The sequence below is a fragment of the Poecilia formosa genome, unplaced genomic scaffold (genome assembly GCF_000485575.1).
Source record: "Poecilia formosa unplaced genomic scaffold, Poecilia_formosa-5.1.2 Scaffold2, whole genome shotgun sequence".
NCBI classification, from domain to species: domain Eukaryota; kingdom Metazoa; phylum Chordata; class Actinopteri; order Cyprinodontiformes; family Poeciliidae; genus Poecilia; species Poecilia formosa.
In genome coordinates this window covers 3,221,056-3,331,405 of record NW_006799941.1, presented here as the reverse complement: position 1 = coordinate 3,331,405, position 110,350 = coordinate 3,221,056, and the positions used below count along the sequence as shown (strand labels likewise).

The following is a 110,350-nucleotide window of genomic DNA, read 5'->3' as shown; positions in this document are numbered from 1 at the left end:
ATGTCTTGCCAACTTAAATTAGTTCAATAGGTGAATCAGTTTGTTTCATAGAACAAAACAAATCATAGGCAACAAAAAACTAAAGACAACAAAAATGCTAGAATTCAAAGAGTAACTGAGAAAAAAATAGTTGTAGGTTAACCTTCAAAGGAAGAGGCTTCAAAATACTCCCAAGGAAACCATAATAGGCATGAGAGGGCTCAGTGGTAAAACCAGAAGGACCAACGGTCTATTTAATAATAACATAATCAAATCTTCTGGTATGCAAGAACATTTTGAGTTCATTCTGTTCCTGACATGTTATGGTTTAAATTTTTGTTGATCATGATAAAAAAAAACAACCCTGTCTGCTGTTTATTTTTAGAGATTTACTGTAAGCAGATTTAAAACATAGAAAGTCTAAATTCAGCTATGATTCGGCCTCCCATCAGGCAGTAAAAACAGATAACATTCTTAGAAAACCACTAATAATCCACTTCAGGGTTTGATACTCTTTTTTTTCCCCCAACAGGGAAGTCAGGAGAAAGAGTTAATTCTCACACTCATCTATAGTTTCCATTGTTGCAAACAGAGAAATTTTCAGTTTCATTGTGTATCTACTACTTTGGTTTTTCATTTTCTGTGTCATAGTTTTACATAAATCTGAAAGATCTTATCATGTGCACACATGAATGCATAAATATACGTAAGTCTGTCTGTGAGTCAGACCTGCAGTTAATACAAGATGTTTTGGTTCAAAACTAAAACATCTTGGACAAGAGATGTCCTTGAATTTAGGGAACTAAAATGTGAGGTTGTTGGAACATAAAGTAAAAACTAATATGCAATGAAGAGATAAATTATAACAATCTTGTATAAATACAGCTCCAATTAACCCCACACGTGATTTTAAGGCAGTTTATAGTACAAGGAGATCAAATTTCAGTTCAAATTACATAGAATCGCTATAATAAAGCGTTCAATAATTTCATTTTATGCATTTCACACCAAATACATGAACAGATTCAGACCCAAATACATAAAATCCAGTTTAATCCAAACTATGATCCAGGTGATCATGTGAAACTAATTATCTGTCAATTGCCGAACTAATTGTGCCAAGTTGTTCAATTTCTAGCAATTCCTCAACCGGAGTAAGCATGTGGGGACAGAGGAGAGCATCAACTGCCTTTTAACGTAAAGCAAAGCTCAACATGACTACGGGGATTCAGAGGACAGAAAAGTAGCAGTACCAGTTCAAGATGACCTTATATGAGAAATAAAACGAAGACTACACAAAGTTAAAAGCAGCATAAGCTCCAGGAAAGACTCAATTTAGGAACGAGATACTGCTAAACCCAGCAAACTATGCTTTGGTAGAAAAAAATCAAGGGAAGCAAAATCTCTATCAGTGGTTTCATCTGAAAGAGACACAGTTAAACAAACGTATTGAGCCTGGAGTTATTTCACGTTGGAAATAACTCCATAATAATAATAAATAATAATAAATTAATAATAAAAACAAGGAGAGTACAGAAAGTTAGTGGCCGCAGCAGCAGGGAAAGGGAAATAACTGATTGCAGAAATACTGACCCAGGTGTGTTTTTATAGAAAGGAAAATAAAGAAGGATCCCACATTCAACCGCATCAATACCTCTGACAATACTTCTGTCTAAGAAAAAGATAGTTAAACACAAAAACACTAGCCAGGACTACTTTCTTTGGAAAATAAGCTCTGTAAATAGTTTATTCTACTAAAAAGTCATAATTTAAAAGAAATGTACTAAACTGGGAGTACTTTATAGAAGAAAGAAATACAAAGAGAGTATATCAAGACAATGTTTTAATCTGGGAAAGAAACACAGCAAAGCACCAAACAAATTGTACTTCCTATGAAAGAAATACAAGAGAGAGAGAGAGTACACAGAGCCAATAGCTCCAATATTTCTGTCAACTGTCCCGTACCAGGAAGAAAAACAGCTGAACAAGCAGATCAAGGTGCATTTCCCATGGAATAGTAAAAGTAATTCACATATTTAGTGCCGAACTTTAGAGAAGTAGCTCTTTCAATGTTTGCTAGGGAAAACAACCACAAATTAACAAGGAGGTTTGGAGAACCTTTTAGTTTCTATTGAAAATAAAAGCAGGAGAATGCCCAACCATCAGCGCTTTCATCTGGGATGCAGCTACTTTCAACGAAAAGAACAGAAAAAGATGGAAAACAACAATAACTTACAGTTAACGGAGAGCGGCCGAAGAAAACAAAGTGAGTAAAAAGAACTATGCTGACAGTAAAGCTCTTCCGCCCTGTAATATCTGCAGCGTTGGTGGATCAACACGTTATGTTTCTCACTCTTACAGGACAGGGAGTGCTTGTTGAACTGTTGACAGTAGTATTCCATCTTGTGGGTGGCTTTTATTTATTTACAACAAAGCCCGTCCATCCATGACGGCTCTAATGACAGCGATGTGGGTGATGCTGCGTTGCAGCCATAATCTGAGGCCTGATCCCCCGCAGAGTGAATGGTGTAGAACAGAGCTGTCGAGCTGCTGCTCTGCATTCTGGTCACGGCTCGGACGCACGCAGATCTGTCCTGACCGGCCTGCTATGATTAGCTGACCACGGTGCTGTGGTGTTGCGCCCCATTATCATTAAACGGTGCCAGCCGTGAAGCCATACTCTCCTCCCTGCCTCTCTAATTACACCCCCACTGCTGGGCTCCAAGCAATTACACCTGCCGCCAGGTCGCTTCATTGTCCATTAAGCACAGATAACAGACACATCAACAACAAAAACATTGAGTTACTCATTTTGTGCTCAAGAAATACCAGTTTACTATGCAATGGTGTAAAATGGGAAAATTACTCTAATTATTAATGCTTATGTTGTTCTTTAGGTCCAGAAGGAAAAGATTATCTGAGCTGTTGTCAGGGCCACTGCTCATTTCTGTGCAGTTTAGGTCTTATTTTGTATAACTGTGAAGCAGATTGTCATCACTTGAAGATAAAAGGCCTTGTTGAAGTGGCTTTCTTAAAGCTACGTGAATTCATCCAGGATTAATAAGAAATGTTAAGCTGTTGTAAGTCTAAGAAACAAACACAGAACCTGTCTCCATGCTGCAGAAGAAAGCTACCAGGATTATAACTATGTCTGATTATTTTCATCCAACTAATGAAATATTCTATAGTTTAAAAATATTTATGATTTAGTAGAGCCAGGATGATTATTGAAAACAACTGTACTGCAGATAGAGGTAATCAGGTCAGCAATAATTGTTGTGAGGAGTTAAAACTGTTTTTCACTCTTAAAATTATAAATGTATAAGATAAGATAGATAAGATAAGATAATACTATCCCTTAAGGGCGTTATATATAATTTTGTTTATATCCAGTTCTGAAAAAAATTAAAAGACCACTTAAGGTTTCTCTGATTTTACTTTTTATAAGTGTATGTTTGAGTAAAATAAACATTGTTTTTTTTATTCTATGAACTACTGACAACATGCACAATCAAAAATTTTGTAGTTTTTTTGCAGAAAATGGGAAATGGTCAAAATAACCAAAAAGATGCAGCACTTTCAGACCTCAAATAATGCAAAGAAAACAAGTTCACATTCATTTAGAAACAACAATACTAATGTTTTAACCCAGAAAGAGTTCAGAAATCAGTCAGTGCAGTGGGTCTTGTTCTGGTTTTTCTTTTTTTTTTGACTCATGTATGACAAAGTAAAACAATTGCAGAAAATAAATACTTAATGAATGGTCAGAAGACGGTTGCAATAGCCAATCAGGCTGACCTCACAGGACATAAGACGTGCAAACCTGGAGTGGCGTGTAGTCCTGGAGGTCACGATTGCTGAAGAGCGAGAGTCGAAGCGACAGGAAGGGAGGCAGAGCGAGGTGTTGACTGATGGTCAATTTAGCGAAAACAGGCTGTAGACCTGAAGCATATGGAGAGGAGCTGCTCACAATCTCTAAGAATACAGAGGAGGATTTTGGTTCCAGTTTATTATCACTCTGGCCTGATGAGGGTAAAACCAGGAGAATAATGCAACAGAGAGGCAGGAAAACACAAAAAAGGACATAAAATGAGAGAGGCACAGCCATGATCATTGAAGATATTTTAGAAAAGCATTGCCAGGAACCAACATCAAAAGGCAGAGCCCGGCTACAAACAGATAAGACAAACAGTTAGTCAAAATCTGCATAAGATATTTGCTAGAAATGAACTTACAATACATAAAAATAGCCTCTGCATCGACAGGATCTGTTAGATTCGAAACAGTATGGCCAATAAACAGGCACTAATGAGAAAACCTGTATGTAAGTAGGATGAAATAAAACAAGCTTAGAAAGCTCCACTGAATCCTATTGCATGACAACATTGTGAAGATGAAAGCAGTTAAATAAAATTTTCATTTTCACACTCAGACCTTTCAGTAGCAGCAACCTTTAACGCTTAAAGTCCAACAATCAAAGACATGATGTGATTCTTGAAACAAAACCTCACTTCAGGTTAGCTTCTGAGCAGTGAAACGAGGCCAGGAAAACCAAATAATACTCTATATGATGTACTGCTTGATAGAAATCTTTTAGAAAAAACACAGACGGCTCACTCTTGTGTTTGCGATCCTGAGCTCCTGAAATGCAAAACTGAAGTGTTGATCCTATTAACGTTTTCCTAAATGCCCATAAAGATAAAGCAAAGGACGGGGGAGGGGGGGAGATGTTTGGTTGTTTGCCTCAGCATAGCTTGCAATAAAATTTTAAATAAATAAATAAACATAAGACAATAAATAACAATTAACACATGTCGTTCAGTATATTGCTAAATATATGGCAATGTACATTGAAAATGCACAGCTCTAGAGACAATGTGTATATATAAAGTATGAAAATAATAATAAATATGATGCAGAAGTCACCTAATAAGACCTTATACAAAATAGATCAAATATTAAGCTGAATGTGTGAAACTACTGTTTCCTGCAAAGCACAAAATCACAATTCAACTTTAAAGTAGGGAAATAAAAACATTAAGATTATTTGGTAACACTTTATTTGAAGAGGTGTGAATAAGACTGACATAACACTGTCATAAACATGACATAACATCTGTCATGAACATGAAGGAGTCTTTATGAATGTTGTCATGAAGTGTCATTCGGTAAATAATGACTTTTAATGCAAAGTTTCTCTAAAAGTTGCATTAATAGTCCATTAAAAATGCCAACTCTGCATTAAATTATAATTTACAAAATCATGCAAAGTTTGCTGGTCCAACTCTCTCCGTGTGTGGCCTTTAGAGAAGAAAACTTCGTATCAACTCTTGGTCCTTTTCTTCCGGCTATCTCTGCTCAAACTCCCCCGTCACCGANAGATCTATGTTGTGTAGCTCAAACAAGATTTTTGACAACTTACTACGTCTTTCTAGCATAAGTGGAAAGGGGTGTCCGTTTAATGTTGCAAAAAACTGGTTTGAAAAAATTGTCCTGCTAATACATATAAACCCGTATAGGTGTGTGTGTGTGTGTGTGTGTGTGTGGTCGCGTCTCTCTTTCTAAAAGCGCGGCTACAGCACCATATCCTCACAAGGTTTCCAGACTTTCCTGGGAGCAGGAGACTCCACATAAATAACACCAAGATTCTGGCTGAGTACATGAAGATAATCAGAGGGCGAAAGGCAAGGGGGAGGGATCTGACACCAGGGGTGGGCGACAGGACTGGAGAGGGAAGTGTGTTTTGCTGATAAAAGAGGGAGAAGGTCGATTGTTCCTGCAGCTTTGGTGATAGCGCTAGAAGTCATTAAGATAAGGAGGATTAGACCTGCCACAGCAGCGTCCCATAGCTGCCACCACCTGAAGGACAGGAGGAGAGTAAAAGACCCCGGTGTGCAGGCGGGGTGCTGCCATTCCAGCTTTCACAGAAAAACTGACTCATTGTAAAGTTTGGGATGATTGAACTTCTTATCATTGTCATTGTAGCTGCACACGAGGGTGAGTCCTTGTAAACGGTGGAGCATTAAACACACGGATTGATGAGGCTGTTTAATTATGTGCTTCTCATCTGTCTCATGTTTCTCAATGATCAATTTGAAGGACTAAATTCTTTCACTTAATCAGTTAATCGTGCAACTTTTAGAGACATTCCTGCTTAATCACAATCAGATGGTTGAATCCCCTCATCAGCTTGATATTCTGCATCTAAAAGTTACTCCAAAGGTCTGGAGTTCGGCACACCTGCAAGGAAGAAAAACAGATTCATATATCATAAAAATGTTTTTTTAAATCACAATTTTAAAGTTTCACTTGGAATTGAATGATTGTATTGGAGTTTTTACACTTATATAATCAAGAATAAACCTATTAGTAAGTACATGAATGTATTTTAATTTAGTACACAAATCAAAATAGGAGCAAGTCAAACAGAAATGAAAGGAGGAAAATGTTAGTTGACTAAAAGTCTGGTCTTATTTTCAGTATCGCTGAATAGTATAATTACTATTATTATAATTATTATTATCAAGTTTTTGTGTATAATTTCCATTTTAAAGCATCTGTGTTGACACCCGTCCACACTGTAAAAATACACAAACCCCACAAAATAAATTTAATTTAATTTAAAGTTTTATTTTAGATTTGAAATTATGGCACTGCAATAACAGATGTATTTATTTTAACGACTTCTACAAGTGGAGGGTCTTTTCTCTGCTTTACAACATAAACATTTGCCAATATTTTGTCTTGGATGCCAGAATCAATAGTAGGCTTTGAAAATAAAAGATCAAGTGACGATAAGTATTTATTTCATCTCACTCTAAGCAAACAGAGAGTAAAAGATACTAATAAACTCTAAGTGGCTTTCATCCCCACTGAAGTGATTTATTTTTCTTTTCGAACATGTCCTTTTCAAATAATTCATCCCACAGGAATCATGCAGTGCCATGCTTGTGTTACGTCTGCAGAGTGAAGGTCCTGGTCACGCTCTGGTCAGCTGTATTTCATCATGTTGCTCCAGCAGACACTTATCTAACACAAGCTGATTCCCAGCACGAAGACGGACACCGGGAAGGATTCCTGGCATGAGGCTTGCCGATGTTAGCCTGGACCTCATTTTAGGGGCTTTTATGCTGGCAGGGTGCTTCATAGCCTGCTCTGCTCTGAGGCCTGTTGCACACAAGCAGTGAATCATCTGAGAGGGAACACACCAGTTAATCAGTGCCTTTGTTTCAGGCTGAGGGAGCACAATGAATGCCACCAAGCTGACACGAAGTGTGTAAGAACAACCAACACTGTCATGTCGCGCAGATCGACGGCCTCAGCAGCCGCCTGTGCTTAATCAGAAAGGCTGCTGCTGCTTCTTCCAAATGCTGAGCCTCTTGATGCCATTGGAAAACTGAACTAAACGATGTAAAGCTGTGGAGGAAACCAATCGGCTTCTCTGTGTGGTTCAACCTGTGGTTCAGATGCAGCTGGTCGTTATGTTGACTGGAAAAAAGAGTTTATGATAAACTGATTCAAACTTTATTTGACAAAATAAAGTTTGCTTATTATAGATTTGAACAGAAAAAAAATCTCGTGAGGTTCCTCAAGGCTCTATTCTCAAACTACTTCTATTTAATATGTACAACTTAATTTGGAGAAGAGAGAAGCTACTATTTTAGTTATCAGTTGTTTTATTACAAATAACAGTTTTTATCTGTCTGTTTACTTTATTTGATCATTTTTTAGTTATCCTCTACTTATTTTATTATTTTTTTGTTCTTTGTTCTGTCATGCTTTTATTTATTTATCTTTTTATTCTTTCTCTCCCTATCAGACTAAATATCAGTGACACTAAGTTAATCAAGCAATATTAGAGAATAGGAAAATCATCATTCAAATGAGAAAATAACTGCAAGATTAAAAGAAAAATGTATATCCTGATATCCTGATTTGTCTTTGTTTTGAGTGTATCCATTTTAATGTTTACCTTCTTGTTTATTTTATTTTTGTTGCTGTTATTTGTTCTGTTAATGTTGTATATCAATACTCCTTTTTGCTTTTTTGTTAGTCTGTGATGTTTATTGATCATATGGATCTTTTAATTGTGTCTCCAGTCGTTGAATTTCTGTTTTTAGCCTTTGTTGCACCTGATTTTATAAAGTTGGATTGATTGGACTATTTTTCATTGATTATTTGTTTGATTGGGCTCAAATTTAATTATCAGGTACAAACCATCTCAAACTCCTGGGTTCATGCAGCTCTAGAACCAACTTCCTGAAAACCTGAGAGAGATTGTTGCCTCCTTTAAATCTGGGCATAAAACAATATTGTTTCCTTCAGTTTTCTGATAAAGGCTTTTGTATTTTAGTCGTGTAATGCATGCTTTTATGTACGTCGTTTCCCTAACTTTTCTCTTTTTTTCTGCAACTGAATTTGAATTGCTTGATATCTGAATAGTTCTACACAGTTAAATCCGCTGTGACGTTATTATTATATTTATGAAATATTTCTTTTTGAGAACCAACAGTGGCAAATATTGTCACTTTTCCTTTCAGTGGTTGTCGCAGGCTCGCTGTCAGGTTTTACTGATTCAGCAGCCGCAGCCTCTTAAATACGGCCCATCCAGGTGCATTTTCTTCCCAAACTGTAAATCCCACGTTTGAGAAAAGCCCACAAGTGCCCCGTTGGATTTGGGTTAGGTGAATAAAAGAGCAAAGTCATTGTTTGGTCAGCTTTGAGGTCTTTGGCAGCTCAGCAAGCAGAAGAGCATGTCATTGCATGTGAGGGAACAGCATGAAATTGTTAGATTGAATCCTCATAAATGCAGTTTGACTTGGTGTGAGTTGTCACAATATATAAAAAGCTTATTTTGAACCAAAAAACTATATAATATAATTTTATATTAAAATATAAATCTTATTTTTGTCAAATAATGAAATATTAGGTACATATTGACTCAATATAAGGTGCAGATTCAGTTCAAATGGGGGATAAAGGGTATGAAGAACTTTTAAGAATCTGATTATAATCTGATAATAGCACTAAAAACAGGATAAATACAGTTTTATTTTCTCCTAAATAGAAGAAAAGTGGTGTTTTTGAGCTTCTTTTCATCACCAGCCTCTTTGCTCCTACAGAAAGTTCAATTCCTGCTTGGTTTGAGTTTCATGAACCCAGCGGCTTTGAGATTTCTCTTCTTCTGTAAGCAGCTTCGTCGTTCATAAGCATCAAACCCAACTCTGCAGTGTCACAGGTGAACCTGGAATAGCAGACTGGGACTGTGAAATAAACTCCCTTGTGTACAATGAGCGCGGTAATGGACACGCAGTTTACACAACCCTCTGGGGTCCAAGCATATGGGTTTAAATGTTTCCTGACTTCAACTTCAGATAGCCTCTATAAATAAAAAAGAAATCAGGTTAACACAAACACCAGTATTACTCAACATCCAGGTGAAAATGCCTCTCACCCAGTTTAGATGGAAGAAACCTCAAAGCTCTGCTGAATATTACAAACTCTCTTTCTGTTCTACAGAGCTGCTAAAACCTGTTCATTGCCTATTTAAATCTTTCAGATCATCAAAGAAGAGGTTATCTAATCAGTAACACACTGAGTAAAGGCTGATTTTGTTTATTAAAGGGAGAAGTTGGGTAGTACATTCACTCAATTATATTTACTTCAGTATTTTTACTACACTGTACGTTTTATTTTTACTTGAGTAATTTTATTTTAAAGTATTTCTACTATTACAAGTAAAACTTCTGGATTCTTCACTAAATGAAGAACAAGCATGTTTTAACCAAAAATTCACCGGACACCTGCAGTTTTGTTAACGTTTCAAAAGTTCAAGAAACTGATTTGGAAAAAAAATATTTTGTCTGATTTTATTTTTTGTTGTTTGTATGAATTATTGTCATTTTTGTCTTTAAAATACCAAAACTTCCACTTAGCTTTATATTTTGGTCCGTCTGATGATGTAATTTTTAGATATTAAATGATTGATAATTTGACTTTTTCCCAAATGTTATGCCATCATCAAAAATATTTGATTCTTTCATGCATATTTGAAAAATCTTTGGATTTCCTGTGGCATCCATCATAACTGTTGTGATGATGTGCTGAAGGCGGAGTGTTGGAAAGAGTAGAAGCTTCTTAAAGAGACAGAGGCCCAATTTCAAGGCATCATATTTCAATGTCATGTTTGATATATAGCATTTTTATAACAACTGAAGGTGACGTAGTTGCCACTAGGTGGCTCTTTAAAATAGTTTTTCTTTTGTTTTAGTAGCATAACTTCAATGTTAAAAAGCAAATAATACTAAAAAAGAAGCTTTTTTTTCAATCTAAGCTTTATGTTTCAATTTCATTAGAGTCCGAGATATTTTGAAAAATAATCTGAACTTTGTCTTGATGTGACTCAAAGGCTAAATCAGTTCTGATGTTCATAATTAAAGGAATAAAACAGTAAAAATAAATATTACGTTAGCATTTTTACTGTCAGAGTAATAATTTAATTGATTAATTGTGAAAAACAAGGTGGTGGTGTAAATATACTGTCTTTATCTCTACACTATGCACAGCTTTTATACACATCTAATATAATTGTGTAGGTAGTTATACTTATTAGTGCAAATTTCTCATGTAAGAAAATAACCACAGTCACAGTTTGGTCCTTTAAGCCTCATTTCACATCTTGGTATAATTTTTATGACTTGTTTTTTGGACAAACTCATAATCTTTGATCCTTCATTAACAACTTCCAGACCTTTCTCTTTCTACTCTGACATTTTCTGAGCTGACATTCACGTTTTCTGCCTCCTGCTTTTAGCAAAGTTGCGCAGCCTTCTCCATCAAATACATACAGTAGCATTCATCAACAGTAGCCTAATTAAAAAGCTTTCAAGCCTGTTTTTCGAATCCACTAATCACCAAGACAGTCCCGTAATCGTTAATAGCCTGTATGAACAGAGACGGCCCAACAGCAAATAAATCTCTGACAATTGAAGTCGAGGTTCTCCACTTAAAGGTAATTAGACTCCTTTAAAACGGAGTATATTGGGTGCTCTCAAGTAATATCTAGATGGGAAACGGCAGCTAATGAAGGATTGGATGGCAGCGAAGCAACATGTTTGAAGTTCGATAAAGATCAGGACAAAATGGTGCAGAGGAAACATTATTATAAAGCTGGAAGCACAAAACAAGATGGCAAAAAAGGAGAAGAGGGAACAAGAGAAACTACATTTATTTATATTTAAGTTAAAGCTTTAATAACAAGGACTGGATTGACAAACGGTGGATTTTCTGCTGTAAAAGACTGGAAAGATGGAAAAAGTTTCATTTGAAATCTTTACATTTAAAAACAAACAAACAAAATAAATAAAATATTAAATAAATAATGGCTTCATTAAAATTATTTTGAGAGTAATTTAGGTACATATTACAACAATAAGTGGATGGTGTGTTTTCATTACCTCAGTGCCTGTGGGATGACTTCACAGTCCAGGAGGGAGAAGACAGAAATGACTTAACCAATTTTTATGCTTGATTACATGTTTCTGTCTTGACCTTTTGTGATCTTTGTAAGTAGAGTCATTTCTTACCTCTGCACTCCAGGAAATGACATAAAGATGTGACTCTGGCATTTAAGTCAACGCTGGTAGGTGTTGAAATGTGATACTTTGTGAAATGAAAACCGTCTTGGGTGAAGACGATGCTACAACACGGTTTTTAAGATGAAATAGCTGCTTTGTAAAGAACCAAAGCTGCTTTATATACATTATAGAACACAATTAAACTCTTATTAACCTTTAGAGTTGCAGTTCTAAATTAAACTGTATATAATGCTGAATAAATTTGTCTAAGTGAGGGAGCAGATTCAGTAAAATAATACGGAGGTCCAGATTGGTTTTCTTGGCTCGTTTATGGAACCGACTCTGGCTTCTGCCCATTTTAGCTCCACAGTTTCTCAGATAAGTAAATCTGGGCAGAACATCAATGTTTGGTTTTTCACTTTGGATTTGAAGAACTCAGCAAATTTTAGGAAAAAGAGTCATCAGGAGGTGCTGATCAACCAATCAGAAGAAGGCATGGATAACACTACAGATGTATTACATGACATACATTAATGCCATTGTTTTTCCCAACCACATTATTGACTAGAGTCCAAAAACGTCAACGCTATCATGCAGCTTCCTGCCTGAAGCTGCATTATTCTTTGGCTTTTAACTCCAGTGAGATTTAGTTTTACCTAGTTTTGTTTATTTGTTTATTTTAGAGAAGAAAAGAAAAAAAGAAAAGAAAAGAAAAGAGAAGGAAAGAAAAGGAAAGAAAGGAAAAGAAAAGAAAAGAAAAGAAAAAAAAGAAAAGAAAAGAAAAGAAAAAAAGAAAAGAAAAGAAAAGAAAAGAAAAGAAAAGAAAAAATAAGGATAGAAAATACTTTACTGAGCCCCTGGGGAGGGCAGAGGGGGGATTGTGTTTGTCCCAGCACACAATAAAAATTAAAATAAGTAAGTGAATAAAAAATAAAATAATAATAATATTAATAATAAAAATGTACAAGAATATTTTTATTCTTGTACATTTTTATGTACAAGAATAAAAATGTACAATTTACAAAATGTAAATTTACAAAATTTACATTTTGTAAATTTGCATTATGTTTGTATATTTGTAACTTGAAGATTTGTCCAGCACTTTGTTTCAACTGAGTATGTTTTAAATACTTTACAAACAGATGTTCAAAGCCCAACACATTAACTAATGCTTATTAATAATAAACTAATGGTTATTAGTTAATTAATAATAACTTAATTGCAGACACTGACAGTCATTCAGGAAAACTTATTTTCTGAGGACATTTGTGTAAAAGATCATAAAAGCAGATTCAGACCTGCGTGGGATAATAAGGTGAAGACTTGTTAAAGGTAATGTGAGGAAACCTGTTAAAATGAGGTTAAAGGTCACATCTGTACATTCTGTGAACTATCCAGAAGTCATTTTCTTCATAGTTTAATACAATTCCCATTTCTGAAAACATTTAACTCCTCAATGTATGTCGCCCTTTCTGCGAATTCAAGTTGAAATGTTGAAATAATTAAACGCCAGTGTAGACACAATAAATACAAGAGAGGAAGCATTCTCTCTGCCTCATGGAATCCATGAATAAATTATTAACTCAGCGGCAAATCCTGACTCCCCGGTGGGTTCCAGTCCATCAGTTTTGTTAAATGACTGCAGCTTCTCCACTTCCAACATCTCAGAGAGATTCCTCTCTGCTGTATGTTCTGTTTGATCAAGATCAAGTTCTCCCAGTCTCTGCTCTTTAAAGCACCTGAGGGAGCGACCATGTGCAAAGCATCTGTCAGTTTTTCTACGTTAGCAGCTAATTGGTTTGGTTAATCAGCCTTGAAATGGGGCTTCTGAATCAATAAGGCAAGGCCAGAGTTCACACCCGATCTCCTCGAAGACCAGCTGGATGAGAACGCCACCCAAAATAAAGCGCTCTCACCCCTCTGTGTTCAGTTTATGAGGATGTTTGTCTTTCCTTTCTGGAAGATTTTTCTGCTCTGCAGCTGCAGACACTCCACAGCAAGAAGAGGAACTGACGCTCACAGCATCCTGTTGACCCCTCGCATATCATAACCGCCTAACGTGCACCTCCTTTATGTTTGTCCTTATCACAGTCATGTAATCACAACCAATCCAGTCCTATCACCTCCCATCTTCTTCCTCCTCCTCCTCCTCCCTCCCTGCCTCTATGCTGCCTCACTTCTTCCCTGAGCAGCAGCAGCAGCAGCAGCGGCGGCGGCAGCAGCAGCAGCAGCAGCACGTTGAACTGGATAACGTCTCCTGCAGCCGGCAGCACAGTCTCATTTCTCCACACACCAGCTCTGAGTGAATCCTCAGCAGGGGTGTTTGAGATATTAGCGCGCTGTGGGGGGAAACGGCTCAGGAACCTCTTCCAACCAACCTACAAAGGTAAGACTCTCGCTCCAAAATACCTGTCGGCTCCCAAAGTGAGAGAGGTTAAAGTTGCTGCCTTCAGGGATCACACTCATGTCAGAATCGCTGCAGTCCAAAAAGAGATAAAAAAAAAAAAAAACTTTCATTGGATTTCTATTTTTAGCTGTTCTCACATCTTTTCTTTTTCGTGTCAAAGTGTAAGACAGAGATGTCAGGGCTTCGTGTTTAGAAGCAGCTTGTGGTCGGTGAATAAGAAGGAGTTTGTAGATTGCTGGAACAGCCTGACCTGAGTTAATCCTGTGTTTTGTTTGCTTTATGGGGAAACGGTACCAGCCACTGATCCCTGTGTGAAACGTTTAGTGCAGATTAATCTAACTCACAGGGAAATGATCTCATTTCTGACCCTGTTGATCCCAAACCTGTTAGATTTGCACCCCAACACCTTGTTGCTTGGACATGTATGGGACATTTATGCTCTTTTTATGCAAGAAAAAAAAATACACAGAATTACTTGAGAACATCTGAGCGCTTTAACTCCTGAAAATGCACATTTATACTTAATCTATTTTGTTTTTGAAAACACTTCCTGCATGTGAAAAATGTTGTTCTGAAGGATGGCATGAGTGCAATGAAATGTGATTTGTTTAACCATATTTTATTTAATCTTTCAACCTTATTGCATTTAAAAGTTAAGAAGCATCTTAAACAATCAACTGAGCATCTGAAGTCCTCTTTACTCTCTAGTATGAGTTGCGTTTTTTGCATTTTAACATTTTGTTCCACCCTCTCCTGTCGCTCCTGAGTAGGATACTCCCAACAAATCTTTTATCTAGTGAAACAAAGGTGGACAGAATGAAAATGTCAGCTCTTTTGTGGCTAATACTATCGCGCTTCCGCTCCAAACCCCCCTGACAGACTCAGAAACACAAAAACATTGATGATATGACGATCCTGACGGCGTTTGGTGGATTATCCTCACCGTCTGTCCCTACAGCTCAGCTTAAATGGGCTTAGTCATCTGAGCTGAGCATACATTGTATGTCGTTGTGATAATTTTACATAGTCTAGAAATTTCTGCGCTGAAAAACAGAAGAAGTAGCAAATCAGGCTCATCATCAGAAAGTGGAGAGTCCAGAGTTAATGGATCATTTTCTGTATTTAATTAATTTGGCTCAAGCATTAGATTTTAATGATATTTTTAGGTTGTGAATTCAGTTGTCTGACAACTAACTCTTAAAGCATTTTAAACTTATTCTTAGGATTTTGCAATGAAAAATGTTTGGATTGTTTTCACAGTTTTGGGCACATTGTGTTTTAAAATATTCACACCCCTTCGACTTTTCAGCATTTTGTTACTTTACAGCAGAAATCTTCTAAACTAGGTGGTTCATAATTGAGAAGTTAATGATGAAGCACTCACTGATTTTAAATTTAAAAAACAAAGTCTGGTGGGGTTTTTTATCCTGTGTTTTGATTCCATCTTCATTTGTTCTGATGCCTCTACCAGCTTTCTGCATGCTGAGCCTGAAGTTTTTGATTAATCTTCCTCACAGCTTACAGTAGCTCAGTCAGGAGTCAGTTTATGCCATTGATCTCAATTGAATCCAGGTCTAGACTTTGACTGGGCCATTCTAAGACTTTAGGGTTGTTGTGAACTTCTCTCCTTTTTCAGCCTCCAGTAGGTTTTCTTCTAGCATTTACCTCCGTCTTTCTCCCCACAACTTCCAAGTAATTTCACTGTCCATGCTGAAGTAAAGCCTCCACACAGCATGACACAGCCACCACCATGTTTCACAGTGGGGGCTGTGTTCTCAGATTGCCGTGCAATGTTTGCTGACCCGTAGTAAACTGCAAACAAGACGTCTTGTGGCTTTCCTCCAGACTCTTTTCAATTCTCCACATTTGTGGAGTGCAAGACTGCAACCAGAAGAGAAATGTTTAGAAATGTTTCTGCAGTTGTCATGAGCCTTTTGCCTTCTTCTCCAATTAATGTTGAACATCCAAGTAATGTTTGAAGTTGTGCCATCCTGTTACTGATTAAGTGACTTTGAAGGTCAGTTGGTTTTAGAGTGAAGGGATTTCATATTTTTCTTCATAAAATGTTTAGGAAACCAAATATAATAAAGTCTAGCACATTTTGTGAGTTTAAAGTTCACAAAAGTACAAGTTTGTGGATATAATTTGGCTGTAATTTTCAGAAAAGTTTGAGTTTGCTTAGTTTGGATTCACATATCGTAGCAGCTGAAATATAACAGTAAAAGTTATCGTTCTATTCTTTTTTTGAAGGCTTATTACTGTTTGTGTTTTGGATGCTGAATTTACAGGATGAACAGATTAACGTTGTTTATACCAGTAACAGCACTGAGCTGTTTGGAGTCTCTTTTTTTATGGGTGTTTTGTGAGTTTTAATCTCTTATTGGCAAAGTTTGGAGATGTCTGACCTCTGTTTTAGTCGGATTATGGAGTGCTATAAGTAGCTTTGACTTTCTGAATGTCATATTTTAATTTATTGGCTTATATAGACAAATCAATCAAGTTTGGATGATGTGTCAGAAGCGTCCTGAGCGTGTTCATTAATGTAAATAAATAATCGCAACAAACACTGCAAACACCAGATTACTCAAGTTTACGTTGTTTTCCTGTCTTTAATGTGACGCAGCAGGATTGTGACTGACCCAGTCTGAGGATGGCAGCGGATCCTCGACAGGCTCCATGCCGCCGTGTAATGCCATTTCTGTGCCCATGAGTATTCATCAGCAGGGACTAATGGGGCGCAGCAGTGTGAACCTCTGATTTACCGCCTGGCCACTGGCAGACCTAATGATAGGGCAACGCTGCTGGTTATGGAGGAAACAGGTGCTGCTGAGTGAATAGATAAAGAGAAACACTCAGCGACTGGTGTTGTTGTTTTGTCCTCTGCACAAGCGCTCATTTGCAATATTGTGCTCACACAAATGTAATTATTATGCACAGAAATTAGCTTGCTTGAAGCAGAGTTACAGTTTTATCTGTTTATGCGTCTGCTTGAGGGCCAAAATGGGGCCAAGTACTTTATAAATGGTCAGAAAAAGTAAGCTCACATTTCCTTTGTGCCAAGGTGTTTCCAGCATGAATGCCACATTCGGAGGACAATCAGCCGGCTCTCTCAGAAACAAAAGCACACGCTGAGCGACAAACCAGAAGTTTCTAAATCAGCTGCTGCCCATGTAATAATTACTAAGGAAGACTAAAGGTTTCAAAAAGTTCACCCAGGAGCTCTGAAGTCATCCCACATCCCAACTTCAGCCTCATTGTTGAGAGGTTGATGGATATGAGCCAAACACAGGCCAGGCTGTTCATCTTTTTGAGAGGAAATGCAAATAAATGGTAAAAAATCTCTATAGACACAAATGACAGGATGTTTTTTATGATCTTGATGCTCATTTCACTTCTTGATGCAGCATCCATATTGTAATCTTTTATCTTATGGTTGCTTTGAGCCAGAGGTTTGGTCGTTTGGATCCCCACTAGCCAGTACCGTAACAATGCCTGCTCTTCCTGGGATCCACGCCATAAAAAAAGCATTTATTACAAAAACAGTTACACACACTTAGCATAATAAGTGCGTGTACGTGTGGAGATTCAGTTTCATAATCATGTCTATTCGCCTTTGAGTTGTTGTGTCACAAACCGGATTTAATGCAACTTATGTCACTTTTTCTTTTAAATAGTTTTATTACATAAATCTTCAGCTACTCCTACTAGCTAGGATTCGACACAGCGTGTTTTGATTCCCTCTGACGCTTTTACAAAGTTTATTTGACAGAAACGAGGAGAGCTGAAACTTTTACAGCCTCCACTCATTGTGCATTCAGCAGCGACGATCGAGGCAGAAATAATCTGGATCTCTCTAGAAAAGAGCATCAGTCTGTGTTTGTGCAACAGGATGAACTCTTGAAGTTGTTGTAGGTGTTCAGTTGTGTGCAGCTGAAGCTCACTCGCTCCAGGTCAGCTGGCACTGTTTACCGATGGATCACTGCCTACACACGCAAACACTCACACACACACATGCAAACACACGCGTAGCGGTAGCTCTGTGCCTGGATCATCCCACACTTTCACGGTGTCTCTCCCGCCAGAGCCGGCAGTTTGGAGGAATATGGGCAAATCGGAAAGCCAAATGGATATCATGGAGAAATCAAGTAAAGCTGTGAAGCGCCGCTGGACTGTTGCAGAGATCAGTCTGTCGGTTCTGCTGCTGCTGGTGAGCTGTGCCTTGGCAGGGCTGGTCGTCCTCTACACATCAGCTGTGAAAGGTAAAAGCTCTGTCACGATCACGCTGCAAACGTCCAGATGAGGAAGTAATAATCAAGCAGTTTACGTCTTGTTTTCATGAAAAGGGTAGTATAATCACAGAGCGGATTGAAGCTAGTACCAGAGAACAATAATAATAATTATCCTGGCATCAGTAGATGTTTGATATAGAAATGTTGTCTTTAACTGATGAAAATCTGAACAATTCAATGCTGAGAATAATGTTGCTTTTATCCCTCATCAGAACAATCAAACAGGCCGAGTGTTTCCAGGAGTTCAACAGGTGAAGGTGAGTCTGATGCTGGAAACTAAACCTAGAACAGAGACATGTTTTCATATTCTCTGAAAGCAGGCACATACAAAGCTGGACACTAGGTGGTGCTAGAGCACCTGCACTTTTTCTCTCTGAAGAAAAAAAAATGCCCTTTTGAAATTTAAGAAAACATTTTTACAGTGTATTGTGTGGCAGAAGTTAGTATTTCTGGATTTAAAAACCGATGTTACCAGTGCCCCACATTTTTGTAATTCTGCCTGATCAATCAATCAATTTGTAATAATTTTGCCAATTTATTAATGATAAGGATTTTGTAAAATGCACTTAAAATGCCTCCTGGTTTTGAGTTGATTTATTTTCTTTCATGTCCCTGAACCTTTTTGTAGGTGTTTTTTTAAAAATAGGTGTCTAACAACTCTGGAATAAACTAAGAGATCACTTAAAATGATCAATTTCTCTGGTTTTATTTTTTGGTATATGTTTGAGTAAAATGAACTTTGTTCTTTTATTCTATGAACTACTGACAACATGTCTCTGAAATTACAAGCAAAAAAACGTTGTATTTATTTGCAGAAAATGAGAAATGGTCAAAGTAATGAACAAGATGCAGAGCTTTCAAACCTCAAATAATGCAAAGAAAACAAGTTGATACTCATTTAGAAACAACAATACTAATGTTTTAATTCAGGAAGGGTTCAGATATTAATATTTGGTGGAAAAACCAGGAGGTTTTTTAATGGGGTTCAATGCAGTGTGCTCTTCATTTCTCTAGTGCTGTATATATGTGTGTGTATAGGTATTCTGTTTCAAATTTATCAAATTGTTGTCATCGGTTTTATTTAGACAATCTGGGTTTTTTTTTAAAATGAAAGATCACTTGAAATATTTTCTTGTGCATATGTGCAAACTGTCAGTGAGATTAAGACAGGGTGCCTTTTTGCACTTGAGCCCCTGTCCCTCAAAATGTCTGTGCACGCCACTGCCTGGGAGAGCTTTCGTGGCTGCAGAGCTTGTCTTCCAAGCATCAGCTGTTACACAACAGCATCTTCTCTGTCTCAGCTGGGGTGTAACAAAGAGTCCGCTCCGCTCTTTCATAATTGCTGACACTGTTTGTTTCCCAGGCCAGATGTTTTGCTCCAACCTGAACAACGTGTGCACGACTCCAGACTGTGTCACTGCAGGTGAGATGAGTGCCCTCTTCACCCTGACCACTATTTTATTTTGAAAATAAAGTAATCTCTCATCCCCTGTGAAAACCACATGCAGAGACATGTGTGAATCCTTACTTCTGTCTCTTTTTTTGCCACTCTTGCTTTTCTCTCTGTGCAGCTGCTCGGCTCTTGCAGAACATCGATGACTCTGTGAAGCCTTGTGATAATTTCTACCAGTACGCCTGTGGGGGTTGGCTGGAACGGCATGTCATACCGGAGACGAGTTCCCGCCACAGCGTCTTTGACATTCTGAGGGACAAGCTGGAGATTGTCCTCAAAGGTCAGCGGGGCTTAACCTTTGGTGCCGAGTGGGCCGCAGCATTTGGAGAGCTTCGATAACACAGGAAGTGTTTGTTTTGTTGTTGCAGGTGTTCTTGAGACAGAGAGTGAGCAGGACAGAGACGCCATCAAGAAAGCTAAAATCCTTTACAGCTCCTGCATGAATGAGAGTAAGATTTTCTTTAAATGCAGTTAAGAGGAAACTTTGGTGCTATTTAGATCAGCAACATTCAGCTTTGATTGGAGAATTATAATTCAAAAAGTTCTTATTCGAAGAAACTATTTACATTTACTCAATTACATTTACTTAACTTTTTATGTGAAAAAAGGCTTTTAGAAGTTTGCTGTTCTTGAGTAATTTTATTATGCAGTATTTCTATTTTTACTTGAGTAAAATGTCTGGTTTCTCTTCCCACTGAATGAAGAACAAACATGTTTTAACAAAAAAACATGTTTGTCAGACAAACACCTGCTGTTTTTGTTAAAGTTTTTTATTTAAAGAAACTGATTTGAAAATCATTTTGCCTGATTTTGCTATTTTTTGTTATTTATATAAATTGTTGTCATTTTCTTTCTTAAAATAATCTTTTGGTCTGTCTGATGATGTAATTTTTAAATGTCAAATGATTAGTAATTTTGATCAGTTTCTCAGTACTTGAGTATACTTTTTTACTCTCAATAACTTTAACTTTTACTTGAGTGAAAATATGTCGAAGTGCTAATTTTTGTTGTAAAGCTTTTGCTCGTCTACATATTTCTTCTGCTTTTGCTTTTTCGTCACACTTAAGTGTTTCAGGTCATCAAACACATTTTATTGTCAAGTAAAGATAGCCTGAGTGAACACAAGATGTGGTTTTAAACGGAAATCAATCTGTCCAACCTAACTGGGCCAAATGTTCCTTAAAACTGACAACTGGTTCTTCCATCCAGTGGCAACAAGCGTTTGAAATGGCTGGGAATGAGACTTTACATCACTGTGACCAACTTTTCTTTGCAGAATTGTTTAAACTGCAAAGACCCATCCAATACCGATGGGTTTTGGAGCATTTTAGTAACCTGTTTAAGGTTCCTCCAGAGAAAATAATGGGATGCAAGACCACACTTTGGCATTATGGCGTTATATCTATGTCAGCAACATGAGCTCAAAAGACTGTTTTCTTATGTGCACATACAACAATTTGTGATGTCCTTCTCTGACCTATGTCTGTGTTACGTAAGAGAACCACACCACCAGCCAATCACAGATTGTTTTACGTTTAATCAAATACAACATTTCTAAATTTCTTGAGCTACTATGAGACAAATATCTCATGAGTTTAGAGTCAAATTGACGGCCAGACGTTCTCATTCGAGATTTTCCGTTTGAGAGCAGATTCCACTGAACTATCAGTGACTCTGTTTGAAACCATGAAACAGCAAAACCAGAAGAAATCTGAAAAGAGCAGGGGCATTTTTGCATTGATTTTAGCGGACTTTGTATCGGCAAATGGCTATTTTTACATAACTCCAATCATGTGCAGTAAACGCCCTGATTGGCTCATCCCTACTTCAAGTAAAACAAAAGGTAAACACTGAACTCTGCCTGTCATTAGTGGATGTGTCTGGTGCTGCTGACGGGATCAAACTGGCGCCTGCACATAATGACGTTTCTCAGAATGAAATGTTTCTCTTGAGGTTTTTTTTTCCAGCGGTTCCTGTCAGCTCTTAAACATTTGCCTCTGTCTTGTGCAGGCCTCATAGAGCAGCGGGACTCACAGCCCCTCCTGAAGCTCATCGACAGCATCGGAGACTGGCCTGTGGCGTCAGAGGACTGGAACACCACAACAGGTAGAAATGTGTCTCCTAAACACTCCGACTCATGTCTCCTACTACCAGCTGGCAGCACATCCACACATCATCCCTCCTCAAACACTTGCATTCAGTCAGAGCTCAGCTTGCTATATTTGCGCCCAGCGGTCTGCTGAGTACATGCTTTGTTGGTGGGGTCAAGAGGCCCGTCGAGGATGTTTTTTTGCGACGAGCAGTCAGGTGTGGGTTTCTGGAGGGTGGTTCGTGGGCAGAGGAGCAAGTCCTCAATCAGGACTCTGAAGCAGGCTTTAAATAGGCTGTGCTGCTCATCCTCGTGCTCCAGGCTCTTGCCACTTTAATTAAATGTAATCATGGATGGTGGCTCAAACAGAATTAGGCATGCATAGCTGCATCTGCGCACAAGGATTTACTCAGAAAAGCCCCGTTAATTTGCAGCGGAGGCAGCTAGGTTTCTGCCGCCTTAATGTGATCATTTCCTCACAGCTGCCCACGTGGTTTGAAAGTTTTTGTTCTGGTTTTTACCTCAGGGGAAGCCTGGAGCCTCGAGGACACGCTGGCAATGCTCACGGCTCGTTTCCACAAGAAGGTGGTGCTGGACCTGTACGTGTGGACGGACGACCGGGACTCTCAGCGCCACATCATTTATGTAAGACAGCAGTTTGCTACAGCATTAACAACTAAAAACAACTAATAAGGCTGGGCTTTTTTCCTCGTTTAATGGAATCGATCCAATGTAAACCAAAAGGAAAAACAAAACACTTTATGAGAAGATTTTGTTTTATTTAACCATATATTCTCAGGATTTAAGTAAAATATGCAAAAATGATGTAACAAAATCTCAAAATTCTTTCTGTTCTCTAAATTTAGTTTATATTATAGATATTTGTTTATAAAAAAAAAATCTTAAATAATAGTTTGGACAAGTGAAAAGACTTAGTTTAGAAAAACCGAACTGTGTCACAGTTTAAAAAGTGAATATATATAGAGAGAAAGGTGTCAAAAGGCAGTGGATCAACACAGACTACACAATCACATGTTTTGTAGTATTTGCAGTAAAACAGCAGCATGAGAAAAATCCAGACAAAATGAAAGAAGAAGAAAAGATGGAGGGTTTAAATACATTTGAATGAAATAGTAAACAACTGGAACTGTGGCTTTTTTCTAGAAAACCACAGCTGGCTCACAGGATATGGAGTTACTGAGTTTAATCATTGTTGTTGATAAAGCAAATTAACACTTTTATTTATTCTGGATAATTGTTTGGCTTCTGGTGGATCCAAGGAATGTTTCCAAAACCAAAAACATGTTTGGTACTATTTTAATGCATTAAATTTGCTCTTCACGTGGAAGGTTTATACATTAAAAATTAAAGACTTTCATCTCCTTTCCTTTAGCAACAGCTTTAAAATCTGAACTGTGAAAACTGAAAAAAGAAAAAAAATCCTGATAGCTCCTAGTCCTGTTCTTTAATAGACGTTATTTGTTCTTGTTTTTCTTTAGATCGATCAGCCAGGACTTGGGATGCCGTCTAGAGACTACTATTTTAATGACGGGAACTACAAAAAGGTGACATTTTGCTGAAAACTTCCAAAAACACTTGAAATACACAAAAGTTTGGGGTTTTTGTGAAGAACATGCAGTTCGTACTGAAGTGTGAAAACAAACCAATAACTTCTAGGTTTGTGTCACAGGTTCGAGAGGCCTACCTACATTTCATGGTGTCTATTGCGAAAATAACCCGGGAGGACAAAAACCTGACTCAGGATGACGAGAGAGTCTGGGATGAAATGATGCAGGTCCTGAAGCTGGAGACGGACATCGCTAACGTGAGTGAAGATGTGGACTCACGAAAGTAACATGGAGAAGAAGAAAACTAACATCCAGTCTCTGAAAAAGGAAACTTCCAACTTTTATTTTGTTTGGAGAGAGTTTTTCAGGCTGTGGTGCATGTGACACTACCTCAGCATGCTTTAGTGAAAATTTTCCAGATACAACCGTGAACAATGTTAATCTGATGTAACGTTAAGCCAGAAAGCAGTCCAACCACATTATGAGACTCCAAATGGAAAAACCGAAAGCAGAGGACAATATTTTAAAAAGCTGTATGGAAGCTGAAGACTGCATTGGACTGTAAGACTAAAGAAATGTTTGTAAAGCTACTTTAATCTTCTGTTCAGTTGAAATTTGAAGTAGCGTAGGAGCTGATCCAGTGCTGTTCATTATGCTTTTCTCAGTTCAGGTCCACCATGTTTAAAATTGCAATCTTGAAACATCCTGTTCTAGTTAGATGTGATTCTTTTTCGAAATAAGAAAGTTCAACAAACTAAAGTAAGGTGAAAATGAATCAAAATGTAAACACAAAGAGACTTTTTACAGTTTTCCTTCCGTTTCTGGACAGGCAACATCACCAGCAGAGGAACGCCAGGATGTCACGGTTCTGTACAACAAAATGACGCTTGCAGAGCTGCAGAGCACGTACAGCTTTAACGTGAGTCGCATTTCTCTTTGATGTGCTGCTTGGTGCGTCTGTCTGCTGTCTGTCCATTCATCAATCTAAACCAGACATTTTTCATGCACTATGAAAAAGACACACATTTTTTAAGTTTTAGGTCACTGAGGAAAGTAGTTTCTATTGGCAGAGTAGAGGTGTAGTAGTTTGCAGTCAGGTGTTTGCAGACATTGAAAATACTATCTTTAAATAATTTTGAAAAATCAAAATGTATTTCAAGGTAATTTCTCCAAACACTGCTGTTACATTATGGGGAAATCATCCATAAAATCAGGGAAAGTAGTTTGTACCTCCAAGAGACTGGGCCATCCTTTGAACCAAAGCAAAACATGTCCTGTACTGACATGAAGGAAGAAGCCATTATTCCAAAAGCAACATAAAAAGCCAGCTTAGAGCTTGAAAATGTCCTCAGAGACAAATACCTGAAGAGTTAGAGACATGCTCTGTAAGCTGGTGAAACTAAAGCTGAAGTCTTGGGCCACAATGACTCACGTTATGTTTTGTTGAAAAAGGGGGAAAGATGCATGCCTGAGAACACGATCCCAACTAGGAAGTACGGCGGTGGCAGCATCATGTTTGGGGGTGTTTTCCAACAGGAAGAACTGGTGTACCCCTCAAGTACATGGCATTACGCATCAGCGCAGTTTAAAACACTAAATATCACCTTTACTAAACTCTACACAAGTGTATGTTCACATCTGACATTAAAGAAAGTAAAAAAACAAGAAAGAGACAAATTTAGTAATCCCAGGTGAAGTCCAACAAAACTATTAATCTTCATGCAGTTTAATACCTCATATAATTTCATCCAGCCTCCATAAATGTTTAGCACCCACTGCCTAAAAAATTTATGGAGTAATTTAGGCAGTGGGCGCTTTTGTAGTTCTTTTGTTGTCTGACTGATGAAGAGGAATAAAATCTTGGGTGAATTCTCGTTTCATGCACAGTGAAGAATCACCACGGAAAATGCCAAATGTTCTTATTTTCTCTCTACTTCTAAAATTTATTCACACTTTATCCAGGAAGTTCTCGACTGGAATATTAACTGGTGTTTATCTGTGAGAGTAGAAAATGTTTCACTGTAAGGCTAACACTAGAGAAATATAGAATCATTTATTTGTTGAATAAGAGTAAAAATATTGTAAACAGGTGATTTTTTTTTTCTTTTCAGGGTTTTAACTGGACACGGTTCATAAAAGGTGTTCTGTCGACTGTTTCCATTGATATCCAGCTGGATGAAGAGGTTGTGGTGTACAGCTCTCCCTACCTGGAAAAGATGAACGACGTCCTCTCCAGATACAGCATCCAGTTAGTCCACAGAAAAACCTGGAAGGGGAAATAATCAAGAAACGTTGCGTCAAAGCAACCACAGTTAAACCTTTTGTTCATGTTGCAGGACTATGCAGAACTACCTCACATGGCAGCTCATCACAGACAGAGTTAACAGCTTGAGCCGCCGCTTCAAAGACGCCAGGGCCCGCTACAGAAAGGTCCGAACAGCCGACCGTCGCTCTGCCAGGTGACCCGAGCCTGCTCCAGTGTGAGCTAACTGTGTGCACGTTTGATCAGGCTTTATACGGGACCACTGTGGAGGATGCTTCCTGGAGAGAATGTGTCCGGTATGTCCAGAGCAGCATGGAGAACGCGGTCGGCGCGCTCTACGTGCGCGAAACGTTTGCAGGAGAAAGTAAGCGAATGGTGAGTCTGTCAGGCTTCCGTCTGCATCAGTTTGTGTCAGCGCTAAAGCCCTGAAATAAACACAAAAGGTAAAAAAATAAAATAAAAAATAAGCCTGCAATCATTCAGTCGGCTTGATTTGCAATGCAGTGATTGTAGGAGTGCGACATATCCAATCTGAATGAAGTACATTTCAATAACGTTGCCATCTGTGGAACAAAATGTGGCAACGACAAAGATAGCAAAACCATAGAAAGATGCTGTCTAATCTTTGATAAGCAGGAGCTTTTTAAGTTTCTGTTAAGCAACCATGCACACACAAAACCACATCTAACGGCAGCTGGAGGACAGAGAACTAACATGCATGTCTTAGCTGACGGCAGCATAACTGCAAAGATGAGATGAGCTCAGGATAACCAAACTCCTGAGACATGAGAGAGGCAGAGAGTTTAACTTGCTGTAAACCGTCTGCTCTTCAGGAACACGTGAATGAGTTTCAAATGAGTTGTTTCATTGCAGAAGAGTTAATCATGTCAAATAATGACTAAAAACACTCGTCTTTATGAGGTATTTGAATTGTTTTAAGGGTTCCTTAAAGCTCAATGTTTTGACTCTACACTTTTTTGGAACAAAACACAAACCCTGCACAACATTTTTCCTTTGTATCATTTTATAAAAAGTTAAAATTAAAGGTAAAAATGTACTAAAGACAATTCATCGCAACCAGATTCGCACATTTATCAACACAACTGTAATAAGACTGTGTGAGAGACAGGATGCTTGGAGCTGCATTCATAGTCTGACCACTCCCTCCTTTTTGCACATGATGTAGTCCTCAGCATTACAAACAGCCTTTTTAATTGTCTCATTATCTGTGTCCTAAATCATGAAGGAGGGCACCAAAGTAATTACCAGTTAAGTATTTGGTGAAATTGGGTTTCTTCTTTTTAGTATTTATTGATGCTGCGATCATTACTTTGGGTGCAGTCCGATTTTTATGAGCAAGTGATGAATCGAGGCCATTTTTATGTCCACTCCTTACAAATAATGAGCTCAGATCCACAAAAAAATAAATGCATAGATGCTGAGATGTGAAAAGGGCAGGTCTTCAATCCTGTTAATGGACTGGGTGTATAATGGGTTTACTTTGGACTTTAAGATTCAGTAAATGTACAAAATCGAGGATTTAAATGCTTGCACTTCATCTGCATCCCCTCCAGTTTATTTAAAAGTGTTAAATTAATTTCTGTTTAATTCATCCGACTGACTTGATTTGTTTCCCTTCTTCTGGTTTTATGGAGTATCTGTGGTTTGTGAGTATCTAACCTGCAGCAGCCAGACTGTTCAACATTTATGGGCAGATTTTCCTCCAAAACAAATCAAACTTCACACAAATGTAATTTCTTGTTATTTTTTTTTAAATATTTTCTGAACTGAACAGTATTTGTTTAAATACTCCACCTGCTGCCAACATGTGAGAATGTTTGGAAGACGAATGTGCCTGTCTCTCTGATTAATGTGGCTCTTGAGTTTTTATTGTTTTTACACTGGTGAATGCTTTTATCGTGTTGAAATTTACATGTAAAGTGCATTATAAATGAAATTGTATTTTAATTGTATCATCTCGTGGACATCTTGCTTTCTCTGGAAAGTCCCACTGTCTTTATCACTTGTTTTAGTAATAAAGTAAGAAACAAATAAAGATGAAAATATTCTGTGAAAAGTTTTGAGTTTTGCTCCTCTTGCACTTGATAATTCTCTCTGATTATTCAGCCCGACTCACAGGTTATCTATTAAATCCCACTGATAAACCAATAAATAAATGAATGAAAACATAATAGAGTTTTAAATATGTCAAAATCAAGTGTTTGCTGGACAAGTGTGGCGTTAAAACTGTTTTCATCAAACCAAGGCATGAACCATTTATACTAAGCCGATTATGGAAACACTAATCTATTCTTCTAAATGAATTTAGTATTCCTATGTGCAGCGATGAATGTAAACTGTTTTATATTTTTATGTCTTGTTTTCACAGGTCAGTGACCTCATCAGTAAGATCCAGACGGCTTATGTAGAAACCCTGGAGGAGCTGAGCTGGATGGACGCACCATCCAAAGAAAAAGCAAGAGAAAAGGTACGAAATGAGGAGAAAGCTTAAAAATGTTAAAAATGCTTCAGAAAATCACCCAAGCTGCTTTGACTCTGTGCAGGCAATGGCTATAAAGGAGCATATTGGCTATCCAGACCATATTCTGCAGGAAAGCAACCAGAAGTTAGACGAGGAGTACGCTCATGTAAGTAGAAACCGAGGCTGGTTTCCAGCCTATTCTGTCTGAAATATTGACTTATCCCTGATTTCTTTATGTAGTTAAACTACAGCGAGGAACACTACTTCGAGAACATCCTGGAGAACCTTAAATCTGAAGCACAGAAGAGTCTGAAGAAGCTCAGAGAGCCGGTGGATCCTGATCTGTAAGTGGCAGATTCCTCCAAAAACCCCAAAATGACAGCTTGATGTTCACTGGGATGCTTTAGTGCTTTTAGCTGGAGAACATCCTAAGCATGCAGACAATGCAAACCTTGGCCTCTCTGCTGCATGTATAATAAAAAAGGACGCACTTAGCTGAAAGAATATGCTGCTGATGCTTTTATAGTCAGTGTCTCTGAGCTGAGCATTAAAAGGAGTCGTTTTGGTCAGCTTCCTTTAATGGTTCCACAGAATAATATCTTTATTTTCAAGAGAAAATGTACAAAATGCATTTTTAAAAAAAATGATCCTCTTCACATCTCTCCTCAGGTGGATCATCGGTGCTGCTGTGGTGAATGCATTTTACTCACCAAACAGAAACCAGATAGGTGAGAGGTTCACTGCGATAACAGGGGCCGCGTCAGTGGCTTCCACTGCGCTTTGAGACAACATTCATACATCGTGAACTTTTCCACATTTTGCAGCATTTCACCTGCAAAGTTTGAAGTATTTTTGGGGAATTTTATGTGACAAACCGACACAAAGTGATGTGGGACTGTGAAGAGGGAAGAAAAACATGGAGGGTTTCAGTTTCACAAGTGTGCTTTTGCATTCATACCCCTCTGCTGCCCCTAAATAAAACCCAGAGCACCAAACTTCCCTCATCCATTATGGATACTGTTCTAGGAGCACCTCCAAAGTTTGTTGGCGAATAAAAAGCAACAGAGCAAGAAACACGGCAGACAGGACAACATTTGTTGGGCATTTTAAAGCAGGGTTAAGTTATAAAACAATATTATCAAAAAGTTTGAGCATCTCACAGAGCTCTGAACACTGAGCATCATCATGCGCACACCATCTGTTTGGCTGTGAGGATGTGATTCCTCAGCCATCCTAAAGACACCTGCAGCTTTATTTCCATGCAGTTCTGAAAAGGCTGCACCATAAAAACACTTGAAGATATTGTTTGCAGCAAAACCAAAAGTGGAAAAGCTTACGAGGTTTTCAAACCCCTCGGTCAGTTTTCACTGCAGCATTCAATTCATCCTCTTCTTTTTTCTGTGTCCAGTGTTTCCAGCAGGAATCCTGCAGCCGCCTTTCTTTAGTAAACATCAGCATCAAGCTCTTAACTTTGGGGGAATAGGAATGGTTATCGGACATGAAATCACTCATGGATTTGACGACAACGGTGAGATTAGTAGCAATGATTTACCCCAGATAAAATGATGGTGATAAAAAAAATGTTGCTCCAATTTTATTTAAATGCTGCCTCTGATGTTTACATGCATCATGTTTGCTTACCTACGACTGACGTCTTGTTTTCAGGGCGTAATTTTGACAAAGATGGTAACATGCTGAACTGGTGGAGCAATTACTCTGCTGACCACTTTAAGGAGCAGTCACAGTGCATGGTGCAACAATACGGCAACTTCATCTGGAACCTGGCAGGTGGACAAAATGTAAGCCTCCTGTTTTTGGCCGAGTGTTTCTGTTTTGACAGTAATATCCCGCATTATGCAACCACCGGAGGGTGTTTATGTTTGTCTGGCTGATTGCAGGTTAGTGGAATCAGTACTTTGGGGGAGAACATTGCAGACAATGGAGGGGTTCGTCAAGCCTATAAGGTAGATGTCAGCGGCCTAAAAAAGCACATGTGACTGCTTGAACTTCAACAAGTAGCCCCACGTATCTCATAATTAGCCGCCTGCTGACCTGCAATGGGTTTTCTAAGTGAAGGTGTGTGTTTACAGGCTTATCTGAAGTGGGTGGAAACAGAAGGCGAAGAACCTCGGCTGCCTGGTCTAGACATGGATCATAAACAACTATTTTTTCTAAACTTCGCTCAAGTAAGTGACGAGGAAACATGAGCTAAAACAAAGAGTATAACAGAAACTAGGGCTGGACAATAAATCAATAACAATATATATTGCGACAGACACGTGATCGGTATCAATATATGACATTCACTAAACTCTGATCAAGAACCGCACAGCATTCTGGGAGATTTAGACAAAGGAACGGCTTTAGCTGCTCAATCTCTATCAGCCAGCTAAACAAGGTCGGTGGAATCAACTCACTCATTCTTTGGTTACCTAGCAACTCGCTCACTCTTTGGTTACCTAGCAACAACCTGTTGAGTAACTGCCGCAGCAGCAGCAGCAGTTTAAGGTCCCACTATTGTGCCTCATAACTGCTTAAAAATAAAAGAAAACAGCAACAACATGGAGGTCATTCCACCAGCTTGGCAGTATTTCAGATATTTTAAACAACAAACAAATCAATAATCATCAATATGGGCTGATATGAAACGATTACATGGTGAAAGGTTTTCCAGCCATATTGTCCAGCCCTAGCAGAAACGCATCTGTCAGGGATACAAGTCTAGTTTGAGTAAAGTTTGAAAATTATTTCAAACTTTAATTACTTCAAAACATTCAAAGTTATTTAAGAAATAGGAACTGTACGTATGTCTGCATAATAAACTCTGCTAATACAGCTTTATTTGTCCAGGTGTGGTGCGGTGCCTATCGGCCTGAGTACGCCAGCCAGTCCATTAAGACGGACTCACACAGTCCGTTAGAATACAGGTAACATAAACACTGGGAATTTATTTATGCAGCTTGAACTTTTTTCTGCTTTGTCATGTTACAAAAACAAACTTCAATTAGCTTTATTGTACTTTCAAACTTCAAAAATAATCAACATACAGTGCAACTAGCTGTTCTGTGAAGTAGTCAGAGGTTTGCTAAAGAAAACGAGCGATCGAACAGAACCAGGGGCAAGAGTTCAGAGAAGTGTAAAACAGATTTAGGTTGCAAATCTTCTAGCTTTGAATGTCTAACAGAAATCTTTTCAGTCCATCATCTGAAAAATGGAAAAGGTGTGAAAGGGAGGAGAACAACAATCAGAGAAAGAGTCAAAAAGTCCAATAACGACTTTGGAACAACTGCAGAAGATCTGAAAATCTGTGAACAGGATAACTAGTAGTTGCAAACTGCACAAACCTGACCTTCATAAAGAAGTGATAATTAAAAAGTCAAAAATTAAATGACCACAGTGTGAAAAACAGTACAGGGTAGAAGACTGAAACAACATTCTGGGCTCACCAAAATTCTTCAAAAAGTCATTAGATTAGATGAGATTAGAAATAGTTTATTAACTGCTGTAACGTTGAGAATGTTGGGATTTGCAACATTTCCAATCCAGCAAGTAAAAGTTAATACAGATTACAAATGAGAAGAAACAGATAACGATTATTTAAAGAGATTCGTAAGAAGTCACAAATGCTGCAATCTGAAAACACAATCAGTACAACATGGTGATGGCAGCATTAAGCTGTGGGGAAGCAGGGTAATTTAGAGGTTTTGAGACTGGGGAGGAGGTCTGCCATCCAGCCAGCAGAAAGGTTTGGATGAAAACATATTCATGTGTTAAAATGGCCTAGTCAAAGTCCAGATTTATATCTAATTGAAAATCTGTGGGAAGATTTAAAAGTACATTTTCAGAAATGCGAGCATTTTAGTCTTATGATCTGCAACATTGTTGATTCAATCGGATGAAAAAAATGCACTCCACACATTTCAGATTTTTTCATGACAAAACATTTTAAAAGAAGTGGGTTTTTTTCTTCCACTTTATGCACATAAAATCTAAATGAAATATGTTGGAGATGTGACGTAACAAACTGTGCAGAAGAGTCTGAATACTTTGGTAAAGCTTAAAGTGCTCAATCATTTGCTAATTTACATCTCAAACTGCTTTATTTACAAGCTAATTTGTATGGTGAAAATCCTTTTTTTTGAACCTGTCTAACGTTTCTTTTCATTCTTCGTGTATTTGTTCCTCTCGTCCTCAGAGTGCTCGGATCTCTCCAGAACTTCGAGGCCTTCTCAGAAGCCTTTCAGTGCCCGATAGGCAGCCCCATGAACCCCGAGCAGAAATGCCGCGTCTGGTAGAAATCCCCAAACTCTTTACCTTCGGCAACTTAAATCAAAAAAAGTTTTGCTTTTTAAGAAACAAATGATTCAGAATTTATCTGACGCAGAGCGATGACTCAAACTTAGATTCAGACGTGTAGATGTAAAAAGCCTGTACGATATCCTGGACTACACCCTTGTTTCCTACTTGCCTGAGTCTCCTCTCGAGCTGGAAGAGTTGTCTCCTGCTAACGGAGGTCACTTGTTCTTTTTCTCGCGCCCTACTAAAGAAACCAAGTGGGTAGATGAATGAAAAGTCTACATTTAAAAACATAAACCCTCCTGAGAGGGTTGAAGCCTCAAGATTTTGATGAACAAACCATTAAAAAGTATCTTTTATATACATCTTTCTGATTTATCTGGAAACATCTCGGCACAAAGTTGATTTTGTTAGGTCTGATATATTGATTCTTAGGACATTTGCAGAAAAGGAGTATAAAAGGGTATAAAATAAATGAAGGGAGCTTTGCTAAAGTAAAGCTACAGTGAATTAAACACACTCAGAGGGTTTTGGTCACTGTAACGTGAAAACAAATCACCTAAAGACTTTAAGACTGTTAAATCTTTGCAGCTTTAAGTTTTAAATTAGCATTAATACAGAGCTGCAGCTTTCCATATTTTTTACACTAACTGTTTCTCCGTTTCTGCAGACGATTGTTAGCCCAAACTTTATTGCAAAAATCAGCAAGAAACCACAGTCTGCTTTTTTTTGGAAGATGCTTGCAGCCTGCAGCTTTAAAGCTTGTTCAGTACCCATAAAAGTCGTAGATTATAAGTGAGAAGTTCTGCCAGTTTGGACTTTAAATCAAAGTAAGTCCAGAAGCTTGAGGGTGGACGCCTCCCACTTATAGTGTTTTATTCATTCTCACTTGGCCGAACAATTAAAACTTCTGTTCAGCTGCTGGGTCATCTAACTTGTATAATATCTGCTACATACAGAATCCCAGCTGATTTGTTGGGAAGCTTCTCTCCTGAGAGGAAACAGGATTACAGGAGTTTTAGCCTCGGTGTTCGGCCGCCTACATGAAAGGAAACGGAAACTCCTGAAGCTGAAGTCTTTCCCCTTCTGATCTCGCACTGATCAGCTCTGTAAGATGAAAGGAGCGGTGAAGTGTGCCTAAATGAGCGTCCGCCACCGCCGCCGCCGCAGGCAGGCAGCGTCACTGAGGAATGTTGCCATTAAGGAGAGCGGCCAGGACCAGGACTGTTATTTTCTACCCTTATTAGCAGGTAATGACAGGAGAATCAAACCCGAACCAACATCATCTTTCAGATGCTGGCTGAGCAGAACTTTGACAATGGACGGCTGGTTAGAATATTTGCTCTTGGTGTTAAATTTAGGTTGCCTTGGTAAACTGAACATGACTGTTAGGTCTCGACAGAGGCTGCATTATTGAATGTGAACGCCGATCATTTATAGTCCGTCTCTAAGTCTTCACCTCCTGGCAAATACTGTTGTGACACGAATGAGCGGGTAGGGAAATACAGACGACAGACGGATGTCCTCATAAAAGCTGATGTGTGTACAGCTAAATATCAGATGCATCTCAGTAAATCAATCTGTCGTCATAAAGGTACGTTATTTTAGTAATTAGGTTCATAAAGTGGAACCTTTATAAATTTTAATTGCACAGAGAATTATATATTTCAAGAGTTTGTGTTAAATCTGATGTTTATTACAACTAATCCATTGTCTGTACCCACTTAGCAGAGACAGAGGCACACATGCACACTCTGTCTCCTAAAGGCAAACTACAGAAACCATTTAGACAACTTGACATCTAAAACACCCAGAGAGAACTCATCCAGGATAATTCTATACCTGAAAATGTTAATGAAGAAAAAAAATCACAAACCTTAAAGATTGTGCTTATCCGTGTTACTTTGCATCTTTTTTTAATCCTCTATTTTCCTTCCACTAAACTTTCCACTACGATGTGAACAGCCTTGGATGTGAAGGCGATCTGTGTCTTCCCCATTATTTTTTAGGCCGTAACATGAAATTATTATGTTAAATATTTTGTTATTGGTCTTATAAAATAGTGTAAGTTTGTCCAAAGTTTGAATTTAATTGCTAAAATAAACTTTTCAGTGATATTCTAATGTACTGAGATGCAGCTGCCAAGTTAATGTTTGACATTTGGGAAATATTATCCACTTAAAATATAATTATATTTTAAATAAATATTAAAAATGGATGGATGCTTACTCTAAACATTCATATATGATCTGATGCTGGTTGGTGCAACTAGAGAGAAATGTGTTGCCCTCCAAACAAAGTTGTTTTGTTTTTCCCAAATCTTACCACCAATGGATTTACTGATGATGCTGTGTGTAAAGGGGAATAACCCAGATGTTTTTGTTTACCATTAGTTTGTTAAATTTTCACAGTACGCCAAAAATACAGCAACTTCCACAGTTATTGTCCACAGTGTGTAAAAACCTCCCAATGAATTTACACTGGTTGCATAACCTTCCACTAAGAAAGAGAAAAAAACACTTTAATAGAACTAAATTTAATTAGCTGGTGAAAAATTGTATGTTGTAAAATAAAAAAAACATTTGTTTAGTTTTGGTCTTTTCTTTTAAATCATTATCCTGTTGGCAGTGGAAACCCACTTGCAGAGTCCATGAGACATAATTCAGGATGACCTGATTTGTCAAACAGTTTATGATGCCATCTACTCTGCAGGGACTTCAGAAGAAAAATAGGCCCACAGCATCACAGTTCCTCCACCATACTTTACTTTGGACATCAGCATCTTAGTCTCATATGAGCAAAGATCCTATTTTTAATTAAAGTCTTATCCTCCTCATTTGGTGTAAAATCAAGATAAACCTGCATCCTGAAACGCCTACAAACCAGCGGCTAAAGAAATAAACTTCATTATATTTAAACCCCAGGGAAGCAAAGTCCCCAGATACAAGTATAAAAATTATATTTTCTGTGTATTCTGACTTTTTAGGCTATTGTTAGTTATTAATTTCAATTAAAGAAGATATTTTATTGCACTCTCCAGGTTGGAGAGCCTTTATTTTTGTGATCCATAAGTAAGGAAACTCCCTTACGTTTGGAGTTTGTATAGTTTGTAACTGAACACATTAATCTATAGAAAGACTAGCTTTTGTGCTAGGCTAAGCGAAGCTAACTATCAACTAGAACCAGCTTCAAGCATCCTTCTGATTAACTTCTCTTACAAATATTTCCCAAACCGTCAAGCAGAAGCTAAGCCCTAAGCAGAAGCTTGTTATGGGTGGAGGAAACGGAGCTGGAGGCTAAATTCGAAGTTGTGATGCAGCTTTGGATTGCTGGCAGAGGATCAACGAGTTTGATTCTTGTATATTTTTCCTTAAAAGCAGTACAAATGTTCTTGACTGAACACAGAGTTTATATAAAGAAAATGTGTTATTGTTGATTGTGAATAATGCCTGAGCCAAATCAGGTAAAATAGTTTTAAGTTTTTGTCTCACATTAGTGAAAATGTTGCTTTGAAATCAAGTACAAATGCATTTATTTTCTATGTACTGTATTAATCTGTTTCACCTGTACACCATTCAAAGACGATTATTTATCTAAAGAAATATTTATCAAGTAAAATTGTTGCTTTGCGAGACTTCAGATGTAAAAGATGTTTCTATGAATGTTCCTGCTGCTATGTAATTATCTAGACGGCTATTTTTGTGACTCCAATCTGTAATTATTGCTATTAAAGTGACTGTCTCCACTGGTGCAATATCAAGAGTCTGCTTTATACGTTTGCTCTTTATACATTCATTTTAATGAACAAGTACTTACCAGAATAAAAAAAAGACAAGATTTCAATCTTTGTTGAGCCTGATTCATTGGTAGCTCTGGATCCACTTCCAAATACTGTAATTAGCAATAATTACCTGCGATTTAAAAACTTCATTCACATTTGATATGAGAAACATCCTGCATAATTCAACAATTCACCTTTTCTAAAAGAATGTTTCAGACATTTGCCCATTTGCGTCCAAAGTCGTAGTTTGCACAGTGTTAAAAAATAAAAATAAAAAATCTCATTTTGTAAAGGCAACAGTAAAAAGAGAACAACCAAAATTCAGCTGCATTATCCACAAAATAGTCAGGGCACTCATCAATAATCAATAACTGAAGAAAATGTGGGATAACAGTGACGTTAGAGAAAGCGGATGTTTTCATACCAGTTTGCCACGAGCCTGACAACAACAATGAGGAAGCAGCAGGCAGCTAATTGTGTCCTACATGAGACAACAACGGCCTTTACTCTCTACATGTCAGGAATAAGGATTTGAGTTGCAGGAAAAAATACATTATCTCAAAAATCTCCAACAACCTTGTTGAAGAAGGTATTGGTGTTTGACAAAACAAAAATATTTGGGCAATAATTAAAAAAAGGCGTGGTTTGCACAGACACAGAACCTAATGTCTAAAGAGAACATGATGAAGGCAGCGTCATGCTCTGGGATTGCTTTTCTTCAGCCAATGGAAAATTAGGCTTTTGCCGAAGCCTGTGAGGAATAGGGCCACGACATCTTCACCAAAAAAATAAAATATCTTAAACTGACTTTAAGTGCTCAATATCTGGGAGAAATCCAGACTGAGCACTGGAGGGAGATGAGAATCAGGCAGAATTGCATAGGAGAGACATTTGTTGTGAATTGGTGGAGAATAAGCAAACTGAACTGAGCTGAACAAATGAAACATCCAAGAATTATGTTGAATTATTTAAGGGAGACAAACATCATAAAAATGTAAAAACAAATTCTGTGCAATGATTTATCTCCAAAAGATTTTATTATTGACCGCACAAATTATTCTTTACAGTTAAAACAAATGTAAGAAAATAGTTTAGTTAGACGCCTTGTGATCCAAAATAAAAAAAAAACTGAAGTCAAAGTGAAATCATTACCAGACATACAAAATAAGACGTCCTTCATAAACTGTTTAAGGTGTACAAAGCTGCATTAAAATATAAATCATGATTAACATATTATTAGTTTCTTCTGAGTCACATTCAGAATCAAAAAGTGTTTCTATGCACCATAAAGATTCAGGTAAAGTATTAACCGCAGCTACACTGAGATTTTACAAAAAGTGAAGACAACCAAGGCGTTGGAGTTACTGCAGTATTATCAGTTTTATCGTTCCTCTTCCTTCATGTTGGTGACTCGAGGATTTCAGGCGAAGCTCAGAGCTGCTGCTTCATCGTGTACAAACATCATCATTGCACTACAGGAGAGGGCACAAAAAAGGAAACAAATAATGAGATTTACATTTACAACCTTTAAAGAGTTTTTTGCAAAATAAATTAGAAGACAACATATTTTATACACAAATGTTAATGTTTTTTTTCAGTAGGCAAGAACTGCTAGTTTGTTTTGTGTCATTTTGGTTTTACATTTGAATAAGGACTTGAATATATGAGCATTTCTAAAAATTCATTGGAAAATGTGTGAAAATATTTTTCTTTGTGAAGCTAAACGTAGCCAGAGATGAACTTATATAAGCCTACACAATTTACATTTGGGACTTGTTACCCAATCATTCAGTGTTTCCTACTATTACTGTAATTGCTCAAATAACCAGTTTTTAAATATATTTAATGAGTAATGGATCTTGCTTTCTTCACCAGTTAGTTTGGTGCCTTTCAGGACAAATCTGGATGTAATCTCATAAGATGCTTTGGATTGGCTAAAGACAAACGTAATTTACTCCTTATCAGCACAAGAAGCTTGTTTCTGTCTTTATTCTTATGCAGAATAAAGTTTATTACATACATAATTAATGGTGGTGGTCTGGACTGTACAACATTGGGTAGACAAACTTTGATGGTTACAAATTTGTAGCATATATTTATAAGAAGTGAGAAAACCAGTGAGTATAACCTAGCTTCTCAATGTTGTAAAATGTTATTTTCTGAAGGAAGAAATTAAACCACTTGTTTTTAATGTTTCTAAAGGTGAGAGGAAGGTACATCCTGAGCAAAGGCAGCATCTTCAGCTCTGTCTGAATCTCCTCCCAAACTCAAAACAGTTGTAGCTTGTGACTTGCTCTGGTTCCAGACACATAATGACCCCTGAGAGGAAACAAGGTCTATTCTGTTCCCAGTGACATCTGTTAGTCGTCAGACAGGTCATGAGGGTACGCTGCAGCAGCCCTACATGGGGGCTTTTGTTGGAAACAGGCAGCAGAGCCAGGAAGCAAAATGGCCGAAGTAAACGTGGTGAATTTATGTGGCATATCAAAATATCCAATGATCACAGGACAATCTCCATAAAAGCTCTGGACCTGAGGAGTGAGCTCAGTGATCCAGAGCGATTACAACAAAACACAGAAGATGCTTTTCAGATATAATTTCTATTTCACGGCACATTAGACATCGACATCACAGACCCACAATCGATAACGTGGATCATTCTGTGAACTGCAGGATTCAGACGCTTGTGGTTTTGTAACTGCGGTCGGATTAACAAATATTTGCACCCCAGCAGATTTCTGTTCCTGCTTTTTTGTCACATTTCTACTTATCAAATGAAATTTAACACAAAGATGAACAGAAAAACATCAGTTCATGTCAATTCATTTCTCTTTTGTTTTTGATGATTTCATGTATTGAGGAAAAAAACAATGTAAGTGTAAAATGTAAACTGCAACTCTCATTGGAGCTGTGTGATAACTTCGGAGGGTCCAAAACCAATTCCTCTTTGCAGACTTTTTTCAGCAGGTGACGTCCAGGATGCAGGGTCTCGACACGATTCAAGTCCAAACTTTGACTAGGCCACTCCAGTCTAGTGGCCTAGTCCTTTAGTTTGTTTTTGAGCCATCCAGATGTGGACACTGTAACTATATTTCTTTTATAAAGATAACAATGAAAGTTAATAACAAAAGCATTATTCTAGAGTCCTAAATTTGCTGACCAGTAACTAAGAACTCCCAAAATCAATTTTTTTATAAGCAAATAAAGTGATCTGATGTTGTTTTAAAGTCACATTTTAAAATAAAAAGTCAAAATTCTCCCAAGACAAAATTTAAAAATGTATGATAATTTCTATGGCATACAAGTTCAATTTACAAGTCCAGTCTGTCTTTCTGATAGAATAAATATCAATTCAGATGCTCCTGCAATATCACTACCAGAGGTGGGCAGAGCATCCATAAATTTAACTCAGCACTACTTCTACATATTTTTACACAAGTAAAAGTAAAAAGTAGCCATCCAAGAAATTACTCCAGAGTAGAACAGTATTTATTTTATGAGTTTTGTTTTGGGTCTTTGTGGCTGTTTTTATGTTATCCTGCTGGTCTGGTGAGACCTTTTCTTGTGATTTTAAGAACAGAGTTCATCACTTCAGTGTAAAAGCTTTCCAGGTCCTGACAGACCACTAAGACGAACTAATAGGTGTGAAATTGCCTGTGAAGAGAAATCTCAGCTGCATCAGTATCTGCTGACGTAAGAGAGTCACACACTTTCCCCTCTTTTCTTTTTAACCGTTTAGTCATACTATGTCAGTTTAACAAATGAAAAGGCCTTACCACTGGCTTCTGCCCGGCTTTTACTGTGGCTGAGATACCAAGAGCTGTGGAGATGTCATCCAGAGGCACAAAGTCTCCCGGTGAATCCTGGATGAAGTGGAGCAACACCTTTTCTCCACCTTAACAGCAGAAAATAGAAAAAGATTATGCATTTTTTAGGTTATTAAAATATTAAGAAGCACAGATTTCATGTTGAGTATTTGGGAGAAATTATATGAGCATATAGTCACAGCAACAAACACAAAGAAATCACCATCAAAGATACATAAACCTAGCAGAAAAAGAAACTTCGATTTTTCTTTTCTAAGAAATAAATGACCCAACAAATTAATATTTTATAATTTATTTATGTCTATTCATTTTATTGCTTGTTTGATAGGAACAGATACAAGACCCATAGATCAATGCCCGCATTGCAGTTTTTATAGCCATTGCTATGGGACAGTTATAGAAGGATCTTTAACTGTTGATTTAAATGAAAAGTTAGCATCAACAGTAAAATTATTTAAAAAGAAAACAAAAACCAATGTATTTAAAACTACAATTACAACATTTAAAAATGAATCCTGTTCTGGTTCATCACCAGCCACTTCTTAAGCCCTGAAATGAACATTTTAATGTTAGTTATGGTCTTAAAATCAGATGATAATAGTGCTAAACCTTACAAAACCTGTAATATAAGGCAAGTCCAAAGGTTTTCCTGCAAAATGGTATTTTACAGTCATGATTCGTGATGATTTTAGTGACTCTGGTGCTGTTTTCTCTCAACAAATGTAAAATGGTTCAGGTGCTACATGCTTAATGCATTTAGCACCTTTAGAACATAAAAACATTATTCCTGTATGTTTTTATGTTCTAACATATCACCATATACTGGTAGCATCCCATCATTTGGTGAGAAGCTGGACTGTTTCCATAAAGGAGCTTTGGTGGAACAAAGACAAAATTGTACAGCTGCGCAGGACAGAATGAACTGTGATTTAAACTCCTTTCCGTCAGGGCAAGCCGCCCTGCAGCTCCGTAAAAGAGAGTATCAGTAAATAAACCGAGAGGAGTGGTGCAGCAGTCATCTATTTTTGGCCCCTAGTGTTTATCCTGACAATGAAAATGATCTGAGTCAACAGCAAAATTATGTGTTTCTCTTGTTTAAAAGGGCTTTGCTCACCATTTTTATAAGTAGGTGATGTTATTTATTTGTATCTGCGATTTTAACAGACAAACGTCAGCACTTTATGTGGAATTACAAATGAGTTTCTTTAAAACTATACAAGATGTAACAATGATTTAGAAACAAGAAATGAAGGTAGTTTTCCTACTGAGAACTAATGGATAAAAAATATGATACACTACCGCCCTCTAGAGGACAGACGGCAAAAGTGCATTTCCAAAGTTTTACCTGACCGACTGTAAATCACAGGGTAAATTTCTCCTGTATCAGTGTTAACCTGTACAGTGACCATCAGCTCTTTTGAGTGAAATCTCTGCTTTATTTTCACGTATGCATGAAGATTATACCTTTTGTCACAATGATCAAGCCCCCACTCTGCATCAGATCTCCTTTAAAGTTTCCCTGGATTCCTGCAGCGCCAGCCTGGAGGAAGCAAAACACAGTCAGAAAAAGTTAATACAACGGCATACTATCTTATATCTAATGACTATAGTATGAATAACATGAGCTCTAAAGAATAGCAGACAACTGAATTTGTATTTTCCTTTTTTTCTCTAGCAGTAAAATAAATATGAATAGACCTACCTTTGAAGATATATCTCTCACTTTCTTCCCTAAAGCAGCAGGAAGCACATTTAAAGCTGTGTACCTGGAAGAGTAAACAGATACAAACTCTCAGTTGATCAGCAAATTGCCGAATCTAATTATAGTTCACAACGCCTGCACTTAAAGTGGTTTAATAAAGTGTTAACTTTATACATACAAATACAAATAACATCTTCCAGAATATTTTACTTATGGAAAAAAAAAAAAAAAGGAAAATCAATTATCCTTACATGTTAGCTGCTACGTCATGTTGTTTTGAAAATGTACACATAAAATCTAAATAGAATACGTTGAAGTTTGAAGTTGTGACGTGATTAAAACATTTGCAGGGCACTGTAGAGTCTAAGATAAAGATTCTAAGAAATTCAACCAGATTATACTGCAGTTAGTGTCACAGGTTTAGAAATAAAAATGGTATTTTCATTGATCTAAACATGGACTTTATGTGCTCACCGTTTGAATCCCAAATCCTTGTAACAATTCTTTTCTTCATCCACATAAATGGCTGAAATAGAAGGTGACAGATGGTGTTTTATACTATTTATGCACCAGGAGTGGCTGTAAAAAACAAAGGAGTCAATAAAAGTGCCTGTATGCCCCCGTGACACCCACAGGGATTTGTGTGTTACAAAAGAGGGCATTAAGGTTACAATGATGGCTTCAGCCTGGAAATGATGCGAGTATCTCTGACCTCGGCTTATATGTGGCCATATTTGATCTCACATGCAGATTTAATTTTATCATTTGGGGCCATATTTGCATGATGTGAGTAAGTGGTGCTTACAGCCTTTAAAAAACCCTCCTTCCTTGAACTCCTGGAGCCCAAGCTCCTCTGGTCCGACTCCCACCAGGGAGACCCCGTTGGCCCGGAGGTAAGGCTCCAGCTTGCTGATCTCCGACGCCATCCATCGGCACACCTGGCAGCCGAACCTGCGCAGAAAGAACACAACCACAGGCTGGTCCTGCCACAGAGACTGGAGCTCCACTTTCTGAAACACAGGGAGGAAAATTAAACCCCAAAATGAAATGAATGGGAAGCAGGTGAGAGTATTTAGTAAACTGGTTGATGAATTCGGTTCTCAGTGATTTAAACACGGTCATTTGCATCAAATCATCATTATGTCACAGCAAATTCTGCTTATGCAAAGCAAAAGCAAACCTACAACTGTTTCATCTCCTTTAAATGTTAAATTCAAGGAAACAGTGAACATAACAATAACAAAAGTTACAGAATTAATAATAATAATAATAATAATAATAATAATAATAATAATAATAATAAAAACATCTAAATAGACAGATATAATAGAGAAAAAACCTTCAGCTTTAAACAGAGCCCACTCGGTCAGCTCACCTCTCCACTGTCAGCGCTCTTCAGTAAGTTCTTCCCGACTTTAGCCAGATCGATTTTAGCCATTTTTCCACGGCTTTACCCGCACAGACTTTACAACAAAACCGGTTTATGTGAAAATTCACGAGAAGTGGACACCAGCGTGTAGTCTGTAAACACTTCTTGCCCCCACTACACTCTGACAGCAGTTGCGAAACACCTTCTTCCTGAAACGCCTACAAAATCTTAACATCCAATGAAACTCAACTGATTCTGAACGTTCAACCAATCGGAAAGCGTGTTGAACTGTCCGAAGGCGGGGCTTGGTGACGACAGATTTCGTTACGTGATTTCTTTACAATTATGCGTGTTTTGCTGTGGGTTCTGTTTTTACATGGTTGTTTTATTTTTACTCAAGATACGTATCAGTACAGATGTTATTCATAACTGCAGACTATAGATTATAGTTTAAACTTTAACTCTTGAGCAAATATTTGTGAAAAATCACCTTTTCATATCGCAGATTGCATAAGGTTTATTACAGGTGGGTTCAGAGGTGATGGGTTTTTACTGCCTGGCCTTTGTTACATGCTCTAGTTAAACAAGATGTACATTTTATGACCTCTTTACATGTTTGTCCTACTTGAGATCGTTTGGTAACAACACATGTTTGATCATCAAAGATGGAGGAAAGAGATAAACTCTAAATATTGCTGCCACTTTGGTTTGCACTTTTCCTTTTTTTTAAATATAGAATAAAGATAATACCTGTGATACATGTGATTTCCTTCAGGACCGCTTCCGATACACACATTATCATTATTATTACTATTATTATTATTATTATTATTATTATTATTATTATTATTATTATTATTATTATTAAAGAAGTTCAGAGTGGACTCTCTTTTTATGTTACAAGTCACTTAACTTAAACATCAATAACTTTTTACTGCAGATAAAAAGGCAAACATTCTGCTTCATATTCACAGTTTCATAATCACACATTAGAAGGACTTTACTTATTACTAATTGCCAGTAATAAATAATTTTATTTAGCAACCTAACTTCTAAAATCAAAACAATAAAACATCTGGTTCATTTCAGATTCAGGTGAAGCTTCATTATTGCTTTTCACACTTACACAGCATTTTGTTTTTTAATTAAAGTTTTACAGTAAGAAGCTTTGATTTTATTCTTTAAAAGAAAAATCAATTAGCATGTCTGGTCCATGTGTCATTTCTTAACCTGCCTTAGCAGTTCTTTCTACTTCTTCTGCATGAAGGTGGTTGACCTCTTGCTTAGATAATCACACTAAAACTCAATTAGACATAATGAGTCGGCTATAAGAAGTGACCCTGAAGCCACTTCAGTGTTCCTGCAGGGACCGTGAATAAAAAGCAGCCATTTCAGCTGAAGGACAGTGTGTCACTGTCTGCTCTTAAAATACCCTCTCAGCATTCATGTGACATCTCTTATGGAATAGTTAAACATATTTCTGTTATTGTTGCTATTTTTTGATGTGCAAATATACATGTAATAATGTAAAACAAACATTTTCAAGCGGAACAATGGGCAGTAGCATGACAGGAGGAACCCAGGGATAGATTTTTTTGTGTCCAAAGTTTCTGATTGAGGACAGACCCTCACATAAATCACGAGCTAAAAACAATGAGAACAAAACCACAATGAGAATATGTGCTGCTTTATCTATGTGCACCAAAACTTCCTGCTGCTTTCTTTGACAAAAAGTCACAATTACTCACACGAGAACTTGCAGCCATATATTTTAAGTCAATGTGGGGAGGAACGTGCTGAAGAAAATAAAACTATGAATTTCAGTTTTGTGTTTTTATCACAAAACATTCAGAAAAAGTCGTTAGTTGTTTCTTTTCAGAGGTTTTATTGGCTCTAGTGGCCTTTATTTTATAGTGAATTGACAGGAAAATGGGTAATGAGAGAAAGGGGAAGACATGAAGGTCACCAGGCCAGGAATCAAACCTGTGACGGCCACGTTGAGGACTAGGGCCTCCATGTGAGGGTTGTGCTTAACCCCTGCGCCACCACAGCACCCCCGTCTTAAGTTATTTATGTTTATTCTGTAAAATTTTCTGCTAAAGAAGCAGACCTAATAATCTTTCAAAGTGGTGACAAATGTACATGGGCATAGGACAAAATTCAAGTTAAAGACATTGGTCAGTATTGTTGATCAAACTTCACATGCTTGTTTTTGTGATGGTAGGACAGAAAAAACTTTTTTTCATAGCCTTAGTGGTTTAGTGGTTCCTAGTATTCCTGGCCAACTGAGCAGTTCTGTTTAAGAACAGATAAAGGTAATAATACATTTTCACTTAATATTACATTAGTACATTTTCAGATTTTCTCTCTTCTTTTGTTCTTTGGTTTGTTATTTTGTTTGTATTTCCCTTTAATTCTTGTAAAACACTTTGAATTGCCTTGTTGCAGAAAAAGTGCTATATAAATAAAATTACTTTGCCTTACCTTACCTCCCATCTGCAAATAATTTATCAATATAGAAAATGATTGATGATACATTGGTGTATTGACTTCATAGCTGAGCTTTTCTTTGTCCTTTGGCTGCATGGAGTTAATTATTATTTCTGTATTTTATGTAAATATAGAGTACTGAATAGAAAAACATATTGATTATTTTTTTGTCCTTTGTTTCAAAGAACAGCAGTGAAACTGTGGTTCTTTATTTTCACCACAAACCAAGTTAATGTTATTCAGTTAATCAATTGGAAACTGACACTCTGGGATTGTTTAAGAGCTGTACAGGTTTTGCGGCTCTGGACATTTTCTATATTATGACTGGCTACAGGCGAAAATGTAAAAAATTCTTGATGTCTGGTGTTGTATGGAAACTAATTGACCCCTCTAACATTGAGCTTTAGAGAGTTTTTTCACCTATCCCGTACCGTCCTCCTCACTGTGCATGCTGACAAAATAAATAAGAGTCTTCATCCAGTTCCTAACAGAAATCGGGCAACAAAATGTCACAATTTTCAAATGGGAATTCCCTAAAACCTCTGATCAACGGGAAAAGAGAACATTATAAAATAGGAAATGCTTTGTTATAGTTATTTCACATAAATGTACATTTTTAAAAGTATTCTTGCATCAATAATTTTATAAAACATTTCAAAAAAAGGCTTTGCCACCCTAAATAGACAAAAATATGCACAGATAGATAGATAGATAGATAGATAGATAGATAGATAGATAGATAGATAGATAGATAGATAGATAGATAGATAGATAGATAGATAGATAGATGTCATAAACGGATGCTGAGGCGTAGTAATCACGCAGAAGGACGCACTCTGCGTGGACGGCCAGATGCGTTTGTGCTGCTGATGTTGCAGGGAGGGGCATGACGTCACAGGAGAGACCGGGAAAGGAGGCGAATGGGGAGAAAGGAAGAAGGGGAAGGAGGAGAAGGGACACAGGAGAGAGGGAGAGCGGGGGGCAAGACGCATCAAAGGAAAACAAAGCAAAAAATAATGATAATGATAATAATCATGACTCCTGTAATTAACACTACGTCTCTTTGCACATCATAATGGCTCCACTGTTTACCTACAGTGTGCCGCAATAAATGACGAGCCGCCCCTCGAAGGTAATTATCATCTTTCATCTCTGCACGTCTTTTTTTTTTTAAATCCTCTTACACACGGTCGTGTGGTAGTGTTCACCTTTAAGACCTTTAAATGCCAAGTCGAGGGAAATGCAGAGCATCATTTGCGAAGATTTCGCGAGCAGACAACCGATCTAAGGCTACGTGAATACCAACAATCCGCATTATCTTTAGATATTCGTTGAACTGCGACCGGTGGTGATGCATTATCCCCCTAACAGTCTCTGCTTTGGCTCCGTTGTGTGCGACTTTGTCCTCCTGCATGAAAAATTAAAATGGAAACAGGCGTCATGAGAGCACTGCCGCAGAGTACACTGCTGTATCAGCCGCGGAGAGCACATGGGCTCTGCGCACAACATGCGCACTGGATGCAGTGCGCCCGCTGATCACTGCAGTGTCCTCTCAGCAGCTGTAGCTGGAGTCACCAGCAGCACCAAAACACACTCTGATCCAAGGCTGACCCCTCAGATGAGGGTTTAAAGCAAAACACAAGCTAATCACGCCTCAGTTTCATCTTGCCGTTGCATGTTATGGTGTCCTCATGCTTCAGTGCACTCCGGCTTGAGAGAGATGTCATCTCCAGGCATGGGGACCCCCACAGACCCTCTCCTGGCCAGCCCAGGAGGGAGGTCATCCTCAGCTCAGGAAGGCCTCTGGAGGACCTCGCTGCCCAAGACGGCCAGCTTCCCGACATCCACCACACGGCACCTCAGTCACAGAGCCAACAACTTCCAAAGACAGCCGAAGCGCAGGAAGCTGATACGACCCTCACCGCCTCCCCCGCCCAACACGCCTTGTCCCCTGGACCAGCTGGACCTCAGCGAGCTTCCCCCCAGACGCACCTTCCAGGAGCTGCTCTTCAACGGCTGCATCCTGTTCGGGATTGAGTTCAGCTACGCCATGGAAACGGCCTATGTGACCCCTGTTCTCCTACAAATGGGCCTCCCGGATCAGTTCTACAGCCTGGTGTGGTTCATCAGTCCCATTCTTGGTGAGTGGATCACAGGGTTGTAAGTGATCCACCTTAACAGGTTTTTCACTTTCATAATAGACTAAAAATCTTGTTTTTTTTTGTGTTTGCCTTGAAGGATTCCTTGTTCAGCCTCTTATAGGAGCATGGAGTGATCGTTGCACGTCCCGGTTTGGAAGAAGGAGACCTTTTATTTTTGCTCTGGCTGTAGGTGAGACATGCTCAAAGAACAAAACAGTGATCCTGCTTTACAGTGAATGTTGTCATAGAGCTAACAAGATGAAGAAAAGATAGGGAAGGTCAAAAACAGAGCATAAAAAAATAATAAATCATAAAAATCTACCACAGTCCAGAGATTCATCTCAACTTTTAGGCAATTCTTTTGCAGAAAATGCAAAAAACTCACATACATTTCTATAAAGACAAAGAAGTTTTCTGTGTCTTTGCCAGTCTATATTTTTTTCCAGCTTTATGGAGTTTAGAGTAAAAGTACACCACCGGTTGCTGCACACTGCTGGTCAGCCATGAAAGACTCAGCTATGCAGCTCTGGAAAAAATTAAGAGACCACTTAAAATGATCAGTTTCTCTAATTTTACTTTTTATAGGTATATGTTTAAATCAGAACATAAATAATCATGTTTATTATGTTTGAGTAAAATGAACATTGTTCTTTTATTCTATGAACTTCTGACAACATGTCTCAAGACAGTTTATGAAAATAAATGGCATGCAAATCATTACTGTAGCTTTAATATTCATTATGCCAGATTATTTTAACGACAGGAGTACACATTAGATATAATGTCTTAAAATAAACATATTAGATTTTATATGATCTCTTACCAACCTAAGTTTAGATAACACACACCAGTTTCTTCCTAAAAATCTAAGAAATGTATCTTTTTCTGCTTTTCTTCTACTCAGGGGCTTTAGTGGGTCTGACCCTGGTTCTGAACGGACGAGACATCGGGGGGGTCCTGGCCGACACGGCATCAAATCACAAGTGGGGAATCATCCTGACGGTGTGTGGCGTGGTCCTGATGGATTTCAGCGCCGACTCGGCCGACAACCCGAGCCATGCCTACATGATGGATGTGTGCAGCCCGGAGGATCAGGACCGGGGGCTCAACATTCACGCGTTACTAGCAGGTAATGAAGAAAATGTATTTTGCTGGTGTGAGACATGTTGACTTTTTAGACTTAAGCAGAACAATAACTCTCTTTCTACCTTAAATGTAGAGTTTTGTAAAGTAAAGTTGAAGCCACGATTGTTTATGCTCTGATTTAAAGTTGTTTTTACTCGTCCAAAGAAGTTTGTTTCTGGTGCGAAAGGAGAAATATCTTTTCTGGTTTTACTTAAAGTTTGACAAAAAATTGCATTAAAAATTTTGTATAATCTTCTTCATAAATAGTGGAAAAGCTTTTTGTTGGCAATTAAACGCTTCTAGTAAATACTGGCCAGATCTTTGTACATTTATTTTGTTCTACTGCTTTCAGCCCCAGGACATTCTTGTAAATAACATCTTTAATCTCAACAAGTTTTTTTATTCTGGTTTTGCGAAACCAGAATAAAAACTGGTAAAAACTTTTACCAGAGTAAAAGTTTTTACTTCTACTGAAGTATATTATACCTAAGGTTAGGCTAGTTTTAAGTACAATTTTTTCACTCCTGTACTTATCTCTGTCTGCTAGTGCATGTATAGTACATAAATACACATTTCTGTACAGCAGACAATGAGCAGATATAAATGATCTAAATTATATACCATTATATAAATTTATCAGTTGATATAGGAAGTGTGAAGTTGAAGATGTCTGCCAGATGGGCGCAAATTTAGACATGATAGGTGAAAAATTTCGCATAGCTGCGATTTATACCCCTAAAAAGTTGAGTACAAAACAAAGCTGGTGAAGGACCAAAATGTCCGATCCTCGTTTAGTTTGTTAAATGCACAAACAATAGCACCTAAAAGCGATAATCACTGTTTTAACTGGAGTTTCTTACTTTTCCCTCTCCATTCCCGCGCTCAGGACTGGGAGGAGGATTTGGCTACATCGTAGGCGGCATCAACTGGGACCAGACGCAGTTTGGGAGGTCCATGGGGGGTCAGCTCAGGGTCATATACCTGTTCACCAGCATCACATTGGTGTTCGCCACCGCCATGACTCTGATGAGCATTCCTGAGAGGCCGTTACCAAAGAGCCAACCAAACAGAAACTCCAGTAAGGACCATCTGAAAAGCCCCAGCCTCCCACTGCCTCCGTCTCCTCCCGTCCCCCCCGGAGCCGGTCCGGGGCTGGACGAGGAGGACGAGGACGGACTTTACAGCTACAGCTTTCCCAAGCCTCATCAAGGTAATTCTGACCCCTTGGCCCACTCTTGCAGCGCCAACGCACGCCTGTGTGCCGGCCTCACCAGCCCCATATCGCCCCTGAGTCCCCTCACTCCAAAATATGGCAGCTTTATAAGCAGGGACAGCTCACTCACTGGCATCAATGAGTTTGCATCTTCGTTAGGAACCTCCTACATAGACAGCGTGCTTATAGACTGCTACACAGGCCAGCAGACTCCTCCGAGCCTGGCTTCAGGCTCCACTGCCATGCCCCTGCCTCCAGGAGAATCTCCTCCCTCTGAGAAGGCGGGTAACCCCTCTGCAGGGCAGACAGAGGCTGATGGGGGGTCCCATGCAGCTGAAGAGGCTCAGGAGGCAGAGGGGCCTCAGACCGAGGGAGATGCACAAACTCAAGGCGCTCCTGCGGGCACAGCCGGGACTCAGTCAGGGACCGGGCTGCACCGGGGATCCTCTGCTGGGATCCTGAAGCGGCCTCAGAGTCTGGCGCTGATGGAGGAGCCCACAGCGACGCAGATTGTTGGGCTGGAGAACGGGCGGAGGAGAACAGTGACTTTCAGCCAACAGGTTGGCAACTCTTTCAAAGGCTGTTTGTCTGACAGCTACCATTATATTTTAACTCTAAGCTACATGTTCTTGCTTTTCTCTGGACCAGGTGGCAAATATTTTGCTAAACGGAGTGCGATACGAGAGCGATCTAAGTGAAAATGTGGAGACAGGAGAATCCCAGATGTCCATGAAGCTGCTGTGTATAGCCATCTACAGAATGCCTCCCTCTCTGAGGAGTTTATGCACTAATCATTTTTTAGGTGAGAGTCATTGAAACCATTGTTGTTTTGAATTTGTTGAATAAATTGATGTTTTTTTTTCTTTTCTTTTTATTTTCAGGCTGGTTGTCATTTGAAGGTATGCTGCTCTTCTACACCGACTTCATGGGCGAGGTTGTGTTTGAGGGAGACCCCAAAGCGCCGCACGACTCTGAAGCTTACCAGCGCTACAATGCTGGCGTCAGCATGGGCTGCTGGGGCATGTGCATCTATGCATTCAGCGCTGCTTTCTACTCAGGCAAGCGGTGAACTGAACGGTTCACTTTTCATGCAAGAAAAGTCTTAATTTGATGGGATTTATACAAAATAACGTCTGACTTTCGTTGTTTTTCTGTGTCTCTTTTACAACTTGCAGCCATATTGGAGAAGCTAGAGGAACGTTTCTCCCTACGCACTCTTTATTTTTTTGCCTACTTGGCATTTGGTTTGGGCACAGGCCTTGCAACGCTATCCACCAACCTCTATGTGGTGCTTTCGCTCTGTGTCACCTATGGCGTGCTCTTCTCCTCTCTGTGTACGCTGCCTTACTCTCTGCTGTGTGAATACTACCAGAGCCCTCAGGTGAGCATCTTCTGTTGTGCAGAATGTCTTTAAATGCTTAAACATGAAGCATTGTTTAGTTAGAAATTAGATTGATTTTTAAACCATTACTTTTTTCCCTCAGTCTGCATATTACATTACGTTTGGTGCACATATTTTTATTTCTTGTGGCTCTTCTTACATTTGTTGACTTGTGGCAAATTTGATTGAGCTCATTTTATTTTATTTCCTGGCACAGTTTGCACTTTTAAATGTAATCCAATAAGGTCCATTACTTTTGTTGTGCAATATACTTACACGCTAACATTACTTCTGGCAAACCTGTGCCCACACCTGTTGTTTGAAAAATTGTAAAGTTTGTGTGGTAATATTATTCCACCTTGAGAAAAGGACAGTTCGAATGCACCAAAATACAGAATTAAATTGACATTGATGCTAAGTGGGTGTGTTTGTAAACCTTTGACAGGAACAGAAAGAAATTCTCCAATGCACAACTTTCTGACTTTTGAAATGTAAAGATAAATGGAGAGGCATCAGAGTTTCGTACTCGAAAGATTTCTCTTTTATCTTTGGCAAAAGATCATAATCTATTTTTCCCGCTGGTGTTAGACTCACGTTTTGGTTGTATTTATCCAGAATGCTCTGCACTGTAGTGCGCTTCCTACTTTTTGAGCATTCTCTGGTGCGTTTAGCATCATATGCATTCGAAAACGCATCAGAATTCATTTCAACCGAGTTTAGACCTAAGTTTTTAGGTGGAATAAAGTTTGCTCTTTTTAGTCCACATCAGAATTCACATCTCCCCAAACAAACTGGACTTTCTTGGCACACAAATTAAAGTTTAATTAAAGCGGACTAAATAGGGCTAGTGTGAACGCTCTCCGGATCTGAATCACCATCATTCTTAGTCACACTTAATGCTCCAGGGTAAAAATGGATACATGTCTTGTGATAAAGGCCTACCTGCTGGTGGGCTGCAAACTAAACTCTGAAATGCTCTGCAATTGGTTAGATTTATGTTGTATTGCACAATGAAAGACAAAAACAGCTGGTTATCGCATGTACAGGCAAGATGAGGCTATTTTTGTTTATTTACCTCAATTCAAATTTTATTCTGCCTTGCAGTTTTGCGGCTCATCCGAAGATGGGACCAGACGCGGGATGGGGGTGGACATCTCTCTGCTCAGCTGTCAGTATTTCCTGGCACAGATCCTCGTCTCTGTGGCGATGGGACCTCTGACCTCACTGGTGGGCGGGGCTCAGGGGGTGATGTACTTTGCAAGCCTGATGTCATTCGTGGGCTGCCTGTACTCCTCCCTCTGCGTGGTGTACCAGCTGCCCCCCCCTGAGGGTGAGCCCCCCGAAAGCGAGACCCAGCCGTTACTGGCGCACATTTAGCAAAGCCTCTTCATTCACTTTACCCTCACAAAAAAAAAACAAAAAAAACACAGAACGCCACACGCTCCCATACCGTCGCTCGGTGTGCGCGTGCGTCTACCTCCATTGCGCTGATAGTGACAGACACACTGCACATCCTGCCACACACTGTTTCAGCACAGCTTCACAGATTTTAGCCAGATAGACAGACAGACAGACAGACAGACAGACAGACAGATAGACAGACATTGGCCACAACTCCAGCAAGCATAAACATGACCAGTGTTCATACAGTGTGTGCGCTCATGCTTTCTTTCCTGAACTTTCTGCAAATGAATGTGACGTTCTCCGTGAATGTGTGTGTGACTGAGCTGGTTCCTTACTGCATCGTTTTGTTGTTGCCTGTTTTTTTTTTTTTTTTTTTTTTTTGGTGTTTAGGATCGTGTTGTGAATGACTAAGTGCAAGCTAACCACAGCTTTTTTCCCTCTTTTTTCTTTCCTTTGATCAGTTGCCTAACATCTGCATGAGCTGCTGCGGTGTGGTCTCTCAAAGCTTTTTTTTTATTTGGTCTCGAGGCCAAACTAATGTCTACCTGCCTGTTTCTCTGAGTTAGAGTACTAATATCACACTTCAGCAGGATTTTCTTCACTAAAAGTGCTGCCAGTGGCTGTTCACACTGTTAAAATTCACATAAATCTAAGAGCTTTTCCAGGACAACAATTTTTTAATATTCACCAGAATACTGAGTAAGGTGGTGGCCATAGGTTTTGTGACTGACTGAAGTTTTTTTATTTCACAAACTTTATTGCTTTGATGTTGTTAGATCCTTTAGTCGGATTTAGTCTTTAGTCTGGAGTTTCAAAGGGTTATGATATGATATATATTTTACATTGAGTTTTGATCCATGCAGCAGTTTCTTATTGCTTTTGCCTTAAAACCGTTTTCCATTTTGCTAAACTTATGGCAGTGTTTTTAAACCAAAATGTGACTGTTCTCCTTTTCCCAGTTAGAAAAGTTGTTTTTCCAGATGCCCCTAATAGTCTTTATGGGTCTTTAGCTGAGCATTTCAGTTGAGTATATTGTGCAGAATCTCAGCCTGTCCTTGTTGTATTTGTCAGTTGTCACTGCTTTGCTGTCTGTCTGAGACCCAGCAAGAGTCCAAAACTATAACTTCTCATTCAAGAAACACTCAAGCCTTTTCATTACTATTCCTGACTGAGCTCTCCAGTGGTGGTAATCCAATACTCTCCTTGCCGCAAGGCAAAAGTCTGAAAGTTGGATGAGAAACTCAAATTTGCCTGGTGTCATTCATTCCTGAGCATTGTTGGCAACCGCTGTCCCTTAAAGCTACAGAATGTAACGTTTACAAAAATATGTGTTTTACATATTTGTTCAAACTGTCATCATGTCGTGACAGTTTAGTAAGAGACAGATAGTCTGTGTAAAGAGAAAGGTCCTCCTCCTAGTGCTAGTATTGCCCTCTGCAAAAATTCATCTTTCCCGGTGAAAAATAACCAATCAGAGCGCTGTCAATCATGTATGCGCTGCTCAATGTGTTATTTGTGGAGAAACAACTTACAGAAAAACTGTTTATCCACCGTCATCAGTGGTCATGCTAACTAGCCTGAACATTGGCGGCCAGCTGTACGTGGCAGAAAGAAAAGGGGAGGTAGAGAGCGGCTGTCATGGATGATTGACAGCGCTAAGACCCTCCTCCTGGCTCTGATTGGTTGTTTCTAATGGAGCGGTGTAGCTGCTCCATTAGAGCAGCAGGGAGAAGGCAGAGGAGCTTGTTTTTGTTTCCACGTATCATGTGTTTCAAACCATACTGTTACAACATATTTAACAAATATGTAAAAATCATTTTTTAATATGAAAGTTACGTATTGGGGTTGCAGGTTTTTTTTAAAAGTGCCTTAAGACCACATGTGCTGTGAATTGGTGCTTTCACAAATGGTCGGTTTGGCTTGTCTAGCAGCAATATCTTTTGCAAGCAATCCACTTTTTTATCCAAAGCACTTATGACACATGTTTCCTTTAAGATTAACAAAAGATTTCATGTGAAACAACAATTTTCTTTTGAAACAACAATCTTGCTGTTCTGATTCAGATAGAATCACAAAGTGTTGACTTTAATAACAATTTCTTCAGGAAAGTAAATATTTAGGGCTCCTTGTAACATCCTGGACTCCGTGCAGATTTCCACCACAAACACTGAGGCAGTAAAGCTTGAGCCAGTCTCAAAACCTTTGGCCACAACTTTACACGTTTCTACGATGGAGTTTTAGGGCCACACTAGGAAAATATGAAAAAATTAAATTACAAATAAAGTCATAATAGAATACTGGTATGAGAATAAAGTCATAAAATCACAAGAACAAAGTTGAAATAATATGAGAAGAAAGCCGTAGTATTACGACTTTAAAAAGTCATACTACTATGACTCTATTATTGTATTATTTTGGCTTTATTCTTGTAATATTATGACTTTATCTCAAAATATTATGACTTTTTTTTCTTGTACAAGTTTATTCTTGTTATATTATAACTTCATTCTCGCAGTTTTATGACTTTATTCTAGTTATTTTAATTTTTCTTAGTACGGCCCTAATGCTTGGTTGAATTTTCCCATAGTTTAGGAGGGCTTTGCATTGTGCATTTTAGCAGCAATACGAACATTTCTCTTAGTCTGGTCTACAATTAAGACTTTCACACTGAATTTTGAGTCAATTCCAGCTAACAATGGAGTCATCAGATGACTCGCAGTACTTTAACAGACCCAGAGAACAGTGTTGTAGGTCCTCACTAAGCCACGTTACAGCTCTCTGAGCCGTCAACGTACTCCCGGCCATTCCATTGTAATAATGACAGTGATTCTTGTCATTGTCAGGAAGAGGAGAAGTTGAAACTGGGGTGTGAAACCAAGCAAAACAGAGGAACGGCAAACAGAGAGAAGACTCATGTGGACGGACGGCGTTAAAAAAAACTAAACAAAAAAACAACCGTGGGGATTCGCGGAGCCAGCAGCGAGTCCTTCCTTGTCATCATTAGGGTGCATGCTTAAAATAGTAGGCTTCTGCTCCACCGTGCTCAGCCCATCATTTCTGTACAAAGATAATCCCTCGGTTGTCTGCAGAGGTCTCCATTGGAAGTTCATCTCTCTCAGCAAACACATTTAAGTTGTTGTTGCATCTGCTGTGCCATGCCAGCTGTTCAAAAGGCAGAAACTATGGTAATGTGGAGCCTTTTGTTTTGGCGGCTCCACTGAGCACCTCAACCTTCAGGCGCCTCTGCAGAATGTCAGTAATTGTCTACTATTGAAGCCTCCTGGACTGAGCTGATCCCCGCCACGCTAACGTTTCTTAGGAAACAGGAACTGTCTGGATCTCGCTGTTGCAGCTTGCTTGAGGAAGAAATACAACACAAGAAATACAACACTTTGTGTTATATGGTACCTCCTTACTGCTCAATGTTAGCATCAATGTAAAAGCTACTTTTATTCAGGGCTCTGTTCAAACTAAAATGATCATTTTTGCCACTTTTGACTCCTGTGGTGGTTATTTTCCTCTGAGTGCAATTTTAATCAATGATTAGAGATGCATCTAACTATGAGGGTATATTAATGCTGTTGTAGATTGAAAAAAGGTTTAAAATTTCATGAGATTAATCTCTTTTCTTGAAAAAACAAGGACATTTCTGAGTTCCACAGGTTGATTTTTTTTCTACAGAATTTCTGAGATTAATCTTGCTAGAAATTTTTGAGATTTTTCAAGCAAATTTTTGATATTTCAAACTCACGAGTTTCCTAGTTTTTTCTAGAAAATTTCTGAGATTAATCTAAAAATTTCAGTGATTTTTGTAGTATTTTTTTTTTACTTTTCAAACTCAAATTTCCTTGTCTTTTCTAGAAAATTTCTGAGGTTCATCTCAAAATTTCAGCTTTTTCACGCAAATTTTCGACTTTTCAAGCTCAGAAATGTTAAAGTTTTCTTCGAAAAGATTTCTGAAATTAATCTCAAAATTTCTGAGTTTTTTGTAGAAAATGTACTCCTTAATTTCTAACTACTGTCGTAAATTACAACATTATCTGAAACTTAATTTCCAAAACAAAACACTGTGGTGATATTTCAAGTGGCTGTTAAGATTAAGGTTTATTTCTAGTGAAAACCCAGAATAAAATACCCGAATGCTACATAATACCAATATAAGAGATTTTAATCCAGAATTTGGTCATGACAGAGGGAGGACTGCTGACTCCACAGTTGTCCAGCAGTCATTGGGAGGGTATGTCAGAAAAGGTCATTGCTACAGAAGCTGACAGCTAAGACTGCTACATCAGAGTGCATTAGTGGGAAGTTCAGGGGAGGGAAGTCTTGTAAAAAACCCCACAAGAGTTTTCAGGAAATTTCACAAGGCCTGGATTCTATATTGTCAGGATATAAACACGTTTATTTCAAATGCATTTAATCAAAGACGGGACATAAAACAATGTTACATTTCAAAGAAACCTTTGTTCTTTGCATACTCCCTCTAGTCAAAAGCTTATTTGAAGCCCTCTCTCCTGGTGAAGCTTATTAGAAGTAAGTTTAAAACTAATCAGACAAAGAACCATATTTAAACAGTAGAATAAGACTTTAGTTCATTAAAACAGTAAAATTAGACTTCAATGAAGAAAATAATGTCCAGAGCAGTGGACATGTTTCCATGTTCACAATACAGTGTTAGTTTGAGATATTATTTCATTATGGTGTAATGGCTCTAAAGTGAGTTAACTGATTACTGGTGGGAAACTATTCAAAGTCTGAGACTTTTAAAATGAGAAATCATTTGACTAATCACCTCTAAGACAAAGTTGACATAAAAGACTAAAGCTCATCAAACTTAAAAGGCTTTTGATCTAAAACTTACACTTGTTTGTACAAGGTTTACATCACAGAATTAAAACTAATTAGCTTGTTTGCTCCTGTTATGCAGGAATGTTTTAGAAAGATGGGATCAAAAACAACTCCCAGATATATATAGTAATCTCCTTTTGGATTTCTATAAGGATTACCATGAGAAAGAATTTTGGTCCAATTCAAGGGCAAAAACTCAAGGTGGGACTGAACATCTAACTTTTCAAAAGTCACAAATTTCTGAATTTAAAATTACTTTATTGAACTGATTTAAGTTTCCATGAAACAGGTTTTTATAAGACCAAAATAGGACTTTTTTTTTTTTACTATTATTTGACTGTTTAATGATGGTACAATTCAAAGGTAGCCAAGAAAACTTAAGTGTCCCTTCTCCAACACACCTGAATCCAATAAGTGGTTCATTTACAGGCTTCTGTCGATAAAAGGATTCACATGTGTTGAAGCAGGGATAAATCGATGGGGATCGTGGATACGTGTTGACTGGAAGCTGAAGTTCTAAAGTACACCACCAGGGGGAGCCATAGCTTAACAGAAAGCTATTGATTGCCTGCTTTCTGTTCCATTACCAAGTGAGGGAAATTATCCCTGCCGCTTCCTGCCAGCCATTTTCCATGTTAAAGAAAAAAAAAAAAAGTGGGTCAAATGACATCACCAGTTACAGAAAAAAAAAATCAATTTCAGAAAACTGATCTGTTAGCATAGAAATAGGACAGACACACAAATAAAAAGACAAATTTATTTCTTAATCAGAATATACAAAGCAGTGGCTGAAGTAACCAAATGCCATTCTGGTTATGAAAAAGGCGGTCTACACAGAAGTGGGCTACTCAACCATAACATAAAACTCGTTGAAAATGCAAGAAAAAAAAAGTATAAATGGTACAAACTTGCGTGGAATGCATACAGAACAAATGACCAAAGCCTTAAGATTTAAGAGGGGTTAATTAACATTGCAAACTCCTGCCTCCACAGGAAAGAAAATGGTTACACAATCAGCAGAGGTGTAAGAGACAGCCCCTTTACTCATTTGCACCATCTGTTATGTTAACAGGGCAGGCAGGAATTAAGTAGCAGCTTAACACAAAAATTGACACCTCGACTAATAATGCCAACAACTGTCTATTATCCCCTGCTTAAAACTTATCTTTGGTCCTTTTAAGTGTATCTGAGAGGTCAACATGAGCCTTGAGGGTGAGCAGCTGCCTGTATGTATGAATCACCTGGTCAACACTTGCATAGAGATTGTGCTTCTAACATAGACTGATGTGAAACGTCAGGAAATGAAAAAAAAACTGATCTTATGGCGTGGCCCGACTTGAACAAGTAGAAAAAAAAGCTCATTTTCAAGACCAATAAATAACATTTCATAAAAAAGAAGTATGCAGGGCCACTACATCTCAAAGACTCCAGTGCAATGTGAAAATATGGGAGCAACCGAAAGGAAAATCTCTATCGAAAACATACAAAGCACAAGCTCTATGAAGCAATGTTGACCAGACTGGTAGGACAGTGCTGCAAACAAGTAGCAGGGTAAAGACTTAGGCCTCCACGTCTGCTTCTTTTGAGTCGCCATTCTCCTCTGTCTTCTGCTTTTTTGTCTCAGCTTTGTCCTGAAAGGAGAAAAAAACAGATTTAGGAGATAATCAAAGCTGCACAAATCACCATATTACTCAGAGCAATTACAATTCAGCCTCATGTCAACTCACCTCCTCCTCTTCGGCTGCACGCTTCACCGGCTGTGCATCGGTTTCCTCAGCAGGGGGCGCCGCCTCCGCATCTTCTGCAAAGACAGGGGTGTCACATCATAAATTACACCCTTTACGACCTATATCCAGGTAAGCGCTTGCTCGGGGTGAACACCTAATCGGAATTCATGCATCAAGGGCAAAAGAGATCAGAGGAAACATGTAAGCATTTAAAATCTGATTTATTTACTTATTTTTTAAAAGTGCAACATACCAGCTCCATTCTTCTGCTCCTCCTCTGTAGTTTCTTCCTTTTTGTCACTGTGCTCAGCACCATTCTGCAAAAATAAATAAATAAAACAATTTTAACTTGTTTAAAAATGGAATTAAAACAGATCCCAACCTAGCAAATGCAATCTCCTTTGGGGGTCACTTAAAAACAAAAAAACAAGGGGAAGTGAGTGGAGGTCTTGTTACCTCCCCAGAGGATTAACTACCAAGCTGTGAGAAACCACAGGCTAGAGAGGCCAACGGAGACGTCTAAAAAAAAGGGGTTGCTAGCTGTAACATCTGTGCCATTTCACAACCCAAACAAAGCCTGGAGCGGAGGGAGCAGCTGAGCAGGAGGGGGAGCCGGGCGAGCAGCGACACCTGCACGACGAAGGGCGCTAAGACAAAAGGCCATGCGGCGGGGTTTGTGTCTCAGACTCACGGTGCCATTGGCAGGTGCGTCCCCGCTCTCGGTCGACTTCTCCTCCTCCGCTGTTTCTGCTTCTTTCTTCTCTTTCAGCTCCTACAAAATAAAAGCACCGAGTCAGCGCTCACTCACGTAAAGTACACTCGCTCAAACACAATCTTCTTTCTCGTCCAAACACAATCTTCTTTCGACAACCACAACTATAAAATAAGATTATATATATATATAAAAAAAAAACAAAACAAAAAAAAAACAGTTTGAAGCATACAGATGGCGCACGGTGGATAACTGTTTAGAAAAGAAAGCGTTTCGGTCCCCATGCCGCGCAATGTGAACGCGCTTCGGCTTCCCGCCCACAGCAGCTCCGCTTCACCAGCTGCACCGTTTCAGCCGCTTTGTCTCCTCGAAGCGGACCACATTTGCGCATTTTTTTAAAAAATTTAAATCTTAAACACACAACAGGTTTTCATAACAGAACATCGACAAGAAATTACCTCCATCAAAGAACGACGTCGAAATTTTTTTATTTTAAGGCAGTAATTTAGGAAATGCACATTTCGTTAAGTAGTTCCTCGAGTTAAATCAAGTAATTTTAGCACTCACGTTTTATACAACCTGTCCAGTCTGATTCAGTAAAACTGTTACGAGCTTAAAAAAAAGTTAGCTAAATCTTTTTTTTATATACACGACACTTCGAAGAGATTGAAACTGAATAAGACGCACCTTGGCTGTAACCTCTGTGGTGGCGGTTGTATCAACAGCTGTATCGGCCATGGCTAGTTTTTGTGATTTATTTTATATAAATATAATCCTGTTGAGAAAGATTTTTTTTCCTCGGTCTTGTTGCCGTCGAGTGCTTAGCCCCAAAGACACTGAGAGAGAAATGATGTCTTCCCTTCTCCGCTTTTCTCTCGGGCTCGTTGAAAATCCACTCTCGTTGGACGCTACAGCTCGATCTGCCACCTGATTGGTTGAAGTCGACCGCTGCGGTCAGCGATTGGTTGAGTTTCATGTCGATCACAACTATGAGGTCCGCCTTCCGAATATCATGTCACTGATTGGCCAATTCTTTTTAAAGCGCTGTTGTATATTCTTTAACTAAACATATAAAAATGATTAGTGTTTTCCAGTTTAAATGCGAACAAAAGACTGGAGTCAACAGTTATTAAAGTTATGACACTCAAATGATCTTTTACCTGTTTGTTTTAAGTGAATAGATTGTTACAAGTATCCCTACCACATGGCCAGAGGCAACATCTTTTGTCTAAGCGGTCTGTTCTGCAGAAATAAGGTGTCAAATTACACACAAAATAGCAGGCGGCCACTCCTCCTTTCCATATTTAACTCTTCAAATGTGCACCAGATTAAGTGTGCTTATACTCTTTGCAAAACCTGACTATTGCTCCTGCCAAAGTAATTAGCACAATTTCTATATCTTTAATTTACTACACTGCAAATTAGTGGGCAACATAATTTCTGCACAACCTGGGAGATAAACATCCGTTTCTAAAAAAAAAGTGTTACATTATTTAGCATCCCCTTAGTCCATTAACTTGGGCAATAAATTGCTGTTATCTGTATTTAGAAACTGTTAAAGCATGTTGCTGCATAAATATCACTTGGAATGAATATCAGTAAGATCTTTTTTTAAAAAAAATAAAATACAGGCTGAAATAATTAATGAACAATCCTATTTGTGAGCTTACTAGGGACAGTCCTTACTTCATCTTTCAATGTTGTGTAGTTTTCCACTGATTTGAAAGCGGGCAAAAAGCAAGTATGTTTATTTGGCAAGAAGATTTTGCACGAAGGACTATTGCATAGTAATTCAGCCACAAATCTAAACACGCTCTAAGAATTTCATGTGGTAAATCAACACAAACGTGAAGGTTTGATCCACCAAGAGTATCACATGATTGCAAAACTGCCAAGAAATGGGGATCCATTTTAAATGACAGGCTAGGTGATTATTGGTTTCCTTTTGAGAAGCTTCAAAGATTTACTGCTCAGGTAGGGAAATCTGTTGACATGACACCTATTGGCTGTCCACGCCATAAAACAAGAGAGTCATTGTTGAAAGAAGCCACAATAAGCTCTGTTTAAGGCATGTAAAGAACTTGGCAAAGATGTGGGAGAATATGTTGTTTTCAGAACAAGCGAACCTTTAGGCTTTCACACAAAAATCCTTTGACAACAAACACTGGCTCTGTGAACACACAATCCCCACTGTTAAACATGGCGTTGGCAGCATCATGTTGTGGGAATGCTTTTCTCTAATAAGGCAACAAGGTGAGTGCACATGCACGCTACACTTTACAGAATTTATTGGTTAAAAAAATTGGTGAAATCCAAAGATCATCTTTCTCTCACTTAACAGTAATGCTCTACTTATTTAATGTTATTTAATGAAAAATAAACTGAAGTCTGTGGTTGTAACTTGAGAAAACGAGAGTTGCATCTGATGATGTTGATGCACTAGACAGCGTTTTTCAGTTCCCTTTATCATCTTCAGCAAAATTATTTCACCTTGAACATTTGCCACTCCTGTTACTGTTCCACTTAACCGCCTGTCATTTTCGACTAAGTAACTTTTACCACTCGGTCATCATTGCAACAATTTATTCTCCACCCATTCTGGTTCTTCGTCTAAAACATTTAGAGCACTCCACCTATGACACAGTTTAACTTTTTGTTTTAAGCGATCCTAAAAACGTCCCGGACTTGCCTGAGCACATTCAAGCTGGCTACGTTGATACTATTTTCCATTTTTTTTGGCTCTCCACTTTTAAAGCTTTGAGAAATCAAATGCTCTCTGTTTCAGCTTTAATCTCGTTATGTTGGAAATGTTAAGGTCTTACAGACTCCGAAGAAGCCTCCAGGCCTTGTGCTGTCATTCACCCCACATTCAGCTGGAATATAATTACGAGGAGTGTAATTACCCATAGAGATCAAAGGGTTGGGTTCAGAGCAAAAGCTGTTTTTTCAACAGTTTATCTTCTTCTTTATGTTGGCATTTCATGCTGAATATGTTCCTCTGGTTGTTGAACCGTGGTGACACAATTAATATATTTTAATTCAAATATATTGTTGCTCTCTAAGTGTAACCACACCTCTTTAAAAATCAAAGCATGACAAATATTTTCCAAAACATTTCCACTCTAACATGACTAACATCCATTTATAGTTCAACTGAAAAACAAACTTATTATAGGGTAAAGTAAGGAATAAAAACCTGCAATGATCTGGTTGTAAAAATGTGCACATATTAAAAGTTTTACTCTCCTATGCCATCAATTATAGAGAATCTAAAGAACCTGAAGTTCAGCTGTGTTAACAGGAACTTGCTGACATTTGCATGATTTAGCTGAAGCCATGGTTGGTGATGTGGTTGCATGAAGTGCAAAAATAATCTCATTGTACAAAAGTATCAGGCAGGGGAAGACTAAAAATAATTTTAGACAATCACGTATTGACACGCACCAATGAACAATGAAAACTATTTGGGAAAAATACAAAAGCACAGCTACAACACTGGGTGTTTTTCTAAAGTTAATGAACATACAAGATGGAAAGTAGCACTGAAGAAGCTGGATAGTTTTTTTACTAGTCGTGGTTGTGTGTGGCAGTAATCTGCTGTGTTCTCCATGTTTCTGGATGTAGGAAGGTGGGAAAACAGAAGCATTTTCTTTGGAATAAAAAAACATCCTAAGACCTCCCAGAACCTTAAAGGAGAATGTTTTATGCTCTGAATAGATAAATATATTCCGGACGTTTTGGGCCATAGTTAACAGAAAAAAACAGAACTTTTCACTTTCAGAATGAACACTTTGCTCACATTGAAACAAGGAGGTAGCAGCATGATGCTTTGGGGATAATTTCATCAGACAAAAATAGTCAAGAAAGAGGAAATCATAAACAGGTAAACCAGACCTTCAGATATTTGTGGGATTTTGTTTATCAGCTTCAAAGTGAGCCACAAAGGAATGACTTTGGTAGAAAGAAAGAAAAAAAGTAACATTTTGGAAACAGAGAGTTGAAGTCTAAAAGTAAACCTCAGAGGTCACCTGAAAAGGAACGTGGACCACAGACACTCACAAACGAATATATTTGGAAAATCTCTTCAAGGTAGCCTGAACAAATGTTACCTATTTTTAAAATTGTTATATTTTTTCCCCTGGAGAGAAATTTGTTTGGCTTTCGGTTGACTTGTAAAAGCTAAGTGTCACATTAAATACGGAAAAAGACAGTGATGAATTATCATCTCAGCCTCAAAAACCTGTCCACCTGAAACGACAAATAAAAACGTTCATGAGCAACAACATGCGCAAGTATCACTTGCTCCAGAAAGTTGAAACACCACAGAAATCACAAGAACAGCAGTCCCTGCTGGAAACCCGTTGGTGGAACAGTGCAGCAGGCTTAGCAGAGAGCATTAGTCACTTTCTCTGCAAATGGAAAATAAGAGCAATCAAAGAGAAGGAGGTTGTTTGTGAGATCATTTCCTGTCTATTTTTTTCATGCTTCATTTGACTACCTAAAATCCAACAAACACAAACTTGTGAGATCCTCGTTCATTCAGCAGGTAGGAGAAGCAGCAAATGTCAGGGTAAAAAAGGTGGAAAAGAGATGTGATGTGGTAAGTTTCACTCCCTGCCTCTCTTTCTGCCAGCCACTCTGTTTACCACACTTTCCACTCCCAGGAATAAAAAAAACTTTATTTAAGCTACTGAAAGCTGTAAGAGCACAGAAAGTAAAAGTCATTTAAAGAAAAGCCCCATTGTGTTCCCAGTGACTTCTGTTTTTTAAAAAAAAAATGGAATATTGTGCAGTAGCAGTCACTTGAAGCCAACCAAGGAAAAACTTTTTTAGTGCACAGGGCTCCTACCTGCTGGGTTCAGGGACTTTAGGAGAAAAGATGTGAAGTACAAGCAGGTTAATTTCACCTTAATTTTCTTGGGCACAAAGACCTGACCTCACTCGCGGAATGTCAGTGTTCAGGGGAAGAGCAAAATGGGGCCCAACAAAGAGCAAAGGTCAGAACTAAGCGGGGGAGGGGTCCCGATAATTGGAGGAACTAGTAGGGGCACACTGAGCTCTTTTGTTTTGAACAGCAGTGTCCTGCGAGGTCTGGTTGCCTTTCGTTGGCTCATGCAACATAATATTAACTTCACAATGGGGCACTTTAAGTCATGCATACAGTAAAGAGGAAAGTTTGTGACGGTGCTCGTCTGTAATGGGCAAAATTAAGAAAACCCTTCACCGATGACGAAGGAAACATACTGCAAGCAGAGACCTTTACGTGCGCCGTATCGACCAATAGAACCTGCAGGGATGTTACTCCTCCTATGATCTTATGTGTTCCTGGACGTCACATTTTCCAAGTTCCGAGTCAAAAAAGTCAACTACAATGCCTCCTTAAGATGAATATTCCAGTCTGAAAGTCAGGCTTTATGGTGCAACGCAGTTGTACTCAAGACATCAACATTCTCAGCTTTAAAAAGAGAAAACCTGAAAACACCTTCTGAAGGAAGAGTTCAGAGTAAGAACGACTAATTATCACCTCCATTTTCAAAATTCAATGTTACTCCTGCAGATAAAAATCTTGGTTTTTGAATATACAACCTGCTGAGAAATGCATAATTATTAGATAGTGTCGTTAACAATGGTTAGCTAAGCCACTAAGCGCAACACTTTTAAGAATCCCACTGGTTTTCCAACTTGCTGCTGGAACATAGTTTGGCTTGGTGCGACAATCCTCAAAAACAAAAGGAAGCACAACATCTACATTTCATTTTTAGCGACTGTTGCACACAACTGATTGTTTCTCATTAATATAGTAGACAAATACAAAGTACGACATAACATCTGTATGCAAACTTGTTTCTAGAGTTTTAAACTTACAACACATGAAAATTCGTAGCTAATGTATATTAGTAACAATAGTACTCTGGTCAAGGAATACTAGCATGTCCTATCAGTTTTCTGTGATTACTTGCAACTAGAACATAAATCTCAGCTCATAGCCAACCTCAAAATCCAGCATGACTTAATGAAAGAAAAACGTGGTGAAAACATCAGAAGCAAATTGTTTATTTGCATTTCTGATTGTTTCTATATCAGATTTGTTGCATACTTTAAGAATATTTTAGTGAAAATGTTTCTGCAGTGTCTGAATGAATACAATGCAGAGAAATATGTGGTTAATCCACTTAAGTTGTTAACGGTAATGATTCTGCTTGCTAAGCACTACAGTTGGCTAATCCCAATAATTTTCCTACTTTAAACTGGAGCACAAATACATTGGGTGTGACGTTATTCTTACATCAGGTTTTGGCTTCAAGGTAAACATCAACCTCAAATTCAAATATGACTGCTGCACATTTGGCACATTGCAATAGCAGCACTAACATATAATTAGTTGTACCGCAGACTTTCTATATTTTTAAATTGAATTAGTAGTATGAAAAGTAGAAAAATGCAATAAAAAATATATTGCACTGGTTTGTCTTAAGTGAAAAAAAAAACGTATTACTGCACATTATTTTGTCTTAAACGTGTTGAGAGAGATGCTATTAGCTTGCTATGTTAATAGCATCAGGCCCTGTAACTGCATACAAAACTAGCAAATTTCATTGCTTTTTTAAATTCCTAGTGGATAATGGTTAAATTGCACATTTGCATATAATTCGCAGAATCGACTTTAATTTCTGTTGTTAATGGAATGATGCACTTTCAACTAAATATCACAGTGATCTAACATTTTTATTCACTACAATAAATGTTTTTACCATATTTTGGTTTTAGCTATTTGAAAGATAAAATATAACACGGTATTTGTGCATGCAAATACCATGTTGTAAACAAACAGTGCAGTTTGTTTACATTATTGCTGAAAGATTCAGACATTTTGTCTCTGGGTCCTCTTTCGTCCTCTTTGGTTTTGACATTTCCCTGCAGGGTTCTTTTACTCTGGTCTGAGGAAACATCAGAATATAGCTGCCTCTTGATCTCTGCACACTCTCTTAGGGAGGGCTATTTGGTATCAATTCAAGACAGCTCAAAGTCACTCATTTTATAGGTACTAATCAACTGACTCCTTTTTTCTTTTAGATGTGGACAGGATGCGAGTACACAAGGTGAAATGTTGCTTCATGAGCTTTATTATAACATCTGATTGAACAAAGAGAAGCTGTAGTTTGCGCCTTAGGGACTACATTTCCCAGCTTGCTGAGGGGTGTGGAGTTGCCAGAAGAAGCCGATGGGAAAAGGGTCGCCTGAGGTATTCAGGTATGAAGCAACATCAAGACTTCTAACAGCAAACACATGAGGTTAGCGCTTAACTCATGACAAAGGTTCTGCCCACGAGCATCTCCAAATACATCTGCACAAATTTAACCTCAAGAAAAAAAACAAAACAATAGATTGGATATTTTATTTCATGAGAACAAGCATAAGGATATGGATATTTAATGGATCCCTGCCCCCCCTGCGTTAGAGGCTGAGGGTGTGAGCAGTAACTAGGTTGGTTTCCTTCGAGAGCACACGACTTGAGCTAAACTTGAGCTCTGCTACCTTATTTATTTCACCTCTTAGCTCCACCCATGTAACTGTCTTGCCAGAGGAAAGTGGAAATTTCCAGTAATTCCTACAGCTTTGCAAGAAGTGCTCCTCCTCCTTCTGGTTTCCCGCCTTTCCTTCACTCTACCTGCTCTCTCCTGCTGCAAGCTGCCTCCAAGAGTCTCAGCCTCCTGGTGCCCAGAAGTTTTTACTTAGCACATGCGAAAACTCTTAATCCCTCAAAGACTAAATGCAGGCTGGCGCTAAGGCTACATGCTTCTGCGGACATTACTACATATGGCAGAACCTTTCAAAGATTATCATGCTTTTTGTTTTTGTTTTCTTGATTTGAATGACAAAATGGATGCTTTTCATTTGAATCTGCCACACTGGATCCCTGCCTGTCATTTTAAACAACCAAGCCACACGCTGCCCTTTGAATAAATCTCAGAGGTTGAGCAAAGTGTAAATGTTACATTAGATGCCGAATGATGAAGAAGGGGTGGTTTGGGATCGCAGAGCAGATGGCAGATGGCAGATTTGCATTTCTATTTCTCCGGTTGATCTGGCTGATTTTCCTGAGTCTGTTCGCCTTCAGAGACGCTGTAAAAAAAAAAAAAAAGCTTCGCTGCCGCTGACACATTAAAACAAGCTTTTTTTTAAAAAAAAAAGAAAAAAAGAAAATAAAAGACAATAAACAACTTGAAAAGTAGCTCACACGTGAAAAACTAGAAACTGAAACAGGTTCACAACTTGAGATGACCGGGCTATCTTTTCACTACATCTGCGGTTTGACAACTTCCTCCTCATCCAGTGCAGAAACTCAACCGTTTTTCACATGCGCAGCGATGACAGTCTACAGTATATCTGCTTAAATGAGCTTTACAATAAAGCCACGAGTCAGCTGGAGTGAAGAAGTCTAAGTGAGTGGATGGTAGGAGGCACTCTGACCTTAGACCTATTGTAAAGAACCAACAAAGAGCCATCTGCACAGCAACCAAAGCTCAGATGAGGGACTCACACACGCGGGGACCTGAGGAGGGGGGCAGGGATTCGGAAAGTGAAAAGGACGAAACAGTTGGGTGATTAAAATAAATAGCAAGAGATCAGCAGGGATGAAGCCTAAAACAGGAAAATGGTCAGTGTAACATCTCGGAACAAGACGCTGAGCGGCGTATCAAATCAAAGAGCACACAGATCCCTCTAACTGCTTGTAAAGTGGAAGCAGAGAGGCTGCAGGCCTAATCACTCAAGAGCACATTTCCTGCCTCCTGCATGATGAGATGGAGCCAACTGAAACAGCACATGGCTAATATTTAACCACCACAGACCGCATTTCAATCACCCACCCAACAGAAACATGCAGGACTCACTCACAATCATTCGCAAGGAACCCAAAAAGCCTTTTTTTCTATTTTTGAATAAAAAGCAGATTCTGCATAATTCTGTTTAGCTTGCCTAATGGAAACTGGGGCATTTTTCAAAATGGTGATGACAAAAACAAGATGGTGTCAGGGACATCTGTAAAAATACAGAAAACTGTTTCACAGGTAATGCATGATAGTAAGGATTGCTTAGCAACAGCAGTGAAAATGTCTTGCAGGCTGTGTGGCGGAGAAACGGCCAGTGCTGCCACCCTGTGGTCCAAAGTGGAACTACCTAAAGATGGACCCGGACTATAAATGTCCAGAACCGCCTTTTGTCTCTGATGTCTGAATGTAAAATGTGTGGCAGTGTGAATCCTTTAATCCAGAGATGGACTGATCCAAGAAAGATGAAGGAAACGCCCTTGCTTTCACAGCAGCGTTTGAAAATATATTAAAGGATTTAAATGGCTACCAAACGCACCAGCTCTCATGGTGGGTGATTGCTTAGCAACCTTCGTGGGAGGGAGAGAAGATGGGGAGTGCGAGTGACTCTGCTGGGGGGAGGTGTGGCCTACTTTAATGGGAGGGAGCAAAATGTGAGTTCAGGCTCTCTGAGTGGGGAAATACCTGGCAATGATCCAAAATAAACAAACAGGACAGGGAGACAGGCTGATATGAGGAGGAGGACTGAGCAGAGACTGAGGACAAGGGGAGCTTTTCTGGGTCCTGATAAGAGTTTTGTCAGAGATAAATGGGAACAAGCCATTTTACGACTTGACATGCTGTTGTTCATTCCCCCAAAGCAGAACAAAGCCTGAGGCAGGAAGTAGATAACCCTGCTGGTCGTACATAGAAGAACTTAAACAGCTTACTGATATATGCTTGAATGCAAGTTGCTCTAAAAGTTTAAATCAGACCGAGCAGAACTGCTGGGAAGCTGAAAGTAGAGGATGACGCTGTGGTCCATTGAAGGGAGTGAAGCTATCAGTTTGTGGAAGCTCGGCATGTGTTTGCATGTTGCATCTTGCACAGTTGGACGTGTAGGTGTTCTTGGAGATAAGATCACGGGAATCAGCAAGGATTGCAAAAGTATTAATGGAGACGCCCTCTGAGCAGCAACGTTGAACTGTTGCCACAGATTCTCAGTTAGATATTGGTTTAGACTTTGAATGGGTTATTCTAAGACTTCTGGCTGTATGCTTAGGATCTTTCTGCCAGAAAATTAAGCTCTACCATTACTACATCCCCTCCAGGATTGGTCTGGATTTTGCTTCCGTCTTGCCTGTTTTTGTGAATAAAAAGCATTTCCACAGTATGATTATGCCACCACCATGTTTCACATATGGCGTTAGCTTTTTTGCTATACACAGGGCTTAGCGTTTAGACCAGGAAGTTAAATTTGAAGTTAATCTCACCTTGTTTCACTTGTTCACAGTGTCCTTTATGTAATCTGTACAAATGGAACAAAGTTTCATTTTATCTTCTTTGTTTTCCACACGTTTCCTGAGACTCCTAAATGTCTTGCAAATAACAAACAACTTCTTACTTTTTTGTTTTTTTTTTTCAAATGGCAATCTTCTTGCCACGTTTCGTTAGCAACCAGATTTGTGCACAACTATCTGTCCTGTCCAGATTCTTCCACCGCAAAAATACAAAATCTTACCAAGTATTTTTGGTCTAGTTCCTGGTGTAAACATTTTAGCACACTTCAAATAAGAAAAAACTAACTTACAAGTAACTTTTGCGCAAGGAAGCTTTTTTACACACAATTCCTTAGTATTGATGATAAAGTACTAGTTCCCTTGCAACATGGAAAATGTCTTGGTATAAGTGAAATAACGTGCCAGTAGAAACAGTACTTTTTAAATGTTAATATTCAACACTAAAAACAAGCTCCTATATCTTGCTGAAACGTTACTTGTCTTGTCTTATTTTAAATGTACTAAAATATTTGCTCTAAAAAACTAGACCAAACATACCTGGTAGTATTTTGCGTTTTTATTATTCTGCATTTTCCTTTGACTTCAAAGTGATAAACTGCTTTGTGAAATCCCCTGAAAATTATGCAAAAGGGTGTAGTTCTGCATCCAAACTTCACATGAATAAATAAAAAAAAAGGCCAATTATGACAAAATTTTTTTTTTGATTCTCCCAGAAAGAAAGAGAATATTAAAAGGGAGAGTATGTGCTTATAAGGACATGAATGGTAAAAAGGGGAGGCTGCCCATAGGTTCAGCCTGTAGAAGAAGGAGGAGGGCTTTTAAAGAAAAAAAAAATGGCTGTTGTAAGCAGACTCTACAGGCAATGAGGTCTCTTTGTCAGGAGCAGGAAATGAGGTTTCTGTTGTGATTAAAAGGAAGGTTACTATGGCAATGCAGAGAGCCGTGTGCACAGAGAAATTTTTTGGGAGGGAGAGACGGGGTGAGTGGTGGGGAGGCTAAGTGAGAGTTGGATTTCAAAGAAAGCAGCCTCCTCCATCTCATCACCCACCACCCAACTGCTTCACCGCCACAGAACCCTTTCATATCTGATCATCTGTTTTCATAGCCACACAGTTTTATCCTGTGCAAAGGCAAGCCGTAAGCGAGAGGCATATTCACTTCCTGAATTAACGTTGCTGTCAAAATGTACCTGGAAATAACCTTTAACCGACAGGAGACGTCTCAGGAAAATAAAACACTCTGACCCAGATATGTCTCTGCCTTCTTCACAACACTTTTGTCAAGTGATTCCTCTTCCTCGAATCCTTGCACAGCTGACACGGATGAAAAAAAAAAAAAAAAAGAAAGAAAAAAGAAATGCATGTGCACACTCAGTCCTGAGGGCAGTTTCAGAGAGACCAATTAACCCTCGCTTTGTTAATTGTTTCACAAAAGTGGTACTGAAAATATGCTGCTTAAAATAAGCTGCCCATCCTGTGCTTTATGTTATATAGGAAGCTGCNTTGCACAGCTGACACGGATGAAAAAAAAAAAAAAAAGAATGATGATGGGATCAGAGTGACCTTTAAGAGATAAAAATAGCACCTCGCTTTGTTAATTGTTTCACAAAAGTGGTACTGAAAATATGCTGCTTAAAATAAGCTGCCCATCCTGTGCTTTATGTTATATAGGAAGCTGCTCTCTGCAGTGAATGCTATCTTTGCTCTACGGTGACATGACATTCGCTGTGGCTTTAAGAGATTTTCTTTTTTTAATCTGTGGATAAAACAAACCACATTGACTGCTCATAATATGGTAATCTGCCCAGCATGGTAGAACAGCAAATAGGTAACAGACTGCGCAGACACAAGGACCGACTGTATGTTAACCGTTTGCGGTGTAAGTAAACAAAGCAGTAACCTGATGGAAAACTTTATTGCAGGATTCAAGGGACGAGAACCATCGTGAGAATGTCTGCCAAAGATAGTTTCAAGTCTGGAGAAAGTTGGAGGGAATTATCTGAATGAGGAAACATTTGCGAGACCACAAAGCATGTTTCTGCTTCAGGAGGCTCCAGCCCAGATGTATCTGAGCCCACAGGAGTCGACGTCCCTGCTAGACAAAGACCGAGGCTGTTTCTGCACACAAAGTGTCCTTTGTGATGATCTACAGATGTGGAAACCTTCATCATGTCAGCTATTGATAAATACAGTTAAAATCAAATATTCACACAGTCTGCATGAAAACACACAACAAATCAGATTAAACCTCCCTGATCCGAGTCGACCGATTACCAAAACTATTTTGTATTTCCTAAGTGTCAGCGTAATGGTAAAGAAAGAGATGTTACATCAACTTTCTTAGCATTTGGTAAAATTCCACCTTAAATTTATGACTTAAGTCAGATATTTTGTGTTGTCTTTGCTCAGGTTTCTGCCATGTTTCCTGGGATTTTGGCCCATTCCTCCTGACAGAACTAGTGGAACTGCGGCAGGATGGGAGGCTGCCTCGCTCTATCACACCTTTTCACTTCTGTTCACAAAATCTAAGGGATTTAGATCGGTGCTTCGTCATGCCACCCCCAAAAAGTTTTATTATCTGTAAGCCACTTTGTAACTAAAATAGCTGGTATTCTTAGGATCATTATATAGTGTATTTTGAAGACCTACTTGTGTCTGAGTTGTAACTTCCTGGATATGTCTTGACATTTTGCTGTTCATCCATATTGAGAGGACTCAGTTGAGGCAGGGGAGGCATCTGGTTAGCTGAGAGAAGTTCCTTTCTATGAACTATATTATATCTCACCATGACCTCATTATGTTTGTGGATGTTCCTCTGCACTACCACCTGCACCATTAGACTCCCACTGGCAGAATATGCTTATATCTGCCCTTTATTGGACTCTAGCAGTTGCTTTTGTTTTGCAGTTTTTGAAAAGGTTCTCTATATGTCAATGTCTCACATTCTTTCTTCTGTCTGTTTGCTGTGCCACCACCAGGTGGAGCCAAACTGCTTTTGAAACATAAAGCTGATTCTACATAAAACAAAAATTGTTTTACCTTCTGCTTTCTCAAAATCATAGGAAACACACCAATGAGGCCATCATTTTATAAGTTATTTTATATTTTGTAATTCATTTGGAACACAAATCTCTCCATAAGGTAAAAACAATATTATTATTGTTAAACACACTAATACAAAGCTAAAAATTACAACACATATTACCCACAACTATAAAAAATGTAACAATCACATACTTTGTAAATTACTATTTTCACACTTTAACATTGCAAACGTTTTTTTTTTTTGAAAAATTAAAGTTTCAATCTAATATTACAAAATCAGAAGCTGAAAGAATACGGTTAATCATAAATTATATTTTCTTTTATATTTTTGCTGCTGATTTTAATCAAAGACCAGACACAGGTGTCTGACTGGGAAAAAGGGAACTGTAAAGATTGCTTCAGTGAATTCAGATTGTGTGCACAGCAGAACTATTAAGAAATTAAACTGCTGATAAGCAGTCAGTTTATAATTGAACAAACCTTGTCTGATATTTCAGGAATATTTCAAATACGAGTGGGTCATGCTGTATGCACAGTGCTGTCTCTTGGAAAATGGCTGATAAGTCTGATTAAAAGCAGCATCAACAATGAAAATGTTAGTTTTGAACTTGTTAAGGTAAATTAATTATTAAGGGTCCTCCACAGAACACTGCTTATACCGCATGAGTCCATCCTCCAGGATGTGCTGTTTGCCACTAAAGCTTGTTACAGATTTTTGTAGCTTGTGTGACTCCTTGATGACCATTCTGTTTTCTGAATCAAGGAATCATATAAAGAAGATCAGTTAAGCTGTTCAGAAAAAGACTAAACAAGAAACATCTCTTCATGTTAGTCATCTGCAGCCATTTCAGGCTAGATTTGTGGCTTTATTGAACTAACCCGTCTCATTATTTTCTTGCAAAGCTCCTCGTGTGAAAGTGGCCGGTCGTCCTCATCCGTGATAGGAGGCTCTTCTGGACCAGCCTCCAAACTGATGGGTAAAACAAAACAGAGCCGTGAGTATCATGCGTTTATATGCTCAGATTTATCTCCAAAGGAGACTACAAGGCCGACCTGCTCATAGATGTGTGGGCACTGAGATCTCGCTTGAGGTCAGGTTTCTGACCTATAATGCTTCTGGCCAGATCGGCTGCATCGAAGCCGTCTTTCAGTTCCTGCACAAAACACATGATGTCCTACAGGTTGAGCATCTGCAAACAGCAATAATACTTTCAAAACTGGCACAACCTTAAACTTGAGGAAAGCCTGCACAGAGAGCAGCTCGTTGGTCTTCTCCTCTATGAGATCCAGGTATGTTATAATGTTGCTCTCTGTGATCCCGGAGGTGAATCCCAGCCTTTCCTCCACTGTTGCGTAGTCACACCCCACATCTTTGAACATGCTGTCCACCCCTGAGGGATGAAAAGTGCATGTTTGAGAATTACCTTGATCTACTTGCATTTCTCTACATAACATGCAGTATAATGATTGCGTTTAGTTTTTTTTAATCAATACAGACACATTTATTTTAGATTCATCAAGATTTCATGGGTCTTTATATCAATTTTGATTTGAGAACAACTCAAAACCATACACCTTTAATTACAAATTGTTAATTTTATGTCATCAGCTTGATTTATTTTATTCACTTTAAATTCATCGTGTTGGTATCTGGTACTAGAAATCTTAGCAAAGCAGAGAATAAAATGTAAAGAGTAATGAAGTAAAACATTGCTGAACCTTGTTTGATTTGGTCCAGAATCGTGCTTATGGAGTCAGCTTGGCTTGCATAAGTCTCTGTTTGAGATTCAGCTTCCTTTATTTTTCCTTCCATGTCTTTCATCAAAGAGAGATACTTTTGCTCTTGCTGTAGTTCTTCTCGGTTAAACTTCTCCATCTCATCCTTGATCTGCTGTGACACACAGACTTACTGTTACAAATCTCTAGGAAACAAGACACACCTTCTCTAGTTTCTTCGCAATCTTGTTTTGTTACCAACAATGTCGTAGTGTATGAAAAAAGTATGCAGGATACACTAAATATATATAAAAAGAAAAAAAAAATCTATAAAAAAATGTTAAAGCAAACCAGAAAAAATACCTTGTTGATCTGATCCTTCAGTTTCACAGTCTCACTGTTTTGCTCATTGATGAATATGAGAAAGGCCATGTTTCGGTCTTTAGCTACTCAACAAAAGAGGAATAAATCAATAAGATTATTCCAATAATAAAAAATACAAAAAAGGCATTACATTTTTCATTCATGTACAATTTTTTATTGCAGTCTATGAAAATAATTTGGATCAAAAAGTTCTCCGTGCTTTCAAAGTTGTCTTTGGACTTTTGCAGGTTTATTATTTATTCTTCTCTCTAGATCAGTGGTTCTTAACCTGGGTTCGATCAAACCCCACGGGTTCGATGAGTCGGTCTCAGAGGTTCGGCGGAGCCTCTGCCGCGGAGGTAAAGACACATTTGTGTAAAGTCGCGATGACGCCCCGCTTTGCTATCAGTTGCTGCAGAGGATCACGTTACATTGCTGAGCCAATCAGAGCTGCAGAGGAGCACTGATTGACGGAGTTCAACTCTCGGCATGGATTTGAACTTGTGTCTTTAATTACTTCAACAAAACTCACCGTTTTTACCAAATTCTGTAGCTTTCGGTGTACTTCTAAATCTGCTCCTTAGCCGCATCTTTTCGGGCCTGCTACTGCCTCTAGTGGCGTGGGGGTGGTAACACAACTAATATAATTACATTACTAAATCAGAATACCGCAAAGTCTTTATTATTTATTATAAATTTTTCATTCTCTTAAGAATGTAGAGCTAATTAAATGATCTAAACAAGACATTAAAGTGGTTCCAGTTTCTCTTGATGGCCAACCTGTTGAAACTGTGGCAAATTTGGGTCGTTCCGGACAGTCAGCTCAACTTTGCTGAAAACACTGACTATATTTTGAAGAACTGTTCTCAGAGACTCTACCTTTTAAGAAGACTTGGTGATCGTGGGGTGACCCAACTAGAGTCTAGTTGGGTCACCCCTATGTCTTTAATTTGGGGGAAAAAAAAAATCATATTTTATTTATCACTACAGAAGGGTTCAGTGAATGCGCATATGAAACTGGTGGGTTCGGTACCTCAAAAAAGGTTAAGAACCACTGCTCCAGATTATATGCATGACCAAGACAGAATATCTGGCAATGGAGGCTTAAAAATGTGGAAAATTGTTAAGAAAATAAATTTTGCACCAAACAATTGATCTGACTGAAATCTACACAGTTTGTCTCAGAATGGTTAGTAGGTGCTAAAATCCTGAAATGTATGATTTTTTCCCCCTGTTCATTAAATGTAATAAAAGTGAAAATTCTGATACATTGTAATGATAAAATACATAATTAAACAGGATGTTTTTTAATTAACTTGGCTTTGAGTTGAGTAAAAATCAGTGGTTGGTGGAGTGTACTTTTGTCATTTCTTTTTTGTCTGAACTGATTTGCAGGTCAGAATTAACAGTCATAGCCATAACAAAACCTTTCAGAATGAACAGTTCAGCTTGGACTGAACATAAATTGAAACAATGCCAAACTCCAAAGAAAACATTGAAAGGCTTTAATATGCCTTAAGAACATTTAAAAAGCCAAAAAAAAAAGTAAATCAAGACTTTGCACTGCTTTGCTCACATCATCGCATAAAGAGTGAATAATGTCATGGTGGTGCCTATTTAAGTGAGGAAGCCTGTTGCAAGCATGACTGAAAAGTTATTTTTGTGGCTCAGAACTGAAACAGACAACCATAAAAAATATTTACATTTGTTCAGTAAAACAGACTGTATGAAGTTCTGTCTCTAAAAATAGATAAGTATAAAAATCTCACCCTCGATGAAACTATTGACCAGCTGGTCCAGGTTTTCCTCGCCCATTATTGCCTGTAGCTTTTCAAACGTGTCCTTCAAGTTGTCCACAGTATGTTCTCCTGAGAGCATCCTCTTGAGGGTCATCGCACCTGGCACTTATAAACAAAAATAACCAAAATCTGAGCAGAATCAACGGAGAATGTGCCTTTACTCAGGTTCTAAAATTATTCTACCTCTATAAGGATATAGAAATACCCCTATATACATATAAAACACACAAATGCATATAAGAAGATTTTGACTGGAACAGTAAAACTAAAGCTGCCAGCCATTTCTTGAACATTTCAGTAGCACACTAAGAAATTTACTATAAAACACAACCACAAGCTTTAGGATTTTGTAAGAAGTCCAGTTTGCAGTTAAAACAGCAAACTGGACTTCCGCTAGAGAACTGCAGTTCTAACGACAGCCACAGATATTTCAATAATGACCTGGCTCTATGGGTCTTAATGCTAATGTACATCAAACTTTAAAACATTAAAATTAATGTTTCAGTTTTCTTCCACTTGTATTTTGCACTTTGTATTGGTCTATTACATAAAATCCCAATAAAATACATTGAAGTTTCAGGTAAGTTTCAGTCCAGGGACTTTTGCAAGGCACTTTCTAGCTTTGTGTAGAAAGCTACATAAAGCTTTTATTTCTCAATGGCACTAAGCACAGCTAAATTGATAAGTGCTGATTATACCATTTCCATTAACAAATTCAAAGCACTACACAGAGTCATCTGAGCAGAAAGCATGGTCCTACATTGTCCTGGTCCCATTTTGTCATCGAAATGCCCCAATTCCTCATTGCACTTGGTCATTATGAAGTTCTTCAGGGTATACTCGTTTGCTATAATCCTCTCAAGTTCTTTCATCTCAGTGTTGTACTGAATCAGGTCCTTCGTTGCCTTCTCTCTCAGCATTTTCATCCTGGCCAGAGCCTCCTGCCTTTAGTACAGATTACAAAAATGAGCTTCACTTCACCCCGAGTTGCTCACGACACACTAAAATATTATTATTATTAAGTTTATTTGATAGGGACAGACACACATCGACATACACAAACTGAACAAAACAGCAGTCCCATGTTTGCGTCATAGTGCAATAGCAACAGCTAATTCGCAGCACTTGTCCCTAGATGGGCTTTTAAACAGCACCTCATTTAATCATCACCTGATATCGTAAGCAGCAGTTGACAGCCTGGTCATTTCCTCAATGTTCTTACGGATTTTTTGCACTTCCTAAAGCACATTTTAGATCAGAAAAGAAGAAGAAAACATACTGTCAGATACACTGCAAAATAAATAAAACTACAAATATATTTTTTGTTAATCTTTGATTAAATAATTTACATGCTCTCTAACCTTTGCTAAATTATTGCGCAGTTTCTGGAAATGTTCTCGTTCTATACAAAGAGTGCCCAGCTCCTCTTTCAGTTGGCTGTTTTTGGTCATCAGACTACTGAATTGAGTGGAAGCCTGAACACAAGTTATATGAAATATTTGAAGAAGTTAAAGACAAAAAAAACATACAGACAGCAACCTTTGGAAGCTTGTGTCACCAGTCTCAATCGTTATATTTTTTGTAACTTACTCTCTTCACATTGGATTCCATGTTGCGGATAATTTTCTTGACCTTCCGTGCCTTTGCACCTTGGGAAAGACTGCAACCGCCCTCCCCTTTTCTCATCTTTGCCAATCTCGTCTCCATGCTCGATATCTATACACAGCACAGACCAGTGACATAAATTGTGGTTTGTTTGTCCAAAAATCTAAATAAATGAAAAAATAAGAAGAGAAAAAGACCTCTGTCTGCAGCTTTTTATGGCATTCCCTCTCCTTCTCCATTTCATTGTCTAGTTCTTTGTTTTGCTCTATCAGAGACCGGATCTCCTCACGGTCCTGCTGTTGACGAGGCAAATTTTTGCAGGCATTAAGATTTTGAAGCACCTTCTCTCGTTCTTTCAGCAGATTCCCAATTTCCTTTCTAGAAACGGATAGCAAAAAATTTTTGTTAGGTTAAATGAAACATACACAGATGTGACAATCAGATTTCAATGCGTTTCTGTTCTTTATTCACTCTTGCTTGCGGATTTGCTCCCGAGCCTGGATCTCATAACCTCGCTGCTCTCTTTGTTTCATGATCCTGTACTGATTTTGAAGTTCAGCAATCTCCAATTTTGCTTGACAAAATATCAGATAAACATTTTAGTATTTTGTGCGACACAACAAATATTGAGAAAACACTAGCATTTATTGCTGAATTACAATATATCAAGTAATAACATACCCACTTCATCAGCATCCATCTCAAGATTTTCCGGACGTCCACTCACAACAGATCTTCCCTGGGCCATTGTTGTGATGAGCTTATTTTAAAAAAATACATATTTTAAAATACTAGTATACAGTCAAATCTAACACAACTAACTTTTTACTCTGACATTAACTAAGATTACATTTTTAAGGTAACAATACCATAGGGATGTGAAGCAATCATGCTACTCAAGAGAAATAGGATCTCTCAGGGATAACTTTTTAGAGAGTGGATGCATATAATATTGAGCTAGTGTGTGCAATTTTTAGTCTATTTGTATCAAACTCAATATATTTTTTCATCTTTTCAGTTGTATGTAGAATCAGCTTATCCTGGAAAGTGAACTGTTCAAATAGTATAAGGAAATGATAAGAGCATATGAAGTTCTGACTGGAAATGTATATCTTTGAAAAATGACCATTAATAGTCAAAGTTGGACATTTGGCTAAATACACTTGTTTTCCCATGCATTCAGCTCTTTGCAGAATATCATTAATGTGACTAAGCTGTCTATTAAATACTTATTTAAAAAAAGAAAGAGAAAACATTATTTTAATGCATACCAAACATCCAAATTGTTTCACATTTAACATATATCCTTACAACGGTTCAGCCATTAGCCTCTTTCGACGAGGATATATTTGCGGTTAGTTATGCTAACGGCGCAAGAGCAACATACACCAATGGTAGCTGTTGTACAAGATATAAAAGTCATGTTATAGTGGGAGTGTTATAATAGATAAGAGAAAGAAAACTTACCTTAATAGCTGCGGGTCGTAAGTAAGGTTAAAAACAACAACCAACAAAAAATTACAAACTTCCCCCGAAATAAGCAGCAGCTGTTAACAAGTTAACAGCAACCGTTGCTATGCAACAAGGGCTAATTTCTCCCTGCGCTGCGACTGCCAGGCGTCAGGCACAGCTATCAATGTCTGTTAACTTCCATGATTCCCTCCCTGATTTATTAGATTAGTTATTTTGACTTCTCAATGTTTTATCATTTTAATCTACGAACAATAACTGTAATTACAACAGACGGTTCGTGATTTGTTGTATTTTGTTAGATTAGCTCGCCTTTGTGGTGGATGAAGAAAATACATTTATGGATTTACCTCAATCTAAACTTTCTCCATCCAGTCAAACTGAAGTTGAACAATTTTCCAAAAAGAAAATGGGCAAAGTTTATGTTCTTCAGAGGAATTTGTAGGTGCTGTATATCCATGTCTGTATATGTGCATCTAATACTGTCTAATATTATTTAGATTTAACATTTAGATTGCTAACATTGAGTTATATGTAACATGTGACCATTTTTAGCACATTTCCATTTTAAATGTGATGAATGTGTGTTGAATCTGAGAAAGGAAAGCTAAATAACAAAAAATAAATAAATAAAAGCTAAATATCAGAAACCAGTCCACTAATTCTTTTATTGTAAAATTTCACACTTGGCACGAAAAGATTTCAGATCACATTGAGATCATAGTTTTCTGTTTACCGTTTATAGTATAAACATTGAGGAAATAACCCTTATAATATAGTATTATAAGGGTTTTGCAGGATGAACTGTGGTGAGCAGTTAGCTTTTAGCCTTTATTTAAAAAGCTAAATTTCATCCACAAAGTTTAGAAATAAGGACACATACGATTTTTTTTGTTGAGAAAGTGATGTTTTATTATAATTCAATTATTAGAGAGTTTGCATAAATGTTTTTTAATAAATTATTTGAACAGGACAGTTTTCTTAGAAAATAACTATCTTACAAAATCAGTCTGAAGTACCTACATAATGTAACTATTGCACAAAAACAACAAAAAGGAGCATGTGTATAGTTCATACATTATAAAGAAAGCACAGAAGGAAAGGAAAATTGAGTTTTTATTTCTCAAAATCCCTTTTACCTAAATATGTTACAATGTCGAAATGTATTATTATAATAATTTAACATCTGAAAGAAAAACATATTAGTGGGCTGTAACTCATATTAATTCAAATTCTTCAAAGAGTTATTGAAAATAGTGATGTTATTGGCAGGAAAGAGATTTTGTAACAGTCTCTGTTACAGCAAATTTGAAGAAGCCTTTGTCTGAAGACACTCTGTTTTCCCAAACAGTCTCATGAAGAGGATGGTCAGTGTTGTCCATCATTTTCTTAATTTTATTGATTTTATGGGGTTGAGGTCAGGACTACAGACAAGCTATTACATCCTCTCTGTCATGCAATTCTGGAGGTATTCTCTCTTAAAAGTGAAGCCTTTGTGAAAATTTGCACTATTAATGTTTAGCAGAGCTCAGTTTCTAATAGTGAATAAATAAGACCACTGCTGGTTGCACAATCATACCTTTTTTTTCCCACTGAGATTGTCAGCACATGCACTTCTTCCATCATTAGGCATTTGGAAAGAGGAGTTTTTCATAAGTATAACTCACATGCTGAACTCTGCAGCTGAACCTACAGGCAACATTTAAGGTGAAATAAACAGGGTAATAGAGTTCAGTCGGTAGGTAGGTAGGCAGATTGTTGGCAGGTAGGTAAAGAGGTAGGTAAGTAGGTAAGTAGATTGGTTGGTTGGGTGGCTGGCTGGTTGGCTGGTTGGCTGGTTGGCTGGTTGGTTGGCTGGTTGGTTGGTTGGTTGGCTGGTTGGCTGGTTGGCTGGTTGGTTGGTTGGTAGCTTATTTGGCTGGTGGTGGCTGTGGCTCCTCCTGGGGCGGTGTTGGTGGGACGCCTTCTAAGAAAGTACAGAAGTACTCTGGAGTGTTGGAATCAGGATTCTTAAACAGCAAGTAGCATTTTGGGAAGTAATAAGCAACCACCAGCCCTAAGTTACCTGCCAGAGTGAAATAAACATGAACAGTAGACTTATTCTTTGACACAGTGAGTATATTTGCTGTTAACCCTGTATAGACTGGAATAAAGATCACCCAAATCACACAATAGATAAGAGTGGAGAAGGTAATATCCCTGGCAAGATTGTATTGATGATGAGGTTTAATTGCCATGAAGGTGGACATGAATGACACAAGGGCCATGGCAGCATTGAGGCCTTGCATGACAGCAAGTTTATCTGGAGACACAGGGCATGGCAAAAAGGTCTTCATGAAATTGATCTCCATATTGTTCTTATACGCAGTAAGAGAGGGTTCTTTTTGAACAAACCAGCCGCACAGTCCAGCCTGAACAGAACAGCAGATCAGCACAAACAGCCAGCTTCCAGGGCCTTGGAGCGTACGCAGGTGGGGAGCAACCTTCTTTGGGAACTCTGTCACAAGGAATATCTGTTTGAAAAGAAGAGTTTGAATTATAATTAAAATGTTCAATTCTTAAGTTTATCCCTTTGTAACTGCCTGACTTAATCTGACAAAGAAACAACTGCAAAGGCAGTTAGAGGAGACATGCCTTCCCAACTTAAACAAACAAAAATATTTGGATTAAGTTATTCTCAGACAATGTTGTTTTAACAAACATCCGCAAAATGTTTAGGTTGTAGAAATATCATACTTTCGGCACTGATAGCCTGTTTATTAACAATCAGTTAATCTCCTGAATGAAAATTATTATTGTATTTATCTTTACCATCAGTTATTTTCTGAAGCTATTGGATAATTATTTTATTACTTATTTTTAAAACATACAAAATATAGCAATCCAGAAAAAATGTCATTATTTGCAAACCACATTGTTTCTTGTGCTCATGTAGTTTCTAGATGTTGCCACTTGGGTGCAGCATTGCACCTGAAAGTACTTGCCTGCAGTGAGATAGACAAGATAATGGAGAGGGCTACAGTTTGGAAAATGGTGATGAGTGGTAGTTGAAGACGACACACCACATCGTCAGGCTCCCCCAGGAAGAGAAACAAACTCAGACAGCCTCCCATCAAGCTGAGCAGAACGAGGAAGGTCAGGACTCCCCCTGAGGCCTTCACCAGTGGGGTGCCTCGGTGGATCAGGAACACGACAGCCACTGACACCTGACATATAAGCAGCGCAAGAACCGCCAGTATAATCTTCAGGGCATCATCTGAGTCCCATCCCAAAATTTCAAAAATGGGGGGTGTGCACTCAGTACTGCGATCATTGGACCACTGACGTTCAGGACACTTGGCACACTGGATGTCGTCTAGAGACAGAAAAAGAAACAGAACTTGAGCATAGTCTGAATATGGTTAAAGATAATAGGAACTATATAAAAAAGAAAGAAGTTATGGTTTTTGCTGATAGCGGATTGACCTGTGGGATGCATTTACAGTACGTCTTCAATATGACTTTTAAACCATTAGCACCACTTGCTGAACCTTTAAAATCTAACACAGTATCCTACTCATGCAGTGTTTACAACCTCTCTTTGTGTAATGTCCAGAGAAATTTCGTCAAAATTCTTGTCAATGTTTACTAATGTTTTTTTGTGTTTATATAGGAATTCTGCAAACTTTGTGAGCAATAAACAAAATTCAGAATTATTTAATAGCTAATCTTAAATACTGAATCTGTTTAACTTTCAAATTTCCCTCTGAATTTATTTAGAAGAGTTACAATTCTAATTATTCTTATTTTTGAAACCTTCAATGTGTAAGGATATGATTTTATCTACAGTAACAGATTATTGACATTTATAGTTTCTCTCTCTCTAAGGATTATGACAAAAAGAAATAATAGAATCCATCCTTCGTTGGTTCTGTAATCTGACATGACTGTACGTTTTTCAAAGTTTTCCTCTGATTGGACAACCACCATCTGATGATGACTCCCTCCCCAACATCTGCTGAGCTCTGAGACTCTCACAGCGACGACACAAGAGCAAGAATCCCCCTCACCTTGTTTTGAATGTTCTTCTGCATTGTGTGATTGTAAATGTGTAAAAATAAGGCAACTTGACATCTTCTTTTGTTTCTTGAAGATGTCTTTGTGGCAAAAGACCTCTTTAGTTTTAAACATGGATTGGAAGTAAAAGGTTTCTATATAGTAGTCAGACCAATTACATTAATTAAGGTCACTCACGGGGCATTATGACACGTGAGTCATTGACCCTACCCTCCATTCAGCTCAGTGTTTGGGTTGTTGTTGCTTGACGACTCAAACTAGATGCTATGTGAGTTACTTCAGTACACGTCCCAAGGCGTGAATTGATGTAAAACCTTCCTGGGAGACGATGAAGGCCACCTATTTGTGTGATTATTCTGACTGCTAGTTATAAAGCTACGTCCAGAACTGAAGAAGTATCTTTGTTTAGGGGTGAAACATCTTCATGAAACAAGAGAAGTCTAGTTGCCTTCGATCACACACCATTGTTCTTCATTTTATACGTTCATCAAATTTTTATTTGAAGTTGTTTTTCATCCATAGTGCTGCCATGCTCAGCACCCCCATGTAAATATTTGAACCCCTTTTAGATTTTTATCGTAAGCCCGCTTCAAAGCCACGTCCAAAGTGGGGAACCACAACCCCATTGAATAAACTGAGCCGAAACAACAGAAACAAAGCTAGAGCAGAAAAAAATCGCAACTAACTATTCTGTCAAGAGAAAAAGAGCCATCAAGGGTGAAAGAACCCTGGAGCAAAAACGCAAGTCGCTTGGAGAAAGAAAGTAAACAGCTGCGTCTGACCCACTGTCTCTTTTTCCTGCTTGATTTTGTTGGTTCTGGTATGAGAAGCTGACAAATCAAAGTTGATTCAGATGCTTAAAATTCCTCCTCCATTTTGTTTTCTCATTCGAATTAAGATTTGATATCAGAACTCACAGTTGTCGACTCAAAGACACTTCTTTAATTCTTGATGTACAACCGATAAGAGCTTTGTTAATATTTTGACTTCTTTCACTCTGTGCTTAATCTTAATTGGTGACTTTTCTTTTACTTAATGTAAATATTAATATTAATACTATTAAATTAATATTATGGTTTAGAGAATAAATCTACCTTCTGATAATTTTTTGGTAGATTAATGAAGTTTATTAGCCAACATACTTCATGTTGATAAACCTCTGCATGTAATTTCCCTTTTCACAAATATATCTTGAAGAAGGCCAATTTCCCATTACCTAAAATGTACATCTACTCACTTACATAACAGAAGCATGGCCCATCACATTACCTTTATTTTCCTGGAACGTGCCAGCCAAGCAGTCAATGCAGTCATAGCAGCAGGAATGAAAGCCTTTGACTCTGCGAACCTGGCCATCGGCACACTGCGCTGAGCAGGTCGACAGAGGAACCTGAAACAGTTATGTGGAGAAGAAAAGTAAAAAAAAACAACAGTTTTTTCATATAAGTTGACTTAAGTATTTCAAAGAAGTAACTGAATTTACCGTTGAGTTCTCAGTGTGCCATTCAAAGCGAGATGCGTTGATGAACAGTTTGTTTTGATAGTAATTTCCCACATTTTTGAAGGCAACTTTGCCTGAGGTCTCCCAGGTCCACTCCAACAACTTGTACCCGACATTTGGGTTACCATTTTCGTCGAACTCTAAAATTGTGCCACTTATGTTAACGGAAGTATTCCTCAGGACCTCCAACAGCTGCAAAACCAGATGTAATTCAAATGTTTAAAAACATGCTAATTTTTAGCTGTGCTCAGTCAGCTGTCGGGCTTTTAACCAATGTTACCTTCCAGGGATAGATTTTTGAGTCTGGTCCCCAGTTACAGCCAGCTGAATCACACTCAAGCAACGTATGCAGTGCCTGCGCTACGCTGTAGACGGCAGAATACACTGCGAAGCCCAGTCTCTTCACTGCAAGGTCATTCACCAAGGTGATGTTAGCTGGTGACAGGTACCAACACTGTGGGCATGGATTGTCACGATCATGAGACTTTGGTTGTATCGTAGCATTATTTTCCCTTTCCTCGCTTATTTTTCTGAGAAGTGCTTCTGCGTAGTTGTTCAGTAAATCCAGACTATCCAACTTGTCAACAAACCCCATGATTGTGCCAATGTCTTTGATCTTGGGGATAGAAATTAGTCGATTGTGGATTATCCAGCTTGAGCTGGCGATCCACACACCTGTTAAATTTTCCTGGATGACCTGGAATAGATGAGAGGAGATGACTTTAATCGATACGCCATGTGCCTTTAAAATGTAATGAGTTTTGTTGCTTTATGGAGGTCTGAGAGTGCCACAGTTGATAAAAATGTGTAATTAATTGATTAAAACTTGAAATAGAAAATCAATTCTACATGATGAAAAAATACTACTACACAATTTTTCTTCAACATTTGATATATTCGCTTTATCTAACAGCACCAGAGGCTAGTGATACTTCTCTTACACAGAGTTTCACAAGCCAAATACCTGACCTGATGTGAATGTTAACATATAAGACATTAGTATATTTTAAAGACTACAATAGCTGTTTAAATTATTACATGGACCACTGTAACCATAAAAAAAATTATAAAAAAAAAATATATATAATTTTTTTCCTTCCTTTCTTTTATGCCTTAAGAAAATAAAAAGAAATTTTGAAAAAAAATCCTGACACAAAGGATCACAATTCATGCATGAAAGGGTTAAATTATTTTGATAGTCATAGAAAACCTAAAACAGGAAAAGTTTATCAGATGTCAGACAGCACAAAAATGGTTATGTCTTTTATACAGTGTGTGCAATTATCTGGTTCCAAAGCAATTATTAAAAAGTTAATTGGGTGGATCACTGCCTGATTTTAATACATAATTCAATTTAAATAATTATTCATGAATTTTTAAATGTATTTTTCCCAGTTTAACTATAAAATACTGAATTTCTTTATTCATTACATTGTGGCACTCTTTCAGCACTCCACACTTCTTCACTAACCTGTTCAAAAAAGAACGCAGCCGATTCTGGGAGGGCAAACACGATCACCACTTTGACCTCTGTTGTTCTGATGTTGTTGATGATGGTTCGGACTGCTGGTCCTGGGTCAGTGTACACCGGGATCAGGCCCTGATAGGCCACACACACAGACTTATTCTCTGCTACTTTGGAGAACTGCTGCACACCGCTTTGTCCATACTCCTCCTCACTGCCGATCACAGCGACCCAGGTCCAGTTAAACTCAGACATGAGCTGGACCATGGCATCCACTTGCCATTTGTCGCTGGGCACCGTGCGGAAGAATGATGGGTAGAGAAGATTATCGCTGAATTTGTCACTGGTGGCTCCGTAGCTAATCTGGGGCAAAAAGAGTCACATTATGAAACAAACTCGAATAAACTTTGAAGTCAACATGGTTTGTTTGACCTTAAAACAAAAGTTATGGTAAAACTTTACACTGTGCACTTTAATGCAATAAAATAAAAATAAATGTTGCCAGGACTTTGCTAAATTTGATAATTTGAGACAAAATTGCCTGTTCAAATTTGGTAGATGTCACCATAATTTTGCAACAAATTCATTTTGCATGCAGAAATAAACTCAACATTCGTTCCAACATAACATTTTAATCAACACTTTTCAATCAAGTTTACAAAATGCAACTATTTCTGATGACTTGCACACAGACAGTGATTCTGTGGATAAGATGAATTACATTTAGTGTATAGTGGGCGTTCTGATTCAACAGACATAGAAATAATGACAAAATGGCATAAGTTTTGAAGTTGTTTTTTTTGTATAGAGCTGTATCTATATAAATTATGACTTCCTAATACAAATTAATAAAACTGCAACGGTTCAGATACCTTTTGATGAGGAATCTCTATATTGTGAAATATAGTCCATTGTTTGAAGGTCGCCTGCTTGATTCTTAACTATGGACCTAATAAGAGTTTTCTCTGGTTATTCCAGCCTCAGTCCACAGAGATGCACTTTAGATCGTTTGCACCTAAGACTATTAGCCTTCAGTTCGAGTGTTTGCATGCATGCATGCATGCATGGCTGTGACACAGGCCTTCATCCCCTTCCAGCCATTTATTTGCTTACTGAAACCCTGACAGGACTAAGCAGAACTGGAAAATTTGTCAAGAAAGATGAAGCTCTTTTACAAAAGTGGCGTTTCTGTTTTGTGTTTATATCTGAAGTTGATCCCGGTGCTCAGCACAGGACACAGATAGCTATAGCACTATCAAACTACATGATATATAAAAACAATGTATTTTAGAAGACATAAATAAAAATTCTGTGGACCTAATGACGTTTTAAGGTTTATTTTTTTCTTCAAAATTGTTGATATAAACCAGAATATTTAGATGTGCAAACGTAAAAGACTTAATCACCTTGCAAGTATTGCTAAATCTCTGCCACACTTTATAGTTTGGGAGAAAAATCCAATCCTGATTCTGAACTATGGTATATTCTGTAATTTTATTCTTAAGATTTAAAGAATCGTACAACTGTTTTGTAAAAGAGAACAAATTAATACTTAATGACATACAAATATGATAAATATTTGAAAGTTTTCTACTGTTTTCCTCAACAATAAAAACAAAGCCAGTTAATGCAAGATACATTTATGTCCAAACCTGAGGCATCAGAAAGAAACCCAGAAGCTTTCCGATGACTGACACCATTTCCGAGGTATAAGGACCAATGACGGCTGATATGCTGGTTTCATAGTCGGTGTAATTGCACTCCACAGAAAGAGCGTTGGTTGTTTTCTCAGTGAGGAAGGAGATAGTGGGCTTCACAACGTTTGAAGAGTGTCTGCAGGTGTCGTACATTTTATAACCTAATTTGACGCCTGGCAGAAGATCCTGCTTTCCGTTGATCTCATCCACGGCATATTTCATCACCAGAGAGAAACCAAGTCCATATTCATTCAAACTGTGGAACAAATCAGAATCAAGTTAAGTTTAAACATGTATTTAGGTCTCATTTAACAGAAAAAAAAAAATCTAAAACAAAGCAATGATTTCTCATAACTACATTACCTTTCACACTTGATGCTGTTCGGCTCACTAATGAGACCATTGCTGTTTGATTGCTGGTTAATTGGAAAAAGTCCTCCAAGAGTTACATCTCCAGGCAAGCTGAAGAGGTTTGTGGTGATGTTTTGGAACCACTCAGGCGAGCTGACGCTGGAGCACGGCCTGAACGTCCAGCACAGAGCGCACAGCAAATACAAGAGAGAGGCCATGATGGAGATACGCAGCAGACTGCAGCGACGGACGGGAAAACAGAGCACATATGTGTCAGCGTGTCAAGAAATATGGCTACATGCAAATTCACCAGTAATTCCCCTGCAGCCATTCAGCATGGAGTTAAGGGAGTGCCACACAAACAAGAAAAACAAACAAAAACATATGAATATATTTCCAAACAGAAAATTATTTGAACGTCAGATCAGTTCTAAGGTACAGATAGGACTATATAAAATCTAAAAGAATAATAGTTCTTTTGCAACTAATGCATTATGCAAGTGCAATAATTTACTATTCATTTTCTTTGTTTAAAAAACGCATGCACCTACAGCAGCATTAAAATGTGACTTATCTGCCTGATTTTAAGTTATGTTCAGTGAATCAGAGCATCAATGAAAAGTCAATTTATTTTAGTAACTCAATCCACAAAGTGAAACACTGAACATGGATTAATCACAAACAAACCAATGTTTTAGAGTTTTTATTTCTGTGATCTTCTGCTTCAAACTAATGAAAAAATGACACTGAAGATTAGAATATTACATCAAGCCAATGGAAATGTTTTCATACAAAAAATGTGTGTTTAATGAAAAGTATGTTTATACCTGCTTAAAAGTAATTATTTTTTAAGATATTTTAAATCTGACAAGCGTCATTGGAATGCATGTTCTGGTTTATTGAATGTGACTGCAGTTACTGTTTGATTTATTCTGCATTTCTTCAGCATTTCCAGTGAATTTGTTCTGAATTCTTGAATATTGTTTTCTCCTTTGACATGAAACATGAGAGCTACAAAGTGTCACTGGCAAATGTTGATACAATGTATTGCACACCAGGCTTTTACATTTACGAATATTGAGGAAAAATTTCATTTTTGTCTTGGCAGAGGACCTATCACTGGCAGGAGGCAGGCGAAAGCACAAACAGGCAAGAAGTAGGGAGACAAAAAGCAAATCCGAAAAGAAACAGAGTGCGGTCAATACAGAGGAGAGGAAACAGATGATTGATAAGAACCAGGGGAGACCAATTGAGAAAATGATTCAAGGTGAAGCCAGTAAACAACAGGGAAACACTGGAAGCGTGGAAACGCAAGACTTGGAGAAACAGTAACTAACAACAAAACCCAGAAATGTACAAAAATGCAGAATCAACCAAAAACACAAAACATAAGCCCGCTTCTACAGGCTGCAACACACAACTTCTGTAGAAACTCCCCTGAAAATGCTAAAGCAATTACACCATGTATACTAAGCCTGCATACATCTGCCTGTCAGTGAAAGATCAAATGAAGGACCGATGTAAATACGAGATGAAAGTCTTTTTCCTCCTTACAAACATCTGTTGGCAGGGGTCGGGCTCTGCCTGCTGTTTTTGTGATGCTGGAGCCGATGCAACACACTTTGAAGCGCTTTGAGCTAAGAAACAAAAGAAACTAAAATAAAATATATATAATTTTTACCTAAAAAAGTGTCTTTAACACCTTTACAATGTCTGGAAAATACAAAATCCAATTTGTACTCCCCAGCTCTAAACACGGTGAGACGAAGCTTTACTTTCAGATTTTGTTTTAACTTGTTTTTTGCTGGACATGTTCTTATGTTGACCCTTTTACTCTCATTTGAATTTTAATTAAATTGGTGGAGATTTAATTCTGGAAGGACATTAAAAACTTCACTCTAACCTGTTAGGCAATTTAAAACCAGTTTTCATTTCATAAAGGTAAGACAGAGGAACTCTAAGTTTGCATATTCGGTGTCTGTGAGCAGCTGAAGCTCATCTTTCCGGTGAATTTTCTTGCCATTTGCCTGCGGTTCACACAATCGCTGTAGTTATCTGTAAGGAGATGCTCATGATGTGGATTCCTTTAACCTACTTACCCCAGGTTGTTTTCACAACAAAGCCTCATCCGCTGTCAGCTAATATTTACATATGATGGTTATCATCACCATAATACATTAATCACAGATTGTTCATGTTGCCACTCATGAAACTCACCAACGTGTCTATACTCTCATAAATACTTACATGTTAAAAAAAAACAAGGTTGTTTTGATCTTACATCACATTTTGACACGTTTAGTTTCAAGTTCTGCATTTACCACAGTTTTGTTTTTGCATGTTCTTTTGCATGAAGTGTTCATCCATTGATATTTCCTTCCAAGGTATTTGCATAAACCTACAGAGGAGATATGAACTTGCAAATAAGTGTCTGATTAAGTTTTAAACTAGACAGGGTGTCTGACAGACTTCGTCAAGTAAAGAAAACTTTGCAGGTGTTTCATAGTTTACTTTAAATCCTCAAGCGTTGCATAAAGCTGTTTCAACTGCGCTTGTTTAAAATAGTGCAACACATATTTTGCATTCCAGATTAGAAATGGAAAAAACTGTGGAAATACAAGCTTGTGTAGTAAAAATGTTTTCCAAATTATTTAGAACATTCATTATTTCAACACTTAGGTTAAATTACTATTATTATCTAGTTTCGAATTTTACTTTAATCTTCATTTGATTTAAAGATATAAACTTCACATACCTACAAATAGTAAAAATGTGATTTTTTCCACTTGAACTTCTTTTGTTGATTATATTTTAGTGAGTTCATTTGATTTGAAGTCTTAAATTAACAAAAGCCGCAACATAAATTCAGTAGTATGCAGACTAATAATGCTTACTAATAAATTATATTATGAAGACATGAGTTATAAGCCACTGCAGAAAGGGAGAACCCACCATTTTAATTTAATAATTTATATTCTTTTTTTTTAAAAAAAAAAAAAACTATTATTCTAAATATTTGTTGATTTTACAAACAAGGACCTCAGCTGTGCAAAATGAATGAAGCGTTATTACCCATATTTATAAAGAATGTCAGATGCCAAGAAAGATATAATTGGACTTCTCTGGTCTTAAAACATCAATCTAACAATGTAATTTTCAAAAATATCTATTTGATTGGCAATGATAATTGTTTCCGATGACACTCTAAGAACTGATCTAAAAAGTAAAACCTAAGTAAAGCATGGAAATCAGGAAGTGGGGATGTTGTGTAGAACCATTCATATGCAGCGCTTCCTGAGGAAGAAAATTAAAGACAAAGGCAAAACGGAAACACATTAAGCGCATTAAAGTGTAAGAAAGAAGTGGGTTGTTGTCAATGCTGATCCTTTGTAGCTTCACTTTCATGCAAAATCCCGAACAGGATCAGCTCAGGGAGTGGTCTCCTCCGTGCTTCACATGGTTGAAAGAATTCCTCTGAATCACAAAGCGAATGCGCGGTGCTCATTTGATTTGGAAATTGTGGAAAAAACCCACAATGCAAAGTAATCACTGAGAGGTCCTCCTAAACAACATGATAATTGTTAAATAGAAACGACTGGGGATTGGTCATGAGAACAACAGAAGAGAAAGGAACGCTCCTGAAAAGTTTCAGCTCTGCATCTCAACTGCAAACCTTTTACATGCACTCCTGCAGGCTCCATTCATAACTTTTCTCTGCTGCCATGACAGTCTTTTTTATTTTTTTATGTAATCTTGTAAACTGGCCTGATTTGAAGGCATGTCAGTTACAGGAAGGGTTTGTTCCTGAATATAAAGGGAGGTATTCTGTTGCCTATCTAGTTAGTCATCTTGACGTAAGACGGCTGGTGATGAAATCCAGTGTTTTTCTTCTTGTGCCGCCTCTCTGTTTTTCCTACCTACACCTCATTCTTGCGCCTTGAGCTGATGTTTGAAGTTTGATTATCTCAGTGAATGGTCGGGATCTCTTTATTTGCTGAAACTTTGAAAAAAAGCTCACATGCCCCTGCCTTGATCTGGTGTGTGCGATTAGTGTGGGCTCAGAACCGCTGTCGTTGTGCGCAGATGGTGGATTTAGATTAAAATCTTGTTTATGCTTGAACTGCTTTGCCTCTGAAGCGTGGCCTCACCTTGTACCTTTTTGTGTTGTACAGTCACGGTAAACTCTCATTGATGATGTGTGTCACCAGCACATGAACGTACTTTGCTGTTTTGCTTCACGATATTTTAACAGATTTTCCCCTCGTTGCTGCAGTGTTAACTTAATGCAGTATTTCTGCAACTTCAACTTTTCCACATTTTGTGTGCTTGAACCACACGCTCAAGGTTGTTTTATTGGCATTTTGCATCACATATCAGCACAATGAAGCACATAATTGTACATAGGAAAGAATTATTATGCATGTCTGCAAATAAAAACCCCTGAGTAATATCCAGTCCAATCAAATGCCTTTAGAATCCACCTTATTAGCAAAGATATAACACTTCTTTTATCCCATTTTAGTGGTTTATTAGTTGGTTTCAGTGAACAAACAGCATCGACATTGATCAAGTAACACAGCAGACAGATCGGGGGATAAAACTGTGGAGAAGTTTAAAGCAGCGTCAGATTATGAAGCTCTATAGCTCTGTGCTGCACACAGAGCTCTGTTCAGTCCATCATCTGAAAACGCAGAGCGTAGAGCACAAATTAAGATGAGCAAAGACATGAATAAAGACCCAGACTGCCCGAGTGACAAGGAGAGCATTAATCAGAGAAACAGCCAAGAGCTCCATGGTAACTCTGGAGGAGCTGCAGAGATCCAGAGTGTTTCTGTAGGAGAAACTGTTGACTCTACTGCTGCTTGTGCTGCAATAAATAAATCTGGCCTTGATGGAAGTGAGTCAGAAATTCTGTTTGAAAAGCTTTTATGGTCAGATGTGACCAGTTAACTTTTTGACCTATATGCAAAAAAACAAGGCAAAAATGAACATCCACATAAAATTACATAACATTTACATAAAATCTGAATAAAACAAATTCAAGTTTATAGTTGTAAGTTAAAAAAAAAGACAGTTCAAGGGGTATGGATACTGTTGCAAGGTGCTGTGCATACAGGAAAAAAAAAAACTCACTGACGTTTTGCTGGAGGAAATTTGTACTGGTCATCTGCAGAGGAAAAATAAAACTGTTTGCACTAACTCATAAAATTAGAATTCAGTGGGGTTTTAGAATTTTTCAGCTCAATCTTTCTGAGATTTAATTTTAAATTTTTCAGCGTTTTTGCAGCGTAAAGCCCATTAAAACTGTAACTACAGACAACTACCCTGTTTGACCACCAGATGCCAGATGCGTGCACTTTATCAGCTTGAGTCGCAACATCAAAACTCTTTGCATTGTTAATGGAGCTGCTCTAATCTGTCTCTTTACTTGCACATGCAGATTAATAATGTAGGCCTGAGGGGATAAAATGATAAGCAGCATATCATTGAAGATGGCGTGATCAGGGAGCTGTTCCTTTGCAGTTGTTTGGCAGCAGGTACATTGGGTATGGTTCTTGGGAGTCATCCTGTATGAAAACTAATATAATTGTGTCATTCAACTGTCAAAAACAATGAAGAACTGCATGTTTTGTCCTGTTAGCCTGGCATCCTGCTTCCTGTGTTTCTCTGTACCTTTCCAGGGGTAAAGCCATTTCACCTGCAAAGGAGGGAACACTGTTGCACAACATGAATCATGACGAAAAAGGTCAGGCATGGTTTACATCGAGGGAACAATCAAAACGACGTTTGCATGCTCTTATGCCTTTGTGCCCATTTTAAGTTACTGGTCTCTAAGTTGTTTGCTTCACAGCAAGAGCAACACTTCCTTACCCAGACAGACCCAGGAATACCACCCACTCTCCCTCGTATCCGTCCTCACCCAGCCCCCCAACACACACCCCTCGCTGACTGGAGAGTCGCCGGATCACTCTAATCTTCATAGCTAGCCTGAGGAACACTGGGTCCGTTGTTGACATGCTGGCCTCATACCCCACAGGGGCTGACAAATTATTAGCCAGCCTCTCAGTGCAGAGTGAGGACATCCAGGCAGCCAGCAAGTTTCTTCAGCAAAACACTAAATGAAGCTACTGGAGCATCCGCTCTGCGATGCTGTGGAGGGAATATCTGAGATTCCATGTAGAATTTGTGGAACGGTTGGGATTGAGGCAGTTTTTGTTTACAAACTTCAACTGTGTCACTGCAAGTCTGGAGAGATAATTCTTACCTCACCTTGAAGAGTTAATTAAAGCATTCATCCTCACCCCATTCCAGCAGAAAAACTTGTTCTTCTTCGTGTCTGACGTGTGCGGCTTTGTGCATCTGCAGCTTTACAGTGTGTCGCAACTCCTGCTTGTCCATACATCCACATGTGCAGAGATACACTGAATGTAGCGTAGCTCGTTTATATCGTTTTACATGCAGTCAATTAACCACACATATTTGCTTTTCTTTTTTTCTCTCACCATTATGAAACCATTCTGCATATGTTTATCCCTATTTGGAGCAATTCCCCATCAATATTACTTTGCTGCTAAAACTGAACCCAAATCATGTACAAATTAACCCGATTCTTAGAAACAGTGTTTACTCTCTCTATTAAATGGCCCTCAGGTGAGGGCAGAATGGGCTTTGGTGCAAGGCTTGACTGACTCAGGGCAGCCTGTGGGGGCAAAGCAGTGAAACCTTTATGAGCCTGATGAATAATCTGGATAAACAGGAGAAAAGTCGCATGCACGCTCTTGGACAATTATCTTCTGTTAAGACAGAAAAGCAACTTGCAGATGGAAGAACTGCAGAGAAATATAATCCAAGAGGAGCTAGTCAAAGAATGACCAAAGGCCTTGAACTCTGACATCACCTCAGTGATTGATTCAGTTATTTATCACTTTGTGCAAATGAACAGTGTTGTCCCTGCTGTGCAAACGCTGGCGACATTTAAATGGACTCAGGGCAGGTTTGTGTGACCTTGTGTTGTACAACCTCTTGCAGATCTGCACAGGACAGCAGCTCAAAATGAAGGAACAGTGACTACTGACTTGAAACAAAGTAGCTTCAGTGTCCCATTACCAACCTGCACATACTGTATCGCACTGTTTTTCCTTCCTGCTTCCTAGTATCTTCACTTGACACAGTGTGGTGTGCATTACATCTAGTGATATTTGATAAAGATGGAAACCTTACATAGACACAAGAGTAACTCCATGTAAGGAGTGAAAGTATTGCCAAAACCCAACCAGTCAGAGACAAAGATTTCATAGCTAATTTTATTAACAAAATGATGCCAAAAAAGGGTTTGACAATAAAAAGGTAAACGATGGAATAATAGACAAAGTTGTGATGGATGTTTAAATTTGACTCGCAAGAAGCTGCCATGTAATAAATTGGCAGCTGAACATATAAATGGTAACACCAAGAGTTCAGGGATTTTTTATCCTACACTATGTTGCTAAATGTGCTGAAACACCATTTTAAGTGATTGAACACAGTTTTATGAAACTTTAAGAAGAATATAAAGATGTCACTTTTGCATAAATCCCTTTTCTTGGTGACTAAAATGTATAATGACAAAGTAAGAGCAACTGGTAAGAAAGCCAACTCAGCCATAGGGTGGTAGACCACAAACATATCAGTATGCAGAAGTTGCCAAGTTTCTGCAGTCAGTAGCTGCAAACCTCAAAGCTTCACATGGACTTCAGATCAGGTCAAGAGTAGTAAATAAAGAGCTTCAGAGGAATGGCTAGAAGCTGCATCCAAGCATCACAACGTACAATTCAAAGTGTTGGATGTAGTGGTATTAATCACACTGCCATTACAGTCTCTGGAGAGAAAAATCCCACTTCCCAGTCTGGTTATCTGAAGGTCAAGCCCAGGTTTGATAGTGGTGCCAAGTGTAAAATTTGGTGGGGGTTGTGTTATGGTTTGGGCTTGCTACTGAAATACTGAAAATGGCTCTTCATGCTACTGCATACCTATACATTTTGGATAATTTCATGATCCCAGTGACGTGGAGAAACAGTCTGGGAATGACCTCTTCCAGCTCCAACATTAACCTCGGACGGTTGGGTTTGGTGTGGAAAAACTTGACTGGTTATCACAGAACCCTGATCTCAACTCTTTAGAAGAAACTAGATCAGGGAATCAGTCTGACCTCACAAATGCTGTCCTGGGAAAATAAACAATGTTCCTTTAAACACACGTTGCCAAAAAACTGAGGCTGTTTTCCCAGCTTCAGATTGAAGGAATTGTATCATCATAACGGTTAACACAGTTGTAAAGGGAAGGATAAAGACAAATATTTTTTGCAGTAAAACATTGTGTGGTTGTGCTGTGAAATCCCGTCTGCTGCCTGTGGGGGCAGTATGGCACAGCAACCGAGTGTTATGACCCCAAACATTGCTGATTGGAGAATACAAACAGCATTAAACCACTCAAAGAAGGGCAAAGTGACAAGGCAATCAACTTTTATAGTATGTTTTTATCTAATTATAACATGATTTTTGTATTTTATTGCAACTTATTTGGAAGTGAACCAAGATTAGGCCTCCAACAATCTATTTAATCTCTAATTTATTTCTGGAGATTACTTTGAGATATTTCATTGAAGCTTCACTACCGACAGTGAGATCCTGAAAACAACTTTGCCAACCACTGGTTTTCAGGACGCTTATTTAAGTGTCTAAATAAATATGTTGCATAGACTGGCAGTGTTGTGGTATTGCATCACCCACTAAGTAAATGATTGATTTTCATTTTTAAAGGCTCTCAAATGCAAAAGAAATGTGTTGTGATACTAAATGTTGGGGCTGTTAAGACAAAGTTTACCTGCTTCTTACATCAATTATCAATGTTTTGGTTTTGTAAAAAATATATATTTTTCATGTTGTTAATAGTTTAAATATGAAATTGTGCTCAGGTTTTGTTAAACTTTTCTTTGTGGTGAATCTGATCTTGAATGAAAACCAAAACAATATTTATTCTAACTTCATGCTTGTCCTGTTGGACTGTGCGTGCAGCTAGGCGTGTGTCTTCCAGAGCGTGTACAAGCCCTCAGTGGTGTCATGTTACATCCCAAAGCTAACCTCTCATCTGTCACTCTTCATCGTGTGACTCATCAGACAACTTATCTATAATCTATGACTTGATTTACCTTATTGCTGTGGGCTAAACCTGCAGCAGCAAGCAAAGTGAAACATTTCCTACACAGCCAATAAAAGCTGTGAGCAACAGATTTGCATAAATGTGAAAAAAAAAAAAGTGGGTCAGAAGTAATCACATTTATTTTATTTACCTGGACTTGTGTATGGATTTGTAAATTCTGTTTTTCAGTTTTGTTAAAAGGTTTTTTCAATTAATAAGTTACAGATGTTTTAGCCTTTATTTCACAGATCAATCCGATTGACATATACAAGATCAAGACCTCTTTCACAATGGTGACCTGGCTAAATTTATCTTCTCAGCGCTCCATAAAGTTCTACTGAGTTCTGCTAGTAAACCATCGCTTGATTCAGGTGGGTTCAATAAGGAAGTTTGAGGATGACCTTGGACACCACGGTCATAATCAATATGTATCGATTCTTTATTGAAGCAAAGATTCACATCATGGTGAATGCTTTGAGTTGCTCACTTTGCTGGAGATTTGTACCAATTTTATAATTTATTGAGCCAATAATCATCATAGGCTGTAAATAGATAACTGGACTTCCATCTCACGATGGTCAGATGATGAGAAAATCTGCAGGAATAAAACAACCAAATATCCCACAAGAATTATCTAAAGGCTGAAAATAGTGCAGTAGATGAATTTATTTTATACCCTTAAACCAAATGCACTCAACTGTAACAATCAGGTTGCGTCATATGCAGCACTAATCCTCCATGGAGGTGACCGATGCTTCATGAAATGCTCTTCATTTCTTTACATTCAGACTCAGCTGACATGTTTTTAGGTAAACTAACATACATGTCTAGATAAAAAAGCAGCGTGGCTTCATATTTCTGGTTTTGCCATTTAAATGTGTTTAGGTATTTGTAACTGTTGATAAATTTGCATCTGTTTCTATGCAACTCGCTATGCTTGTTTGTGAATTTGGCTCAAGCTTTACCTTCTGTATTTTTATCTTTCTGAGGCTGAACTTTGGGAACATCTGCTTTCTGAAAGCAGCTGTTCTCCTGTCAGAACCCCCTCTTTTTACACCAGTTTAAAACGTTATGGAGGCTTAAAACCATTGCATTTAAGTATTTTAAGTACATGACAAATGGTAGGATTGACTCCTGGAACAGATGTCAGCGCGAGCTGAAATGGAAGAGAAAATAACAATAAAAACCAACATTGTTTCTGACATATCCTGCACAGCCTCAGAGGTTTAATATGCACATGTTCAGCCAAGAGTCTGCTATTTTCTCCAAAAATAAAAGTGCTCCTTCTATCAGATCAGCGGCCAGAGTGTTGACAGCTTACGACTACTTTCAGGAGATGCTCCAGATCAGGAGCCAGAACCTCTCTCAACAATAACACAGTGTTTTCAGAGCTCTCTTAAAGGTACAGCCTCCCACTTGGTCCAAACCTCATTTGAAGTGAGGTAGCCTTTTTGTGAGCAGCTGGGAAAACATCCCATGAGTGGGCGGCTGAATCAGAACAGTAAGAAATTGTTGTCACTGCATTTGGAGCAGCGTGGAATTTTACCCGGCCAAACTTATGTAACAGATGCATCCAACATGGGACAGAGGATACGGGTCACGTAGATAAAAGAAAAAAGCTGCAGAGAGAAGGAACAGCTGATAGAAAATCTGAAGAGCAACTGGAGGCTCCAGCACTTGAGTGGAGGGGAGACAGACTGATCATGAGGAGATAAACGGAGGGGAGTGAAAGCTCGAGGTGTCTGGTGCTTCAAGTACGGTCCTGACTCTGCTTGTTGGAAGGCCTCTAATTTAGTCTGCCGCGTCTCAAATTGAACCCTGTCACCCAGCACTTACATCCAAGGCATGAGTCACAAACCGAGTCTGTCAGTCAGCAGATGAGTTAATGTGGTTTTATTAAAAAGAGGTGTGTCTTGCACTCTGACTCAGTAATTGCTTCCTTCTGAAGACAGACAGAGATCAGCATCTGCTGTGAAGAACAGAGAAGGGGGCGACGAGGTGTGAGGGGGGGGGAAGCAAGCGGCCTGTTTTTAGAAACATACCAGCTGCCTGGGTCTGACCCACTGGGTGTTTGTCCCTCCTCTGTACAGGTTAGGAGCTGCTCCACGACAGCAGTCATTTCAGGAAGCCTGACTGCTTCCTGTAGTCCTTTCCCAACCCTCATCGCATGATGAGGCAGAGTTTAAAGTATTTTTTAGTAGGTGGTTGAGTGTGTGCCTTTGTTTCTGCTTCTAGGTAAATCCTGTCAACATCGGAAAAATTAAATGAAAACGCGAGTGCTGGGAAGCAGAGCCTTTAGGATTTCACATTTTGTCACATGACAACCACAAACACCAGACTGAGGTTTTACGTGAAAGATCAACACAACATGATGCACGTTTTCAAAACTTTTTAAAAAGGATATGACACACGTTTCAACTTACTACAACCCTTTAGGGCAGAAATGTCAAACTCATTTTCAGTTTGGGCCGTATCAAAAATCTAAATGTTCTTAAAGGTCCGGTCGTGCCAGAATGTATTGATAAAACCCATTAAACTGTTACAGCAATAATGCACAGCTGTTTGTTTTTGCATTCAATAAGTGTTTCTTAAAGTGAAATAATATTGAAAAACTTTTTCACACTGATCAGTCCATCTGGGATTTTGATTGTTTTTGTGGTTTTTGAAATCAGAATCACAGATTTTGAGGTGCTAATTTATAAATATTTGTAAGAAAATTTTATGTTGTGTGATGTTTTTATAACTCGCCCTCTTGGCCACAGAATATAACTTGACATCAAACAAGGCTGAAGCTGCTTTTTGGTCAATTTTGAGAAAAAATTGCAGTAAATATAAAAAAAATAAGTAAAAATGTGGGGATCTTGATGATGATTTTATGAGAACTTTGTGTGAATTTTGAGGATTTGTGAAAAATTGGAGGGACTGATGGGTGTAATTTGGAGTCTAGCCAGATTTGGCTTGAGTTTGACACATGTGCTTTAGGGAAATCTGATGCCCCGAAATAAAATCCATTGTAACCTATTGCCTTCAGAGGTCACCTACCCAGAGTAAACATGTGTACTGTATTCTCATTATAGATCCAGCTGCTCTGTGAAGGCCTTATAGGTTTATTAGACAACAAAGACAGAAAGTTGTGGAGATTTTAAAAGCAGGGTGAGGCTACCAACAAATATCCGGAGCTTTTACTGTTCAGTCCATCATCTAGAAATGCAGAGTATGGCACAACTACAGAAGATGGTCAGGGTTGGATGACAACAACACAAAAAATGTTGGGCTTCATTCAAAAAACCGAAAAAACACGTGGCTGAAAACGAACATCTCCCTAAAATCAGCATCCCAACAGGTAAACATAATAATGGCAGCATCTGATACCAAGTAAAAACATGGTCAGTATTTCCAACACCAATACAATCTCCATACTGTTATTATTTAAGTTTAATATATCATCATGTTCCTTTGGATTGCTTTGAATTATTTTGTTAAAATCTCAATTTGGACAAAGTTTATAGTTGCCTGACAAAATACTTTAAAGACATATGGACATGTCGAACAGAAAAAATAGAATAACAAAACAAATCTCTGTGCATTTTTCCTAAATAAAGTTGGGAAAAACATCATTTGAGAGCAAAACAAAATCTTCTTTGACGTAGAGTTTAGTAAAAATAAAATAAAATGTAAAATTAAAGTGTTAATCTCACCTTGCTAGTATTGATCCGATACAGATACAGACTTGTTATCGATCTTATCGATATTTTTGGATCAATCCAGCCACTTCTAGTTGACACAGATTTTCTCAATGGACAAATCTTTCTCCAACTCTTTAGTTACCACCTAAACCATAAAGTTTAGATTAGACATTGTATACTGTCTGGCTAGAATATGAAAGCAACTATTATTTGTCCTGAATTTGGTCTTACACTTAATGAAAATCCTGTTTTTCTAATATTAGTTCATCATATCTGCAAACATAAAACTGATAAGACTGGGAAATCTGTCTTATCTTCAGCTGGAATTGATTGCTTTAGTTTGAAAGTTGAGGTTGGGTCTTGTGTCACGCCATAAAACACAACTTATCTGGGTGCATTTGAAGCTTTAGCTTCAGCTTTATCTTGTTTCATCTGCAGTGGAAGAGACAGAAGATCAAAATGGATGCATAGGTTTGCTGTAGTTGCTCTGATTTCCTCCCACGCTCCCAAAAGGTGCCATTACAGTAAGTGGTCTCACTAAGTTACCAGGATACAGAGGGTGAATATGAGATGTTAAAAAAATTTAACAATGTTAAATTCAAGTTGTTTTCTTCCAGGGTGCTTCAGTTCCAGTTAGGTAAACTGGTTACTGCGCGCCTGCCTTGGCAGTCGGCTCGTTCGTGCGCGGCCGGTCACGCAGTTCTGTGCTGACCCTGTGATTATCTGCTAACCTGGCATGATGTTGTGTAACATGTCACTCATCAAAAGGCTCCACCTCTCCTGCAGCCTTCAGCACGGGTTAAACAGGTAGAGAAACTGGAGGAGTGATAGGCAGAGAAACTAAAAATGCCTTAAATATGAATCAAACTGTGACACATCGCATCTCTTCAGTGGGGGCCTTTGACACGACGCTCCCAGGAAAACGACACCTGAACTCCATCTTGTCTTTTTGCCTTTTGACATTACCTCCATGGGAGTCTGGCCTTCAGATCAGAGTTTTATTTTTTAATGATTTTGTTAAAATTAAAAATGTACATTTAACAGTGTATTTTCACTCAAACAATGCTAATATTTCACAGAGGAATTGCATTTGACCTCCCAGCATTCTGATTTAAATATTCTCAAAAGGTAGAGGTTTTTGTTATAAACTACTCTTTTCATTTTTGTTTACATTTTTAAGGATCTTTATGTAACATTTGTGACTTTTTTTTAATCTTTACAAAATAAAACAGTCCACTGATTAAGCTAAAAACCTTCAATCTTGGTAGAAATATATAAATACGTAATTATTTATTTTTATTCTTTCATTCACTATGCAGATCCTGTCAGGTGTCGGTATCAGAGTACAATTCATATAGTGATTTAAATACTGAAAGCAAAAGAAAACAAACAAACAAACAAACAAACAAACAAACAAACAAACAAACAAACAAACAAAAAACAAACAAACAAAAAAACACGCTTATATGCCCTAAACTTAGACAAAGTCAGTTCTAACAAATGCAGGTACGGTTATTTAAACCGTTTCAGTGTGGATCTAAATTTAGGCTCCTTCTCTTGCTGGAAGCTGAAACTCCACCTCAGTCTCAAGTCTTAACATTTCTTCCTATGTTGAAGAAAATCATCCAGATAGCATGATGCTGCCACCACCCAGGGTTGCCATGGGGATGGTATGTTCAGAATGACGTGCATTGTTGATTTTCCACACACAGCTCTGCTTATAGGCAGAAGAGTCCAGTTTTAGTCTCCTCTGATGTAACACCTTCTTCTACTTGCTTGGTGTGTGGCCTACATGCCTTTGAATCGCTGAAATCTGCAAAAGCTTCAGACCCCCTCAAAAAACTTGTAACTGCTTATTTTTGTAGTATAAACACCAAATATACCCTAATATGCATTAATATGCACATTGGATACGGTGCATGCAATACTGCAGAGGCTAATGTCCACAGTCTTCCTCATCTGCACTCTTGAGATGCGCAAGTATTAGTGCCAAGAAAAATAAATATCTCTACTAGATTGACCAGACAATAGCGTCGACTCAAATTGCGTCTTTTTATTTCGGTTTGCCCAAGTTGCATTTTCCTTTTAATATTTCAGATAATTTTTCTGTGCACAATTTGGAGTTACATTTCACATAAAATGAAGCGAATAAGGGAATCTGTGAATGCTGAACCACAAATCCACGCTACATGACATGAAGTCCCAATAAAATGCTTTGAGCTTTGTGGCTGTAGCATGACAAAATAGAAAAAAATAAAATCTAAAGACAGTACTAGTACAACATATTGCTCTCACGCAATACAGATATTCAAAAATGAGCTCATGCAAGGAACATTCATAAGAGTTTCTAGAGGGGCATTCTGGTGAAAGTCTGCGATATTAGGCATGGCGCTGTTGAGGAAGATGTTGTATCATGCTTACTTCTACTCTTCTTTGACAATAGACGCCTGAAAAGCAGCAGAGGTTTCTTAATGCGCCGCTTTCACAGAGGGCATATTGTATTGTATTTTATTTGGATAGATGAGTCAGTTTGAGACGCTGGGTTTGCGTCACTCCGGTGACCTTACAGGAAAGTCTGCATTGTATTACTCAAGGCAAGTGACAATACTAGTCATCACCATTATCATGCATTTGCAACAGCTGTACCAATGACAAGCTGGTGGTCAGATTCAAAGGTGAGCTCCGGCTGGACTCTGGTCAAACTGGGGGAAATATCAGGAATACCTTCAGGAAGAATGTTGGATGCATATCTTATCTGAAGACCCAGATTTAGCTCCTTGTCTCCAAGTTATGGGCCTTAATTTAACTTTTATCAGTGACTCTTATCCATAAGTTACAGTAAGTGCAAACTCTACCTGTGCTGGCAGCTGGTTTAGTCAGATCTAGTCTAAATTTGTCTGGATGTGAACGCCAGGAGGTCCAGCAGCAGACCCTCTGACTCTCTGGGGTGTGATGACTGGCACCCTGTGTGACTGACAGCAAGGTTGCGTGTAAAGATGTCTCACAACTATAAACAGAGCAAACCTGGTAGAAGGGGGTGGTGATGTTCTTTAGGCTGCTCTTCAATTGCAAAACACCTGAATCTGACTCACGCAGAGGTAATTACACACCTTTACTGCTCAGCAGCTCTGCACTGTTTGCTGGATGCTGAAAGAAAGAAGTGGGAGATTGACAGCAACTTATGTTATTTATTTACTTTCACCACAGATTCATCTTTATATGTTCAGGTAATTGCTTTATTTATCATACGAATAAACGTTTCCTCTGAAATATAAAAACAAACTACTCGAGTTACCTCTGTACTGGTGTTACAGATCACAGCCATAAGGAAGAATAGAGCTGCCACTGACATAAAGAAAAATCAAGTTTCAACACATTAAAGAACAATACTTTACTGTAGACCAATAAAATGGACACTTTATTGTTCAGACTACAAAGCTAATTGGCTTTGGACCAGTCAGTAGTTTAATCCTTTGTGATCTGCGGTTGTGTCTGGTACAGACAGGACTCACAAGCAATGAGACGGTTGTAAATCTTTAATTCACAATCATCTCAAACCTTCCGTTATATCTATTAATCCCTCAACTTTTTTGCAGCATTTTCCTTCCACTTAACTTCCCATTAACGTTCGAGGCACCAGCACGCTGAACTTTGACCTTGTGTATAGCAGTGATCTACGGGGCTGAAGTCTTGGAGGCTGGAAGTTGTGAAAACACTACCTGGGTTTAATCTTGAAGAAAGCTTAAGAGATTTACTCCAATTCATGCTTTGCTGTCTGCTAAACTCTTAATTTGAGTATTTGTTATCCAAATAATATGGGATGCCATGCTTTATGAGCAAACCCAGGTCCAGGAATTAATCCCTGAGGGATACCACAAAAGAGATGACCCATTATAATTGTTTTGTGATTTGCAAAAGAAGCAGCACTGAGGTCTAGAAGCACCAATGTAGAATAATTCTCTGTGCGGATAAGAGATAAAAAGACACATAAAACCTTTTTTTTTAATAGAAACAGTTCATTTAGATACTGATCCAATAACAGTCTTGATCTAAGCCATTAATTTGGAATTAAAAGCTTTAGTTTGGTTTTATTTTCTAATTATCTATGCCCAGTCGGTCCCGGTAGACGCCAGCTCACACTGACTCTGGTTCTGCCAGAAGTTTCTTCCTGTGAAAAGGGAGATTTTTCTTTCCAGCGTTGCCACGTGCATGTTCAGAATGAGGGATGCAAAGTTATTGACTAGATGGAATCAGCTTTCCATTTTCACATGGATTCATATGAATTGAATCTGTTTCTGGTTTGAAACAATATTTCTTAAATAAATTGAATCAACAGAAAAATTAAAGATCTTCCTTTGTGGCTGATATGAAATATGGATTTGAAAATCTAAACTGATGAAATAGTTTGTTAGCAGATATCGCTGTAATGAGAAACATTTCCATCAAAAATAAAGGACGCGTCTTTTGCATTTCCTTCCAGCTGCTGATTGTTTGCGATGTGAGAGCATATGGAGACATAAACTCTGTCTGCTTGCGGGAACTCTCCAGTATTTTTCGACCTCCTTTAGGTGAAGAAGCAGGAGAGTGAGCTGACTTCATAGGAAAATTCAAAAGGACACACAGCTCACATAAAAGCATAAAGCTGTTGTCGTGAAACTACACTAAACTATCCAGCCATGTTGTTCAGAGGAGACATTATGTCAGGGTGAACTGGTTAATCTAAAACTGATGTACCTGTGCAGGGCCCTGAGTGTCTGTTTGATTAGGAGATAAAGAGACTATTGAGGTGATGTGTGCGCGTATTGTGGGGTGCGTGCGTTGAGGGTGAAGTGGTTGGTTGACTCCATTGGAATGTGGCGCTGGCTCAGTCTGTCTGTCAGCCGCGGCCTTGTTCCCTCTGTGAACTTATTCACACACTGCGGCCGTGTCCGGGCTGCAGAGGGGGGCTCGGCCTGTTGCCTCATGCTGATTTTCCGGCAGGACTCTTGGAATATCAGGAAACAGAACTCCAGGAACTACAGGGAAAATTCTGGCCCTGGGTGCGACTTTCTTCATGCGACGTTCAGTAAAATGCATAGAGTTCAGTAAATGTGCAAAGAAAAAGAGCAAAAAGCATATTTTTAACTCTAGACTTATATTTTCAGGGTAGATTATCAACACCTCTTGAGAATCAAGAAGTTTTTACATTTGGTTACAAAACAACCAAACTGTGTTTTATTGAAATATTTTTATGATAACTCACCACATCACAAAGTCAAAGAAATAACTGGTAAACAACTCCCACATGTCTCCTTCTGACATTTTTCTGAATACAAGTGCAACAAATTGAATATATTACTCAAGAGATATCAAGCCTTCCAGGTCCAGATGCAGAAAAACAAGCCAAACCATAATAGCACCTTCCCAGGTTTTCTCAGATGAGTGATATTTGTTGTGTTTTTTTTTTATTCTTTGAACAATTTACTTTGTCACTGTGATGTTTAGCTGCCAACAGGAAACCAACAATGTTCTGTTTGGAGAAAATAATGTTTCTCTGCACACTGCATGTTTAACATTTCAAGTTTGTTTTGTAAGCTTTCCTCCATCAGAACATATTTTTTTTACATGTTGCCACTAATGCCCAGGAATGTTGTCCATCCATTTTCTCACTCACTTATCCTTGCAGGGTCATAAGAGGCTGGTAGTGAGACGACTGGTTGTCATTCCATCACAGACAAGAAATGGTTTCTTAGACATTTTAATTGCAGTTTAATTGTGTAAAAACATAATCTTTGTGGCTAACTTTAGTTTTTTACAAGTAGTTGTAAATCTAATATTGATCAAATTTGTGATGAAATATTGAACCATTTACAGTTTTTCTGATTTTAAAATAACTAACAAGATCAAGTGGACACAATTTATTTTCTTTGAGTGACTTTGAAATGGGATCTTTTACTTTGTTGTTGCTGTCGTTGTAATAGGAGAGGGAGCACATAAATGCTTTTTGGTTCGTGTTTTCATTCGGTTCCACCGACAACCAGCAGCTGAGAAAATGCACTGTTACTTTAAGATGACTTCCTGTGACTAATCTGAGATGCTGATCGAAAGATCAGATAACCATCTATTTGTCAGCTGAACCAGATGACACTTTTGAAGGCCAGAATTTTTTAAGGTGAGTAGTAAAGCATGAGCAGACGTCAAAGGAAACCAGTTGGAGTCTCGATGCTTTACTTGAGCTTGCCAAGAGCGCGTAGGGATTCTCATGCAGTTTACTTCCTGCTGCAAATCTACACAGACTTCAAGATGGACAGATTGTTGCAGTGACTCAGTTTTGTTTTTTTTTTTTGTTTTTTTTTGGTCATCCGTTTTATTTTCCCTTTTGTAACTTGATGAACTCAACGATTTAAAGAAAAGCGGCAAATTTGAAAAGCAGAAAGATACTTTACAAATCGACTAGGAAAACCTGGTTCAAATATGTTGGCTGTTTTCTAACTAAAAACATTGAACTAATTGATTATTTTTTGTTTACTTAAAGATCTCCACTAGTCCCTAGCATAATAGACACTATTCTTCCTGGGGTCCACATCACAAAAAGACATGATGAATTGTTATTTGTGGGCTTTTTTTTGAAACACGGCTGCATGGTGGCACAGTTGGTGGCCACCTCCTTGCCCTCACTTGAAATTTGACAGCAGAGATTTCCACAAAAAGCAGATAGTTTTCCAACCAGAAGCCTAATCTGTGAACAGACTGATGGTACAGACTGACAATGTGCTTGTACAACCATCCCTGATTGCAGAGAAAAGATTGGACTCCCATTTTTCTGAAATCTGTTGTATGTTTCTTCCTTTGTAGCCCTGAGATTTATCTGTCCTCTTTAGATGATGTAGATGCTGACATAACAAGAAGATAAGAGCAGGAAACAGTTTTATCTCTTGATCACCTGAGCTTTTTTTCCCCTCAGTTTTAAGATTAGAGCAAGTAAGTGATGTTCCAAGGACAGGAGTGAAGAAATGTGCAAGTTTTGCTCTGCAGTATACTTTTTAAGCACTTGTTAAAGATGAGTTTCTCTCTGCAGATACTGACTGCCTCTCCCTCTAAAGGCGTCTTCACATAGGGACTAAGTCAACCAGATTGAAAATGTGTCTGTCTGCAACTGATCCTTCAGGATCACAGTGCACCCCTAAGCAAACAGCAGATTCTCATTGCAGCTGCAGCCAACCACGAGTTTTAATTGTTTGCATTGATCACATTCCTGTATAGCGCATCCGATTGCATCTCTTGTGTATTTTGCTTCTGCAGACAGTGCAGCTCTTCTTTATCCTTCCATGTTCAACCTGACCTGCAACCTGCTTCCAAGTTGGTGCAAAGCTAAGCAACAAAAGTTGCAATAGATGAATGCACTTTGTGGCATTAAAAGCAAACAACTCACTGCATGCACTAACTCCACACAAACATACCCCCTTCCACACTACTTGAACCCTGAGGCAGGATGCCAAAGAGCTGGAGGAATGTGACCTGTTGACCTTGGCTTGCAGACTTCCACAATGAGACCAGACACCCGGATGGCGTGCAACAGAAGAGGAGGCCAGAATAGCTCCGGTGTCCAGTAACAGGAGACAGACTGTTTGTAAACTGCGGCCATATGACACACGCACTCAGTCTGCAGGATTCGCACAGGTGATGGAAACACGTGCACTCGGGTCCAGAGGTGAGACGGAACATCGTGATGGATGTAATAATGGAGGAGACTTTTTGGGGTGGTGTTGGTTCAGGAAAAAGTTTATGTGTAACACCAAGCTAACCTTGCAGCAACACTGTTTTTTCTTTTTGTTTGCTGTCATAAATCCTGACTTTCCTGTTTGACGTTTTGAGTTGGTCTATAAAACCGTTTGCAGAAAAGCCCAAGTTCAATTTGTCAAACATGCAGATATTTCTAAAACATTTTAAATTGAAACACTTTACATGTAGGTCTACATGCTTGTGAGC

General features: G+C 38.4%; 6 protein-coding genes and 2 long non-coding RNA genes across 14 annotated transcripts; 4 read left to right on the top strand and 4 right to left on the bottom strand.

The window, feature by feature from the left end:
- The first annotated feature begins 13,724 nt into the window (after window positions 1–13,724).
- Window positions 13,725–36,156, top strand: mmel1 (membrane metallo-endopeptidase-like 1). 2 transcript variants are annotated; one of them, XM_007549819.2, is made up of 24 exons: window positions 13,725–13,941; window positions 18,045–18,221; window positions 18,464–18,508; window positions 19,615–19,674; window positions 19,823–19,984; window positions 20,073–20,153; window positions 21,715–21,810; window positions 22,320–22,438; window positions 23,293–23,358; window positions 23,484–23,618; window positions 24,191–24,280; window positions 25,473–25,609; window positions 25,698–25,791; window positions 25,871–25,999; window positions 28,014–28,112; window positions 28,189–28,272; window positions 28,347–28,450; window positions 28,776–28,834; window positions 29,515–29,634; window positions 29,772–29,905; window positions 30,005–30,070; window positions 30,197–30,292; window positions 30,957–31,033; window positions 32,302–36,156. In XM_007549819.2, exons 2-24 carry the CDS (start codon window positions 18,065–18,067, stop codon window positions 32,399–32,401), a joined length of 2,310 nt encoding a protein of 769 aa, XP_007549881.1. In that variant the 5' UTR covers window positions 13,725–13,941; window positions 18,045–18,064; the 3' UTR covers window positions 32,402–36,156. The 2 variants fall into 2 exon arrangements, with proteins under 2 accessions (XP_007549881.1, XP_007549873.1); XM_007549811.2 differs by lacking the exons at window positions 13,725–13,941; window positions 18,045–18,221; window positions 18,464–18,508 and having other exon boundaries at window positions 19,344–19,674.
- A 1,040-nt stretch (window positions 36,157–37,196) lies between these two features.
- On the bottom strand, window positions 37,197–43,339 carry prxl2b (peroxiredoxin like 2B). The gene is made up of 7 exons (XM_007549795.2): window positions 43,088–43,339; window positions 42,518–42,722; window positions 42,187–42,238; window positions 41,713–41,776; window positions 41,475–41,550; window positions 39,960–40,078; window positions 37,197–37,655 (listed from the first exon to the last, which is right to left on the bottom strand). Exons 1-7 carry the CDS (start codon window positions 43,148–43,150, stop codon window positions 37,629–37,631), a joined length of 606 nt encoding a protein of 201 aa, XP_007549857.1. The 5' UTR covers window positions 43,151–43,339; the 3' UTR covers window positions 37,197–37,628.
- Window positions 37,744–42,674, top strand: LOC107836024 (uncharacterized). Its single transcript, XR_001661879.1, has 3 exons — window positions 37,744–39,876; window positions 41,468–41,569; window positions 42,555–42,674. It is a non-coding gene; the product is annotated as an uncharacterized LOC107836024 (long non-coding RNA).
- On the top strand, window positions 42,685–56,326 carry slc45a1 (solute carrier family 45 member 1). 3 transcript variants are annotated; one of them, XM_016670586.1, is made up of 10 exons: window positions 46,516–46,703; window positions 47,272–47,712; window positions 47,810–47,902; window positions 48,617–48,841; window positions 49,724–50,610; window positions 50,699–50,852; window positions 50,932–51,108; window positions 51,226–51,431; window positions 52,536–52,761; window positions 55,679–56,326. In XM_016670586.1, exons 2-10 carry the CDS (start codon window positions 47,292–47,294, stop codon window positions 55,705–55,707), a joined length of 2,418 nt encoding a protein of 805 aa, XP_016526072.1. In that variant the 5' UTR covers window positions 46,516–46,703; window positions 47,272–47,291; the 3' UTR covers window positions 55,708–56,326. The 3 variants fall into 3 exon arrangements, with proteins under 3 accessions (XP_016526068.1, XP_016526072.1, XP_007549845.1); XM_016670582.1 differs by lacking the exon at window positions 46,516–46,703 and adding an exon at window positions 42,685–42,774 and having other exon boundaries at window positions 52,536–56,326; XM_007549783.2 differs by having other exon boundaries at window positions 52,536–56,326.
- Window positions 56,327–58,426: 2,100 nt separating this feature from the next.
- On the bottom strand, window positions 58,427–60,999 carry LOC103136492 (prothymosin alpha-A). Its single transcript, XM_007549770.2, has 5 exons — window positions 60,810–60,999; window positions 60,102–60,182; window positions 59,664–59,727; window positions 59,411–59,484; window positions 58,427–59,314 (listed from the first exon to the last, which is right to left on the bottom strand). The coding sequence occupies exons 1-5, from the start codon at window positions 60,858–60,860 to the stop codon at window positions 59,243–59,245; spliced, it is 342 nt and encodes a 113-aa protein (XP_007549832.1). The 5' UTR covers window positions 60,861–60,999; the 3' UTR covers window positions 58,427–59,242.
- A 5,850-nt stretch (window positions 61,000–66,849) lies between these two features.
- Window positions 66,850–69,409, top strand: LOC107836016 (uncharacterized). Its single transcript, XR_001661867.1, has 2 exons — window positions 66,850–67,373; window positions 69,247–69,409. It is a non-coding gene; the product is annotated as an uncharacterized LOC107836016 (long non-coding RNA).
- Window positions 69,410–73,541: 4,132 nt separating this feature from the next.
- On the bottom strand, window positions 73,542–80,564 carry odad1 (outer dynein arm docking complex subunit 1). 4 transcript variants are annotated; one of them, XM_007549750.2, is made up of 15 exons: window positions 80,447–80,564; window positions 79,661–79,739; window positions 79,451–79,553; window positions 79,177–79,357; window positions 78,965–79,090; window positions 78,736–78,849; window positions 78,545–78,612; window positions 78,135–78,319; window positions 77,345–77,479; window positions 75,576–75,658; window positions 75,216–75,384; window positions 74,724–74,887; window positions 74,550–74,650; window positions 74,376–74,466; window positions 73,542–74,249 (listed from the first exon to the last, which is right to left on the bottom strand). In XM_007549750.2, the coding sequence occupies exons 2-15, from the start codon at window positions 79,725–79,727 to the stop codon at window positions 74,202–74,204; spliced, it is 1,635 nt and encodes a 544-aa protein (XP_007549812.1). In that variant the 5' UTR covers window positions 79,728–79,739; window positions 80,447–80,564; the 3' UTR covers window positions 73,542–74,201. The 4 variants fall into 4 exon arrangements, with proteins under 4 accessions (XP_007549812.1, XP_007549806.1, XP_007549819.1 ...); XM_007549744.2 differs by having other exon boundaries at window positions 75,216–75,387; window positions 80,447–80,563; XM_007549757.2 differs by lacking the exon at window positions 79,451–79,553 and having other exon boundaries at window positions 75,216–75,387; window positions 79,177–79,275; window positions 80,447–80,563.
- A 1,250-nt stretch (window positions 80,565–81,814) lies between these two features.
- On the bottom strand, window positions 81,815–89,737 carry tas1r3 (taste receptor, type 1, member 3). The gene is made up of 8 exons (XM_007549735.2): window positions 89,532–89,737; window positions 89,124–89,424; window positions 87,478–87,834; window positions 86,287–86,703; window positions 85,989–86,198; window positions 85,775–85,895; window positions 83,434–83,804; window positions 81,815–82,962 (listed from the first exon to the last, which is right to left on the bottom strand). The coding sequence occupies exons 1-8, from the start codon at window positions 89,735–89,737 to the stop codon at window positions 82,360–82,362; spliced, it is 2,586 nt and encodes an 861-aa protein (XP_007549797.1). The 3' UTR covers window positions 81,815–82,359.
- Between the last annotated feature and the right edge of the window lie 20,613 nt (window positions 89,738–110,350).

What these genes read in the sequence shown, in the direction of transcription:
- tas1r3 (XM_007549735.2), bottom strand. Translation starts at nt 89,737, where the DNA reads ATGGCCTCTCTCTTGTATTTGCTGTGCGCTCTGTGCTGGACGTTCAGG. An exon ending in CACGTTCCAGGAAAATAAAG is followed by an intron (nt 83,805 to 85,774) that starts GTAATGTGATGG and finishes TTCTGTCTCTAG; the next exon opens with ACGACATCCAGTGTGCCAAG. An exon ending in TCTTGTCTATCTCACTGCAG is followed by an intron (nt 82,963 to 83,433) that starts GCAAGTACTTTC and finishes CTTTTCAAACAG; the next exon opens with ATATTCCTTGTGACAGAGTT.
- slc45a1 (XM_016670582.1), top strand. Translation starts at nt 47,292, where the DNA reads ATGTCATCTCCAGGCATGGGGACCCCCACAGACCCTCTCCTGGCCAGC. An exon ending in TATTTTTGCTCTGGCTGTAG is followed by an intron (nt 47,903 to 48,616) that starts GTGAGACATGCT and finishes TCTTCTACTCAG; the next exon opens with GGGCTTTAGTGGGTCTGACC. An exon ending in CAGTGACTTTCAGCCAACAG is followed by an intron (nt 50,611 to 50,698) that starts GTTGGCAACTCT and finishes TCTCTGGACCAG; the next exon opens with GTGGCAAATATTTTGCTAAA.
- LOC103136492 (XM_007549770.2), bottom strand. Translation starts at nt 60,860, where the DNA reads ATGGCCGATACAGCTGTTGATACAACCGCCACCACAGAGGTTACAGCC. An exon ending in CCACAGAGGTTACAGCCAAG is followed by an intron (nt 60,183 to 60,809) that starts GTGCGTCTTATT and finishes TTTATTTTGTAG; the next exon opens with GAGCTGAAAGAGAAGAAAGA. An exon ending in GGAGCAGAAGAATGGAGCTG is followed by an intron (nt 59,485 to 59,663) that starts GTATGTTGCACT and finishes CTGTCTTTGCAG; the next exon opens with AAGATGCGGAGGCGGCGCCC.
- mmel1 (XM_007549811.2), top strand. Translation starts at nt 19,359, where the DNA reads ATGAAAGATCACTTGAAATATTTTCTTGTGCATATGTGCAAACTGTCA. An exon ending in ACCAAACAGAAACCAGATAG is followed by an intron (nt 28,835 to 29,514) that starts GTGAGAGGTTCA and finishes TTCTGTGTCCAG; the next exon opens with TGTTTCCAGCAGGAATCCTG. An exon ending in GGGTTCGTCAAGCCTATAAG is followed by an intron (nt 30,071 to 30,196) that starts GTAGATGTCAGC and finishes GTGTGTTTACAG; the next exon opens with GCTTATCTGAAGTGGGTGGA.
- prxl2b (XM_007549795.2), bottom strand. Translation starts at nt 43,150, where the DNA reads ATGGCTAAAATCGATCTGGCTAAAGTCGGGAAGAACTTACTGAAGAGC. An exon ending in AGGAGGGTTTTTTAAAGGCT is followed by an intron (nt 42,239 to 42,517) that starts GTAAGCACCACT and finishes CTTCTATTTCAG; the next exon opens with CCATTTATGTGGATGAAGAA. An exon ending in TGAGAGATATATCTTCAAAG is followed by an intron (nt 41,551 to 41,712) that starts GTAGGTCTATTC and finishes TGCTTCCTCCAG; the next exon opens with GCTGGCGCTGCAGGAATCCA.
- odad1 (XM_007549744.2), bottom strand. Translation starts at nt 79,727, where the DNA reads ATGGCCCAGGGAAGATCTGTTGTGAGTGGACGTCCGGAAAATCTTGAG. An exon ending in GCCCACACATCTATGAGCAG is followed by an intron (nt 74,467 to 74,549) that starts GTCGGCCTTGTA and finishes TTTACCCATCAG; the next exon opens with TTTGGAGGCTGGTCCAGAAG. An exon ending in GCAAGAAAATAATGAGACGG is followed by an intron (nt 74,250 to 74,375) that starts GTTAGTTCAATA and finishes TCCTTGATTCAG; the next exon opens with AAAACAGAATGGTCATCAAG.